At 43.4% G+C, this 107,930-nt stretch overlaps 1 protein-coding gene across 1 annotated transcript; it reads left to right on the top strand.

Annotated features, from left to right (window-relative positions):
• Positions 1 to 42,138: 42,138 nt before the first annotated feature.
• On the top strand, positions 42,139 to 79,072 carry SNAPC3 (small nuclear RNA activating complex polypeptide 3). Its single transcript, XM_088472657.1, has 9 exons — positions 42,139 to 42,461; positions 48,043 to 48,126; positions 50,988 to 51,069; positions 53,352 to 53,456; positions 59,127 to 59,276; positions 61,653 to 61,735; positions 62,962 to 63,126; positions 68,053 to 68,160; positions 76,951 to 79,072. The coding sequence occupies exons 1-9, from the start codon at positions 42,202 to 42,204 to the stop codon at positions 77,096 to 77,098; spliced, it is 1,185 nt and encodes a 394-aa protein (XP_088328783.1). The 5' UTR covers positions 42,139 to 42,201; the 3' UTR covers positions 77,099 to 79,072.
• Positions 79,073 to 107,930: the final 28,858 nt, after the last annotated feature.

Raw genomic sequence — 107,930 nt, 5'->3', positions numbered from 1 at the left:
TTGTGAATTGTGTGCGCAGTAGCCGCACGTGCATCAACAAAGTAGTGCCAAGCGTGCGCCTGTGTCATAAGTAAAGGGCCGGCTGGCTTGACCGTTAAAGGGTGCTGTAACCCCCGAAAGTACACTCCAGTCCAAACCAAAAAAAAATTATTTTCTGTGTTTGTGAATTGTGTGCGCAGTAGCCGCACGTGCATCAACAAAGTAGTGCCAAGCGTGCGCCAGTGTCATAAGTAAAGGGCCGGCTGGCTTGACCGTTAAAGGGTGCTGTAACCCCCGAAAGTACACTCCAGTCCAAACCAAAAAAAAATTATTTTCTGTGTTTGTGAATTGTGTGCGCAGTAGCCGCACGTGCATCAACAAAGTAGTGCCAAGCGTGCGCCTGTGTCATAAGTAAAGGGCCGGCTGGCTTGACCGTTAAAGGGTGCTGTAACCCCTGAAAGTACACTCCAGTCCAAACCCAAAAAAAATTATTTTCTGTGTTTGTGAATTGTGTGCGCAGTAGCCGCACGTGCATCAACAAAGTAGTGCCAAGCGTGCGCCTGTGTCATAAGTAAAGGGCCGGCTGGCTTGACCGTTAAGGGTGCTGTAACCCCCGAAAGTACACTCCAGTCCAAACCAAAAAAAAATTATTTTCTGTGTTTGTGAATTGTGTGCGCAGTAGCCGCACGTGCATCAACAAAGTAGTGCCAAGAGTGCGCCTGTGTCATAAGTAAAGGGCCGGCTGGCTTGACCGTTAAAGGGTGCTGTAACCCACAAAGTACACTCCAGTCCAAACCAAAAAAAAAATTATTTTCTGTGTTTAGCCGCACGTATATATCAAATCGATATAACATAAATGGAGGACCAAACTTTCTCCGATAAAAATAAAATAGAGAAAGATCAAGAACCACTTCCTCCTAGTGCTGAAGCTGCTGCCACTAGTCATGACATAGACGATAACATGCCATCAACGTCGTCTGCCAAGGCCGATGCCCAATGTCATAGTAGAGGGCACATACAATCCCAAATGGCAAAGTTCAGGAAAATGACCTTGAAAAAGACATTTAAATCAGCTGAAGAGAAACGTAAACTTGCCAATATGCCATTTACGACACGGAGTGGCAAGGAACGGCTAAGGTCGATCCCTAGTATGTTCATGACTAGTGGTTCTGCTTCACATGACGATGGAAGCCCTCCTCCCACTAAAAAAATCAAAAGAGTTAAGCTGGCAAAAGCACAGCGAAGAACTGTGCTTTCTAAGAAGATATCACAAATCCCCAAGGAGAGTCCAAGTGTGGTGGTGGTTGCGATGCCTGACCTTCCCAGCACTGGACGGGAAGAGGTGGCTCTTTCCACCATTTGCACGCCCCCTGCAAGTGCTGAAAGGAGCACCCACAGTCCACTTGCTGATATGCAAATTGAAGATGTCACTGTTGAAGTACAACAGGATGAGGATACTGGTGTAGCTGGCGCTGAGGAGGAAGTTGGCGAGGAGGATTCTGATGGTGATGTGGTTTGTTTAAATCAGGCTCCGGGGGAGACAGTTGTTGTCCGTGGGATGAAAAAGCCCATCACGGTCATGCCTGGGCAGAAGACCAAACATTCCACCTCTTTGGTCTGGCAATATTTCTATCCAAATCCGGACAACAACTGTCTTGCCATATGTACCATATGTAAAGGTGAAATAAGTAGGGGTAGGGACGTCAACCACCTAGGAACATCCTCCCTTATACGGCACCTGCAGCGCGTTCATAAAAAGTTACTGTCAAGTTCAGAAACTTTGGCTAAGACCGTAAGCAGTCCAGGGACACCTAAATCCCGTTGTCCTGTTGTATCCAAGCGCCTGCAAACCACACCATCAACTCCCTCCTCGTCAATTTCCTCCTTAGTCAGGATCGGAAGTAGTCCTGCAGGCCATGTCACTGGCATGACTGACTCTCCTATCCGGGATTCCTCCGGAGGATCCTGCATTGCTACGCCTACTGCTGCCGCTGCTGCTGTTGCTGCTGCTGGGAGTCGTTCATCATCCCAGAGAGGAAGTAGGAACACCACTACTTTTACTAAACAATTGACCCTCCAACAGTCCTTAGCGAGGAGGATGAAGTACGACAGCAGTCATCCTGAAGCAAAACGTATAACTGAGGCCTTGACTGCTATGTTGGTGTTAGACGTGCGTCCGGTATCCGCCATTAGTGCAGTGGGATTTAGACAATTGATGGAGGTAGTGTGTCCCCGGTTCCAAATCCCGTCTAGATTCCACTTCACTAGGCAGGCGATACCGAGACTGTACAGAAACGTCAGAAAAAGTGTCCTCAGTGTCCTGAAAAATGCCGTTGTACACAATGTCCACTTAACCACGGACATGTGGACAAGTGGAACAGGGCAGACTAAGGACTATATGACTGTGACAGCCCACTGGGTAGATGTATCACCTTACGCAGCAACAGCAGCAGCGTCACCAGTAGCAGCATCTCAGAAACGCCAGCTCGTTACAAGGCAGGCTACGCTGTGTATCACCGGTTTCAGTAAGAGGCACACCGCCGACAACCTCTTAGAGAAACTGAGGGAAATCATCGCCCAGTGGCTTACCCCACTTAGACTCTCCTGGGGATTTGTGATATCTGACAACGCCACCAATATTGTGCGGGCATTACATCTGGGCAAATTCCAGCACGTCCCATGTTTTGCTCACACAATAAACTTGGTGGTGCAGAATTTTCTGAAAAGCGACAGGGGCGTGCAGGAGACGCTTTGGGTGGCCCGAAAAATTTCTGGCCACTTTCGCCATTCAGCGACTGCGTGCCGAAGACTGGAGCGCCAGCAAACACTCTTGAACCTGCCCCGCCATCACCTGAAGCAAGAGGTTGTGACGCGGTGGAACTCAACCCTCTATATGCTTCAGAGGATGGAGGAGCAGCAAAAGGCCATACAAGCCTATACATCCACCTATGACATAGGCAAAGGAGGGGGTATGCACCTGACTCAAGCGCAGTGGAGAATGATTTCCGTGTTGTGCAAGGTTCTTCAGCCCTTCGAACTTGCCACACGTGAAGTCAGTTCAGACACTGCCAGCTTGAGTCAGGTCATTCCCCTCATCAGGCTTTTGCAGAAGCAGCTGGAGAAAGTGAAGGAGGAGCTAAGACGGAGCGATTCCGCTCGGCATGTGGGACTTGTGGATGAAGCCCTTCATTCGCTTTGCCAGGATTCCAGGGTGGTCAATCTGTTGAAATCAGACCACTACATTTTGGCCACCGTGCTCGATCCTAGGTTTAAAGCCTATGTGGTGTCTCTCTTTCCGGCCGACACAAGCCTGCAGAGGTGCAAAGACCTGCTGGTGAACACACTGTCAGCTGAAGCGGAACGTGACACGTCAACGGCTCCTTCTTCATTTTCTCCCGCAACTGGGGCTGCCAGGAAAAAACTTAGGTATCCTAAGCAACCCGCTGGCGGTGATGCAGGGCAGGCAGGACCAAGTTTGGACATCTGGTCCGGACTGAAGGACCTGGCAACAATTTCTGACATGTCTACTGTCACTGCATATGATACTGTCACCATTGACAGAATGGTGGAGGATTACATCGGTGACAGCATCCAAGTAGGCATGTCAGACAGTCCATACCTGTACTGGCAGGAAAAAGAGGCAATTTGGAGGCCCCTGTACAAACTGGCTCTATTTTACCTGAGTTGCCCCCCCTCCAGTGTGTACTCCGAAAGAGTGTTTAGTGCAGCCGGGAACCTTGTCAGCGAAAGGCGTAGGAGGTTGCTTCCACAGAATGTGGAGAAGATGATGTTCATCAAAATGAATTATCAGCTCTTCCAGGGAGACCAGCCTCCAGAAGGTACAGAGGGACCTGTGGTGGTGGATTCAAGTGGGGACGAGTTAATACTTTGTGAGGATGAGGATGTACACACTGAAGAGGGTGAGGAATCGGTGGATGAGGAGGATGAGGATGACATCTTGCCTCCGTAGAGCCAGTTTGTGCAGGGACACATTAATTGCCAGCTTGTTTTGTGGGGGCCCAAACGAACCAATCATTTCAGCCACAGTTGTGTGGCAGACCCTGGCGCTGAAATGATTGATTTGTTAAAGTGTGCATGTCCTGTTTATACAACATAAGGGTGGGTGGGAGGGCCCAAGGACAATTCCATCTTGCACCTCTTTTTTTCTTTGCATTATGTACAGTTTGGGGCCTAGTTTTTCTAACTGCCATCCTGCCTGCCACTGCAGTGTCACTCCTAGATGGGTCACGTGTTTGTGCCGCCCACTCGTGTCGCTTAGCATAGTCATCCAGCTACCTCGGTGCAACCTTTTGGACATAAAAACACTATTGTGAGGTGTGAGGTGTTCAGAATAGACTGGAAATGAGTGGAAATTAAGGTTATTGAGGTTAATAATAGCATAGGAGCAGAAAAACCTACAAATTCTGTGATTTTAGCTGTTTTTATGCTTTTTTTCAAAAAAATACAGATCCAAAACACAAAACCCAGAACCCAAAACACGGAAGGGTGGTTTTGGCAAAACCAATCCAGATCCAAAACACGAAGAAAGATCCAGATCCAAAACCAAAACACAAAACACGAAAAGTGGCCGGTGCACACCCCTAGTTTATACCTAATGTGTTTGTGTTTGTTTGCGAACATCTAATTTATTTTTTTTTTTTCACCATCTTCTGTTTGTTCACATAATCTTTGCCACTCCAACGCTCACTACTTCCTGCTACCCTTACCAAACCTGGATCTGGTGATTTTGGCCATATATTCTGGAACCCATATCGCAACGCCATGTTTGTGGAATCATGTTGGCATGGTCCTTCGTCAACCAGTTCTTGATTGTTTTTTTTATTTAAATATTTTATTTGTATGTGTTGTATTTGAGATTATCACTGTTTTTTTTTTTGGGACTGACCACTTTGATTTCTCATTTATGTTGTGAATAAATGTTTGGAGAGTGAAATGGTCTTCCTTTTTTTGGACGTTAACAGCAAGTGTAACCAGGTTAACACACCTTACATTTGACTAAGGGGTAATCCAGTACTGACACCAGTTGATGTAAACTGAAATATGTTTGCAGGTTCCCAACCCACACCAAAAGGAAGCCTGTCCAAACCTTTGGATTTTGAAGATTGGCCTAAGCAGCTTGCACACCAACTAGGAACCTGTAAAATGTCGAAATATCTAATTGACACTACACCCAAAAAGGGAAATGACATTGTTACTGTTATGTGTTTCTTGTGGCTGTTTAACATACAAATACAAAATACAATCTAACTTTTAAAAAAGGGAAATCCTTGCAGGAACAGTCTACTTATGTCAGGGAAAACTATTTTTGTTTTTGAAAAAAAGAATGAGCCAGAACGTATATTAGAACTAGAAAATTTATTTACAAAACGAAAAAAAACAAAAAAAACTACTGGCGAAGGATGCCAGACAGCCGGTCAAGGGCCACAAGAATGCCAATGACATGTTGGCGCATCTGGCCAACACAATCGTCCACCTCTTGTCGACGCCTCTGTTCCTCTGTGGGTGAGAAAAGTGTGTGGATTAATAAAACAATAGGGAATCCACATTAAAAAAACAAAAACACAACGAAATCACTCCTAAACCGAAAAAAAAAAAAAAAACCCCAAAAGGGGGTGCTGCCAAAAATACAAGGCCTATGTACAAATTCACACAGGTGTGATATGTGTATGTTGAAATCAGCAGGAAGAGGTAAAGGCAAACTGCTAAATCACCAAAAGTAAACCAAACAAGCACGAATAAAGGCACGACACATGATTACATACAAACAGTTTGTGGTTAAAAAAAATGAGAAAGAAAAACATACCGGGAGCCAAAACGGGAGCTCCGGAAGTCCCTCCATGTTCCTCCTCGGAGGAGCCTTCATTCCCCAAAGAACGGGGAGGGGTAATGATGGACTCCGGGGAGGGGGTAATTGGAAGAGGGGTGGGTGGAGGAGAGGGGGAAGTGGGACGGAGGGGAAGGAGGCCCGACAGTTCCGGGAGAGGGTCTTGGAAGGCTGGGGAGGAGTGGGGTATAGGGGAAATATTTGGGGTGGAGTGTTGGCTGGGGGTTGGGGATAGTGGCCGGGAACGCCGTCTGGCCGGACGGTGACGGCGTAGTCTTGGCTGTCCTCCTAAAATATGTCAAACAAATTGAGGTTAGTTTCTGGGCAAATCCGGGGCCCAAATAAAAAAAATAAAACCACCAACAAAAAACATGCAAATAGGAGTAGAATGAAAAAAACAGAAATAGAGGGAAAACAAGCACACGCTGATATGAGGACAAATAATTAATAGGACAGACAGGAAAACATGCACACGCAGATATGAGGACAAATAATTAATAGGACAGACAGGAAAACATGCACACGCAGATATGAGGACAAATAATTAATAGGACAGACAGGAAAACATGCACACGCAGTTTGCCCCACAAACACAAACATGAAAACCACAATACATAACACTTACTTTCAAGGATCTGCATGCGAAAGCATGCCAGCAAACGGGGCGTTCGCCGTTGCAGGTCTGACCACCTGCGCTCCAGCTGCCCGATGTTGCGGCGTGAACCCAACGACCGCAGGCGGGACCGTGCCTCCGCATACGCGGAGCGCTTCTGCCGGTTGGTGATGGGTGGAGGCTGGCTGGTGATCCGCCTGTCCATCACCTCCGTAAGCACCAGCAGCTCGCGCCTGGTGAATGCGGAGGCTCTCATGATGGCAATGGAGTTTTTCATACAAAACTTTTTTGATAAAGTGTGCAAATAATTTCTGATTGGCTAATGTATTTTGGAAATTAACAGGAGCAATTTTATTGGTTAGTGTATGAGTCATGTGTTCAACAGGGCCAGAAATCTCTGGAGAGTTATGATAGGCTTGATGCAGTGACATGCGTTTGCAAATTTAAATAAAGAAATGAACCCCGGAAAATATGCGGGGATCCACAGCAATAGAACAATTGTTTAATTGTGGTTCACATGTTTTTTGAACAATAAAAGCGAATGTTCCATCCGTACGTATTCTGCGGGTAAACACAAACACGGACAAGAGTAAAGTTTCTTGCATTGTGTTAAAAAAAAAAAAACAATTAAGCTAATTGATACATTGATTGGCATGATACGATTGAGGGAGGTAGGCAGAATAAAGGAGCAGGTAATCGACATCTGACAAGGCCACTTCCGGTTTCACTTGTGCGTGCGTTCCCTTCAAGCCATTTCGGGGATGTACGCTCGCTATTTCGCACGCTCGTTAGTTAGAGGAGGGGTCGCCTGAGTTTAGGGAGGAATTTTAGTTGCGAACGAAAATACGAGCGAGCCATTGAATTTAAATAATTTTGTACGTACGCCTAACGTACGTGCGCCCGCTTGCGAGTGGGTCTGAATGAGGGCCAAGGTATTAACAATAGGTAATCTGGTGGAGAGAAAAACTGGGAAAACCATGTCAAGCAATGAAATGATGAGAGTTTATAACTTACCAGAGATGGATAGATTTGCGATATATCAAGCGGTACATTATGTAAAACAGGTGGTACAGGTGGTACAATTATCACAGATTGATTTTGATGATAGTTTAGATAAAATGTTAAATCAGCGATGGAAGACCGACCACCAGCATCCCGATCGTCGTGTGTCGGGGAAGTATAACACTTAGCCCGGTTGATGGGGGGTTAGGTTTATGAACCCCCAGGGGGACTTAGGGTTAGGTACCCCTTCCCAGGGAAGGTTACGGTTAGGCTAGGGGAAGGGGGGGTTAGGGTCAGGCACCACCTGGGGGGAGGTTAGGGTTAGGCAGCCCCCAGGGAGGGTTATGTTTAGGGTCTGGGGAGGGGGGTTGGGTTTATGCACCCCTGGGGGAAGGTTAGGGTTAGGTACTAGGAGGGGTTAGGGTTAGGCACCCCTAAGGGAGGGTTAGGGGGGGAGAGGATACTTACCACCAGGCATCGGGATCTCCTACTGTTGGCCTTCCACTGTCGGTTTTTGAACTGGCGGCTGTTGATTGGTATTTCATTCCCATTCCTACAAGACATTATAATATATTGCGAGAGTTGTTAGATATGTCTAAAGTGAGATTGGGAATAACAAGGTAGCATGATATTTTTCCCAATGTTTCAACTGATGTATTGTTGAGAACATTAGAATATTCAAGTAGAACTATTTAAGCAATATCATTATAAGGAAATTATTCCAAATGTTTATCATATAGGATATATCTCACCACAGAGGAGATATCAAATGGGGCTGGCTGAATCAGATGAGTATATGAAATGCAAGAGCAATAATGCTTTCATATATCATTGTCTATGGGAATGTCCTGTGATAAAGACATTTTGAAAGCAGATACAAAATTTCACATATACACACCAAGTGGAATATGGGGGTCATTCAGACCCACTCGCGAGCGGCAGTACACTCGCAAGTGGGTCGATGTTCCCCACTGCGCATGTGCACAACGGAGGGAGCTCCGTCATGCGCATGCGCGAGACCCGGCGAGCAACGGGCTTTCCATCGCTCCGGGTCTCGCACCAAAGGGGGCGTGCTGTCGATGTTGATTGACAGCACGCCCCCTTTGGTGGGCGTGCCGGGGGCGTGCCTGCCAGACGGAGGTGTTCCCATGGGAACGCCTACCGTCTCAAGCCGGCCCCACTGACATCACTAGTGATGTCAGTGGGAGTGATTTTGGCTCTGATAGAGCCAAAATCACTCCTGGCCTTGCGGCTGGGAAACCCGACCGCAGGGTTTCCCTCGCAAGTCCGATGGCCACGATGGTCAAGACCATCGCGACCATCTTTTTGCACGCTCGTATATGCTGTGGGTGGTGACCCACAGCTATACGAGCGTCCAGGAGGATGCTCCATTTTAATGGATGAGGGCCCTGATTCAGAGCGAGCACTCTGGTCAGAGCGCCCGGCTCTGAATCAGGACCTATGTTCCCATGCCACCAGAAGGGGCAACATTAGGGATCCTTCATTCCAAACTAAAATTCAGTAGAGTAGAAAAATACATACAATTGTGTCAGCAGTGGCCAAAAAGTGTATAATGCAGAAATGGATTGACATGAACCCACCCACATTATGATTATTTTTAAATAAGTTATTTTTTGTATTCCGGATGGATTGGATATAATCTTCCATGAAAAGAGAGAAATATGTAAAGGGATTATTTGAGATATGGGAAGGATTTATTAATTCATTACCGAACCCCCTGAAAATTCAACTATATGAATGTTTCGGGAAATCAGAATTGTATGAAAGAAGAGTCCTTTTAGGAGAAACACCTATAGTTATGACAAACTAATAGATGTAAAGGGATAGTCTCCTTTGTCCTTTCCCTTTCCCTGAGAATGCAGACTGTGAGGTTCTGGTTTTGTTGTGGACCCGGGGTGGTATAAGGAGCAGACACTGGAGCTGATTTAAAAATAAATGTGGAATTTTTAATAAGTGGTTTCACAGACATGAAAATGGCAAAACAGAAAGTCCGGGTTTAGCACTAACTGCACTTGGGAACTGTAGTGATGCAAATGGGAAAAAGTCCAGGTAGTGACAACAGAAGGTAATCCAGTATTCCGGGTTTGTGAGGCTGAAAAGAACTGCAGGTTGGAGTGAATTGCTGATTGAGGTGAGTGGCAGGCTGAAGTGAATTAGCAGACTTGAAGTGATTGCTGGCAGAAACAATAATGTCCAGAGGAAATGCAAGTGGAGGCAGGGTGCAAGGTAAATGACTGACACAGGTACTCAGGCAGTGGGAGAGGCAATAGGAGGAGGCAGGGGTATCCAGCAGGGTTTAGGAGCAGGTTCAGGTATAGCAGACTTGGCAGAATCCAACAGGCAAGCAGACTAGCTCAGGAACACTCTCTCTCAGCTCTCGCTGAGAAACACGTGGCACTGGCAATGATAGGAAGCTCAGCACTTCCTTAAATACCCAGTGTTGCACTGTGAGAGGCCAGAGAGAGCATGTGACCCACCAGGATAGGGCAACTAAGTCACATGACCGGAGGCAAGATGGCGGCGCCCATGCCAGAATGGAACGGAAGCACTGCCAGGCCTAACCAGTACAGAGTGACAATATGCCAAAACAGGACTACGCACAGCCAATGCTCCTTGCCAGGCACCAGCACCACCGCCAGACGCCCCCCGCCACAGCATCCTCACAGGTATCACCCGCCGGCCACCATGCCGAGAAACCCTGGTCGTGACAGTACCCCCCCTTTATGGGTGGCGTCAGGACACTCACCAGGCTTTTCAGGATGAGTCGCATGTAAATTCCTGACGAGTGCAGGAGCATGGATGTCTCTGGCATCGGTCCAGAAGCATTCTTCCAGGCCGTAACCCCACCAATACAGGAGATACTGTAAACGACTTCTGCGGATACAGGAATCCAGGACCTGGGAGACCTCAGATTCCACACCTCTTTCTGTCTGCACACAAGGAGGAACAGGAAGGACCTTGCGGAGCTTGTTTAGGATCAGAGGCTTGAGCAGGGAAATGTGGAAGGAGTTTGGGACTTTTAGGTAAGAAGGTAGCTGAAGGCGATGAGCCACAGGATTAATTATTTCAGTAATGGAGAAGGGTCCAATAAAATGTGGAGCAAACTTCATGGAAGCCACTCTGAGCCGTAGGTTCCGGGTAGACAACCAAACCTGATCTCCAACTCGCATACAGGGCACCTTCCTACGTTTTTTGTCAGCCTGAATTTTATAACAAGAGGACACCTTCACCAAATCAGCATGTACCTGAGCCCAACTGGATGCAAACCTCCGTACAGTATTGTCCACAGCTGGAACATCAAAGGCAGGTAGGCTTTGGAACTCAGGAACTCGGGGATGAATCCCGTATACAATCTGGAATGGGGTTTGATTAGTGGAGGAGTGATATTAAGCATTATGTGCACATTCAGCCCAGGGTAGCAATTCCAACCAGTTGTCTTGAGAGGATGACATGAAGATCCTTAGGAAGGTCTCTAGGTCTTGGTTAACTAATTCCGTGGATCTATTACTCTCTGGATGGTAAGCTGTGGAGAAATTCAATTTTACTTGTAGAATGGAGCATAGAGCTCTCCAAAACTTTGCCACGAATTGGACACCATGATCAGAGACTATTTCAGTAGGAAGACCGTGGAGATGAAATATATGTAGATTGAAGAAATGAGCCAAATCCGAAGCAGTAGGAAGTTTCTTTAGTGGAACGTAGTGAACTATCTTTGAAAATCGATCTACCACGACCCAGATGGTAGTATAACCCTGGGAGCTTGGCAAATCAGTCACAAAGTCCATGGAAAGATGTGTCCACGGACGTGAAGGAACAGGCAGGGGCAACAACTCACCAGCTGGAGCTTGAAGTGAGGATTTGTGCTGGGCACAAGAGGTATATGACTAAATGAACTCTGAGACATCAGCCTTCATCGATGGCCAACAATAAGCTCTTTTCAAAAGGTCCAGGGTCTTCTGGGTACCAGAATGGCCTGCAAAGCATGAGGAGTGAGACCAGGTAAGAAGCTGCTTCCTTAACTCCGGGGCCACGAAGGTCTTACCAGTAGGTGGCTGCATTTGTATGGTGGCAAACACCCTTGACTCCAGCACGGGAGTACTGCATAGGATTTCAGAATTACTGTTGCAGGAGAGTGACCTTAACAAAGCATCTGCTTTTTGATTAAGAGCTCCAGATCGGAAGGTCAGAGTGAAGTGGAAGCGAGCAAAAAAGATTGCCCACCAGGCTAAACGAGGACTCACACACTGGATATTTTTGAGGAAAAAGGAGGTTCCTATGGTAAGTGAAAACAGTAAAGGGAAACTTAGCCCCTTCTAACAGGTATCTCCATTCCTTTAGTGCCAGATTTACTGCCAACAGTTCTTGTTCTCCTATGGCATAGTTCCTTTCTGCAGGAGAAAATTTTTTGGAGAAGAATCCACAAGGGTGAACTCGGTTGTCTTCATAGCACTGGTATAGGATGGCCCCCACTGCCTCTGATGATGTGTCAACCTCCAACAAGAAGGGTCTATCCAGGTCGGGTTGTCTTAGAACTGGGGCTGTAATAAAGGCTTGCTTCACTAGCTGGAAGACTGTCTCTGCCTCAGGTGGCCATAGAGCAGGATTAGTGCCTTTACGCATCTGGGCTGTGATGGGAGCCAATAGTGAGGAAAATCCCTTAATAAAACATCTGTAATAGTTGGCGAATCCAAGCAATCTCTGAATGGCTTTTAAGGTTTGAGGTGAGGACCAATCCAGGATTGCCTGAACCTTCTTGGGGTCCATTTCTAGACTGGAACCAGAGATGGCATAACCAAGGAATGGCACACTGGGTACGCTAAAGACACATTTCTCTAGTTTGCAGTAAAGGAGATTTTTCCTTAGGCGGGATAACACTTTCTTCACATTTTTGTGATGTTCTTCTGGAGAGGACGAGAAAATCAATATATTGTCCGAGTAGACAACTACTGAGATATAAAGTAAGTCCTGAAAATTTTCATTTACAAAGCCTTGAAAGACAGCAGGGACATTACATAAACCGAAGGGCATCACAAGGTATTCAAAATGACCGTCCCTGGTATTAAAAGCGGTTTTCCATTCATCACCTGCACGGATACGAATGAGATTATATGCCCCAGCAAATCTAGTTTAGAGAATATGACGGATCCTTTGACTGTATCGAATAGTTCTGTGATTAGAAGAAGTGGGTACCGATTTTTGACCGTTATATCGTTAAGACCCCGGTAGTCAATACATGGTCTTAGGCCTCCATCTTTCTTAGCAACGAAAAAGAACCCAGCACTGGCAGGAGAGGTGGAAGGACGGATGAATCCCTTCTCTAAATTCTCCTTAATGTATTCGGACATAGCCTTGGTCTCTGGCAAGGATAGAGGATAGGTGCGACCACGAGGCGGCATCTTGTCTGGCAATAAATCGATGGGGCAATCCCATTCTCTGTGAGGAGGTAAGATATTAGCCTGTTGTTCGGAAAAAACATCAGTAAACATGTGATACTCTTTGGGAATTGCTGGTGGTATTGATGAGACTTTTTTCCTTACAGGTCGTATCTTAGGAAGACAGGATTTCTGACAGTCAGCTCCCCATGAAAGGATTTGCATAGAGAACCAATCTATCCTGGGATTGTGCAGGCGTAGCCAGGGTAGCCCTAAGATGATATCTTGAGATGCATCAGGAATCACTAAGAACCTCAGAGACTCAGAATGCAGGGCTCCAATACGGACCAGTACTGGCTGAGGTTCTTTGGAAACTATTCCATTAGTCAGAGGCCGCCCATCTACGGCGGTCAAGGAAATCGAATGCTTGAGAGAAGAACAAGGAATCTGTAATTTGTCAATCAAACTGGAGGTCATGAAATTTCCGGCCGCTCCAGAATCCAACAAAGCAGCAACAAAGACCGGCTTTGACTTGAAATCTAAGGCTAAGTTTATTACGAAATCTATACTGGTTGATGACGGACTCATTACTCCTAACTTGATGTCCCCATGGTCAGTTATGATCGGGCGTTTCCCGACTTATGGGAACAGGAGGCCACCAGGTGTCCCGCATCTCCACAGTATAGGCAGAGGTTTTTTAATATTCTTCTCTGGCGTTCCTCTTTGGAGAGATGGGTATGATTCACCTGCATAGGCTCTTCATCTATAGAAGTAGGGGTTGGACAGGTAGTAGAGGGAGGAATAGATGACCTTCACCGGTCAGTTCTGTGCTTATCAGCCTGACGTTCTCTGAAGCGTAGGTCAATCTTATTAGAGGGAAATCATATCATTTAAGTTAGCAGGAAGGTCACGGGTGACCACATCATCTTTTAGTCGGTCAGAAAGCCCATGCCAGAAAGCTGAGGTGAGGGCTTCAAATTCCACTTGAGCTCTGCTGCTAAAATCTGAAACTGCACGGCATACTGGCTGACAGGATGGGATCCTTGTCTTAGGGTCATGATACTGGACGATGCTGACACAGTGTGTCCAGGTTCATCGAAAATCCTCCTGAATGATGATACAAAGTCTGCATAGTTATCCAGCAGTGAATCAGAATGCTCCCAGAGTGGGGAAGCCCAATCTAAAGCCGAACCGGACAACAGCGACACAATGTATGCCACTTTAGTTCTTGCAGTAGGAAAGTTATCAGGCTGCCGGGTAAAGTGTATATCACACTGATTCAGAAAGCCACGACAGAGCTTAGGATTGCCGTCGAACTTGCTTGGAATAGGAAGATGTAAACGAGGAGATACCCTGTTCCCTGTATTACCAGGCACAGGAGTAGGTGTAGTTGCTGACACCCCAGGGGTGGATAACGAGGTTTGCAGATTATCCTGTTGTTTAAACATCTCCTGTAGAAACTGGACCATTTGGTGCTGTATAGCTTCCAGGTTTTCCAAACGGCCTGCGATGCACTGGAATAAATCTGCTCCAGACTCCTGTCCAGTGGCCGAGTCCATTGGGCCAGTGCAAACTGTGAGGTTCTGGTTTTGTTGTGGACCCGGGGTGGTATAAGGAGCAGACACTGGAGCTGATTTAAAAATAAATGTGGAATTTTTAATAAGTGGTTTCACAGACATGAAAATGGCAAAACAGAAAGTCCGGGTTTAGCACTAAGTGCACTTGGGAACTGTAGTGATGCAAATGGGAAAAAGTCCAGGTAATGACAACAGAAGGTAATCCAGTATTCCGGGGTTTGTGAGTCTGAAAAGAACTGCAGGATGGAGTGAATTGCTGATTGAGGTGAGTGGCAGGCTGAAGTGAATTAGCAGACTTGAAGTGATTGCTGGCAGAAACAATAGTGTCCAGAGGAAATGCAAGTGGAGGCAGGGTGCAAGGTAAATGACTGACACAGGTACTCAGGCAGTGGGAGAGGCAATAGGAGGAGGCAGGGGTATCCAGCAGGGTTTAGGAGCAGGTTCAGGTATAGCAGACTTGGCAGAATCCAACAGGCAAGCAGACTAGCTCAGGAACACTCTCTCTCAGCTCTCGCTGAGAAACACTTTGCACTGGCAATGAGCTCAGCACTTCCTTAAATACCCAGTGCCGCACTGTGAGAGGCCAGAGAGAGCATGTGACCCACCAGGATAGGGCAACTAAGTCACATGAACGGAGGCAAGATGGCGGCGCCCATGCCAGAATGGAACGGAAGCACTGCTAGGCCTAACCAGCATAGAGTGACAATATGCCCAAACAGGACTACACACAGCCAATGCTCCCTGCCAGGCACCAGCACCACCACCAGACACCCCACGCCACATCATCCTCACAGGTATCACCCGCCGGCCACCATGCCGAGAAACACTGGTCGTGACACAGACTACATGTATAAATGATGATATAAGAATGTATTCAGGAATTTGACATTGCTTAATCTTTTTGTAAGGAAACGATAAGACAATGTAACATGAAACCTATTTCTTCTCTTTTCTCTCTTTATACGTATATTTATATATGGCAATCTAGACTTTGATATTTATGTTTTTTTTCATAGCTGTAATTACTATTTTAATGGAATCCAATAAAGAGAATAATTTAAAAAAAAATGTAACACTGGGCCAGGATAACCGAAGAACTTCTCTTATGCATTCCATTACAGACTTCCGGTTGCATTCCAAACGGTGGCCATCTTGGGCTTTGTATTGATAACTGGTATTCCACATCATTGGTATTTTGTAGTAGACTATTTCTCCATAAGTAGTTGAGGCTTTAAAAAAGTGCCAAATCTCGATTGGATGGTGGCCCACCTTCTCCACTCCGGAATCTACTGCTGTAGTATGTATTCCAACAGAGTCTTACCCTATACCAGAGGAGAGGACTCTCCTTATGGCCACTTTAGTGGATGTTCAACTTGGGATATACTGAAAACATGGAAAAACATAAAAATACAGATTAAAATCAATGGATTAAAAAACATATAATTAAGAATTGCATAGGAATATATCTAAAAATCTGTCTAAAATCCAAGTCTATATTATGGCCATTTGGGCTTAAAGTATGTGCTAGTTTCATTTTAATATTTCTACTTCTCCAACTCTTTTACCTGTCGGATGCCTTAAAATCTTTTAATGTTTCCCTCCATTTTCCACATTCTTTGGAAAAATGCTCTGATGGTGGATGTGTGGAAAGCCCCTTCCTTATATTGTATATATGTTCTGATCCCAATTTATATCAATCCACAAGAGCATTCCGGCATATGTAGTAGGTATAGCTCTTAGTCTCGTGTTACAAAGAATTCGATTTAGTACCCGCACAAGAGAAGTTCAAGTGACCCGGCAATCCAACCCAGGTAACTTGCAGGGTTTAACACGGGAGTAACCCGTGAAACCCTGCAGTGTGAACGGCGCGCTCCGGGTAATGATGACCTGGAGCGCGCCGCATGCCGCCCAATTGGTCCGGCTTCAGTGGCACTTGGAGATGACGTAATCTCCAAGCGTCCACTTCAACGCCGGAAAAGCCGGGTCTATGCAGACCCGACTCCGGTGTGAACAGCGCCGACTCAGGAATGTCCTGGGTCAGCGCCAGCTAAATTCCGGGTCTGATCCGGATTGGAACCCTGTTCCAACTCCGGGTCAGCCCAGAATTTAGGTGTTAAAGTGGAATTATTCAGCCCTCTCTCTGTATAGGTACAAATAGTGTGTATCTGCATGCAGTATTCTACAATAACCAGTAAACCCAGTGTAATTCACTCATTCTTTTCAACAATCTATGTTATAGAAACCAGTTAAACATCTGGTACACACTTTAACACAATTGTGTGTGATCAAGTAGGTTATCGCACTGCAGTTGTAGACTGCTAAGGCAGTGTGGAAGTATCAGTCCAATTTCATGTGTATAATATTCTCATGGGGTGGTTAGATACCCTTACTTTATTAAAGCAAATAATGTTTAGAGCACTTGATCATTTTTTCACTTTTCACACTGATAATCACTCCCAGGGAGATTATTTTTGATACTTATTTATAACCACAGGTAGATGTCAGACACATTAAATCATTTATGTGCACAGGTTAAATGTCTACTAGTAACATACATACAGTTCTATTGAAAACACTTTCACTCAATCCTAGCTATATGGCAGGAATGTGTCTGGTGTCACTCTGGCCAAAATATAATTACAGCAAATTAGTGGGTGTGTATATCACCTTCTCAAATATATACATAGGCAAACGCAGGGGGGTTTCTGGCTGCCTGGAAACCCCCCTCCCCAGCCCACACCATGACCACAATAGAAATAGTAATATAATTGAATTTTACTTGTGCTGCATGTTCTTCTCAGTATCGCAAATGAAATAATTAGCACCACCTGTGGATCTTTTAACATGTATCAGCCAATAATAAATAACCTGTGCACCAACTAGGAGATCTGGAAAACATGCACTGTTAGGGATGCAGTGCTATAGAGCCCAATATGTAGATTTATGTTTAGGACAGTGCTGGGTTCTTCTGCTGCTCCTCCAGGCTCCCACTCTTGCTCCAATAGTCTGGAATGGTGCCCACATCTAAAATAAATACATCCAACTCAGGCAGGATGGCCTACTGACGCATCTAATAGCTTACTGTGATCACTGGTCCTATATATGCTGGAATTATGACACACAATACCCTTTGTATGAAGCTTATTAAAGCTGGTGAAGTACTAATTCTGCCCTCTTCGTGGACTGGCCACAGCCGCTCTAAAATCAAGCATTTGGAAACCCCCTCTAGAATTCCTGCATTTGCCACTGATATAGCCTGTTAATTAAGGCATTCAGTATGTCTGAGGATCCTCCATTCAACGGGCGCCGCTGATCTAGGTTCACCTACTAGCAATTGCTGAATAAAGTTTCTTGTTAATTAGTATACCACTCTTCTACCTCTCAGGTACAGCATAAGCCTGTATGTGACACTATTATAAATGCAATGTTTCAATAGTGGATTACTCTTTGGATAGTGTGATTGTATTACTGTTATATCATATAGCTGATGCTGTCAGCATTGAAGATAACTCCCCTTCAGGTCTACTTCAGCGTGGCCATTTTTAACACTAAAAGGACATATAGGTGCCCATCAAACTGGGTTCGTTTTGCTATACATTTCGCATCCAAGATGCTTTTTTAAATGGAGAATAGTAGTGTATTTTCAGGTATAGAGGGTTTGGAGAGATATCCATCAATAAATTGAGATTGATAATTGACCTGGATAATAATATACCTCCAATACCAAAAGCTGCATTCTAGCTCAAGGCCCACATTCCAAGGACTGGGGTAAATACTCTATATTGTCAGTTAAAAAACGGACACCTCAAATATAAACTACATACATGTTACAGTACTTATCACTTCATATTCTGTTTTTATAATTCACTTTTAATTTAAGTAATAAAGGTTATATTTTAGGAGATACTGCTTATTGAGTGCCCCACTTTAGAATACTACCTCTTTTTCTAGCATTGCGCTTATTCTCACCTGGGCCAGATCCAGCAGGAGCCACGCCCTGTGCAGCGGGGGGCACGGATGCCCCAAACCTCACAAGCAATCGAAAAGGAGATATGGCCTGATTACAATAGACCACACCCCTAAATTACGCTATTTGGGAGCGTGCCTATATGGCACGCCTCCCATTTAACATCAGGCTGGGGGTGAGGCCAGCACCACGTCAGTAGCTGGGCTGCCCCCAGCTCTCTCCCTGCACTGAATGGATGCCATGCGCATGTGCGTTGCATCCATTCTTCTTCTCTGGGGCTGGCACTGCCGCGCAGGTGTGGTGGTGGAGGTGGCCAGCCTCCCGACCACCTGCAGTACACTTCGTCCAGTGGGTGGAACAGCGGACAGTTCCCATAAAACGGGACTTTCACGCTAAAATCGGGAATGGCTGGGAGGGGTGCGCCCTCTATGGGGTGGCGCCCCTATTCAACCCAATGGTTGAACATGCCTCGAGCCGGCCCTGAGTCTCAAAGTGCTTTAAAGGACAGATCAAAGTACCAGATGCTGGAATCCTGGAGGGTAGCTTAATTTTTAAAGGGTAAAGGTTTCCAGCGCTCATGGTCCTATCTAGGAATTGTCCCTAGCTGCTCCACTGGTAGAGGTATCTCAACCTCTATAAATATATGAATAATAGAGACAGTAGTGGTGCGCTTTGGGGCAATCTTAGTGTGTTCTTGATGTGTATTATATATATGTGTTTCTGGATTACTCTTAAACCTATGTGGTCCTGATATAAACAATGAACATAAAGTCCCGACTTTGAATCTGGAGGCAGGGTGTTCTTAAAATAGAAAATCTGTATGAGGTCCTAGTCCCTGAACGGGGAATGTCCATGCTTGTGTCCAAAATCCCATCATTTGGATGGTCCCAAGTACTGCAATAATCTTAAGGAGTTAATCCCTTGGTGTCTGTAGGATGGGTGTTAAGATGTGGCTTGATGATAATGTGCACCTCCTTGCTCTCCTCTCCACCTTGTCCCTGTGCTCACTTGCAGTTTGCTGATGCTGTGCAGATCCTTCACTGGTTATTTTTCACCCTCTAATGAAACTGCCCTTGAACATTTGCAGAGAAGCCGGTAAGGACTACTACCCTCCAAGATTCCAGCATCTGGTACTTTGATCTGGCCAAGCACTGTGAGACCAAGCACTATACCTGCCACACTGGGACTGCTGTGGCTGCATAATACGAGGACTGGCTTCCAAGAAGAGTGTAAGAGAGGATTCAATCACCCCTCCCCTCTTTCCGGCTGATTACAATATACAAGACTGCATGAGGATGAGCAAAGTGCCGGGTCCATTATGCATATGGTCCGTCGATCCCCCTCCCCGTACAGACAGCCTATAATTTGGAGGTCAAGCAAAGCGCAGGGACCAATAATAACACTAATATCAAGCGCCCTCCCTCCACTTTCCGACAAGTACTACGGGGCATATTAACTAGCTTGTTTACAATACAGCACTATGCACCTTGTACTGGGGAGTTTGAATTTTTGGCAGTATGACAAAATCACTTGTCATACTATCAGGATATAAGCGTTTACTCATTGTTCCTTATATGGACTTATGTTTTTATATAAACATTTCCATCAATTAATAGTACTGGCAATGTGCAGATTTTACTTATTTAGGTGTATTTTACTCTCTGTATTTAATTATTAATTATATGTTACACTGTATTTTTTAAAAAATTTATTAATTGCGCTCCTTGAGTGAATATCTCTTTACCTATCTTATTTGTTTTTATAGATGAAAACTGGTTTCTTAGGTATCTTGTTCCTCAAAACTGTATCATTTTGTAAAATACTCCAGTGTTTGGTGATCATTTGTTCTACTTTTCTATGATGGGCCCCATACTGAGTAAAGAATGTCCATTCATAGGACCAATTAGAATCCAATTTCTTAGGTTTCTCAAGAAGAAGTTAACTCCTGTCTCTTTAATCATTAATTTATCTTTATTCAGCATTTCACCTGAATATCCCTTCTCCTCAAATCTTTTACTCATATATCTGCTATTCTAAAACCTCCTCATTAGTACAATTTCATTTAAGCCTTTTTTATTGGCCCAAAGGTATATTCTTAAGCCACCTTATATGATGCTCGCTATTTATATCGAAATAGGAGTTTGAGTCCGTTGGTTTTCTGTGAGTTTTAGTACAGTATTCACATCCCTGTGTGCTGTCTCTCTCATGAACTTGAGATAAATACAGATTTTTCATAAGAGAAGTTCTTCGGTTATTGAGAGACAGTTTTACATATTTTATTGTTGTTGTATATGAATTTTGGAAGTAGGTGTTGCTTCCAGAAATATGTGAAGGCTTCTTGATTTCCGTTTACGTTGCAAAAGATAGTGTCAGTCTATTTGTTTTATAGTCTGTAGATGAAGTTAATTACTTTGTTATCAAATGTTCTAGTCATCTCCCGGTTAGCGAGACATGTCAACTCACAAGCTGTAAACTTGTAAAACTGCATAAAACAATGTGAAAAGTAGGATGATTCAATAGTGAAATGTATGCATGTTTAACATAGTGTCAAAAACAGGAAATATATCATGTGATTTCTTAATTTTACAATTATATTGTAAATTGTATACTGTTAATTATGTAGTCATGAAACTTCTAGGAAATAATTACAGTAAAAAATTGATTACTTATTGGTAGATGTGTTATTCCATCAACAAGCAACTGCACAACTAGTTACTGCAGAAATGTGCGCTATTGCAATTTCAGACGAAGACAGACGATTACGTACTGCACATGCGTGAGTTTGAATGCTGTTACAGTGGCGTACTAAATTAGCCCCTGCGATGGCATACGCAGCTTGAGTGCTCATTGCGTACAGGAAAGTTAGCAATTTATAAGTGAGGTCTGACCTGCCGTAATTGTGCGAGAGGCTCCGATGTACTTCGATGTTACCGATGTTTTGGATGGATTGCAAGGTATTACGGATGTGCGAGAGGGGAAGTGAGCTTCTGCATGTTGTCCGTGAAAGTGCTCAGCGATCCTTGCTGAATCAGGCCCTCAGTACTAAGGGAGCTTAAACATTTAACATATGCACTTGCTTTTGACATAAATATCAAACACCAGATCATCCCACTAGACCAGCAGGGTAAGTGTTAAATATTTAAATTAGGTTCAGATTCAGATGCGCCACAGAAATCTGATCGCATTTAAAAAGTAGTCTTGCAGAGCTTGAAAGAGAAAGAATATGTTAGATCTCACCAGGATATTAGAGCCCGGAAAAAGTGCTTCAGTGAGCATCTCCCTGAGCTCAGCAAGAGTCAACTCTGAAATGCTCAGTTTAAAATAAAGATGCCAAGTATTTGTGTACTACAAATATGCACCCTTTGGATGGATTTGCTCCTAACTCTAAACAAGACATAGAATATTGATAAATATGGTTAAACCTTAAAACAAAATAATAGTTTTTGTGAGAAAGCATGTAATCTCCCTGGATTGAAGGGGTAAACAACATCATTTGACCCATCAAAATGGGGGCGGCTTGGAAACTGTTGCTGCTAAGAACAAACTCTTGATCCACACCAGGGTGCAATCTCCATCATATTTGAGTAGTTTGTAAATCAGTCACAATGGTTGGGGCCACATGGATCATAGGAAATGCAAGATGTGGGTCAGGCACGGATTAGTCAGGTAACTCCAACTTTGCCTCCTCCTGTTTGTCAACAGATTAATGGGCATGAAGAATTTATTGTAGATTTTTATCCCAAAGCAGCTTCAGTTTGCAGTGCCGTGGTTATGGGTCTTAACATAAATAATGGAAACCAGAGGGCAATGATTATATCCCAGAGTTACTGGGAGACCAATTCATGATCACTAATGGGTCCATTACACATGCGTAGATTCTGCTTGCTTCTAGTAACTGGGCAATTCATTATTAGGGACCATTTGTGGCCACCTAATATTTAGAATACCGGTGGGAACCTACGCCATCTTCAGGTGCAGGTCCCTGGAGCACCGATCCTTCTTATGGAATGGAGCGACTGATTGCAAAGAAGGATCTGATGTGCTGCCGGGTCATCTGTCACTGCTAGGGCTAAAGGGGATAGCTGCTTTTGTCATTGCATCGGTGCAAGCTTGCATTGCTCTGGTAATTTTATATCTGACACCACAACGCATGGCAAGTTGGATACCTAACTACCGAGCTTGTTAGGGGCATATTGATGAATATACCCCTGTTTGAGCTTCACAGATGATAACCTTCATTACCTAAATATGCATTGCCCAGAGGATGTTTTGAGACACAACTTATTTGTCACTTTACTTTATTTTTAGAAAGTAAACATGTGTCATCCTAGAAGCATCATCGATGAATGTCATGAAGTAAAATTTTCCACTCATGGATTCTACCTCCATTGGTCCACTCCAAACACATCTCTATGAACTAATTCCAAAGACAATTGTGCTCTGGGTGCAACTTGGGAATGGGGCAACATGTTTGCTTGCCCTTCACAGAGCTTTCACATGCTGGCCTCACAAGATTGTCTACCGACATCCCAGTCACAATGTCATTTTGAAGCTCTATATATTGTCATAACTTAGGGATCCTAGTCTCCTCTGCCACAGCTCTACTGATTGGTTGGATTCAGCAGCTATCATTGCATGAAATTCCACTATGTCTAAGGTATAGAATTGTTGGTACCGGGTTGCTGCAGCAATTACAGTCCCTCTTTGGTTGTATACAACACACCAACCCTTTGCAAATTGTACTCTGAATCCTTTCCTCTCACTAATTGCAATTAGATTAGTCCCTAGGTTAGGCACAAATAGTGCTTCTTCAACATCTGTGACAATTGACTTGCCTTTCACTTTCAATCATAGAGTAATTGTCCTGACTTTTGTGGCATTTAGGACCTTGTCTATTTCTCTGACTTTTACTGACTCACACTGTTTTAATGACTTGAAACAGCTTTCATTACAGCCAAAATGCCTCATAGCTCCAGCAGTCCTTGCGGTGGCTCTCAGAATTTTTAGTATTTGTTTATTTATGTATGTAATCTTAAAACTGCAATAATTTAGCATGTATAGTCTCTGGTTAGCTTCATAGTATTAGACTCTAATAAGAATTTATACTCGCATAAGATTTTGCAGCCTCCTTTTCATTTACTATGACACCCGTTGCTGAGAGATGGATAACATTCTGTCTATATATTAATTAATGTTCTTGCATGCACTAAGCTTTTGTTAGGATCTGAGTTTGTTGTGGACCCGGGGTGGTAACAGGAGCAAACACCGTAACAGATTTAAACTGAAAAGTGGGGTTTTTAATGGGTGAACTTGAAGACATGTACACGGAGAAAATAAAGTCTCAGGAGCACAGGAACTCTCTCACAGCATACACTGTGAAACACGTAGCACTGGCAACTATGGGAAGCTCTGAACTCCCTTAAGTACCCAGTGCAGCACCGTGATAGGTCAGAGAGAGCATGTGACATGCCAGGACTGGAGCAGCTAAGTCACATGACCAGAGGCAAGATGGCGGTGCCCATACCAGAGTGGAATGGAAACACCACCAGGCCTACCTCGGCCAGAATGGCACAGTGCCTACAGAACACTTTGCACAGCCAATGCCCACCGCCAGACACCAGCCCCTCCACCAGAAGAACCATGCCACAGCACCCGCACAGGTAATACCCATTGTCCCCCTATGCCGGGAAACCCTGGTCATGACAGCTTTTTTGCATATAATATGCGTATAATAAGTATGACTTAGGGCATGTGGCCTATTGGCAGAGTGACAAGGAAAAGACACTGGGGTCCGTAACTTGATAGATGGCGTGATGGGATGTAAATATATGTGTATAACCACAAACAGTAAACTGTCCCCTTTGGGGCATATTCAATTATGTGCGAGATTAGCAAAAATGCTGCACCATACAGGACAATACTAATAGTTCCATTTAGCAAGACATAGATGGTTGGAAATGGCAATGTGCAGCGGCCATATGTAGGGTACCTTTATGTATAAGTCTCTTATTGTGGACTTGTATACTGTAGGTAGACAGTGTTAATCTACATACATATAGGTACTTTGCTATTAAAGGGACTATCTTTTATTGCCATGTTATTTGATTATTTTTATGTTTTCATCATTTTATTACTATGTTTCAATAACATCTTGTTAACAAAACTGTAACATTTTGGTTTGTAGCAATTAAAAGAAATACTAAGTAGTGCTTAGTACTGTATATCCTGAGCCTTGAATTGATGGATTGTGCCAAGGATGGCTCTGAAAGGATCTTTCTCCCCAGATGCAGCTGCCCTTCAACCAATTCCCTACTCTCAGGTTCACTTTAGTCTGACATTTTTTAACATTGCTTGTCCAGAAAATCTTTGTCCCAAAATATAACTTTGGAGCAAGTAGGTTTGGGCACATACCCATGCTGCTCAAAATGCCCTTAAGCTGGAGAAATGCCACAGCCTCCCTCTCTTTCTGGGGCAAATCACACTTTTTTATTATCCCTTTCTCCTACTAACAACAACTGTGGTGCAAAAAGGAACTACAGGAGAGTAATCATTACCAGCATAGTACTGATTTACAGTTACACAGCTAAGGTGGGGAGCTCGGTAGCACAACTGATTAACTGTCATTTTGGGGTCTATGGCCCTGATTCAGAGCCGGATGCTCTGACAGAGCGCTCGCTCTGAATCAGGGCCGTCCCTGCTCCTTTTTGGAGCGTCCTCCTGGCCGCTCGCATAGCTGTGGGTGACCACCCACAGCTATAGCGAGCGGCCAAAATGATGGTCGCGATGGTCAAGACCATCGCGACCATCGGGCTTGCGACTAGACCCTGCGGTAGGGTCTCGCTGCCGCAAGCCCAGGAGTGCTTTTGGCTCTATCAGAGCCAAAAGCACTCCCACTGACATCACTAGTGATGTCTGTGGGGCCGGCCCCAGACGGTAGGCGTTCCCATGGGAACGCCTCCGTCTGGGCAGCCATGCCCCCGGCACACCCACCAAAGGGGGCGTGCTGTCAATCAACATCGACAGCACGCCCCCTTTGGTGCGAGACCCATAACGACGGCTTGGCCATCATTATTCGGGTCTCGCGCATGCGCATGACGGAGCCGCCTCCGTCGTGCGCATGTGCACTTGGGCACCATCGACCCTCTTGCGAGCGCTCAGCGCTTGCGAGCGGGTCTGAATCAGGCTCTATGTACCTAGCAATGGAGAGAGGTAAAGTTAATGGAGATAAATTACAAACCAATCAGCTACTAACTGTCATTTCATTTCCTCAGGTAAAGCAACAGAGATCAGTTTCTGTGTTAAATAAAAAAAGAGACCAATAACAGGTAGTTCTAGGTAGTCCCTTTAACAGCAAAGTACCAACATATGTATTACTGACAATGTAATTATAGCAGGTTTCTGGAAACACTTCTTGTACATAATAAAAATTATTATGGCATGCTTTTTAGGGGAATTTTTCTTTATTAAATACTGTACACTCAAATGACTATATTCTCAAAATAAAGAGGGATATCTTTAATTTGACTTAATATTCCTGTTTCCTTTCCAATTTCTATAAATGAAATGTTTGAATAACTAACTAGGGTGTAGCAGGTATAGAGGTCAGTTTGCTCACATTCACTTCCTGACACAAAATGTAATAATAAGTACATTGGGATGTGTTTGCAGGAAACCTTCTTCTGTTTCAGAAACATTGGGAAGAGTTTAGGCCTCCTGAGCTTATGCCCCAAAGGCTGGTTTGCGCAGAAGAACACAGCAGCCACCTGCATGTGAGACATCACTGTGAATCACTATAACACTGTTGGTGTGTGCTCATTCTCTGGGAGGTGCTGAGTATGTGTAGGTGGTGGGTGCAGGGCTTCAGTTAAAAGCTTTTTATAAGGAATGTTTAGTTGTTGTTTTTGTTACTTTAAATGCACAGTGTGTAATGTTTTAATGCTTACATATGCTACAGTAAGGATCCCTCTTAACTGAAAAATAACCAAAAGCTCACAATGGCCATTGTCAGTAATATGTATTATAAATTTGCTGTTTTCTTTGGGTTTAGCTCTGGATTATAATTCTTGCCCTTTACATCAATCTACAGTATACTCACCTCAATCACAAATATGTCAGAAAGCCTTGTAATTAGTAATCTGTTTCAGTGCAGCTAGGATTGCCACCTTTGTACTGGTAAAATACAGGACGGGGGAGGTGTGGCAAAATCCAGGAGGTGTGGCCATACCCCTCCCGTTGCAATGGGAGATATCTGTCCCCCTCAGCAACTAACATGGGCCCCTGACAAGCCCCTCCAATAAGCCCAGGCCCGGGTAAAGAGTCTATATTGTTTTTTCTTGTGTGTAAATAAAGATACACCTTGCTTGTGACTGTGGTAGAAAAAGAGTGGGCAGTGCGACTGCATGCATGAAGCTGCATGGATACTCGTATTAGCATTAGGTAGTAAATGTGGCTGCTGAGGCTGTCCTTACTTGCAGATGCCTTGTCTCCCACTCAGAATCAGGCCCTCAATGCTCAATGCTTAGCAGCACATGATTGGGTTTTGTACCAACAGTGTTATATTGATAAAGTACATACTAATTGGTTACTCATACATACTGTACAATCAGAAGCCAGATACAGATACAGCATAGGGCCGAATTCAATTAGAGGTGAAAAGTGCCGCCTGGCGAAAAGCGGAATGAATTCGGCTCATTCGCCTGTTTTGACACAATATTTTCTCTGTGCGCGTCTCTGCATTTCGCCCTATTCTATTGTAAAACAGGCAAAAACACGATAGGCGAATATAGCGTAAAGTGAAACTAGTGGAAAGGACATCTTTTTGGGGGGGAAATCAGTCTGTACCCCATAAAAAGGCTAAGTGACCCTGGGAATCAATATAGAAGAGTAGTAATAGCCCTAATAAAAGTATTTAGTGAACTTGTTTTGTGGCAAAGGGCTGTTTTATGCATATTTGCATATGTATGGAATAATTGTATAAAGCAATGTTTTTTCAGAAAAATAAGTACCGTAATTAAATTTGGGGTACATGAAAATGGGTACTAGTATATTTTGATGCCTCTAAAGTGAAGATTTAAAAAATCTTAAAAATAGACCTGTTGCAGCCCCCTGCAATCTCAAAAACACCTGTCTGATCTATATAGCCCCCCAAAATACCAGGCCTCCCACTTTTTACCCATTGTCCTACACTTTTTACATTTTCACCCCAAAAATGGCATGTCATTTTTGGGGTGTGTTAAAAAAAAATAATTACTTTGTTTTCACTGACTACTCATTAGGAGGTTATCCAAAGGGTTCTGGATCAAATCCCTACATTTAATCCCTAACTTTTTTGCCTATTTTTCCATGTAAAGTTTTCGCATAGGTGAAAACAACCTGGAATTGAATACAGAGAAAAGTTGAAAACAGGCGAAAAGCGCAAATTTGCGAAAACTTTTGCCAAATGGTACTTGGCGGCTAATTAAACCCGGCCCATAGTGTCTTACTGATAAAGTACATACTAATTGGTACTTTTATCATATGCCTTCACAGTTCATGTTCACTACAGTGGATTCACTACTTGGGGCATATTAAGTGAGGAGGGGGCTCGTGTGCAGTCCGGTGGCACAAGCGAGTAGACTCTGGTGCTGTGCCATGATCTACTGCACATGGATTTTCCCAGAGATTTTTCTACTGCTTATGCGCAGATCCACTGGAAAATAGCCGCCACATGATTTTCCTGGTTATTTGTGCAGTGCTGCCTCTACCACTGTGAGACTACAGAGAAGTATTAAAGAACAGCACTGTCGGTTCCTCTTCTATGACAAGAAGTGGGTGCTGCAGGAATGTCACACTGCAACACCCTGCTCCTGTCATTGCAGAGGAGCCTGCATTTTGATGTCTCCCCCTCCGAGGCAGTGCAATTCTGTCCATCTCCACTGCAAATGCAGCAGTAGGTGTCTGCTGCAATCCCATCGCTGCGACCCACTGCGATGGTTGCTCCTTTGGCCAGGCTGTGGTAGCTGAAGCATACCGCAGCCTGACCGGGTCCTGGTCACTTGCACGGTAGGAAATCTGCGTCCACCGATGAAGATCCTGGCCTCGTCCCACCCGGAAAGCAGGGGCAAAATGCCCATTTCCAGGACCAGTGGCCAGTCACGCCGCTGCTCCGCGCCCCAAACGTTGCAGCATGTCAACCATGCTGTGGCTTGGGGGGTCTGCAAGCTAAATTGCAGGACCCGTCATGCACATGCTCAGAACGAGTACTGTGCATGCACAGGCCCAAAACATTGGAGATGTGCACTGACAATCATGTTAGCATACATCTCTGAGTCCATATATAATATGTGGAATTCATGTGTTCCTTTCCAGCCAGTAAGGGGGTCTTTTTGTGTGCAGGATCTGTAGGACCATAGGTCCTGATTCAGAGCCGGACGCTCTGACAGAGCGCTCGCTCTGAATCAGGGCCGGCCTTCTTGTTTTGACCACCCACAGCAATAGCGAGCGGCCAGGAAGATGGTCGAGATGGTCAAGACCATCGCGACCATCGGGCTTGCGATGAGACCCTTGTGGTGGGGTCTCATTGCCGCAAGCCCCAGAGAGATTTCGGCTCTGACAGAGCCAAAATCTCTCCCACTGACATCACTCGTGATTTCAGTGGGGCCGGCCCCAAACGAAGGCGTTCACATGGGAACGCCTCCGTTTGGGTAGCCACTCCCCTGACCCGCCCTCCAAAGGGGGCGTGCTGTCACTCAACATTGACAGCAGGCCCCCTTTGGTACGAGACCCGGAGCAACGGTTTGCCCGTCGCTATCCGGGTCTCGCTCATGTGCACTGGGCCACCATCGACCCACTTGCGAGCGCATAGCGCTCGCGAGTGGGTCTGAATCAGGCCCATAGTTCAATAATACCTCTTTTCCACCAAAAACCCAGGTCCGACCTGGGTTTTTGGACATGGTTCCAACCCTGGTCAGACCCAGGTCAGACCCATTTACACTGCACCTTTGATCTGGGTTACTCCCAGGTCAGCCCTGTTCACACTGAACTCAGGTTTGCCCTGCTAAACCTGTGAGGTCATAAAAAGTGGGAGGTGAATGCTCCACAACCACCAATCCTCTCATTTTAGGCATGATCCAGGTCAGATAACCTGGGTTGCACCGTTTACACTGCACCATTACCTGGGTCCATCCTGGGTCCAAACCTGGTAGCTACCTGGGTTGGATTGCAGGGTCACTTGACCCAGGTTATTTTTCAGAGACCCTTTTACACTTAGCTGCGACCCGGGTAGACCCAGCAAAAACCCAGGTTTTTGCTCTGGTGTAAAAGGGGTATAAGTGAATAAGGAGAGCATGTGTTACTTGTCCTCAAGATGGTAACGTGGGATATTAATAAGGTAACCATGTTCAGTGATCTGTGTATGCTGGATGGTAAGTTAGGTCACTTAAGCAAATACTCACAGCTGCCGGCAATGGTTTGCAATAGACAGATATCAAGAGCAGATAAATGGTAAAGCGTCATTTGCATGCCTCTCAGGTGCAGGAAGCAATGGCCCTGATTCAGAGTCGGTCGCTATTTGCGCTCACTCGTCCAGAAAATAGGGGTGGCTATTCAAATGAACCTTTCGCTGTTTGCGGTCTGTTCACGCCTCTAGGTCTGAACGAGCGAACAAAACTTGCGGTCGTTTTTTGGGAAACTACGCCCCCTGGCCGCTCGCATCCGATGTCATGTCCGCTATTTATTAGATTAATCGAGTACATCGAACAGGGTATGAACTGCTCGCTATTCTTGTGGTTGGTTTTTGCTACCACACTTTTGCGAGCAGTTCTGGCTAAAAAAAACCCAGTGACGTGGTCAATGATGCTGCTGTTTTAAATATGCACACCCATAAAACGCCCGTTTTGACCTTTAAGCACGCCTGCGTTCTGATTTCCACTCCCCGTTTTCAAGCACCTTCCCCTGTTACCACCCACATACGCCTCATCCTGTCACTCAAATTAGCAGGCATTCGCTATTTTGCGAGCACATGAATTTCGGCCGCACTGACTGGTTCGCGCATGCGTATAACGATCCGTACGCATGCGCAGTTTGGCAAACATCGCTCGGAGCGAACGAGCTGCTGCTTACGAGTGGCTCTGAATGAGGGCCAATATCAGTGGGAGTGGTATGAGCCACGCTGGCAAATATATGCAAATTTGCTAGAAAAGAAATTAATTCATAATGTAGAACACTAGATCTAATGCTGCATACACATGGGACGATTTTCCTGTATGATATGAAATGATAACGATATCGTTCAACGATAAATTGTTCATTTTTATGCAGTGGATGATCGACCAACGATGTGCGTTCTCGCATGAACGATAACGATATCTATGGTCAACAGTACATGCAGGCCAACTTGGACGATTTTGTCAAGATTTGCCTGTAAAGACATGACTTCACTGAAATATCTTAAGATATCCATCAGTGTGTACACTCAAAATTGTTTGCCCTGCACTACAGAAAGTTGGAGGGAAATCTATCAGCAATATCTTTGTGCAGGTTGTCCCATGTGTATGCAGCATTACATTGTAAGAGTATAAAGTAGTAATGTTCCCTATGTGTGCAGCAACTGGAGTTCATTTAAGGAAAAGCAGCCTATAGCTGCATACACACACAATGATTTTTTTACTGATTATCGTTAAACGATATCGTTTAACAATAATTGATGGCAAAAATCGTTCACTTTCTGAGTCAAACGATGAACGATTATCGTTCATGCGCGTTCACGTTTGTAGTTTGTCGTTTGTAGTTTGTCGTTCAGTCAGACTTGTCAACTCAACGATTTTCATTAAGGGAATATGCAAAAATCTTTTGTAGTTCATAAAAATCGTTCATGACATTTAGTAAATGAACAACTTTAGTAAACGATTTTAGTAAATGTTTTCAAGGGAAAAAATCGTTTACTCAAATCGTTCATTAAAAAAATCGTTGTGTGTGTATGCAGCTTATGAAATGGATGGATGTCTATTAGCTTTGCAAACGTCATTAGGCACAGAGTAAAGAAAAGGTGCTGCGGAGGTAATGCTCAGATGGGTCTGATATTGTACACTGGTCATCGGCCCAGGTCTCTAGAATGTGCTTTATATACTGCTCACTCGTATGTGCACTGTATACTGGGTCTCATTCAGACCCGCTCACCAGCGCATGACGCTCGCAAGCGGGTCGATGGTACCCAAATGCGCATGCGCACGATGGAGGGAGCTCCGTTGTGCGCATGCGTGAGACCCGCATAGCGACAGCCAAGCTGTCGCTCCGGGTCTCGCACCAAAGGGAATCACCATCGACAGCACGCCCCTTTTGGTAGGCGTGCCAGGGGCGTGGCTGCCAGATGGAGGCGTTCCCATGGGAACGCCTACCGTCTGGGTCCGGCCCCACTGACATCACTAGTGATGTCAGTGGGAGTGATTTTGACCATCACGACCATCATCATGGACGCTCGCTTAAGCTGTGGGTGGTAGCTATGCGAGCGTCCAAAAGGCCGCTCCAAATTTAACTAGGACGGCCCTGATTCAGAGCGAGCGTTCTGGTCAGAGCGTCCGGCTCTGAATCAGGGCCACTGTCCTTTATGGGCTCTTCCAATTTGGAGGTTCTAAATATTTTCCACCAGAACAGAGTCTGTTTTGTATAACTGATGCCCTAAGTGTACAGGGGATTTTCAAACTGGGCCCTAATGCAGATTGAGATTTGGGAGGATAAAAGAGGTACTGCAAAGGTGACAATAATGAAATAATATATTTATTCCATTCAATATATATTGAATGTGATACTTTGATGAGAATTAATAAATATTATTTAAAATACAAAATTATTTTTGTGATCAGCTGCGAATTGTAGTCCGACAAAGCCTGCTTTGCATTATACCTGCCTGCAGCAATGTGTCTTTGAAAATTATGCTAGACCAGAGATCCTCAAGGCACCTTAACGGTCCAGGTGTTAAGGATAACCGTGCTTGACCACAGGTGACTTAATTAGTTCCTCAGTCTTTTGATTTAACCATCTGTGCTCAACCATGGATAACCTTAATAAATAAAGGGTAGGTCTGTAGTCTGTCTTTTTTTTTAATATATTTTCTTCACAGTGGGGGTACAGGTGCCAGTAGCCTGCCGGCACTTGCGGTTCTACAAATGCCGCAGGGAAGGCTTGCTGGGACCTGTAGTCCCACTGTGAAGAACAATATTATTTCAATATTTAAACCAGGGCTGGTTGATCCTCAGAAGGATGACCCCTTTTTATTTTTGGGGCTCTCTCTTCCGAGGATTGACCAGTTTGGGGCTGGTGAAAGCTTTGTCAGGGGGACCCCACGCTGTGTGTCTCCCTGCTATGGCATTACCACCTCAGCTGGTTCAGTCCTGTGCTTGTTATGGGAAATTAGGAGGAACCCCACACTGGTCCGCACCCCCCTATTTTCCTGTACTAGAACAGTCTCAGAAGTCCAGGACTGCTTTTGAGGGGGTGGAGTCCACAACCTTTAATTTTCTTAATTTTTAACCCTTTATTACACCTATAGCACAGAAGCATTGTACAGATAACACTGATCTGTGCAATGCTGTAGCAGAACACGTTGCTAGGGAAGGTGGTCTATTTGATTCTTCTGTTGTGGCCCAAGGGCCTGATTCAGAGCCGGACGCTATTTGCGCTCGCTCGTTCAGAAAAAGGGGCCGGCTATTTAAATTGAGCGCTCGCTCTTTGCGGTCTGTTGACGCCTCTATGTCTGAGCGAGCGAATGAAACATGCGCTCGCTATTTTGTAAAGACGCCCCCTGGCCGCTCGCATCCTACGTCATCTCCGCTATTTATTTGATTAATCGAAAGGCATCTGCACTGCTCGCAGTGCTTGTGGTAGGTTTTTCCTACCGCAATCATACGAACAGTTCAGGCTAAGAAACAACCAAGTGACGTGGTCGATGACGCTGCTTTGTTAATTATGCACACCCTTAAAACGCCCGTTTTGACCGTTTGGCACGCCTGCGTTCGGATCTCCACTCCCCGTTTTCAAGCACCTTCCCCTGTTACCACCCACAAACGCCTCATCCTATCACTCAAATTAGCAGGCACTCGCTATTTTGCGAGCGCTCAATTTCCGACCGCAATGACTGGTTGGCGCATGTGTATTACGACCCATACGCATGCGCAGATGTGCGAACATCGCTCGGAGCGAACGAGCGGCTCTGAATCAGGCCCCAAGCTCTTTGTAAATCCCAGAGCTCTATTCCTGTCAATGAAAAGTACTTGCAAGTTGGTACAATGGTGTATTGACTTCTATTTGTTGTATGTTCGGCCGTGTTTTGCAGATCTAATCGTGTTTTGACAGCAATGTCTGCCTTTAGTAAATCTCTGTTTGAAAATCAGGGGAAACTCGGAAGAGAAATCAATCTCGGCCAAACACAATTCTTGGTAAATATACTCTTAGGAGTGTTGCAGGATAGGTAGTGTATGATTGTGCCTTGTCTAACCTCATATCTCCTGTACAGTGCCTCCACTTCAGTATTTGTTTATAGCTTGCTGGGGAAGGTGAAGACCTCCATCAGGGGATGACTCAGGAGACATATTGTACCTATTATAACCCACCTCAATGACACCACAATCCGACACACTATTTACTGTAAGAAAAAAAACACTTTGGTATGTTTATTATTGGGAGTAGGGGAACCGAAGGGGCAGATTAAATTTGTAGGTGGTATGATCAAAGGGATAACGGTGGTTGCATACAGTATATCACTAAACATTGGATAACTTTTGTAAAATAAACATTCAAATAGTATGCACCTATACGCTTACACACTGAAATACTGTAGTACTGAAACACAAGCCATTGTCTACAACACATGTGTGGTGGTACCATTGGTAGGGTACCCATATAGCAGTAGTAAATATATTTATTTGATGAATAGCTAACCCTATGATTGAAACTCCTGCAGAGTCTATGGGTGGAATATGGTACAGTAAAATCTTTAATTTTCCTGTGCACCTCTATGGGGTGCAAGGGAAACTTAGTGATGCTACTGGCTGCAAACTTCCTTTGCCCAGTCACTCTGAAGGCAGTTCGTAACCATCACTAAATACTCCACTAGTGCAATTAATGGAAGAAATATGACATCACATATCAAAATTGCAAAGTCCCATTCAGTATTATCCGTTATACTACTGTATATAGCCTGTACGCTAGTCTTTGATATGGCAGGCTGATATAAATGGAATGGGATTTTCCCAAGCAGTGTAGGATTTATCTCTAGAATTTATATGCTAGTTAAGTGTCTAAAAGATGCTTCCACTATCCATGACCCCACTACCTCTGGTCTTCCTTTGTTGAAGTCCTCTCAGCTGACTTGCAATTCAGGAGTTTGCCCATTGACCAGGTACTAACTTGGCTTCCTCTAGAATTCACACTGCCTAGCAACCTTGTCTCCCACCCAACTCCTACCCTTTCTATAAGGGTGGTCTGTCCCAGCTCCCGCCCACCTCTCACTCGGCATTTCCCCTATATTGCTGCATGTGCACCTATTTTTGCTGGTACTCCTTCTATCCAGTCCGGGATCACTCTCTTGGCACCAATTTCCTCATGACTTTCCTGTCAACATTCTCTCCTTCACATCCACTCTCCCCACAAGGTCCCAGTGCTGGCCCTCTCTGTGGGTCCTACCACCAGGGTTTCAGATATAATATGATCCTTTGGCATCCATTACCACCCCTATGCAGACGAGACCCAAATCTACTTTTCCTCCACTTAAGGGGCCTATCCATTAGCAGATATATTTGAACGATGAACGATTTATCGTTCAGTCGTTCAATTTATCTGCTAATGGATAGGCTCTGAACGATAAAAATGCACACTCCTGCGGCCGACAAATTGGATCTTTTGTCTCTCCAACATGTTGGTCAATTATCGTTGATTGTCGCAGTACACGACATACGACGAACTATTTTTACATGAAAATTAATAGAAACATTAAAAAAATTCCACTCCCAGAATGATGTCATGCAATATCGTTCGTCATTTGCAAAAATCTGTCATGTACATGACAGATATATGTCACAGCAGCCCCAGGAATTTTCAAAAGATAAATCTTTTGTCTTTCAGAAAGATCTGCTAATGGATAGGCCACTTTACTCACTCTTCCGTTTTTTTTACACATGGCCAGCTTTCTCTTCACCTATTTAGTATGGACCTGAAATAGAACCAAGTTACTGAGAATCAATCTATTTTCTTCTGATCTCTTTCCTTTCCCACAGTTCCCTGATATCCTTGACAATCATTCTGAATATCGAATAACGAAATTCTCTCTGATGTTCTTGAAGGTATAGAGGGTCTCAACATTACCGAACTCAGTGTTATGATTATCAGATATCTGGTGTTGAACTACCTTCTCGTTGACCCTATGACTTCCTCATTGAATTTCTGTTGAAGCAGCAATTCGATTACTATTATTAATTATATGTATTTTTTCTCTCAACCAGAGTTAAAAGAAATACCGGAATGAGATTACAGCTAGGGAGTTTATGTGCTCTTCAATCTCACCAGCTGGAGTAGTCTTATTTTTGTGGAAAAGCAACATTGATGGAAAGGGTATGAAATCCTGGCAGCCGGGATACCTGCTGTCTATATATCGACAGCAGCATGCCGATGCTCAGGATCCTGACAAGGGTCGGGTAAGTATACTTACCCTCCCCCCTTGTCACCCTAACCCTCTGTTTCTACATCATAACACTAACCCTCCCCGTTAGTGTCTAAACCTAACCCTCCCCTTTACTGGCAAAACCTAACCCTCCCCTTTACTGGCTAAACCTAACCCTCCCCCAGTGGTGCCTAAGTCTAACCCACCCCCGGGAGGTACCTAACCCTAACCTCCCCCTCCCCTAGCCTAACCCTAACCCCCCCGTGAAGCCTAAACCTAACCCTCCCCCCCTAACCCTCCTAACCAGCCCCGCTATACTCACGTTCGGCAACCTGGCTGTCGGGATTCCGGCATCAGTCTTGTACCCTGGTAGTGGCATTTCGGAGCCGGTATTTCTTCAGCCCGGATGCCGCATGTCGGTATAATAACTACATCCCGTATTGACTATAGGGAACTTAATAAAGTAACTGTTAAAGAAAACAATGGGCCTGATTTAGAGTTGTACGTAATGCCGAGTAAAACTATAAAGATATTGGGAAAGAAAAAAAAATATATATTATATAAATGGTGGGGGTGAGGTGAGAGAGAATGGGGGCATTGAGTGGCATAGTACAGTGGTGGGCACTGTGGGGCATAATATTAATACTGGAGGCGTTGTGTAGCAAACTGGTGGTATAGTGTGTCATAATATTAATACTGGGGGCATTGTGTGGCATAATGTGGCACTGTGTGACATACTGGGCGAACTGTGTGGCATAATGTTTATACTGGGGGCAGTGTGTCATAACTTTCATAATGGGGACAATGTGTGGCATAATGCCATTTTATTGGTAGTGGCCCACATAAATGAGTTGCCCTAGGGCCCCCACAAACCTTAATCCGGCCCTGACACTGAGTAATAGTTGTGGCGAGTGACTACGATAATGTACCTCGACGCATGCACATTGCAACTCAGACATATGCACAGATTGCAGATTATTGTTTTCGTTGTGGAAACATCAAAATAGCATACATCTCTGGATCAGGCCCAATGTCCTATGTACTTTTTTGTACCAGTTTGCCTAAATTGTTGATATGCTGATATTTTCTGCCAATTTCCAAGAACACCAATAGCAAGTAAAATTTGTTGTAGCGCATCTCTGCAAATGTTAATTATATAATAAAACTAAATAAATGGAGAAAACACAAATCCATTTTTTTCAGATACATAATCTCCCTGGAAAATAGTCTTCTACCCCTTTTACACCAGAGCAGAAAGCCAGGTTATTGCTGGGTCTACACAGGTTGCAGCTCAGTGTAAAAGGGTCCCTGAAAAATAATCCGGGTCAAGTAATTTAACAATCCAACCCAGGTAGCTAACATGGTCGGACCCAGGATGGACCTGGGTAATGGTGCAGTGTAAATGGCACAACCCGGGTTATCCGACCTGGGTCATGCCTAAAATGAGCTGATTGGTGATTGTGGAGCAGTTACCTCCCACTTATTATGACCTCACAAGTTTAGCAGGGCAGACATGAGAATAACCCAGATCGATGGTGCTGTGTAAACCGAAGTTGGAACCATGTCTGAAAACCCACATCGGACCTGGGTTTTTGGTTGAAAAGAGGTATTAGTTAAATTAAGTCTTTATTAGTATGGTTTCTACAGTAAATAAAAAACTCCTCTAAAATTATTGCTCAATCATTCAACATGGTCAAACTGTTGACAATACCATGACGACATCCTCCTTATATTCAACAGTTACTATGTCACTATGTAAAATGTCGACATTCTGAGGATGCCGGTGATTAGGGTTAGGTGCAGCTGGCAGGATTAGGGTTAGGCTTTGGTGGGAGGTTAGGGTTAGGCTGTGGGTGGTGGAGAATAGGATTAGGCGCTAGGTGGAGGGTTAGGGCTAGTGGAGAAATTCTTTTAAAATCTGCCAGTCTCTCAGAACTCTGACCTGGAAGTGACGGTCACATGACAGCCGAGACCTGGAAGGTACGCTGGAGCTGCTAGAGAAGATAAGAGACCAATAGTCCACCAGAGAAGGTCACTGTTGATGTGCTGCATGTCTGCAGTTCAATCATGCATTTATTCCAATACCTACACCCACTTAACGAGCATTAATCTCATGTGATACAGGAACCGATAGCTCTGAGAGTCCTATCTCAATTAGATCACTTATTAGCATGTGTGGTTTGAGGTTTTATATTCTGACGTTATGTTTATATCTACGGGCATGCTGAGATTAGATCAGATGCCATGAGAGCGGAGGTTGTTATTTCTTTTTCCCTTTATCCACTTACTAATAATATTGTGGCAATTGATATACAGACAGTAGTTGGAGGATTTAACACTGACGCACAAACACATGCTTTCTCTGTATAAATTGATACATATGACATCGGTACTCAAAGATCTAAGACCGCGGCTCATGTTTATAATGGATATATGGATGTGGTAATTGTGTTCCTATAAACAGGATTAAATCCTGTGATAATATACTGGGAACACTAGTTATTCAGTTACCAGCAAAAGTGATACATGTCACAAGCATAAAAAGTCACAATGTATATTTATTGAATGTGATAAACCAGGTTGGAACTATGGGCCTAATTCAGACCCGTTCGCGAGCGCTGAGCGCTTGCAAGCGGGTCGATGGTGCCCTAGTGCGCATGCGCACGACGGAGGGAGCTCCGTCGTGCGCATGCGCGAGACCCGCATAGCGACAGCCAAGCTGTCGCTATGGGTCTTGCACCAAAGGGGGCGTGCTGTCGATGGTGAGGACAGCACACCCCCCTTGGTGGGCGTGTCGGGGGCGTTGCCGCCCAGACGGAGGCGTTCCCATGGGAACGTCTACCGTCTGAGGCCAGCCCCACTGACATCACAAGTGATGTCAGTGGGAGTGCTTTTGGTCACCCACAGCTATGCGAGCGGCCAGGAGGCCGCTCCATTTTTTGGTAGGAGGGCCCTGATTCAGAGCGAGCGCTCTGGTCAGAGCGTCCGGCTCTGAATCAGGCCCTATGTGTCCATTACATGGTTTTGTGATACATATGATATAAATCAGACTTGCTCCATTGGCCTATATGATGTAGTGCTGTACTGCTGAGTATTGTATTAAAGCATATACTAAAGGTTTTTTCTTTTGAATTTAATACGCAATTTATTACATGTGGGTGCACTTATGTGGAACTCAAATTCGCTGTTGCTTGCATGTCCTACCTATATACTTGATGACTAGTAGGAGTGGCAGAATTGGGTAGCCACATTATTTATGAGAGAAACTAAACTCACGTCAAGTGATATTTGCGGATCTGATGTTTTTTGAAAATGTATTTTGCTGTGTACAACCCGAGAATAATTATTAACATAGTTTGTCTAAATAATGTTGGGACTCATTCAGTTTAACTAATACATTATTAAAGATTATATTTTAGCTGAATCATACAAATCAATAAGAGTGCCCCATAAAAGAGAGTCTGCTTTCTCTCCTCTTTGTATGTTTCCAAGAATTGTGAATAAAGAAACCGCAGTCAATGAACAGGCAAATAAAACTCTTTGATGCACCAAAAGAGAACTGCATTTTCAACCTTTGCTTGTTTAAGGCTTTGTAAATGATAGAGCCAGGGTCTTTACTAGGTATTTAACGGCCCCATAGCAAGAGTTTTTACGGGCCCCTATGTACCACCCATTGGAGAAAAATTTATATAACGTAACTTTGACAAGAAAGATGGGGCCCCCTCAGCTCTGGGCCCCATAGTAGCTGCAACCCTTGCACCTATGGTAGTTAAAACCATCGTTAGAGCTTTAGAAAGTATGCACACCAGCAAAGTCCTGATTTTCTTGACCTTTAGCAGAAGTGCTAAACAGTATCAGAGTGTTGCAGCTGTCAGTGTTGATGGGGCACTGCCACCTGTTGTTTGTAGCTAGTATTGCGTTGGATCCTTAGAGTGTCCACGTCCCCTTTTTTCTTTTCTGCTTTTTGTTTTTAGATACATTTTCGATCTATTGCATTCTCTTGAGCCAGTTATGTAACTTTTAATTTTGTTCTATATTCTTTATTCAAATTACAGTTGCTACATTGTTTGTTCTATAGACAGGCTTGGGAAAGCGATATATATGTAACTAGGGGTGTATCCATGGATCCGAGCGCCCCTAGCAAACTAATGGACTGGTGCCACCCCTCCCCCCATAATTTCTGATTACACTATAAATAAGTACTTAAAATTATTCCCCAACTACCCCCCTATGCAGTGTCCCCAGTAGTAGTCCCCCCTATGCAGTGCCCCAGTAGTAGTCCCCCCTATGCAGTGCCCCCAGTAGTAGTCCCCCCTATGCAGTGCCCCAGTAGTAGTCCCCCCTATGCAGTGCCCCCAGTAGTATTGAGTCACAAACTGTTAGGCTCTTGGCATGACTGTTGTTCCCACCCTTCTTTCAACAGATCTAAAAGGAGTTCAAAGGGACTAAATCCCGTCAAGGATTGGGGCACCTCTCGCATTGCAAACATTAAATAGGGTAGGAGTAAGTCCCAATCTAGCTTTTCCTCAGACACCACCCTTTTTATCATTTGATAAAGGGTCTGGTTAAAGCGTTCAACAAGCCCATCTTTTTGCGGGTGGTAAACTGAGGTAGTAATCCTATCCACCTTTAACAGTCAGCACACATCTTCCATTAGTTTAGAGACAAAAGGTGTACCTTGGTCCGTTAAAACCTCCTTTGGTATTCCCAAGCAGGTATATAGCATCAACAATTCCCGGGCGATAGTGCTAGATTTCAAGTTACGTAGTGGGATGGCCTCCGGGTACCTCGTGGCATAATCTACCACCACTAATATGTATTGATGTCCACGTGCAGATTCTTCCACCGGCCCTATCAGATCCATACCAATTCTCTCAAAAGGTGCAGCAATGACATGGAGGAGAACCAAGGGTGCTCTAAACCCTGGCCGAGGTGCTGTCTTCTGACACACTGGATATTCCTGACAATACCTTTTTACTGCTGCATGAATGCCGGGCCAGAAGTATCTTAACTGAATATGCTGGAGGGTTTTCTCCTGCCCCAAATAGCCACCCCACAGGTGTGTATGAGCCGCCCTTAACACCAACTGCTCGTGTTTCCGGGGAACCAACAATTGGTCTACTCTCTTACCCTGCAAATAAGTTACACTATATAACAAATCATTTTTCAATGCAAAGTATGGTACACCGTCTTCTGGTAAAGCCGTGCCTACTCTACCATTTATCTCTACTACATTTTCAAATGTATTTATCAAGTTCCCATCATTCTGTTGATCCTGGCCAAAGTCCTGCAAGGCCAATTGCAAGGGGGTCATATGTAAGTGACCCCCCTCTGTAGATTCCAATTGTCAAATTTGTTTCCCAAGGCTAGTTAACCCTTGCACAACTACAGCTACTTATTCAAATATAGGAAATCTGGTCCCTGTGCCCAGGGGTGCCGAGAGGGGGGGGGGAGCGGGTAGTTTACCCGGGCTTCCAGAGGGGCCCGGCGGGGGCCCGGGTCTGGCGCCGCCCCCCCTCACTTCCTCCCTCCCTCTGCAGCAGCCCAGCACACAGCAATCTCCTATGCCTGAAGGGGGGAGCGATCACACTGATCGCGCCCCCCACTGGCTTTGCGCCGGCGCTGCAAAACACTTTTTTTTCCAAGTGGGCGTGGCCACACCTTCTGAAATTAGGTCACGCCCCCTCTTTACCAGGGTCCCGCGTGTCTCTCTACGCCCCTGCCTGTGCCCATTTTACCACCCTATTTCATGCCCAAAAGCTTTGTGGGCCAAGCAAAGAACAATTGAAATTTGTGTAATAGATACCATATTTTGTTTATTCAATGTAAGCTTATTGATTCTATTTGATACAAATGTTTAATATAACATGTTCTGAATAAGAAGCTGGAAACTGAATAAGAAGCTGGAAACTGAATAAGAAGCTAACTTCAGCCTCGTGTATAGGAAACTATTGATAATTATAACAAATAAAATAGCACACTTTGGTTGCTAAGAGCTCTGTGATACAGCGATGGATCTAGCATCAACCCATATGGGCTGGCGGCGGGTCCTGTCCACGTGTCTGTGTAAATATATTATAGTGATATTACAGTTTGTTGTTATATGCGCAGTCGCCGCCGGTCCCCCTGGGGGATGTAGTCTCTGATCTCTTTCATAACAGGACGTTAACTGGCTTCAGGGACTACACTCCCCACAATGCTTTGGGAGCGGCGCAGGCTGTCACACGAACTGAACATGGCGGGGGAAATGGATGAGAACATCCCGGTGTATGAGGTTACATATGTGAACACTAAAAAGATACATGTAGGCGCCTTCGGACACCTGTGGAGAGAGAACCTGCACGGCTGTGACCTGAGCCTGGCGGAGGGTCCCTGCCAAGACGTGGAGGATGCAGAGCTGGCTTCAGAACTGGGCTGCACGACCGAGACCGCTACTGAGCTCAAACTGCTCTGCAGGTAACGTTAGTTGTTCTCTCAGTAGGTCTCCAAGAGACACCCCTCCCCTGATTTAGGTTAGTAATAATAATATATCTGCGGTCTGTCCCCTGATGTGGCCCTCACATACCCATCCCTTCCCTGATTGCCCGCTGTCCATGTGTCCAGTATTTTTTCTTGGTCAGATTCCCTTTCAAAATGTGTATTTAAAAAGCTGTGATAAATACATAACATGGAAGCTAACAAAACTAGGTACAGGAAACAAAAATTCAGAACTGAAAATGTAATCTGATTTAAAGGCATTTCAAGAATAAATTTCCATGTGACCAGGAAAAAAAATATACAAGTGGAAGCACACGGCAGATTTCACTGTAAACAGGTAAACCCCCCCCCTGTCAATGTGTAAATACGACATGTCTCCGGTCTCCCACTTTTAAAGCTGCTGCCTTCACTGAGAGAGATGGTGCATTTTTGATGCTTTCTGCCAAGGTGATGATTGATGCTGGACTCTTCGATTGCCTTCCTTAAACTGTGTACACCAGTGGTTCCCAAACTTTCTCGAATTGTGACGCACTGTATCAGCATTTCTTTCCTGGCACCCCTAGGTCACAAGATTCTTATTAAGAAATGTATAAAAATTATTAAGTTAAGTAAATTATGCTTGTCTGTCATCTTTGGGTTCAGTTATGTGGTGGTGGACAGGGTTGAACTTCTGTTTGTCCACCTATTTTAGGACTGGCAGTCACCAGCACTGGTTTTATCACATGGACCATAAATAATTTAAATTTTGGTCCTAAATCATCAACCCATGGCACCCCTGCAAGTGCCTCAAGGCACCCAGTTTGGGAACCACTGGTGTACACACTTGCTGATAAATCATTAGATCGACAAAAGATATCGCAAGTTTACAACTGATATGTCTGTGAACGACATACTTCACAGACATATCAGGTCAGCCCTACAAATAAAAATAGTCTGTCTTCGGTTGCTACACTCTATTGAATTCCAAACTTTCTCTGGAAGCAACATCAGCACATGGACTGTTTGTCAGTCCCACACAAAAGCTTCAGCTCACCATACATAATGCCAAATGTTGGCTGACGTCGTGTAAGGCACACCACCTCTGGATCAGTGAAAAAGCTTTCGCTGCAGTGATTAAACAGGCTTCAACGTTTGGCAGAATGACGGACAAACATGGGTTTGGTTGTTGCCTGGAGAAGTTAAAGTTCATTCACTGTGGATAATTACTTTTTTTTTTGGAAGGTATGATCTCTAAAGATGGAAAGAACACTTGCTTCATAATGAACTTGTAGAAAATACGGACCGGCACATTGCACCCTTCGCAGCCAGGCTCAACCCTGAATTCGCCAAACTTTGCTCGCTGCCCTATGGGGCTGCAAGCAAAATTTGGCGAATGCGGGTTGCCGTAAATGACTCGCACTGGCGAGATCATCGCATGGAGTAGGATTGACCCCTATGTATCAAGTTGTTTTTTACATAAAATTCTGTGTCATTTTATGTATTGTACCTATGTATTAAAAGCATAATGCAAGAGGTTTTACAGAAATCTCTGGCAAAGTGCTAATTAGCAGTGCAGATCGCAGTCCCCTTAATTATCAATGGGGGCTACAATCTGACCCCTATGTACTAAACTCCAAAAAGCAATGCTTTTCAGAGTTTAGCCCTGGTAGTTTACAACCTCTTCAGATGGTGTAAACTACTTTGAGCCTATGGAGCCTCCAGATGCAGGAGAGAGATCTTTCGATCTCTCTCTAGCAGGTCCTGGCTGGCTCTGGATGCTGACACTGTGCACAGCGTACGTTTCCCCATGGAAGTATTTCACTTCTGCCGGGGATAGGACTTGCAGGGACCGTGATTACCGCGAGTTCCCCTTTGTACATAGCGAGGATATTTTCAATAAAAATTAAAATATCACCTGCAAGTTGGACCGATAATTGCGGCAGTACTGCGATTATTGCTACAGAGGGCTCGATTCAATTGATCGCAAAGTAAATAGTTCCAGGAGGGAGCTACCGGCACTATTCAATTCTGCGCAGTTAGGTCGGGGAATGCCCGTTTTTGTGCCTTAAACAGGGTGTTTAGTCGCGAAAACGGGCATTCGCCGACTAAACTTCCCGTCATGATGCGGTTTTCCCAGCGCTAAGGGCAGAAAACAGCATCGCGTCTGTACTGTTGTCGGATTTCTGCTCGCACCCCAGTCAACACTGGAGGGGTGCGAGAAGAAATCCTTAACAATGCGCTGAATTGAATAGCGCCGGGAGCTCCTTCCCGGTGATATTTACTTTGCGATCAATAGAATCGAGCCCATAGACCCCTAGGTTACTATGGAGAATAAAAAATACACCCTGGCTAGATAAGGTCGTCATATAGGGCTCGATTCTATTGATTGCGAAGTGAAGAGCGTCGGGATCAATTGAATCGAGCCCATAGTTTCTGGCAAATGTATGATCTTTGTAAAGCTCATATGAAATGTATTCTCAAACATCTGATTTGACAAGATGACAGTTTTATATACAGACTATTGCAGTGGCTCTCAAACTCTGGGGGTCATTCAGACCCACTCGCGAGCGGCAGTACGCTCGCAAGTGGGTCGATGGTCCCCACTGCGCATGCGCACGACGGAGGGAGCTCCGTCGTGCGCATGCGCGAGACCCGGCGAGCGAAGGACTTTCCATCGCTCTGGGTCTCGCACCAAAGGGGGCGTGATGTCGATGTTGATTGACAGCACGCCCCCTTTGGTGGGCGTGCCTGCCAGATGGAGGCGTTCCCATGGGAACGCTTACCGTCTCAAGCCGGCCCCACTGACATCACTAGTGATGTCAGTGGGAGTGATTTTGGCTCTGATAGAGCCAAAATCACGCCAGGGCTTGTGGTTGAGAAACCCGACCACAGGGTTTCACTCGCAAGTCCGATGGTCGCGATGGTCAAGACCATCGCGACCATCTTGTTGGACGCTCGTATATGCTGTGGGTGGTGACCCACAGCTATACGAGCGTCCAGGAGGACGCTCCATTTTAATGGAGGAGGGCCCTGATTCAGAGCGAGCGCTCTGGTCAGAGCGTCCGGCTCTGAATCAGGGCCTCTGTCTTCCGGACCAGACACAGATCACGTTTTCCAGATCACTCAGCAGGTGCACAGGTGTGTTCATTACTCACTGACGCATTTTAAAAGATCCACAGGTGGAGATAATTCTGTGAGGAGACCTGAAAAACATGCACTGTGTATGGTCCTGAGGACTGAGCTTGAGAAGCTGTGTACTATTGCATGCCTTGCTGGGGAAAGAATATCATCTTGTAAGTTGTAACATATATGGTACTTAGTAACTTTCATGGCCCAGTTACACACTGTCTGTGTACTATAGGATTACTAGACCCATCAAAATGTGTCTTAAAGGATATCAGTCATACATTTAGCAGTATCGCCACGTATGGCCAAATGCTTAATAATAATCCAATTAAAATTGTTTAGATCATTATCATTCCCATTGGTAAATGTCATTGTATGTTGACTGCCCATCACAGCTATTGGCATGTTTGTGGGGTCATTTGCGGACTGCGTTAACCGCTGTATGGAATTGTGTATTATATATAAGAACAGCTTACATAATTTTACTTTGTCCCTACAGTCAACCATGTGGGGCTGGAGTAGAAATTATTCAAAGATAATGGAACAGCTATTTTAATGACAGTTACCGATAAGTTTATCTTTTTCTCAGCAGTTTTCTTTGTGATATTTATATTTTTTTATGGCTCTAAACATGGACTATGGAATAGACAAATGTCTATAGACTAAACAAACTTTAATAAATTTAAAGGACCTCTATCGATCTTGCTGTGAGCTTCCATTTTAATTTGTCTTTGTCAGGGTTGGTATAAAACTGCCACTGGCCTCCCATTTGAACTCTTGCATGTAGCGTATGTGCTTGCTATGATTTTTGAGTTCGCTCTCGCAAACCGTTCCCTACACAAGCTGAGTGTATATTAACTGTTGCTGTGTCCTTCATTGTCATGCTGGGGAGTAGAGAACACACTACATATCAGCCACTTTCATTCTCTTATAATTGTCATCTAAGTTGAAAGAGGGGGGCAAAATATTTTCGTAACAAAAGTAAAGTTTCCGATACCAAAGTCTTAAACCCTATTAGAAGCATACATATTAAAAGGAACCTACTGCCAGAGATGGAAATAAAGAGATTTGACATGGCCTGAGCAACCTCTCGGCACACTTAACACTTGTTTGTTCTGCTGGATCAGGAGTTATATATTACATTTCGGCTCAATTAGAACCAGTGTTTTGTAGGTTGGCCAATCAAACAAATGACAATAACACAGTGTTTCCTGCTGCTTGATGAACGCACATGTATGCATGCTGTTGCTATAATCTGCCAATAGGATTTACCACCCACCGCATTCAAATCACATCTATGGGCCATATTCAATTAGAAGCTGAGATCCTCGAAAAAGTATCGCCAATTGCGAATTTTCGCCTGTCTGAAAGATATCGCCATATTCAATTCCATCCGCTTTTTGCGTACGCAAAAACGCAATGCAATGTAATAGGCAAAAAAGATTCACCTCTGGATAGCAGGAGAATAGAATTGCAAAATTTTTGTTTGGGGTTTCAAAGGTGGGGAAACCATTCCGAGCCCTTGGGACAGCCCCCCAATGGACAATTGCGTCCAAAAAAAACCACCCCAAAAAGTACTTTGAATTTGGGGGCGAAAAAGTGCAAGGTGGGGTAACAAGTTCGCAAACTAGCGAAATAAGGCTCTAGGGGTGCACTAAGAAGGGGTCAATTGTTTTGGGGATTGCATGTGCATTTTTAGGGGTGTAATTTGACTTTATTTAAAAGTTCACTTTTGAGACATTAAAAGATGCTAGCACCCATTTTCAGGTACCCCAAATTTGCCTGGACTACTTATTTTCACCCCGAAATACTGCTTTATGCCATTCTTCACCACTTGTGGAAAGACGCTAATTAGTGGCAATTATGCAAAGTTAAGTACCCCAAACAGTTTTATTAGGACTAATCGGGCACTACTACATTGATCCCCAATGTTTCTGCAGCTTATTGGGGGGTTCAGGCTGATTTCTCCGATTCTGTCACCACTTTTCGCCTGTTTTCACTTCGCCTGTCTCCGTTTTCGCATCCTTTAGAATCGAATACAGCGAATAGTGGGGACGCGCACAATAAGTTTCCGCGGCTAAATAGGCTAAAAGTCCGGCAGGCGAAACTTATATCGCGGGTGCTAAACTAATTGAATACCGCCCTATGATCGGATATTTCTTGGATACCCTAAAATAGCCAAATTGCTCTTCAGAATTCTGAGTGTGGGAACTGTTACGGCACTGCTTGACTGCTATGTGAAAGTTATACATGATTCAGTGAGTTTGTCATCTTTGGTTAAATTAACCTCCTAAAACAGATACAGAAATTATAATTGTTATGTACTTAATCATTTCACAAGTTTATCATGTGGAATGATATTATTTATGCATCTCGTTCTCATTTGAACAGCTTTTTTATAGCTTTGGAACTAATTAATTATTTGGTTGTGTTTTTTTTTTCTCTTTCTTTCCAGTGTGGGTGAATTAAAAAGTAATGAGAATGAAGAGGATGCAAATCCGGAGATAATCCCTGAAGATAGCAGCCTAGTGACTTTAGGGTATGATTTTGATCAGTAACACCTATTATTAATGACCTTCAGTTCACTGCTAATATGAATAACACTGTAGCATTGAACATCCAGCCACAATACAATGAAGCAGGGGAAAAGGCAGGATTTCTAAAGCGTTGTTTCCAAAAAATTGAGTAGATGTCGGATACAAACCAATGTCCCTGCACGCACAGCAAGACTTTCTTCTAGTCTCATAACCCTAAAGTGGTCTCTGCAAACTTATCACATTCCTTAGCCACCCATGTAATTTCCATAAGTTATTCAAAAATTACCTTACCTCTATACCATGGGTTCCCAAACTCTGTCCTCAAGGTACCCTAATAGTACAGGTTTTAAGGATATCCAAGCTTGACCACAGGTGACTTAATTTAATACCTCAATCAATTTGATTTAACCACCTGTGCTCATCCATGGATATTTGTAAAGGCCCCCATACATCAGAGATTGATTGCAGCAATCGTGCAGTTTGCAATCGATTGTGTATAAAAATATCTCTCTTTTTTCAATCGATTGCAGAATTGCCACAATCGATTGAAAAAGGGAAAGATTTTTATACAAAATCGATTGCAAATTGCACGATTGCTGCAATCAATCTCTGATGTATGGGGGCCTTAAGATCTGAACTGTTGGGGAGCCTTGAGAACTTGGTTTGGGAACCTCTGCTCCATACAGTCCAAACATAACTTTACATATGTTCTTTTTCTACACTTCTACAACAAGCTGACCCGAGGCCAACATTGTTGTGTAACTGGATTATATAGTGCCCCAAAAGCCTTAGCAATCAAGCTGGGATGATTTGCAGTATAAATATTGTAGTCTGTTAGTTTGTTTTACACTATTCACAGGGACATCACAATAAGCAACTTTGCTCACTTATGAGCTCCGCCTACCGGCTCACCCCGCAGCAGGTGATGGGAGAGACGTTGAGCCGGTGTATCCACCTTGAGTCCATCTGAAGTAAATATTTAGATCTATTACCTCCTCTTAAGCTCTCTGGGGCATAATGGATCATTTTATATTGTAGGGTCTCTGTCTCAGTGAGACCTTGTCATTATCTTGTTTCAATTAACTGTATTTTTCTACATGACTTATATATGCCATTACTAGGTGCAAAAGTGCCGTCCTATTTGCTTTTATGTCCAACTCTGCATAGCCCGAAATTTCATCATCATACCATCACCACTGACATGAGAACGCCCCCCCATCCTCCCTGATAGATGATTGGGGTTTTTTATGACTGAGGGGATTAGTTACGATCCTAGTTAAGAGGAAATGATTCCCCTAAACGTATCCTGCTTACTTCAAATATGCTTGTTACTTTTCCCTTTCTTTTAGAGTTATCCAACTTTTTCCTGATCAAATAGTTTTTTGTTTGTTTTTAAATGTCTTAATCCTGGGCTGAGAACATTAGGTTGTTGCATGCCCACATATGGTAAAATTTGTGCATATTTGACATTTGCAATAAATCTCCTGTGGTTTTTGAGTTATAATGTGCTTTATATTTGAGGTGTTCCCTGCACACATTTAATACTTGAGAGTAAAAGTAAATGTCACATCAATTTTTAATTTTTATCATGTGACAGACATCTACCGTATATACTCGAGTATAAGTCGACCCAAATATAAGCCGAGGTACCTAATTTTACCACAAAAAACTGGGAAGTTAGAAACTACCTTAAAGTCTATGTACACTGTAGCGGGGGTGTCCCTTCGACCCGCATTAGTCAGCTGTTGGGTCAACATGGCGGTGGAAGCATGGGCTACGCAGCTTGCTGAGGGCCTTAAGACTGGTGTTCCGGCTAGAGGATCTGGTTCCTCTAGCGGAACAGATTGCAGAGTCTGCTTCTTTTCTTGGAGAGGCTTCAAAAGATATTGTAGCCTTTCCCCTAGATCCTCGGCTTTGGCTGTCTTAGCCCGCAGATCCATGTGGCTTTAGACAATGGCAGGCGGATGCGGATTCTAAGAGAGCCGTGGAAGCGCTTCCATTCACAGGGGAAGCTCTGTTTGGAACGGAACTGGATAAGTGGATATCCCAAGCCACAGGTGGCAAGTCCACTTATCTCCCATCTACTGCTCCTCCTCCTAGGAAACCCTTTGCTGGACCATCCTTTCGTATCCCAGGGAGATTTGGGGGTCGTGGCAGAGGAGCTCCCGCTATCTCCCATGGTTCCAGAGGCAGTGGTAGAGCCACTGCATGCTCTTCTCAGCAGTATGTCTTCAGTTAAGCCTCCGGCATGACGTGCTCCCTTCTCTCCTGGGGGATCCCAGGGTGGGAGCTTGCCTTCGCAATTCAAAGAAGTTTGGATCCTAGTGATTATTTTTGTATTTCTTAATTTTATTTTATTGTGTATGTTATGTAACCTTTTTTTTTTTTTTTTTTGTAAACTGTTGTACATATTTTTGCTTATTAATAAGCTTATCTTATTAGCCTTTCTTAGAGCTCCAGAGCTCTTGTCTTTTAGGAGAAATAGACTGTTCATGCTACTGCTAATCTTATATCTGTAAGCCTGTGCTTATTGCATAGATGTACTGACAGCGTTGTGCCAATTTTTAATTAAGATATAGGCTCATAGTGGCCTTTTACACTGTGGTGGCAGTAACCTTGGATTATAGCATAATACCAGGATTTTGTTATGAATATTGTAAAAAATTGGTAAAGAGAATTCACACACCCACCATCAGGAGATCTGTAAAAGTTTTTTGGAAATAGCAATACACGTGGCAAAAAAATGAGGCATTTAATACACGTCCATTGGATGCTACATCTGCCCTTATGTTACTAGGCCTTTATTAATACTGTGTTTTATCTTCAGCTCACAGTTATTAAAATTTTCTGTCTATTCTCTTAGAGTTCGGAAGAAGGTGGTGGAAAGGCGTAAAAACTTGATATGTGACCGGGCATACAGACAGGAAATATTCCTTTACGAGATGGTGAGTCTCTTGCCCCTGGACAGATACATAGAAGACATTTGAACCCATGCTGTTGCATATTTATTTCTTACATACCCTGGCAAAGACAAAAGAAAATAAAGCATTATATGTTACAGCGTTAGTCAGAGAAACCTACATAAGCATTGCTGATGCATGGCTCGTTACACCAAGTTAGGTTTATTGCTCAAGTATTTATCATTTCTATGTGTTTAGTGTAAGTGGTAATTTTAATTTCATTTGTTTAATGGGTCACATCTTCTATCTTTAACCATCAATGCAATTAATTTTATTTATTTTTTATTATTACTTAGACTAATAGGCAGGTATAACACTGAGACATTGGCACCAATGTAAAGTGGCACATTACAATATAAATATGTAAGAAATATCAAATGTACTTACACTGCAAGCTGCATATTTGTTGGCAAAAGTGAGAGCAAATACCGGCAGTGCCAATTTTAGACAGAATGGACGTTGGACAGAAATCTTGGTGGGGTTTTCTATGCATTGATCCTGGATCATTAGCTAAATACTACTACTTTTTTTATTTAAATCTAAACTTGTCAATGACACCCTGTGTCAGTTATATACACTCCATTGCCTCGACCACCTGCCCCAACAACACTCACATTGGCATGTGTGAAATGCAACAAACCACCTGGTGAAAATATGAACACTCAGTAATTATTCAAGGCAGCGGGAACTCTCAAGCTGTCAACAGTTTACAAGGAAGAAGAAACTGTTTAGTTCCCCTCAGTTGTAAGATCATTTATGTAAAGCAGGAATGGGGACCCTCAGGCCCGGGGGCCGTTTAAGGCCCACGGAATCATTTGGTCTAGCTCTCTGAATTTTTTTCTGCTGGCCTCATTTGGCTAGCAGGGTGCCTAGAATGGCACCCTGCAGCCAAAATCTATGCAGCATTGCCACCTAAAGTGTCCTCAGCACTGCAGACTGTCACACCGCTGCCCTTACAGCTCCCCGGAGCATCCTCAGGAGAGGGCATGGCCTGCATCGGGCCCGCAAATAATGTTATATATATCAAAAAGGTTCCCCACCCCTGATGTAAAGCGTAGACTAAAGGCAGGTATCCACTAATAGATATACAAACGAGAGCATGATTACGACATTCCAGTCGTGCTCTCGTTTGTATATCTAGTGATGTGCCTAGACTGAACGTTCACCCGTTCAGTCCAGGCACATCCCTCCATCCCCGCACATTCTGAACCTGACGAGATCGTCAGGTTGACCAGCATGTACGGGCGATGTTCGGTGTCGGAAGCGACCAGAGGGCACAAGCATCGCTGGTTGCTTCCGACCAAAACATGCACGATGCATGCGCGATTTACAAGCGATTGCACGATAACGACGTCGTTATCGTGCAATCGCTTTTTAAAATCACCTAATGGATACCCCCCTTAAGCCTGATTGTAGATTTCAGGTCACAGGTTGCAGCATTCCCTTTATTCCTAGCAAGGATACCGGGAAATGTGAGCCTTTGCCTAAGGTCGTTGCTCCCACAGCTCGTATGGTAAGACCATCACATTCTGAATACAAATTCTGCTACCTTAAGGGATAGCATTAATATAAAGATTAAGTCCACCTTTAAGGCCATTTACTCAGCAGCAGGGGCCTCCAATAGACGCATCCTTGCTTTGGCTTGAGTCAGTTGGGCAGAGGAGAGTTGGCTGGAGCTACTGGTAGAGTTCTTGAAATCTGGTCAGCCAAGCTCGATTATGCAAACTCTGGCGGAGCATATCCCTCTGGCCTATGTATCTCGGGGGATGCTGACATTAATGCTGGGCATAGGGGTGAAGATTTCAGCCTCCACAGGATTGGCATGCTGTGTTTGTCTGATTTAGAGCCTGTGAAATTTGTGCAGTGTTATTTTTTTCCTCCCATTTGTTATTTCAAGGGAAAAGACTGAGCTGAGTTAGTATTCATTTAATTACTGAAATAAGAACAAATGTTTTTTATTTTTTGTTTTTTTTCCCCCAGTTGTGTCCAAGAAAAGTATAAAAACCAACTGAAAGCGACATGTTGGGTTCAGTTGGTTTTCATACTTTTCTCGGAGACATGGATTGGGATAAAAAATATAATTTGATCCTATTTCACAATCAATACTAACTCTGCTCAGTCTTTTACCTTTAAAGAACAAATGGGAAAAAGTGACTGATCCTGACAGTGTGCAAAATGTATTTCCACTTGTTATCTATTGTGTTAAGAAAAAAAAAAAACAATACCGCATTATTGCAAGCTTGTCCAAATCTTTATTTTATTTCTAGGAATCTCGAGGTTTAGGAACAAGGCCAGAGGATTTGTCAGATATGGTGGATGAGGGGGAGCTGGTGTTGACCTTGAATATTTTATATCCTATCATTTTTCAAAAGGTTTGAATTTATAAATCTAGAGACGAATATACTTTATATACTTACTGTATTCTTAAAAGGGAATTTGAAGTTCATTTTAACTAAAGATAAACTAGATCTTAATTGTGTCGTCTGTTGCGTATTTTGTTTTTGTCTTTTTCTGACCTAGATTCTAACTGCTGTTTGTATGAGGTCTCTGTGTTACTGTAGTGTTGAGCGTTGTTAGGATGGGTTTGAAAGAGACTACAGCTACTCCTTACTTATTCTACATTTACCCTGCATAAAGGCAATGTAATATAAATGCAGTACTTAAGTGCTAAAAAAGTGTGATGATAGGCCTTCAGCCCTGGTAGACTTTCTTGCAGGACATGTGTAATTACATAGAATGTAAGTCATAGTCCTAGCAATAATATGTAGAAATAATGTCTTCTTTACCCTCTGGTTCACCTGTAATTAAGACGATTAATCTCACAAGTGAAAGCACAATGTCACTGGCCTAGCGCGGCTGGGATATTGTTGCAAGCCCTTTCCTCCTATCATTAGAGTGTGATGAAGCAGGATGCCGAATGGGATGTAATTTCCTAGTTTAGGCCTCAAAAAGTCAGTGTTGACTAAGTAAACATTTTAGCATTAAAGCATTAATATAACATGAAACCAATGAGAGAACCTGCTGCTTTATGAGTAAATATCGTATACTGTTGCTCCTGCTTTAGCTGGGTTTTTCTTTGCTTATACCCTCTCCTCTCCCCCTCTTCTCTCTCATTCTCTATCTGTCCCTACCTCTACCCACTTCTCTCTCTCCATTTCTTATCTTTCTCTCGCTCCCTTTCCCCTTGCTCTTTTTCTTTCTCTCCCTCTTATTACCTGCAGTGAGAGCTCACACTGTTGTCCTCCTGTTTTGCTCTCTAAGGGGGGAAAACAATTGTTTTCTCGCACCCGCAGCTCCCATCTAAAGTGGTAGGCAATATTCAATTTTGTGCTGCTGTACGCGAATGCAACGAGCGCCCATTACTAAACAAGCATGTCACACCCAAATGGGCCGGGATTAGCAAACTGCTGAGCATACTGCCCGAAAGCCTGATTTTTGGTGGATTTCTGCACGCTGCCTCATAAGGGGTACAAGCAGAAACAATGGGCAACCGTGCCCAGAGACACAAACCATTGAATAGCTCCTGGTCAATTTAGATGGGAGCTGTGGCAGCTGGAAACAGTTGAATTCCCCACTAAATCCACCATAGGGAAGCTATGTGTTAGTGGAGGAAGTTGGGATGTTCTGCAATGTGAAGGGTACCAAACAGGGTTATTTCTACTTCAGGGTCCATAGGGGGCCACAGGGTTGACCTTGGGGTATAGCTGGATCTGGATCCACGGGCACCACGCAGTTGAAGCTTTTGCTGCTCCCAGGATGCACTTGGGTCCATCCTCCTCTATACCCTGCCCCCGAGCCACAGGCACCTCAGTTTAGTTGGTGCCTGGCCTGAGTCGGGTCACCCTGGCGCGGTGGGGCTGCATAAGCAGCCCCTAAGCTTATTTTAATTTTTTTAAAAGAAGATTTTATTTATTTATTTTTACTTCTTCAGAGCAGCAGCATCAGACTGTCCATCTGGATGTCCACGCTGCCGCTCCAACAACCCCGCTGGCGCTGCGACGCCAGTACTGATCTGGGGATCGCAGCGGGACCCCGTAGTCAGTACTAGCAGGGCTCTGGGACCTCCCACAGACTACTACCGGATTCCATGGGGTCAGGTAGGCCACGGGCAGCGCAATGCGTTGCCCGTGAGGAAAAGGCCATCTCTCACCGCTGGTCTCTGGGAACGGACCGGCGGCGCTAGTAGCGGCGGCAGACTCCCCCTCTTCAAGTATACCCCACGTGACCGCTGGACCACCAGGGAGTAATGGCTGGAAGGGAACCAGCGCCCTGGGGTTAATCACTAGCCAGGGGAGGTGGCCTTCCCTGGTTTAGCAGCTCCTCCCCTCAGTTCAGCGCGCCTTCTCTCATGCGTGCTGGCGTCGCTGAGCTGCTTCTCCTGCAGCCTCTCCTCCTCAGAGCTCTCCGCGGCCATCTTCTCTGGCAAACGCAGATCTCCCAGGCTGTGCATGGTCCGGTCCCCCTGCGTACCTCTCCCCTGCAAAAGGACGGTGTACACAGTGCTATAGCCCTCCCAGACACTGAATCTGGGAGGTTGATTGTAGCGAAAGGTGCAGTGAGTATTATCTTCCTGCATGGTATGTGACTTTTTGCTAGTGCTGCTGTCTGTGCTAATTTCTGCTGACTGTCCTCTTATACCTATCCCTTTCCTTCTCCTACGGCCCCGCAGGTGTGTGAGGGAAGGGCGTTTTTCTGTGTACCTCACTTATATAAATCAAAGTATTTGTGAGGTCAGTCACATACAGTGGTGTGCTACACAGTACCATATTGTGGGCTGTTTGTGTTGCATACTTGTGAGTGCGCAGGTGTTATATGCCTACCTCTTCTTTGTGATGCATATGTATTGAAAAATTTTTGTGTCATGTCTGATGAGGAGATTGAGCACTCCGTGGCTCCTGTGTTGTTTTCCTGCAGACGCTGTTCTGCAGGAGTTGATAGGGAGGATTTATCACAGGATGGTCTGTGCGGGCGGTGCCAGCTAGTGCCTGGCCCCTCCTAAACCCCCTACATCGCAGGATCCTCCTTGGGCGTCGATCGCGGACCGTTTAGCAGTCCCGACTGCAGTCCCTACTATCCCCCATTCCCCGGGTATCAGCAGTTATTGCAGTCTCCCTCCGGGTCTCAGACTCTGGGTCCTTATACGGGGACAACACAATGAGGGGCGCACCAAATACTAAATGTGTATATACAAACAGCAGCTCACCTATGGATCGGCTAATCCATGTGCTAGGCTGAGAAAACAAAGGAACAGGGAGCGCTACTTTGTATAGCAATAATGAACCTGAATAGGTTGAAAATTAGATGATTTAATATCTTGATAGATTAAAATAAACACAAATTAAAAAAAAATTCTAAAAATATATAGACATAATATAGTACATTGACACTGGTAATGGACCAATTAATCAACAGTTGATAGAATAATATACATGCATGAATTATAGTAAATAATAATGATAAATTAATCTGATTATTGGTAATCAATCTAATAAGACGTGCTTAATAGTCACAGTTCATCCCGGCCGGGAAACAAAAAATAGTGTGAATAAAAAGGTATACCTCTTGTGTAACTTTGGCGATGATGAGTACTCAGAGATGTGATACCAATTCAGAACAAATGTTAGTAATTCAATGGAAAGCTGTGTCTCATATAGGGATGACCGTGATGATGGTGAACAGCTTAGCCCATAAGCATCAGATGTATGCTGTCTGCCAAGGTGAAAAAAGTCACGGCAATGGTCCTGTGTGGAACAGCAAGGCGCCTGGTATAAAGGGTCTCCCGCGTCGTGTGTGCTGATGCCCAGCACTGTGGAGCGGTCTCCCACAGCACGTGCACCGGCCGTGCAGGTGCTCTGTGTGTAGCGGCAGTCGGGCAGCTGTTCTGAGTGGCAGGAATAGACGTGGTGTCTGGAATGTCCTGCCGGTCTCCTACACTTATGCAAAAACGTGGTTCTAGGTGGCAAAGGAGACCGTGATGTGCGGGTTGCAAGGAAAGTGGATCTGGCAATCAGACCGGTCCGATGATGAGAGTCCTGTTCTAACGCGTTTCTCGGCTCCAAATACTGGCCGTTTCCTCAGAGGCACATTGCCTCTGAGGAAATGGCCAATATTTGGAGGCTTACGCCTTGCCTCTCTGAAGGGTCATGTGTCCGCGCTGTCTGTGTGGTTCCAACGTCGGATCGCTACACTGCCAGATGTTCACACTTTTTTCCAAGGTGTTCTCCGAATCCAGCCTCCCTTCGTGCCTCCTGTGGCTCCTTGGGACATAGCCGTGGTTCTTCGGGTCCTGCAGGGTCCTCCTTTTGAGCCTCTTGAGTCGGAGGAACTCAAGTGGTTAATGTTTAAGACTGTTTTTCTCCTGGCAATTGCTTCTGCCAGGATGGAGTCTGAATTGGGGGTGCTTTCCTGTCGTCCCCCTTTTCTGATTTTTCACCAAGGACAGGGCTGTGCTTCGCACTCATCCTGAGTTTTTGCCTAAAGTGGTTTCTAAGTTCCACAGCTTTCCAGTCTCCTGATCTTTCAGCTGGTGAGGCTTGCTTGGATGTAGTCCGTGCTCTCAGAGTTTATGTAGACCGGACTGCTTCCGTTAGGAAGTCTAATTCTTTGTTTGTCCTCTTTGGTTTTCACAGGAGGGGTTGGCCTGCCAACAAACAAACTTTAGCCCGTTGGCTTTGTTCTGTTATTTGTGAGGCTTATTCACAGGAGGGTTTACCTGTTCCAGCCTCCGTTATGGCTCATTCCACTCGGTCTGTGGGTCCTTCCTGGGCTGCTAGATGTGGTGCCTGTGCTGTTCAACTATGTAAGGCGGCCACCTGGTCTTCCATTCAGACATTTTTGAGGTTCTATGCGTTTGACACCTTTTGCCTCTCAGGATGCATCCTTCGGGTGCTGGGTTCTCCTTTCTGTACAGGAGTGTCCCCGCCCTTAGTTGAACTGCTTTGGGACATCCCCAAGGTCATCCCTTTGGACCCCCTATGGACCCTGAAGTAGAAAACAAGAGATATGGTAAGAACTTACCTTTTGTTATCTCTGTTTCTTCGAAGTCCATATGGTCCACAGGGCACCCGCCCTGACGCACCTGGCTTCATATGGGCTGTGTGGCTGGTCACCGGTTTTCCGTCTCCCATTTCTGTGAGTATGGTTTCTTGTGTGTCCCAGTCTTCCTTCTCTCTGTTTAGTCTCCTCCTCCGGCCTTGGCTGCTTACCAAAAGAGGTGCCTGTGGCTCGGGGGCGGGATATAGAGGAGGATGGACCCAAGTGCATCCTGGGAGCAGCAAAAGCTTATTTAACTGTGTGGTGCCCGTGGATCCAGATCAAGCTATACCCCAAGGTCAACCCTGTGGACCCTATGGACTTCGTAGAAACCGAGATAACATAGGTAAGTTCTTACCATATCTCTTGTTTTTTCTTTTTTTTTCTACTATACGCTTGCACTTCGACAGTGGCATGTGCTTGCTGTGCAACCACATGTGTGCGCCAGAGTGATAACTTATTATTTCTCTAAAAATACATATGTATTATTGCTGAGGGACGTGGGTTGATATGAACACAAAACATTGTAATAATCTTAACATACGTTTTATGCTAACATTTATTTTTGTTTTTATTCTGGTTTAATAATTTTCTACAATTACATCGACATAGTGGAAAAAACACTTTGATACTTTAAACGGAGTGATTACATCCCATCTGGATCGCATTGACTTCACTTCTTTTTACCATCTGGGTTACCTAATAATAAAGGCACTAGGAACACACTTTTTGCATATCCAATCCCAGATATCCTGCAGGAAATTTCCCAGTGCCGATTGCCTATCATCACACTTTTTATTATTTAAAAATAGCAAATATACAACATTACCTTTGTTCATGGCAAATTTATGATGAGGCTACCTCTGTTTCTCTTCTCCTCTGCAGCAACTGATACATACATACATACATACATTCCTAGATGTTTTTTGAAGAATCTATGGAATTGTTTATTTTTCTGATCCAGATTAATGTTTCCCAGACAGTAGTTTTCTCATATATGGCTTTTTCAGCACAAAGATTACAAACCCCATGAGACTGTTTTGGTGCTTGGCAGCCAGAAACTGACAGAACTTCGGGATGCCATTAAGTGTGTCAGTGATCTTCAGATTGGAGGAGAGTTTAGCAACAATCCAGACATGGCTCCTGAAAACATTTGCAAGGTAAAAAGAATTGGCCTATTTTTTGGAATAGTGCTTTTCTTTATAAACCATTATTTTAAGGTGTGTGTATATATAGTAATGCCCAGTACACAGAGGATGCTGAAATTGTGTAATTTTAATTATAAGATACAAAGTTTTGTGCTCAAGTTTTCAATACTACAGCTCTCAATGTATTTTTATAACAAATAGAAAATACTTTTACAAACTATAAAGAATGGTAATAAGTAAGATTTTTAAAGCAAATTAACTAAACATACGTACACAGGAACACATTACACATTTAACATAAACACACACAACTGTTATTATACATGTAAATGCATACTTTGCACACTGTTCTGTATACATACATCCTGCAATAACCCAACGAGAGATTTTTACATTTTTGGCTGATAAAAAAATAAAATAAAAATCAGTGCTAAAGGAAACGCACATTGCATGTGCAATAGATAGGACACAATTTTAATGGCAAGTACATGGTACTTAATGGTAAGTACAAAACTCCCATTTACTTCTTTAGTCATTCATTACATTTTAAGTTGGCAAGGTGCAAAAGCTGATTTACCCTTTGGGCATTCAGTTTGTTAGCCACTTAAAACCATTTAGAGTTGTGCAAATTAGGATTTTTGTACTTGCTGTTAAATCCTTTGCTCTAAATACATTTGGGGGAGACTATTAACCTTTGCTATAGAGGGCAGAAAGCAGGATTTGGCTCTCAAACTGCATCGACTTATTTGTAATGTAACACCTTACATAAGCCCTCCTTGCAATAGCGCCTGTAGTACTTTCCTGACAAGCCCTCAGGATAGGATTACAATAAGAAATGGTACCGTAATATTTATGGTAACTTTACAAAGCTATGAAGAGTTGGGACCGTAGTGTCCCCCAAGTGGATGTAGTCAGATCTATTTAATGGTAAGTACAAAAATTTTATTTTCTTCTTTGTACATCCATGGCAGCCATGCTATGGGCTAGTAACCTAATCCTAAGCCAAGACAGAGACCAGAAAAAGATCAGACCGTCCACATCCTCTATATAGTGTAGCTGTTCCGTTTTGTCTTTTTCCTGTCTCTTCGTGATAGAGTAGGTGTTTTGTGCAAGTCAGGCTTACCTTTGCTGATAAGGTTAAGCAACGCACCTCTCAAAGTTGCATGCTGTGTTGGTGAGGGGTGGCTCACCATAGACTGCTAGTTGCAAACTGTAGTGCAAATGCTGTTTCTTGTGGTATGTGTTTATGTATGTACAACCATGGCCAAAAGTTTTGAGAATGACACAAGTATTGGTTGTCACAAAGTTTGCTGCTTCAGTGTTTTTAGACCTTTGTGTCAGATGTTACTATGCTATACTGAAGTAAAATTACAAGCATTTCATAAGTGTCAAAGGCTTTTATTGACAATTACATTAAGTTTATGCAAAGAGTCAATATTTGCAGTGTTGACCCTTCTTTTTCAAGACCTGCAATCCGCCCTGGCATGCTGTCAGTCAACTTCTGTGTCACATACTGGCAGATGGATGCCCTTTTTCTTGCCTAATCAATGCTTGGAGTTTGACAGAATTTGTGGGTTTTTGATTGTCCACCCGCCTCTTGAGGATTGACCACAAGTTCTCAATGGGATTAAGGTCTGGGGAGTTTCCTGGCCATGGTCTCAAAATTTTAACGTTTTGTTCCCCGAGCCACTTGCAGCATCTTGCCATAAGGCAAAAGTGATAACTATCATGCTGGAAAAGGCATTGATCGTCACCAGACTGTTCTTGGATGGTTGGGAGAAGTTGCTGTTGGAGGATGTTTTGGTACCATTCTTTATTCATAGCTTTATTCATTCTCAAAACTGGTGTGTGTGTGGTGTGTGTGTGTACGTGTACGTGTACACGTATACATACAGCACCATTTATGAGCAATCACTATGACCCCTGACCAGCATCAAGTGTGCCTGCTTGCGCAGATCAGCCACGTCCAGCACTGCACAAAATCTGTGATAGAGAGAAAATATATATATTTATTTATTATTTATGATCTGCGCAAGCAGGCACACTTGATGCTGGTCAGGGTTCGTAGTGATTGCTCATAAATGGTGCTGTATTCTGCTCACTGAATTGAATTGCTGTTCTTCAGTACTGTGCGCCTACATTGAGCAGAAAGTTTGGTGCTGAGGGGGTTATTGTTGTTTTCAATAGTGAAACAAAAACTGTAAATATATATTCCAGAGATGCATCAGTTTTAATGTTGTTTTTTTTCTTTTTGTTGCTTGGATCTTTCATGCTAGAAACAATTTTATATACATTTAAAATCTGAAAACATTCAATGTGGGCATGAAAAGTATTTGCTAGTCACACAATTTTTAGAAAACATTATTTAAAATTACTCATTTATTTCAGGATCTCTTCAAATCTGCCTATTTTTATTTTGAAGGCGTTTTTTACAATGATATGAGATATCCGGAGTGCAGAGAGATGAGCAGGTACAATACTCCCTTATTATGTCCACCCACTGCCATTGAGTTTCCGGTGTTTTCTTGCTGAATGTGTTTCATGTGACTTGCTAAACTTGCTTACCCTTGGCTTTTTCCAAAAATGAACCCTAGTGTACAGCCATGGCCAAAAGTTTTGAGAATGACACAAGTATTGGTTTTGACAAAGTTTGCTGCTTCAGTGTTTTTAGACTTTTTTTTTTTTGTCAGATGTAATTTTACTTCAGTATACCATAGTAACAATCATTTCATAAGTGTCAAAGGCTTTTATTGACAATTAAATCAAGTTTATGCAAAGAGTCAATATTTGCAGTGTTGACTCTTCTTTTTCAAGACCTCTGCAATTCGCCCTGGCATGCTGTCAATCAACTTCTGTGTCCAATACTGACAGATGGATGCCCTTTTTTTTGCCTAATCAATGCTTGGAGTTTGTCAGAATTTGTGGGTTTTTGTTTGTGCACCCGCCTCTTGAGGATTGACCACAAATTCTGAATGGTATTAAGGTCTGGGGAGTTTCCTGGCTATGGACCAAAAATTTCGATGTTTTGTTCCCCGAGCCACTTAGTTATCACTTTTGCCTTATGGCAAGGTGCTTCATCCGGAAAAGGCGTTGTTCTCCCAACCATCCAAGAACAGTTTGGTGACGAAGTTGCTCTTGGAGGATGTTTTGGTACCATTCTTTATTCATGGCTGTGTTCTTAGGCAAAATTGTGAGTGATCCCACTCCCTTGGCTGAGAAGCAACCCCCACACATGAATGTTCTCAGGATGCTTTACTGTTGGCATGACACAGGAAGAAGACTTTGTGAAAACCAATACTTGTGTCATTCTCAACTTTTGGCCATGGCTGTATCTGTCCATGTTATTGGAAATAGATGTTAAGGTCCACTGGGGTCGGGATTGAGTCTCTGTAAAACTCTACATAATAGGTATGCGCTATATACATAACTATTAATAAATAAAATAAATACTACCAGGACTAGAGGTATTATAGCAGGGAAACCCGCAGCATGGGGTACCCCTACCATAGTAACCACCAGTCCTAGGCTGCTCACCATGGATCTGTATTCACCCTAGTATGAAACCCTAGGGAATAATAGTGGCAGAATAAATCTTGAATTCTTGAATCTTGTTGAAAACCTATATATGGCATTCATTATTTGTACAAATGACATCACCTCCTTATCCACTGACATTCTTGTTTACGTGCTCTTGCAGAACTATAATTGAGTGGGCTGAGTCTCGTGATAGAGGCTATGGGAAATTTCAGATGGCCAAGATGGAAGACTTTACACTAAACGACCTACATATAAAAATAGGTTTTCCTTACCTGTACTGTCATCAAGGAGACTGTGAGCACATTGTTACCATTACAGATATAAGGTAGGCAAGTACCTTCATCTTTTCACTTATGTAGGTATAGTAGTTTATACTGATAACTTTATTTTCTTTACCTAAATTCCAGTATTCTCATACTGGCTATTGCACCCGCAATTGCTGTGTCGTGTTTTTTTTTTAAATAAATCTCAAGATAAGGGCAGACCAGTATTTCCTTTAGCTCGTCTGACCATAGGAATCCTCTTCTTGCCATGTACTGTTCTAGTAAAACCGTATTGAATATGGGTCATTTTAAAGCAATTTAATATTTGTTGCACAAAAGTCAAAGCATGTGGCTTTATATTGACATCCACCAGTTGGCTAGTAACTACAAAATATTTTCCTTTTTTTTTTTTTTTTTTTTGCTTAATCTTTAATCATAATTTTTTTTATCTTTTGTAATTTGATTATCATGCACACTGCAGGTGACACATACCGTATATACTCGAGTATAAGTCGACCCGAATATAAGCCGAGGTACCTAATTTTACCACAAAAAACTGGGAAAACTTATTGACTCGAGTATAAGCCTAGGGTGGGAAATGCCGCAGCTACTGGTAGTAATCCCCCCTCTGGTACTGTCCCCAGTAGTAATATCCCCCCCCTGGTAGTGCCCCCAGTAGCAATATCCCCCCCCTGGTAGTGCCCCCAGTATTCCCCCCCTCCCTGGTAGTGCCCCCAGTAGCAACATCCCACCCCCTCTGGAAGTGCCCCCAGTAGCAATATCCCCCCTGGTAGTACCCCCCGGTAGTAGCCCCCCCAGTAGAAAGAAATGTAAAAAAAAAAAAACACTTACCTGTAACCCCGCTCCTGGTCCCGACGCTGCCACAGGCTCCTCCGCCGCTTTGCATAATGGGAGAGACGTCGTCATGACGACATCTCTCCCATTACCCACTGCGGGAGCCGGAAGATGGCTCCCGCAGTGGGAGCAGCAGTAGCCGCTGAGAGTCTGACAGACTCTGAGCGGCTGCTGATTACACCAAACACATAGCTGCCGGCTCCGGCGGCTGTGTGTTTAGCAGTGTGTAGCGCTGACCGAACTCCGTCCGGTCAGCGCTACACACGCGGTGCAGGCTGTGTCACAGTGACAGTCTGCACCGCGGCCCGCATGGTACGCTACTCAGCAGCGTACCATGCGGGCATGACTCGAGTATAAGCCGAGGGGGTGCTTTTTCAGCACAGAAAATGTGCTGAAAAACTCGGCTTATACTCGAGTATATATGGTACATATTCTTTGTATATTCTGTTGCTGAGAGAAGATATTTAGGAACTTGTGCAAATATATTCTTTTGCTTGTGTGAAATGATATTTGCATATGCCAGCTTTTATGTCTAAATATATTAAAAACTGTTCTGTGGTCACATTTTATACTTCCTGAACTAAAATTAAACCTATAATTTCAAATCTGTCCATTTTGATTGAGTTTATTAAGTTCAATGGCCCTTTATGGTGCTGCATATCTTTATGCTCCAGTGCTGTATGAACAGGGAGGAGGGATATTTGGGAAATAAAGTCTACTAAATTAAGTCAGTGAATCTTCCCTAGGTAAAATAAATGCAACACTAATAGGGAAATGTATCAAACCTCAAAGAGAGATAAAGAAGAGAAGTTACTGATAGCGACCAATCGGCTTCTAGCTATCATTTATCTAGCTTAGTCAATGACCGAGTGGTTGCTATGGGAAACTTCTCCACTTTATCTCTCTCCAAGGTTTTGTACAGCTCCCTCTAAGTTTGGGAATAAACAAATATCCCATGGATGGGACGGAAGCAGCCATATCTTTACCATCTGGTCAGAACTAAACGTCACTCATAAATGGTGTATGAGGTAAGTGTATAGTCTTTTTTTAAACTGTGGTCACCTATCACTTGCATACTACACTACTTTATCTAGGGTGCAAGTGGTTTCACCAATACATTTTTGTTTCATTTTTTTTGTGGTCCCATAAAGTTTGCATCCTAGTTTTAGCTCATTTAATCCAACTTGCCAGGTGTTTCCCCAGGAGCCTAATAGCTGGTACATTTGGGTGAGTCTTGTCTTTAAAATTCAGTGTGCAGATGACCCTCAAATCAGAATGACAAGCTCATGTTTTAAATCTGTGTGATTATGTAGTATGTAAACACAAGCATCGCAATTGTCATGTATAGGATTGACCAAACCCATAACATATATATTGTAATACGTGTAAGTACAAGATTCTATGATGGTCCTGTCCAAATGACCTCACAATCCTAAGAAATGTGGGAGCAATTGTTATATAAGGTGGAGCTGTAACATTTGTCACTGTTGTATGGCTACGAGAAAGGTTGAAACATTATCCACCATCAATAGTAAAGCATTTGCAAATGTCTTACCATCCCCAGCTTACAACAATGACTCTTCTTCATCATTTATCTTAACTGTACCTCGTTCCTCTTTGGGCCTTTCAAGCTTTTGCTTTGTGCTGCAACGGCTCTCTTGTATGAGGTTTCCCTATGAGCATTGTGGTGGATAGGGTGGAGAAATCTATTCCCACTGGGGGCAGTCTGTGGACACTGGGAAGGGGTGCTGTGTAGATTAGGTTAGTCATTATACAAAATCACTTTGCTGGAGGATTTCTTTGGCTGAGGGACTTTGCTGCCACTGGGGTGGGGCTTTATTTTCCAATGGGCACAGGGTGTGGGGGTAATGCAAATTTCCAATGGTAATCTTTTGACACTGCTAGACACCTCCTACTGGTGTTTTTATTTTTCTACTAAAATATGTAGATCTGTTTTCAAAAATGTTTTTACTTAATATATAAATTTTTTTTTTAAATAAATATATATTGTGTGTGTGTGTGGGTGTGTGTGTTGCCATCACCATCTCATGTGGTAGGGAATCGCACAGGTAAGTCACCGCCTTATTATTATTTAATGACACCTTGTAATTACTAGTACAAAGATTTCATTGCACCTTTTTTTTTTTTTCTATAGCCTAAACAAAATAATTTTAGAGGTGACCTAATTTATATGTATGAATATATCTAAAGTGTACTAATCATCTTTGTAATAACTCTTTATAATAAAGCCCTTCTATTTCCTTTGATGTTAATAATGCCAGCTTTTAACCACCCTCCGCTTCTTCCAAATCCTTATTCAGCGAGGTGCCCACAAATGTACATTCAAAATGTTGTTTGGCTAGTAATTTATACAATACTATGCTTACATAATGCTCATATATCCTCCATTTTTGAATCTTAGGAATTTAATGACTTAGCCACCACTGCCTTATATCCATTTATACTGACACTGTTACTTCTACCCCTTTTCCACCAAAATCCCGGGTCTGACCCAGGATTTGGAACACTGTTCCAAGCCGAGTCAGACCTGAGATTTACCCCATTCCCATTGCGGCGCCAACACAGAAATATCCCGGGTTGGCGCCGTGCACACGGGTGCAGTGCCGGCACTTGGAGATGTCATCACGAAGCGCCAGAAACTCCCGCTTTCCCCTGAATGCCAAACCAGAGCAGAACGGCGACCAGGGGTGAGTGTTTTTCGGCGGGGGAAAGTCCTTACGGGATGCTGTCTGATGTTACAGCTGTCACTGTAGACACGGGCAGGTAGAGCTTACAGCCTACTCGTAAGAAGCAGGGATGGCGTAAAAACCTCAAGGGTCCGTCCATATGGGGAGGCTGTAATCTCTCCCTTCCCGGTGACTGCTGTCACAGACCGCTTCCAAATTCATCCAATCGGCATGCTGTAAACGGGTGCCTGGTCGGATGACATGGGTTCCCCGTTTACACTGAGTGAGACACGGGTTTTACCAGTGTACAGCCTTTTCACAAAGTTTGTTGCTTAATACAGAATACAGCAGCATTTACGATCATTCATTGTGACCCCTGACCGTGCCTGCTGGATGTGGCTGTTCTTCGCAAGCAGGCACACTTGACGCTGGTCAGGGGTCATAATGATTGATCATAAATGGTGCTGCATGTATGCGTGTATATATACACACATACATACAGCCATGGCCAAAAGTTTTGAGAATGACATTGGTTTTGACAAAGTTTGCTGCTTCAGTGTTTTAAGACCTTTTGAGGTTTCAAAGGTATACTGAAGTAAAATTACATGCATTTCATAAGTGTTAAAGGCTTTTATTGACAATTACATTAGGTTTATGCAAAGAGTCAATATTTGCAGTGTTAACCCTTCTTTTTCAAGACCTCTGCAATTCGCCCTGGCATGCTGTCAATCAACTTCTGGACCACATACTGACTGACTGGCCACCTATTGTTGCCTAATCAATGCTTGGAGTTTGTCAGAATTTGTGGTTTTTTTGTTTGTCCACCCGCCTCTTGAGGATTGACCACAAGTTCTCAATGGAATTAAGGTCTGAGGAGTTTCCTGGCCATGGACCCAAAATTTCGATGTTTTGTTCCCCGAGCCACCTAGTTATCACTTTTGCCTTATGGCAAGGTGCTCCATCATGCTGGAAAACGCATTGATCGTCACCAAACTGTTCTTGGATGGTAGGGAGAAGTTCCTCTTGGAGGGTGTTTTGGTACCAGTCGTTAATCATGAAATACATACTTTTGACCATGGCTGTAGAACCCTGCTTGGGACCTGGGAAAAAATACTGGGTCGACCCAGGATTTTTTCCTAGGACCCTTTTCCAGTGACCCGCGACCCATGTTGACACGGCATTAACCCGGGTTTGTGCGGCAGTGGAAAAGGGGTATAATTTAGAAACTTTTCTCTTGTAAAGTGCTTTGTTAGGGCAGATGCTTATAATGGTCACTTCTTAAGCAGCCATCCTGTACAGTACTTTAGAGGGAATTATACTTTATTTGCACACAGTGTTCACTTGACTGAAAATTTTACACTTTATATTTTACATTTGGTATTTTAGATCAATAAATGACCATAGAGATGCAGTTATCTAACAACTCTCCTTGTTCTCTTTGAAAAGGTTAATACACCATGAAGACTGCTTAGATAGGACTCTCTATCCACTGCATATTCGAAAGCACTGGTTTTCTACAAGAAAGTGCCATGTCTGTAAATTGTATACTCCCAAGTAAGTGATGATGGTTTTGTATCTTTTTTTTTTGTATGCATGCACAGAGTATATTGTAATTGAGCTGAATTCTGCTTGTTTCCAAAATACAGGATGTCCTAATGATAGCATATTTCTGTTCCCATGATCTTAAGTTTAATGCTCTGGCAGAGGGCATGCACATAATTAATTAGCATTTTGTAAGCTGTAAGAATTCTTAATACTGTTTTTGTGTCTGAATATACACAATTCCCACTTTGATGATCAGCTCAAAACTTATTTTAATGCAGTTATTTTTAAATAAGGTTTACAAGTTCCATTTTAACATGCATTAGTTGGCAAGGCAACAAGTGTGCAGAACAGAAGGTATCCAGTGTTGGATCAACAGTGTTTTCCTGACAGTAATTATTAGATGTAACCTGTTCTTTTACCTTTTCAAGGACGGTGGAAAGCACTTATGACAGTTCAAACCCACACAGCACCACCAACTTAGTCTTATCTAGTGCTTTATAGATTGTGTACTGTATTTTAGAATTTAACACTCTATAAGAACTGTCCATTTTATTATCGTTATTTGCAGTGATAAATCACAACTGACGGCATTGGTTTCTGATAATACATTATTGTCAGCACCTCTTATTATGATTAAAATTAGGGTGTGCAATCCAAACACCCACCCCCTTACCTTTTGTTTATATAATGTAGACTTGAAGGCGGAGACTTCCTCTGCTTGGTATTCGCACCCCTTCATCTGTCTTTAGGTGCTTTTAATCAGCACCGTTTCAAACATTGCTGTATACATATTAGAATGGGCGGAATCCGTATGTAATACCAACAGTCTGGATGCCTCCTGTAAAAATACTGACAGCGGCATCCCGATGGTTGGTATCCGGTCGGGTAAGTATACTAACCCTCCCACCTACTCACCCTAACTCTCCCTTCTTGTAGCCTAACCCTAACCCTCCCCTGCACGACTAACAGCTAAAATGCCCTGGACCTCGTTCGGGCTGGCGTCCTTCTGGATTCAGTATTTTGACGCCTATCTTAAGTCCTGTGTTGGGCTTCCCCCGTCTGAATTTAGACCGGCAGCATCCCGGCTGCCGGTCTGCTAACTACATCCCAGATGGGCACTATTATAGTAAATTTTATATGTGTTAGCATTAAGGATGTTAGGAACCCATCTGGTGGGGTTCACCATGATGTGGTAGGTGGGCATACATTTTTGGCCAAAAGAATCTCACTTAAACTCTACAATTAACATGGAGTATATCAAAATTATTTGACTACCAGTATTCTTAGTGCTTAGAATATGCACCTGAATTTTCATATTCCTGAATAACAATAATACAAAAGATATATTGCGCTCGCCCCTCAAATGGCAATGTCTATAAATGCAGTAGCTGCTCTTATCTATCCAATTTTACACTTCACTTTTCTCATTAGAGTTATACCCTGGGGTGGCTCAGCTGGGCTGGTTTGGGGGTGTCCTCCGCTCTGGATTTGAACCGCACTATGTTAGGGACCTACCCTAAGAGGTTACCGTGAAGTGGTGGGTAGGCCCATAACCTTGGCCTTGATTATGCTAAACCCTCTATTTATAACAAAATTTTATTGCAAAATGTATTATATATAATTAGTAATTTAGAGTTGTGCACTTGTAATTTTGTCTTTTTGTGTCAACAATAATAGTCTCAACAAGTAGCACCTCCCATTATATATATATTCAGGGTGTGCAGTCTAGGGTCCTTTTTCCGTAAGCTCATATCCTGACCTATTTAAGCTGTCTTCAGACAACATATGGCTCTTGAAGGGTGTTAGGACTTTAGGTGAATTGTATGGTAATGGGAGTTTCAATCATTTCAGCAACTACAAGTTGAGTTTAATATTCCTAATACAGCCCTTTTTTTAGATCATTGCAGTTGAGACATGCTGCAAAGTCACAGTTTGTCTGTACTACTCCTATGTTTTCTCCGCCCCCTGTTAAGTCTTTGGTTTCTGCTTTAGGTTCTAGGGTAGAGTCTTTTGTCTCTGCCGCTCTTAATGATAAACTGTTTCCAGAATTGTTTACTCCTCTTAAGCTGAAATGGGAAACAGATATCGGTTCCATCACTGATGAACACTGGCTACAAATGTTAGGCTCTATTAAATACACTACACCGTGTGTTAGATATAAACAGGTACACTTTTATGTTTTGCATAGAGCATATCGCACACCTGTCTTTTTGCATCGATCTGGTCTTGGGGAGGACTCTTTGTCCTAGATGTCGGGAAGACAATGCTGGTTTCTGGCATTTACTGTGGGATTGTCTATTAGTTCATGAATTCTGGGAACAAGTTTGGAGGGATATTCTAATCACAAACCCCTCTCTGCCGAGCTTCAGTCCTGAAATTTGCTTGGTTTAAATCTCGTAAAATACTTTGTCCTAAGTTCCATGATAAGTGGGATAGATGGTGTCATTCGCGGCTGGGTAGAACTATTGGTGGTGATGTAGCTACATAAATGTTTTTTGTCGCTGTTGGAATGTGCTTGAATGGGTCTGAGTTATAGTTGGCATCATGCTTATGTGTTTAATACCTTTATCTGTTGGTGTAGTATATCTATATATCTCTTCCTGAAGAGTCTATATTTTATATGTTACAGTATATCTTTGTGGAATTGTGTATGTCTACTCATTAGGTGTATTTATTACTTGTAGACTCTAAAGTGATAATATGAGAGACAGCTTTCATATGCTCTCATGTTTTCTATTTTCTATTTCTATACATGTGTATACCTGATGATGACGGTGATGTCTTTTGTTTTGTTTGTATTTGTATTTGTATTTTTGTTAATTTGAAAACCAAAATGTTTCAATAAAGAATACCTGATTTAAAAAAAAAAAAAAAAATCCCATTAATCTGCTGTCATCGTCAGTCATTATTCATTGTGCTCCTATCTAGATATTCCATTTAGGTTTGATCCACAAGTGCATGTCCATCATCTTTTTGATATTCTTTGACATTTTATTAAAATGGTTTATTAATCTAAACTCAGTCTCTTCAGATAAATAATTATACAATTTATAGACATTCCATACAGAACAACATCATATTTGCTATTTGAGGGGTAAGCGCAATATATCTTTTGTATTATTGTATCTCTATCCAGAAGAAGTAACAGGCACTTCTTTACTATTTGCTGCACACCCCGCCCCACTATCTCCAGTGCGCTAAACTTTCCTTTGTATATTCCTGAATAATACATTAAATGCAATAAGTATTCTGTAAACTGTTACATGGTTAAAGATGAAGTTAGATATCAATTCTATGTGCATTATATGGTAATGTCCGGAAACTGTTGTGCAACTGTGTTGATTGATTACTTATGAGAGCTGGGGATAGAGGCCCCACCTCTTAGAGAGGGAATACATACGATTGACCGGCAGTCGGGATTCCGGCGGTCAGAAGACCAACAGCGGTATCCCGATGTTCATGATCCCGACAGGGGCCAGGAAGTAGCCTAACCCCCCCCCCCCCCCCTTCCCGCACCCTAAACCTAACCCTCCCTGGGTGGTGCCTAACCCTAACCCACCACGGGATGGCCTTAACCGGCATACTTACCATCTGGATGCCGGTGTCTGTATCTTGATCTCTTCGGGATTGCGGCATCGGGATTCCGGCGTCTTTATATTGACATCCGGCATCCCATCCGCTGGCATCCTACCTGCATCCCTTTAAAGAGTAAACTTGTTTTTACTAGCGCAGTTATCCCTGGTTACTGTAAAGGTTTGTTTTGTTTGGTCTCTGTGCCCATAGAGGGCGAATATTTATTTTTTATGATATAGTGTATGTCTTGTTATATATAAAGCAACATTATAAACCGGCAATTTGGTCAGTTTAAAAAGTATCTCTTCCTCCTAAGTCTTTATTATCTGCATTAGCAAACTACACTAGAAAAAGGTAGTTCTGCTTGTCAGTATCACAGAAAAGGAAGCCGTGCTTCTGAGCCTCCATGCACATAAGGCTTTTGATTCTGTCCTATTTGACAATGACTTCTTTTTTTTTTTTTTTTTTAGCCTAAGTTTTTTTACTCCTCCTCTTCCACCTCTCTCCCTGTGAATGGTCTTAGGGGTGACAGGCTTCTCTTGGGGCCTGGGACTCACCAGGTATGTCTCTTCTTGCTGCTCTTATTTATTTTGACTATGGACCCCCTCCTTCATTTACTCCAAGGAACCTTAATTTTTAAAAGCATTTCAATTGGTCATCGTGAGACTAAGGTGACTGCGTTAGCAGATGACCTCCTCCTTTACATTTCTGATCCTTCGGACTCTCTGGACAAACAAACTGAATAAATTCAATATATGAGGCAGATTTCTGGAACATATTAACCCTAGTAAGTCTATAGAGATGATCCTTGATCTATGGTGACTCTGTTCCCCCTCGGGTGAGTCACTTCCTTTCCAATGGGAACCTGTTAGTCTTAGTTATCTGGGTATACAGTACATCTGCCTAAGAATTGCAGAAGTTTTGATTTGAATGTTCAGGGCTAGATTAAGGCTTGTGGGGGCCCCCACCAAGACACACAGAGCCTACCCCCCTCCCCCTCCACACGGAGCCTAAGCCTACCCCTCCTGATTACTTACCTTCTGGCTCTGTGTTGTGAATGCAGCAGCACAGTCAGCGCTGCTGTATAGAGCGTAGAGCGGCTCCTGAAGCCCAACATCAGTGATCAGTGCCACGTACATGATGTGTTGCATGGTGCTGATAAGGGAACTCTGGACCCTCTCTGTGCTCTAAGCGGCAGTGCTGACTGTGCTGTGGCATTCAGAACACAGATCAGCGGTAGCTCAGCTCCCATCCGGGAACAGGGTCCACATACACATACTGTGTATACAGATAAATATATACACATAAACATATATACACAATCACATATATACACATACAAACACACACATATATATATATATATATATACACACACACACAAACACATACATACACAAACAATAAAACAGTACATATACATTTACATTTTATGCAGCTGCTGTTCCCTTCATTAGGCTCCACCCCCTTGCGCTGTAATCCCGCGATTCGTGGGTCGTATGGGGCCGGGGCTTATCGTATTGGCTCTGCCCCCACTTCGGCCACAATATCAGCAGGGGAAGTTGGTCCATCAGCGTGAGCTAGAGGTGGGGGCCCTCTCTGTGTGGGGGCCCCGGGACAACCGCCCCTGTTGCCCCCCTCCTTAATCCGGCCCTGTGAATGTTACTCCAGCTGTTAAAAAAAATCTATCTGGTGAACTTTGGTTCTGGAATTCATCTCATGTTATCCCATTTGGGTAGGGTGAATTTAATTAAAATTATGATGATAATCCTAGAATACTCCTTTTTATGTTGCAGTTCCTCCCAATTATTTTTAATCAAAAAGAGATCCAACTTTTTACTTCATTTGTCTACAAAAAGTTGCAGAAAATAGGACGCTCTAGAATTAGTATGAGAAAGCTATACCCCCTAGGGCTAATCAAATTCCCTCATATAATCATGCAGCGATTCTGTAATAATATGAGGGATTGATTGGGTAATATGGAGATTTATGCTGCTACTTCCCTGGAATTAGCATCCCTCCTTGATATGGACCTGATTAGTTTTCTCCTTTTACATGACCAAGAGGTTTCCACACAATTCCAAGATAATCCACTTCTTTGGTCAGCAAAAAACTTTTAGCATATACTCCCATCAATTGTTTTCTGCTCGCCGACGGAGCTATTCAATTGTTGCTCTGATTGGGCGCTAATGCCATGGACGCCCATTATTTCTGCTCACACACCATTCTTAGTTGGTGAGCAGAAATCTATGAAAAGTCAGCCGTTTAGACGCCCCAAACTGCCATTTGTGCAGCGCGCCCAGTAGTTCAGACTGGTTTAGATGTTTTACTCTAAACCTGGTGCACCTGGACATGACAAGCGCAATACAAAATGGGCCCCCGCGGAACTTGCACCCACTGGAACAACAATTGAATAGCTCTGTCCAGCACCCATTACTGTTGGATGAGCAAAAAACAATTTAATCCCCCCTCCCCCACCCCCGGTATCTGAATTTTTTTGCCCAGGTAGCCCTCCATGTAACATTGCATGGCTTCTCACCCTTCCACGTTTTTGGAGAGGGAGGGCATCTATGCTAATTACTCTGGTAAATGACCAGACTTATAAACAGCTTTCTTATTTGGAGGCGTCTCAAAAGTTTGAGGTTACAAAAATGTTATATGAGGCTCTTGATCGCCACTTTGCACAACCCATCCCTCACATGCAAGTTTACGATATTCTACTTTTCTCAGGGAAACTTTTATATCATTCAGTGGTTACCACTGGCTGTCCCATTTTTCTTCTCTTTAACCGACCTTATTAGAGCATTTAGGACTAATTGTAGGATGCTGATGGTGAGTTCTTAAGCTGAGCTGTTCCTTAACATCTTTCATCAAATATATCCCCCCATTGTAGATGTCATGTAAGAAGAGAAGCCCACAACACAACATGTCCGAAATGTCACATTGATAATGCCAATGTTTTTCACTGTTTCTGGACTAGTCCGTCATTTTTATCTCATTTATTGGATTTATGTACCATTCACCCCTGAGTGGGCAGTTTTGGGTATTCTCCCCAGGGATCAATATGTGACTAAAGGTTGCAAAGCATTGCTGGCCATCAGTGCTGCAGCCAAAAAATCCATCCTCTAGCAATGGATACTCCCTACACCTCCTGTTCTTCATTTATATAAAGAAAACTTATTTTACTTATACGCTTGGAACGGATACCTTATATATATTATACACACTGTGAAGCTATATAGACACTATGCTTTCGCCACTTTGTTCACAGAACCACTAGTTGGTACAACTACAGAATTCTTCATTTTGGCTCCTGTTTGACTCGGTGGTATCTGGAAATGTTTTTGACTTTGTCATGCTTACTACCTTTATGTTGAGTGTGCAATATTACTATATATATAATATTACTACCTGTTTTTATTTGGTTCTGACATATTTACTATCAACTACCACATCATGTTTAGTGTTCTCCCCAGAAATTTTTTCCAGCCAGGTGGCATCCAAAAGTAGCCGGGTGGGGGCCTTCGCAATTATGCGCACGCCTGAAAAGGGGTATCTCCCATACCAATCCAGCCCGACAGGTCTCAGGCTGCTCCCTCACTGGCTCTCAATCAAAAGTGCCCATTATACAGTGCCCCCTGTAGTTTTCCCCTTTATGCATTGTCCCCTGTAGTTTAACTTTGCCCTTATGCATTGCCCCCTGGCTGAAGTAGTGCCCCCAGGCTGGCCCCTTATGTAGTGCCCCCAGGCTGGCCCCTTATGCAGTGCCCCCAGATTTAATAGTGTCACTTATGCAGTGCCCCCAGACTTAAATAGTGCCCCCAGACTGGCCCCAGCCCAGTACTTACCTTTACTTGCTGGCCGCTGCCTCGTGCTGACTGGATCTAACTAGATCCAGTAGGCGCGCAGGGCAATCTCCTCACGTCCTGGTGACGTCATGATGTCACCCGCGCAGTGCATCACTGGGAATGCTGGCCTCTGAAGTGATGGGAGGCTTCTTTAGCCTCCGGTCACTTAAGAGGCCAGCGTTCCACAGTGGGGGTCGGCGGGGAAAAGTACTGGGCGGCAGGCTGTTTCTGCCGGGCGATGCGCCCGCAAAAAACAGCCTGGGGAGAACACTGATGTTGTATTTTGATATCATTTTTGTGGTGCTTTACTGAAAATTAAATTGTACTGTAAATGTCTGTTTTCAATGCTTGCTGGAAGCAATATGTTAAATCAACAATCTCCCTGTTTAGCCTTAAACATGCAGCATTGCACAATATACTGTACATGTAATAGTGCCTAAGTTGCTTCTTCTCGGCAACGGGACAGTTGCCTGTACATCCATGTAGTTATAGCGGTACTTTCTGGTGCTAGTCATAGGACAAGCTGTAGTGAGCAAGGGCGTAACTACGGGGGGATGGGCGGAGTATGAGCCCTGGGCGCCGTCAGACTGGCGCCTTCGACCAGCTTCCTGGTTAGTGTGTAGTGTGGACAGCACTACCAGTAAAATAAACACTGCTGCCAGTGCCGGGTAGTGCACTCATACTACCTGGTGGCGTGTGTCTGTTTTAGCAGCCAATGAGAGTCTGACAGGCTCTCTGGCTGCTGCATCCAGGGCTGGAGCTCACTCGTGAGCTCCGCCTTCTGGCTCCCGCACTGGGTGAAGGGAGAGACGTCATGACGTCTCTCCCATAGTGCCGAGAGGTACGGGACAGCGGGCGCATTAGCGGGGTTCCCGGTAAGTATAATTTTGTCTGTCTGTGTGTCTGCTTGTTTTATGTGTAAAAAGCTCTACTACTGGGGGCATTGTATAAGGGGCACTGCTGGGGCATTGTATAAGGAGCACTACTGGGGGCATTGCATAATGGGCACTACTACTGGGGGCATTACGGTGCATATGCTCCCAGAGTGACGAGAAACGGTGGTGTCATATTGACACGCCCCTATTTTTCAGTAGTCATGCCCCTTGTGGCATGTTGCCACACCCACCTTTTCGAGGCTCCATTTTTCATCTCGCCATGGGCTCCAAATACCCTAGTTACGCCACTGGTAGTGAGTCTGTTTAGTAATGTTGCTGCTAGATACAAATTAGTGACCAGCTTTCAGACGATGGATCTGTGCCCATTGTGCATGCACATTAACCTTATGCTTCCAGCAGCTTGAGGAAAAAAAACTGATGCAAGGTATTGCCTACTTTGTGTTCCTGCTAAACCTTCTAATGTATCCTTTGTTTTATTCTAGATGGGTGACGAACAATGACAGTCTTGCTCCGGATGACCCTTGCCTCTTCTGTGATGTTTGCTTCAAGATGCTGCATTATGACAAAGAGGGCAATAAACTTGGAGACTTTGATGCATATGCATATGTTGACCCAGGAACATTTAATTAAATTATAACCCTGTATGAGAAAATGAACAGTTACTACGTATGAAAGACTGATACAGGAAATGAACAGCTGTGCATTGTAACAAGGAATTGTGTACAGTAGTCTTCTGATGGAAGACATCTCTTTTCTTCATAGTACTTGTAAGACTGGAGTGTACAGATGATATAATCTGCTGTTATGTACATGTTTCTTTAAAATAGTGTAGGCACTTACAGTAGGTAGTTTGTGTTCTTTGTATATAGCAGCATTTTACATGTCACAGGCTAGCTTTTTTAAGTATGATCATAGGACTCCTAGATTTATTTCTGTGTTTTTGGGTTGAAGAAGGTTAGTATGTTGGGAGAGAATTTAAAAGGAACAAACTTGTTCAAACTTTAACATATTAGTAGGATACCAGTAATTTTCAGCATTAGCAGAATTCAGGTGCTGCTTATGATGACCAGAAAATAGGCACAGTCATACCAATATTTTATATTTTGTTTTTTTTCCTACATCAATCTTATAGCTGAACCAAAATAAAATTAAACACAGAAAATGTTTAAATTAAGATTTTACACAAACCTTAATTACTTACTCCCCATGGGATTATTTTGTTTGATAACAATTACACACAGTTATTAAAGTTTAGGCTCTTCTGCGTCGTTACCTGTACTGTTACTAGACTTGGTATGTTCGCATTAATAACCATTCTTGTTTTGCATCATGTTTGTATTTTCTAGTTTTGGTTATTGCTGATTATGAAAGCTGATGTCCGCACTATTATTATTTTAAAAGGAGAAAATTGTATGACCTACCAAATTAAATACAACTTTTGATATAGCATAGGAGCCATGTTGAAAGCTATAGAGAAAAATGCAGGCAAAGATGTAGATGAGGAGTTACAGGTAACTATGGAAAAATGAATATATGGGTGTATTGTGGTATATAGCAGAGGACTACCATTACAGTCCAGGGTTTGAGGATATCCATGCTTGAGTCCAGATGGTTAAATCAAATTGTCTGAGGTACTCATTAACCACTTGCCTGGCATGGTCGCATCAGATATCACCCCAGGCTGGGCTTTACTTGTGGACAAATCTGATCCGACCAGTCAGAAACTCCCTGTTGGCGGCTGCTGGAAGATAATCATCTAGCAGCCGCCAGTCTCAAAGGGACCTCCCGGCCCCTCTGCACCCTTAGCGCCTCTACTAGTGTGCTCTTCTCTCTGCAGCTGCTGGGGTAATGTGATAAAAGTGCTCCTGTGAATACAGCCCCCCAAACCCATCCCACCCCACTGTGACTCTGAAGGTGGGTCGGTCCCTATGTGCGATACAGAGAGGCAGGGATGGCCATTGATGATTTACAAACCATCGATGGTTAACCACTGATGGTTGATGATTTTGCCATTGATGGGGGAGAGACAGTCAATGTCTCTTTTTTTTTAATCTCTTCACGCAACTCCACAAAGCCCTGCCCCCGGCTGTGATTGATCTGCCGTCCCTTGAGTCAGCATGGATGGTGAGAGAAACTATCGATGGTTCCATACCATTGACGTTAGCCACCAATGATACCATCGATGGTTGTTTTACCGATTGCCATGCCTACATAGCAGTACCTCTGTTCCCCCTGTGTGCAGTGATTTTCCGATATATCAGAAAATAGATTTATTTATTTTGGGGAGGGGAGTAGAATATATCGATATTAGTATTGATGGTTTCATGAATCTTTTTGATAATGGTTAAATAGTTTTAAAGTTCAAGTTGATGCACAATATACCATGAAAACTGCTATTTTTATGGTATATTGTGTTTAAAAAAAAAAAATTTTTTTTTTTTTTTTTGTAAAATTGTGTTGAGTAAGTGTTAAATAGATGTTCTTGAACTAATTCAATAATAAACCCTACAATTTCTGAGTGTTTTTTGGAAAAAATATTAGCCAGCTAAGTGGTTATCCATGCTTGAACACAAGTGACATCTTTAAAACATTGACTGTAATGGCGAAGTTTGGGAACCTCTGGTATATACAGTTATTGTAAACAAAAGATTGGTGAAAAACTAATAAATGGAACACCATTTTTTTTTTTTTTTTTTTTTTTAAAAAGACCTTAGCTAGCCTCCAACTGGCCCCTAACCCCACATTTTGAAGGAAACCGACATTGCTCCCTACAGATGACTAGGTAAACAGGAGGAGCAATTTAAGAACACTGGACAGCTACAGTAGATACAGTTTGAGGAGCCCATTTAACACAGTCCAGTGCAGAGTTTGTAAGTAAGTCAAATAAAAGTGGAGTACTGTATCTTTAGGAGAGACAGGAATAGCTATAGGAGTGGCTATAAGAAGACACTAGAATAGCTGTGAGAGTGGCTATAGGAGTGATACTAGAATAGAGTAGAGCAGAGGAGGCAGAGAGAGGGGAAACAGGAGCTAATGCAAAGGAACATATAGAAAACAATAAATGGGACAATAAACAGGTGAAATGAGACACAGGGGACCATAGAGAGAAACTACAGAAAGATCTAAAAGAGAAATTGACTGTTTCTAGAAAAAGAGATTACACAAAAGGAAAATGTAAATATACAGTAACAGACATAAATGAAGAGGGAAGTAAAGATACAGGATAATTATATATGGAAATAGATTAATAAGGAGAGAGTTTTGATAAATTCTTAGAAATAATTAAAGTGCAAGTTAATAACTAGTAAAAGACCAGAGCGAAGTGACAAAAAGTAACAGGTTAGAGTATTGTAGAGAGGAGGGAGATTGTATTAGGAAAAGCAATCTGCCATCACTAGAACTATAATAAGGAGTTTGCCTACTACTGAGCCAGCATCCAATTTAAAAAAATAAGAGAAAAACATATTCACTACAACTCAGTGCAGGCCTGGACAACCTGTGACTCTCCAGCTGTTGTGAAACTACTAGTACCAGCATACCCTCCCACTGATCAGTAGACGATGTTATGCACGATTTGGCCGATTTTGATGCATCTGAACGACAGATCGTGCATAATATGTGTAAATCATGAGTGTACACTCACGATGCCGATGTGCGTACCTGCAGGCTGTACTTCGCATCTTCAGATTTTGCCTACAGCAGGTAAGATCTGCCAATCTCGTACACGATCCGGCGGCATATATTTCAGTGTTTATGCCTGAACGATATGTCGTTCAGATCTGTATACGATGCTGTATAGAAAGTGAAAAAAAAATAAATAAATGGCATGGCCCCCCCCCACCTAAAGCACAACCAGCGCCGGGCTTTTGTGATCCAGTACCGGTTGTGCTAAATACAGGGGACAAACAACGTAGGGGTCCCCTGTATTTAGCTCAGCCAGCATTATGCTCTGTTTTGGTCCTAGTTCTGGAAAAAAAATAAGGGTTCCCCTGTATTTACCAGAACCAGCACCAAACTTTTTCTTGAAGGGGAGTAATGCCACAGCCAGGGAAACCCTTTCACCGGGTCCTCCGGCCAAAGCATTACTCCTGACCGGTAGTCAGGCCGGGGATCCCTGGGGAGTTGGAGACATCACAATAAAGGGGTCCCCCTCTTCAGGGCACTCAAGGCTGGAATCCTGGGACTATCCCCGGCACTCCTGGGTGGTGGGTGGCGGGTTGATTATGTAGTGTGGTGCATTTGAAAGAGTTAACAATGGTAAGTTTTACCATAACTCTTTTTTTTTTTAACTCTTTCTTTGAAGTCCACAGGGGAGGCAATGGGGTGTAGGTGGGACCTGGAGGACCGGACACAAACAGCAAAGCTTTTCAATCCCGGGATGCTCTGGTCCTTCACCCTATGCCTCTCCCACAGCCTGAGGGCAACTCAATTTTGTTAACAAGAATAGGAGAGAAGAGAAGGAAGACTGGATATACTAAAGAATCATACTCTCACACAGAGAAGGAAACAAGTGACCACGAGAAGAACCCCATAGAACAGTGTTGGCTAACCTTGACACTCCAGCTGTTATGGAACTGCATAACCCAGCATGCACTGCTACAGTTTTTGCTATTAGGGCATGCTAAAACTGTGGCACGGCATGCTGGGATATATAGTTCCACAACAGCTGGAGTGTCAAGGTTAGCCAACACTGCCATAGAAGGTGGGTGCCCTGTGGACCCTATGGACTGGAAGGCCAGTCTGTGTAAACCTGTGAGATAGTCATGTGAATCCATCTGGCCAGAGTCTGTTTGTTAGCTGGCCATCCCTTGTGGAATCCACATAGGACAAAGGGAGTCTGATTTCCTGAGTGAAGTAGTACGGTCCAAGTAGATCTTCAGAGCATGGACCACATCCAAAGAAGCCTCACCTGCCATGAGGTCTGGTGATTGAAAGGTCAAAACTACAATTTCATAATATAGGTGGAAACTAGAAACCACCTTGGGAAGGAGGCCTGGACGTGTTCTAAAAACAGCCCTGTCTTGACGTAAGCTTGACGTAAGGTTAAAAAGGTGGAGCGACATGAAAGCGCCCCTAAATCCGATACCTAACGGACAGATGCTATAGCCAGAAGAAACAGAATCTTCGCAGTGAGCCACATTATATCCACTGCGGGTTTGAATGGAGGTTCCTGAAGTGCTTGGAACACCACTGACAATTCCCATGGAGCCCCGGAGGGACAAATGGAGGTTGTATACGTAGAACACCTTGCAGGAATGTGTGAACATCTGGTATAAGAGCAATTCTGTGCTGGAAGCAAATGGACAAATCCAGCCTGAAGAAAGGCAAGAATTCTAGAAACTTTAAAAACTTGAAGGTCATAGTTTCTCAGAGTACACCATTATAAATATGTATGCCATATTCTGTGATGACCTCTGGCTGAGGTCAGTTTACATGCTCTGCGCATGGTTTGGACCACAGAGCTAGAAAATCCCTCATCTGCTAGGAAGGATTCTCAGGAACCAAGCCGTTAAAGACAGACCGGCTTGGTCCGGATGTAGAATTGGACCCTGAGACAACAGGTCTCATAGAGGAAGTTGAAGTGGAACTTCTATGGAGAGACTTTGAAGATCGGAGTACCAATGGTATCTGGGCCAAGCCGGAGCTATGAACAGGACTGTGCTTTCCTGCTTGAACTTTCAAAAAATTTGAGGAAGCAGAGATATTGGGGGAAAGAGATATGCCAAATGGAAGGTCCACTTCACCGACAATGCGTCCACGAAGGCTGTGTCAGGGTTCCTTGTCCTGGCTCCATACACTGGAAGTTTGTTGTGTCTTGAGGCCATGAGAACCACCTCCGCTAGACCCCATTTGTCCACCAGAGTTGAAAGAATTGTGGATGTAAAGACCACTCCCCTGCATGCACGTTGTGACGGATGTGGAAATCCGCTTCCCATCTGAGAACTTTCTGGGATCAATACTGTGGAGATGGCGTTCGAGAATATGGGACACTTCTGCCATTGCTGCCTGGCTTTGAGTGCCTCCTTGGTGATTGAGGTAGGCCACTGCCGTGGCGTTGTCGGACTGTACTTGTACTGGTCTGTCCTGTAGAATAGCCTGAGCCAGAGCTCTGTAGATGTTTGAAGTTCCAGGGTGTTGATTGGTAACACTGCCTCGACCGGAGTCTAGCAGCCCTGGAAAAAGTGCTGACCAGTCATTGCACCCCACCCTCGGAGGCTTGTGTCCGAGGTGAGGAGAGTCCAGTCCGGGATCCAAAAGGGACGACCCTTGTCTAAATAGGATGTCTGTAACCACCAGGCTAGGGACAGGCGAATTTCTGGGGGGAGGCCCATCGTCTGGGATCTGAGTAGATGGGGTAGCCCGTTCCACCTGGAGAGGATCAGGTGTTGTAGGGGCCTGGAGTGAAACAGCGAACTCCACTATGTCAAAGGTGGACACCATTGATCCCAAGGTCTGCATGGCAGAGTGATCCCTTTACAATAAAGTAGTGTGATCCCTTGATGACGAAGATAGGCCACCCTAACTGCCATGATCTTGGTAAAGATCCGAGGGGCCGTTGAGACGCCTGACGGCAGAGCCTGAAATTGGTAATGTCGCCGTAGTATAGCAAACCGGAGATATTGTTAAGGAGAAGGCGCTATAGGTACATGTAAGTAAGCATCTTGAATGTGCAGAGACCATAAAATCCCAAGGCTCCAGAGCTAGGATAATAGAGCGTAGGGTTTACATACAAAACCTGAGCACCCCGATAAACTTGTTAAGAATTTTGAGGTTGAGGATAGGCTGATGAGACCCATTGGGCTTCTGAACTAAGAAGAGAGAATAGGGGGGTGTCTGATGTGGTCTGACGTCAAAATTGGGTGAATTGAAGAAGTCTGCCTCCCAACCAGGGAGAGGCCCAAACCGTCAGGCTGCAGGCTTGTCCTCAGATTTGGTAAGTGGACATCTAGTAGCCCAGGTCTGTTTGGTCCTAGGCTTGAAGGTCTTAGTTAATGCCTTGGAAAGGACTGACTTTTAGATTTTCCTTGAGATCGAAAGGATGACGTCCGAGGCTTTGCATTATATGCAGAGGGCATGAACGCCGTCTTGGAAGCTGTCAAGGTAGTCACAATATTATCCAATTCTGGGCCAAACAGGATATCTCCAGAATAAGGCAGAGACTCCAGAGCCTTTTTAGAGTCTGGAGCAGAGCCAAACAATACGGTGGGCCACTACCGAAGTGGCAGATACCCTGGAGACTAGGAGAGCCGTATACATAGCTGCTTCACCGAAGTAGGAGGCTGCATCTCTAATGTGAGATTTGTAGGACAGCTGTTCCCTAAAGCATCAGAGGGAAATGTCTCCTCTAGGGCCTCTGCCCATTTCTCATTGGCATTTGCCACCCAGGCCATAGCACTAGCAAGAAGAGTAATAACTCCGGTAAGAGAGTATATAGATATATGACCAGCTTATATCTGTAGTTTAGAACCTACTCCTGGGGGAACTTAATTTAGTGCAGTCAGTAGTGGGAAGAGGGTAATAGGAACCTAACGTTTAGGTAACTGAAACCTTTTACTGGGTATATTCCGTGCCTCGCTCATGTGATCAGATAGCTGGACAGAGTGAGGGAACTCTGGTAAAACTACCTTTTGTCATTTAAAAAGTGTCTGTTTTTGCCTTCGGAGCGGGTTCTGCCACTCCTATTTGATGAATACATTTTAAAGCTCTCACCACTGCAGGTATATTTAATTTCGAGGTTGGCTCCTTGTCTCTTGAGGAGTCAGAGTGAGAGAGGTCTCCGTCTTCTGCCTCTCCAGAGGATACATCAGAATCTGATAGCTGGGTGAACTGGGAAGATAACACAGCACGCTTAGCATGTTTACTAGGTAAAGGCTTCTTTTTGCAGCATTTGCTGAAAAACTGTAGAGGTATTCGCCAAACTCTGTACTGTGGTAGAAAGTAAGTCTACCCATTGGGGAGGTAAAGGATTTGCAGGGAACATCTGCTGTGGCCATCCCATAGAGGGAGCTACCATGGGCACTGCTAGGGGGTCTGGACTTTTTGCCACAACCTCTGAAAAGGTAGCCCAGGGTGGGTTCTGAGGAGAGGCTGATGGGCCTGGTGCAGTATAACAATTTGTACAAAGACCATCTTAAATGAGATCCCCTGGAGCTAAGCTCGCTGAGCAGGACTTACAAGTCACCAGAGTAGGAGCAGCGGCATCAGCCTGCTTGTTCTTTCCTCTGCCAGACAGCCACTAGAATAATAAAATACACAATCTGACACAATATAGTATGTGATAGCAATCACAAATATATGGGAGATGTGAGGTACAATGAACCTCCTATACCTTAGTATGTCAGGGTATAGTACAATAAAGGGAAAGGTATAAGCTAGACAGTATAGAAAGTAGACATCAGCGCTAGCACAAGTCACATACAAACACAGAAAAATACTATATAGCTGCAGTGGGCACTAAATTCAACTACAGTGGCTGGTAGGATATAGCGCTGCAAAACCTGGCCCTTGGGAGATGTATACAGGAAGACGACCCAGCGTTCCTGTAGACCTGCTTGCACAAAATGGTTGCCGTGCGTGATGGGGCAGAGGGTGAGGGCCTTCTCCCCTGGCTGACGTTAACCACCGGGTCCCCTGGCCTCTAAAATTATGCCCTGCGCCAGTAATATATATATATTCCCCGTTGGTCTAGTGGAGTTGTTGGCGAACCAGTATCCACAACAGCGCCTCCAGACTGTCTCCCGAGACCGGAGGTAAAACTACACGAAGACGCGGGGATCCACCTTACCTGTCCCCTGGATTCCGGGCTGGGGTCCGTGGAGCCTGCTAGCTAGTCCCCTTCAGCCCCACTGGGAGTACCTAGCTGAGGGATGGAGTCACGGTGCTGCAGAGGGGTGTTGGAGCAGCAGTCTCACGCTGCTGCTCAGTAGTAAAAACACTAGAAATAAAAATGAATCATAAAATAAGCTTTGGCTGCTTAAAGCAGCCCCTCTGATAAAAATGGTGATGCAGCTCCTGCCAGATACCAACGAAACTGAGTTGCCCTAAGGCTGTGTGCGAGAAATAGGGGGAAGGACCGGCGCATCCTGGGATTGAAAAGCTTTGCTGTTGGTAACCGGTCCTCCAGGTTCCACCTACACACCATTGTCTCCTCTATGGACCCTGAAGAAGAAATATTGTCTTTTGCTGTGGAACTACAGGTGCCAGCAAGCCTCCCCCGCATGCTGATACTTGGAGAACCACAAGTCCCAGCACAAGGAGGCATTACTGGCCCGCTGGTACCTGTAGTTCCAAAGCAAAAGTAATATTCAAAAACCACAGAACACACACCGTAGAAAGTAAAACTTTATTAAAACATACATGCACACACACTATCTCACATACTCGCCTATGTATCCCTGTAGCCAATCACTTCCTCTTCTCCATGTAGAATCCATAGGGTACCTGTAAAAAATGGTGAGAATCGCAAGGATACTTAAGGTTACCTCAGCCTCTCTCTGCCAATGAACGCTCAGCATCGGGATTTCAATAGTGAAATTCCGTGGCTGAGCGGTAACACGGGTAGTACAGTCCTTAGACGATTGTACTTAGTTTGCGGGTCCTGGTATTTCCGTTTTTTTTGTTATTCCAAGACCGGGGATTGACTACATGGACAGAAGTGGACATGATCCACTCATAGGAGGAGGAGGGGAGTATGGATTTTTTTTTTTTTTTTTTTTTACAGGTACCCTATGGATTCTACATGGAGAAGAGGACATGATTGGCTACAGGGATACATAGGTGAGATAGTGTGTGTGTATGTATGTTTTAATAAAGTTTCTGCGGTGTGTGTTCTGTGTTTTTTTAATATTGCTTTTGCTGTGAAACTACTGGTATCAGCGGGCCTGTAATGCCCCGCATGCTGGTAATTGTGGTTCTCTAAGTACCAGCTTGTGGGGGAGGCTTGCTGGGACCTGTAGTTCCACAGCAAAAGACCATATTTTTAATAATTTCAAATGTACCACACTACATAATCAACCCAGCACACACAATCCAGGGGTGGTGGGGAAAGCTCCAGGCTATCAGCCTAGGCCTGGGGTGCCCCGGAGAGGGGGACCCCTTTATTGGGAGGATCCCCAACTCACCAGGGATCTCCGGCCTTGGCTGAATAGTGGTCAGGGGTAATGCTCTGGCTGTGGCATTACCCCACCACCACCACCCCCCCAGCTAGAAACAGTCCGGTGCTGGTTCTGGTACATAAAGGGGAACCCTACTAATTTTCCCCCCCCTGTATTACCAGGACCGGATCAGAGCCCAGTGCTAGTTGCGCTAAATACAGGGGACCCCTACATCATTTCTGAATAGCCTGGTGCTGGTTGTGCTTAATACAGGGAACCCCTACGTCGTTTGTCCCCTGTATTTAGCACAACCAGTACTGGGTCTCCAAATCCCGGTGCTGTTTTTTTTTTTGGGGGGGGGGGGGGGGGGGGGGAGGAGAGGGGCACTCCATTAAAAAAAAAAACAAAAACAGGGTATTCATTTTTTTTTTAAAACACAGCAGCACAGACTGATCTCACTGATCCCATCCATGCATCTGTGTTTATTTATTTTACACACATGCATCACGTGCATCACGGATCTCCCAGATCTGTGTCTCTGCTATTGTGCACGATCTCAAGATCAGCAAATCATTACATCGTACACGATAGATCTTGTGTCACATTGTGCAGCTTTTGCTGCACATCGTGTCCTGGAGTGCCGTGGAGAGTTCAAGGGAAATCACTCATGATATCGCATCATGAGCGCATAGTCTAGTGTGTACGCACCTTTAGTTTCACAACAGCTGGAGAGCCACAGGTTGGTCAAGCATGATTAAAGGCTGGTACACACTAGACCAGTGGTTCTCAAACTTGGTCCTCAGGACCCCACACAGGTCGCATTTTTCAGTTCACCCAGCATGTGCACAGATTTAGTCATTACGGACACATTTTAAAAGACCCACAGGTGGAGTTAATTATTTCACTGATTCTGTGAGGAGACCTGGAAAACATGCACTGTTTGGGGTCCTGAGGACTGAGTTTGAGAACCTGTGCACTAGACCTAGTAAGCGACGGGACGCGGTGGTGCGCCAGCATCGGCAAATTCATACAAACTTGCCGGCAGCGATGAAGCTACGTTAGGGGGTCATGCTGCCGAAGGCAGCATGGTCCTCCCTAACTGTCACCCATCGGAACTGCACTAGACAATGTGTCGGTTATGTCATCCGATCGGGCTGGATCGGACAACATATTGTCTTGTGTGTGCCCGGCGTTAGTGGTTTAATTTATTCAGACAAGGACATACTGGTATATTACATATAAATTCAACACAAACAGGTGGTACCACTCAAAGGCAACATAATACATTTACCTTAGTTTTAGAAAATCCCACATACATCTTTGAATTACATAATATAAAGCAATATTCTGTAAATTAAAGAAAGGCTATATATGTCATTGCTCTAATAAGAGTATTACAGACTACGAGTTGTGTCCACATTTTTTTTTTTCGCTTTTAACATCCATTCCACATTATACTGTAATGATTTTGTGATTCATATTCTCTCTCCCTCCCACACAAGTGCGCAGGTGCATAAAAATTGTCTTAGAGCTAACAATATGGCATTATTTCACTGTTAGTAGTCATTAACGCTACCACTCACAAAAGAGCACATATTAAAAAAAAACACAGGAATGATTACTGCATGTGAAAGCGTCTGACATAGAACTCTCATGGCAAGCAAGCCATTAGCTACATACATGGCCAGGAGACAAGAAACTATTGTCTGTGCTCCCCACCCCACAGCCACTGTAGGTACCGTCATCAAAAATTTAGACACTATTATCCAGTTTGCCAACTTTGCATGGGGACCTGATTGGATGCCGATACCAGGAGCTTGTTTACTAGCAAAGGCTACAATAAACTTATTTGTTTTTGAAGTAGGATAAAGCATTAATCTTCTAATTAGTCACCCAAAATCCAGGTCTGCCAGGAGGAAATCTCACTCTTGCTTAAATCTCATCTCATGCTTGCTTATATGCCCCAACTGAGGTGATCCATATTTATTTAAAAAAAAAAAAAAGTTCCTCTCCAAATATTATGTCATGTTAATATCAGTTGACATTCACATCTGGTTAGAGACCATTTTTTAACCACTGAAATGGGCGGCCATAGTCTTTGCTTGAAACAGGAGGAAGGTTGATGGTGTAGACAACTCTGATCATGTTGGTTACTTTGTCAATTACTAGATGGAATCATCTTATTTCCTTTGTTAATACGTACAGGGAGCAGCAGAGGAGCTGTTGGTTACGGATTGATGGGAGATGACATGCAAAAACAAAATTAAAGCTATAGTTGGGAGTTTTGAATGGTGCTGCAAAATGATGTGGTATCCCTTTTGGGTCAGGGTGCCAGTTCTCTCACGATCCAGCAAAAGAGCCTCAGACCATCTTGCTTCCTCCTCCATGTTGGTGTCACAGGGATTTCTTTACTAAGCAAGTCTCAGTTTTGCGTGTTTTAAACATAAAATTTAAAACGGCAATGCTTTCAATAGCAAAATGTGTTAAAGACCATTAAACCATAAGTCCTTCTTCCAGACTTGAGTAGTAAGCTGCATTGCTGCAGACCCATTGTTTCCTGAAAAAAGGCCTCTTTGTCAATTTTATATAAACTTTTTAAAAAAAAAACCTCTAGCAGCTAAAGCTGGGTGCACATTAAATGATATGTGTACCCAGCATTGGAACGGGTGACCCCTTCCTGCCGACAGGCCAACATATCGGGCAGGAAGCAGGCACACATAAGACGATCCGGTGCCCGATATGTTGGCCCATGCCGCATCCCACTGCATGTGTTCGTCAGCCGCATCGTTTAGAAGCAGTTAATTATTAATATCCTATCTGATCCTATATACAGTAGAGGGGAATGATGTTTAGGTTAATGTTTTTTTTTTTTATATTAGTTTAAGGCTGTTGGGAGTAGGTTGATATTTAATATTACAAAACACAGTATTACAGAAGACCACTAAAAGTAATTTAATACTCCTAAGTGCACATTATGTGATAAGGGCACTTTCCTATTATATCTATTTTTAAGCCTGTAAAAGTTTTTATTTTTTAGCTGTCCCGGGATACAACATGGATGATATGTTCTCTGAATTACAATTGTATCCAAATAACAGTTTTGTGTTGTATTTCCAGAGCAACAAAAAAATTGTCTGATTTATATTAGATATCGCTGACAAGCATCATAAAAATTACTTTGTGCCCACATTTCTTGTATGCCTTATTAGTTCTCTGATCCAGCTAGAAAAGGCTTGTTTAGAAGGTTTATAACCTTTTTCTAAGGTCCTGTTGGAATCACAAATCACTGTTCAGTAATCCTAAAATACTTTGTCCTGGATAAACACAAAGGAATTACTCTCACTAAATCCAGGCAAATGCAATCATTTAACTTTGCTATCCACCTGCTGTGGGTAAAAATAAGGTACATTAATATCTTGGTTAATATTAAACATTTTTGGGAAGAAAAGCTGGACTGTTTCTTAGAATCTCTTTATCTTTGTAGATATTTAGAAAATTTTAGCTTGTAAGAAAACACTTAATTCTGATAATTGTACCTTCATTCTTCATTGTGACTCATGAAAGCCCCTTATTGTGTCCCTCCTGTGAAAATCCAAGGCTATTTGGGACAATAGTTATGGCTGGATTTATTTCTCATGGACACCTTGCAATAAACTCTCAAGTTACTGTAGAAAAGTTTATCTTTCTGATTAAGGATTATTTGAGCAATTTCCATGCCATCAAATTTAGCTGCTGCACTGTTTGCTGATACACTGAACTTTCAAGCACCATGTTTGGATGATGAGGTAATGGCCATGGTTCTTCCTGAAGCATCTGCTAAGCAACTGGAAACCACGGCTGGTTGTTTCCAGAAGGGAATTGCTATCACTTATTTTTTCTTATCTGGTCTTTTTCTTAGCATGTGAGAAATTAAACTTACATTGGATTGTCAACTCATCTACCTTCTGTCCTTGGCACTATGTGGTGAGAAAAGAATCTTGGCACTTTGGCATTCTGGATTGTTGCTATAATGCCCATCTGATGAAGACAAAATATGGAACCAGAAGGCTGGGTACACATTAAATGATGTGTACCCAGCGAGGCAACGGGCGACCCCTTCCTGCAGACGGGCCAACATATCGGACGGGCAGCACACTTTAGACGATCCAGTGCCTGACCACCCGATATGTCGGCCCGACACATCCCACTGCATGGAGTCGTCAGCCGCATCGTTTAGAAGCAGTTAATTATTAATACCCTATCTGATCCTATATACAGTAGAGGGGAAAGATGTTTAGGTTAATGTTCTTTGTATATTTGTTTATGGCTGTTGGGAGTAGGTTCACATTTAATATTACAAAACCCAGCATTAAAGAACACAACTAAAAGTAATTTAATACTCCTAGAACTAGCTCCAGCTACCCATCACACACCACGTAGACTTAGACGTCAACCGTGGCATTCCATATTCACAAGACATCTACAAAAACTTTCACGTAAAGTAGAACGTCAGTGGCGTAAATCTCATACTCCAAGTGACTTCCTCACATATAAGACGATCTACCACTCTTATCGTAATGCACTGGCTACTGCCAAACAAACATATTTCCAATCTGTCATTTCTGCCAAGCCTCTAACCCCAAGCAACTTTTAATACATTTAAATTACTTCTTACCCCTCCGTCACCCAACCCACCTGCTACTATTAGTGCACAAGATCTTGCTTCCTATTTCAAGGACAAGATTGATAATATCCGAAATGAAACTGTATGCTCTTCCTCAGCTAGGGACCTGCTCAATTCCCTACCTGAACCCGGTGGCATGTTCTCATCATTTGACACCATTAATGAAGATGAAGTATCTACACTCTTCTCATCCTCCTACTCTACTACCTCTCCTCTTGATCCTATACCCTCACAAATCAGTAAAGCTCTGTCTCCTGTGCTCACCCCACACTTAACTAAAATCTGTAATCTGTCTTTCTCTACTGGTATCTTTCCATCACTGTTCAAGCATGCAGTGATCACTCCCATTTTGAAAAAACTAAATTCTGACCCTAACTCTCAAATTACCATCCTATCTCCCAACTCCCTTGCCCCTCCAAGCTACTGTAGAGACTTGCCTACATTCGCCTCACACACTTTCTTAACACCCACAACTTATTGGACCCACTTCAGTCAGGCTTTCGTTCCCAACATTCCACAGAGACAGCACTGACTAAGGTAGTAAATGATCTGGTTACTGCCAAGTATATATTCCGTTACTCACTTCTAAGTCTTCTAGATCTCTCTGCTGCCTTTGACACTGTTGATCACTCTCTTCTCATACAAACACTACAATCCCTAGGTCTTCAAGACACAACACTTTCTTGGTTCTCATCCTACCTATCTAATCGTTCTTTCACTGTTTGCTTTTCTGATTCTACCTCCACTTTGCTACCTCTATCAGTTGGAGTACCGCAAGGCTCAGTCTTGGGTCCTCTGCTTTTCTCAATCTATACCACCTCTCTTGGCAAACTAATCAGCTCTCTTGGTTTTCAGTATCATCTGTATGCGGCCGATACTCAAATCTGCCTATCCTCCTCAGATTTGTCACCATCTGTGCTGGAATGTCTCTCTGCCATTTCATCTTAGATGGCATCTCACCAACTCAAACTTAATATATCCAAAACAGAATTATATTTCCACCTGCCAATAGTAGTTACCAACCTGATATCTCTATTAGTGTTGACAACTCGACAATCAACCCCCACCCCACAAGCTCGCTGCCTAGGTGTCTGAACTGTGTTTTGTTTCCCACATTCAATCTATCTCTAAATCCTGTTACGTACATCTAAAAAACCTAGCCAAAATTCAACCATAGCTTGCACAAGATACTGCAAAAACTGTAATACATGCACTCATTATTTCCCGCATTGACTATTACAATAGTCTCCTTACTGGTCTTCCAAAAAACAGACTCTTGCCACTACAATCCATTTTGAATGCAGCTGCGAGGCTGATCTTTCTCGCCAAATGTTCAGTGTCTGCTGATCCACTCTGTCAGTCCCCCCATTGGTGGCCGGTCTTCTACCATATTCAATATAAAATACTTACACGCACACATAAAGCTATTAACCAAACCACACCAACAAACATCTCTTCACTTATCTCAAAATATCTTCCAACATGACATCTCCGCTCTGCACAAGATCTGCGTCTCTCCTCCTTACGCATTACTTGTTCCCATGCAAGGTTACAGGACTTTTTTCGGGCTGCACTCAAACTGTGGAATGCCCTCCCATGCACAATAAAACATTCCACTAGTCTCCAAACATTCAAGCGTTCTCTGAAAACTCACCTTTTCAGACAAGCTTATCAGATTCCAGAACTGCCCACATAACCTTTATAGCTTTCCTATCTAACTCCCTTCTTATAGTTTACACCAGTGGTTCCCAAACTTTTTCAGTTGAAGGCACCCTTAAGCCAAATTACCTGTAGTATTGCCCTTTATGTAGTTCCCCCTGTAGTAGTGCCCCTTATGCAATGCCCCCTGTAGCAGTGCCCATTATGCAATGCCCCCCATTTGAAGTGGTGCTCCTTATGTAAAGTCCCCTGTAGTACTGCCCATTATGCAATGCCCCCTGTAGTTGAGCCCATTATGCAGTACCCCTTGTAGTAGTGCCTCTTAGGCAGTGTCCCCACTAGTAGCCCCCACACCCCTGTGCAGAACTTACCTGCATGAAGTTCACGCTGGGGACTGCTTCTCCTGCTGTCTCTCTCGCTGCCATTGCTCTGACTGGAACAAGCAGGCGCGCAGGAATCTCACAAGTTCCCAGTGATGCATTGTGCGGGGCCGCAGGTGCATGGGTGACATCACCTCCGCGCACTGCATCACTGGGAACGATGAAGCGTCACACATCATATTTTCTCTCTCAATTTCACATCCTCCTGACCCTAGGCCATCTTTCCAATGTGACTGGATCAGGGTCGTTTCTAGGGGCAGGCAACCCGTGCAATCGCACGGGGCGCACCGCCCAGCAGAAACAGCCTGTTAACTGCCGGGCGCTCGCTGAGATTCAGTTACCAGCGGGCGCCCGGCAGAGCAGAGAGGGAGCCTCAAACCCTAGAAACTGCCCTGGACTGGATCATGCAGCTCACCAAGAACCTCTACAATCGGGCTGGACCAATTTGCAATATGTAGCACCTGTCCTTGTGTATCAACACCTAATTCCCTATAGATTGTAAACTTGTGAGCAGGGCCCTCTTGCCTTTATGTCTTTCTTTTTCAACCCAGTCTTGTTCTATTAATGTTGATTCAAATTGTAAAGCGCAACGGAATATACTGCGCTATATAAGAAACGGTTAATAAATAACCACTTGTCTGTGGTTTAGGTAATAATCTTGTGTATTGTGTATTCTTCTGTAAAATGGAATGCTGAAAAGCTATAGGTTCCTTTCCACCCAAGGACTGCATTTTGCCATTTCCTACATCACAGTTTTGCATCTGTTTCTCCCTGGTGATTTAACGCCACTACAGTACTAGTTTCTGAGGACAACATGGCATGCTACCCCAGCAACTGCTATTGACACTGATGAACTGTTTTCCATACAGCTCTCTTTAAATGCAATAATCTGTCAATATTATATATTCTGGATCTGAAAGTGACATACCCCTGTGTTTTGAATTCTGGGTCTTCCCACCAGTTTATAGATTTCTTGTTAAACAGGCCAATTTTTATTATCTAGTTAAGCCTATTTGTGAGAATATAGCCCTGACTTCCTCATTTATGGTTTCTGGTCTGAGCCTTGAGCTCTTCCAACTTAGTTTGTGGCGGTTCTGAGTCTCCATTTGCTGTATGTTTCTTAATTCCCAGTAATGGGTTCCTGGGTTCAGGTCCTGGGATGGAGTTCTCCATCTGGGCCAGATGAAGGGTGTGGTCCTAGCAAGTTACCCCTTTGAGGAGAACCACCATTGTGTGGTGATATGCCTGTTTTTAATTTTTTAAATGTGAGTGTAATGTATAAATAAATTGTTTCAATTTATCTTGGAGATTACACTATTGTGATTGTCATTCTTTGGATTGATTATGAAATATTCTGGATATAAAAACATTATGATAAATAAGAAGGACACCACACAGTGGGGTCTATCAACTAAGCAGTGTTAGGAGACAGAGTGAAAAGTGATAAGGTGCCAGCCAATCAGCTCCCAACTGCCATCTCACAGGCTGTGTTTCAAAAATGACAGTTGGGAGCTGATTGGCTGGCACCTTATCACTTTTCACTGTCTCCTAACACTGCTTAGTAAATAGACCCCTAATATTGAGTATATACCCGAGAAAAGAGGATGACCTCTATATGAAAGTGTAAGAAGTTATCTGACCTTTTGAGTGTGGTGACTCAGCTTTTTGGACCTATTTGAGAACTATCATATATAGTTCACATTAGCACACTGCCCAAAAATTCTAATCAATAACTAATCTTTCCAGATAGATGCATATGTAAACACCCCTAACGTAAGGGCTTATTTTGAGTGGTTGTCTTTCAACTGCTTAAGGATGCGGCTTCTTCCATACTTGCAGGAATAATGTAGGGCTAAACGTTCCTGGATTGATTTCATGGCCTACCTGGTGCCAGTCTCATGCGATGCATATGCTTGCACAGAAACACCAGTATTGAGTTTAGGTTCCTTCATTGAAAATATTCAGTAATTTCTGCACCTGCAGTTAGTTTGATGGCGTCCCTGTGTCTACCACTTCGTCCTTGGGGATGCAATTAATATTCCAACTGCCGTTATCCCGATCACTGTCGGACCTGTTCCTGTAGTACAGTGCTTCTCAACTCCAGTCCTTGTGGTTCTGTGAGTCTTGGAAAACATGCACTGTAAGTGTGTCCCAAGTGAAATAATTAGCACCAACTGTTGATCTTTTAAAATGTGTCAGTCAGTAATGAATACACCTGTGCTTCAGCAAAGAGATATGTAAAACATGCACTATTAGTGAGCCCCGAGAAATGGATTTGAGAAGCACTGTTATAGTGAATAGAAGACTGTTTGCCAACCTGTTTGGATATTACATAAATGTGGCTAGCATATTAAATTACAGAGGCAATATTTACATTATGAAAACAATTTTAAACATCAATTAATTAATAATGCTCATGTAATATAATGAATACATAATATTGCTCTCTTTTATAAAATTAAAAAATAATTTTACATATATTAATAACAAGTATTTCCCCTATAAGAGAATTATCAATGTTATCTGCCTCCTATTCAATCAATACATAAATGTCCTTATACGCCTACTGCGATTTCTCACCACCTGATTGGCCAGATATATGCAGTTTTTTTTATGAGGGCATGTAATGTACCCCAAATGAAGCCTACAATCCAATGCTTCCAACTTTTAAGAATTCTGCTCAGTCTAATAATTTTATTTTCACTGTCTTCCTATTGGGGGACAGTGCTACGTTAGGAATATAGAGCAGTGTTTCCCAAACTCGGCCCTGGGCCAGAAGATAGGCACATAATGTAACTGATATCCTCTCCTTCTCTGGACAATCCAGTTTTAGACTAAAGATGGGTACGCTCTAGACTGTATCTAGTGTGTACCGACCTCGTTAACGACAGGAGCCGTTGGGGTGCCGTCATACACACTTGCCGATGAAGGCGGGGGCCATGCTGCATTTAGTAGCTTGGCCCCTACTAACGAAATTGCCCGTCGGTCCAGACAATATCACTTACAACACGCGGGAGCGCGCATAGTCAGTGACATAGTGCGTACACACTGGACGACTTAAAGAATTTGTCGTAACGAATGATCGTTATTGGCAAATTTGTTTTAAAATGTTGTCTAGTGTGTACCCGGCTTAAGGAGGAGATGTATGAAAGTACAGGTGGAGAAGTTGCCCATAGCATAAAAATCATTAATTGAATGTAGTTCATTAATGAAAGCTAGAAGCTGATTGGTTGCTATTTGCAACTGCTGTTACTTTAGAAGGTTTGATACATCTTCCCCCTAAATGCCTTTCAGTGCTGCTGAAACAGAAATAATGTATTATTTTTAATGTTTATTTCTTTATCTTTACTTATGTTTTCCTTTCACTGCTGCCGTAATGCAGTGGAATAAGAGGTGCCTGTCCACTTCAGCTGCTGCCCCAGTCAGAAATGCAAGCACCGAAAGATCTAGTTCAGGCCTGGCCAACCTGTTGCTCTCCAGCTGTTGTGAAACTACACAACCCACCATGCCCTGCCACAGTTTTAGCATTCCCTAATAGCAAAACTGAAGCAGTGCATGCTGGGTCTTGTAGTTTTCAACAGCTGGAGAGCCACAGGTTGGCCATTCCTGATTTAGTCACTCCCCCTAATGGTCGTGTCACCAACAGATCGTGTTCCAGGAGCCGTACCTAGGCAGAGATCTCTTCAAATTGCTGAAGGGAGAACGGAACTATATGTGATCAGCCCAATTGTCGATGCCTGAAGTGCAGGATCTCCCGAGGACAGGGGTGGGTAGCTACAGCAGCCGCTAGCATTAGGGAAAGACTCGCCCAAGTGGATTATATCCAATAGGATAATAACAGTATAAACTGAGGGGGATGTCAACAACTACCTACTCCTCCATCGTGTTTTTTTCTCTCACCATAGAAAGAATCCCAGAATGGACAAACATCTAGAAACATAATTAATAAACATGCAGCTTTTACCTGGATTTAAAACGGTAATATAGTAGTATTACATGCTTAAAGGATTCTCTCCTGTGAAGATTTTTCACTCAAAGGAGAGGAAAAAAATTACTGGAGAATTTTGATTTTGAGAAGGATTCATACAAAGACAGTGTGCAGGAATTAGTTATAGCTGTTATGTCATTTACATTCATGACCCTGTGGAGCTCAAGTATGGGAAAAAACTGATCAGAAAATCAAACATTTTGGAATTGCCTCCAATAGATAGAAAGACATGTAATAGCTGCATCTATTACTTTTCCAAACTCTGACTCTGAAGGAGAGCATGGATAAGAAACTTGAGGTGTTGAAGTCAATTTATACAGTAGAGTCTGGAGCTTTAACCAAACATGTCTTAGAAGTGGCTAGATATGTGAAGAAGATACTAATATAGCCCAAATGGAGGCCAGGATTTAGGGCTGTATAGTAGTTGCGTGATGTACACTCTGGAGGTTCAGATGTGGATTCTTCAGTCTGCCCATTGAAGGCACGGTCCTATTTGAAACAAAATTAGATAAAATCATCAGTCAGGTCACTGGATGTATGGGGTTCATACCTTCTGGTAAACGCTCCAAAGCCCATGAGTTTTTCTTTCATTTTTTTGGGGGTAAATCAAGTAGACACTACACTACGGGAAAATCCTCCACTCTATGTGGAGGCCACCAATAAGGGAAACAGGTCTGGTCATCTAAGTGACTAGACCTGTCAAAATTTTGCCCTGCCAAATCTGTGGTGGGAACAGGTTCTACGATAGATGCCATGGTGAGAGGAATTAGTGAGGCTGAGCCATTCGAACTGAGATTTTCCTCTAGAAGCCTTTTCACCCCCAGAGCTTCCGGACAACAGGGAAAAATTGGCTCTAGAAGAAGCTATTCAATCTTTGCTCATGAGTGATAGCTCCAGTTATGGTAAAGCAGAGGGAGTTGGGCTACTACTCCAATCTTTTCCTAGAACAGAAACCATATAGGATTTTTTTGACCCATCTTGTTCCTGAATGCCCTAAACACACTTATATAGGTAGAAAAATCCAATATGGAGTCTTTAAGGTTTTTCATAACTGGCCACTTATCTTTCAAGAGGATATATATTTTTTGTTAGGCATTAAGCAGTGCAATTTGCATGCATCGACTTGACAACTTTAAAAATCAACGTTTTAGTGAAATGATCCAGATTTGGCCTGCTAATTCCTCAGCTGTGTCACTCTGGCACATCAGTTCCAATTTGTATTGAGAGGAGTCCATTTATTGGATGTGGTAAGGCCCGTAAGATTTACCTGGATAGGACTTCAGTGTGTATAGATCTGATAACCTGTTGGTTTTCTATACGATGCACAAAATGGGTTGGCCGGCAGCCAATCTTAATGGATTACAGCTGTAATTCAGTTGGCATACAGTATATCGGTGCAGGTAGACCAGCTCTTGGAAATACCAAGGCTCATTCTACCAGATTGGTGTTTGGGCTGTGCTGGCCAACCATCTATTCATTAGTACATAGAAAGTTACACTGTTTAGAGTGTACAGAAAGTGTTCAGTAAGGTAATTTCAAAACATTTCCTAACCTTTATGGGCAGATTTGGATTTTCAGTACTTGCATTAGATCACGTTCTCAGTTTCCAGTGGGGCCACTGTGATTCACCGTTTATTCTCTTCTATTCATTATGTTGTGAATAACTTAGGAACTTATCCCTGTAATTTTATTAATAATTATTTGATTTATATAGTGCTTTTCTCCAGCTGGACTCAGTCACTTTACAAGCATCAGAAGCAAAGCACATTGTTTTCTTGTTCCTGTAATACTAAACCTAAGAAAAAAAACAAAAGGGGACAGCGAACTTAATGCATTTTAGTTGCAGCAATTATGGGTAATAAATACCACTGGTTACAAAACCCATCCACTAAAGGTACCAGATGAGGTTGCCATTTTTGGTGCGCTACATAGGTTACCCTGGGTGGAATAAGCAACGCCTAGAAGAGATTACCCAAAATGGGGAAGTTGCAGCATACTAAAGGTAGAAGCAGAGCCCTTACATAACCATCAGTTCCAAGTATTTTTCATCCAACCCACAGACGTACCAATCGAGGCAGCCATCTTACACGCACTACTAAGGTTACAATGTGTGTGATAAGTCATACAACAAACTATGACATATACGGGTGACTGAAACGTTTGTAAAGTGGCCAGTCATCCAGTGCAGCACACACAAACGGAAGCAAGGGGGATCCTAGATGCCCGAGAAGACGCCGACCGGATGCGACGCGCGCTGAGAATGGCATGTGACACGCGAAGTGAGGGTGGAAGTAATCTATATACAAGAATACTAGGGATACAAGTACTAACAACTAAGGGCAGAAGTCCCCTGTGGTCTGGGTATACTAAGAAGAGAAGGCCAGAAAGGCAGGCAAGCCTCCCGGCAGACGCTGACCCGTCCAGCCCCCGAAAAAATTACAATAACCCCCCCCCCCCCGCAGCAGGGGGAGCCGGTGACGCAATTTGCACTGAATCACGTCATTGTGGCCTCACCACCTGCTTCACAATGACATAGCAGGTGCGGGACCAAAATGACGCAATTCCGTGTCCACGCCCCCATTGCCGGGTAGTATTCCCGGGGGCTTTCAGATTGTCGTCAAGCCTGTATATAACAGTTATGAGAAGTATGTGCCTGATTATTATTATAAATAAATTATTCAGACTGCATTGAGTCCTATTCCATTTATTGGGAGCATTAAAAAAATTACAAATAAAATATATATAGATATTTATTTGGGTTGAGTACACCAGCGCAGTGAACTATATACTTTTTTTCTTTGTACTCCAACTAGGAAGTTTCTAGCAATACTTCCGTCACCTGCTGCAGGTACTTTTTTATTTAATTGGTACATCAACTGCAAAGAATAGGAGTTGTAATTAGTGGTTTATTTCACTCTACTTATTTAAATCAGGTGAGGGTTACATTTCTAAGTAGACTGTAGGAAAGCCCCTCTTGCATAATCATTATCATGTAGCTTCTTGAGACCAAAATTTTAAGTCTCTGACCAATAGATATAGCTCTCTAATGGCCGTTACACACTAGACGATATGTCGTCCTATCCGGTCAGATTGGATGACATATCGGCAACATCGTCTAGTGTGTACACTCGATGTTGATGACGGTGCGCGCTCCCGCACTGTCAGTGACATCGCCCATTGGACCTGCATGTAGGTCCGACAGGCAACATAGTCAGTGAGCATCATGCAGCCGAATGCAGCATGGCTCCCGCTGTCATGATGTCGCTCCCGACATCAGCAAGTGTGTATGCACTTGCCGATGCCAGGTCCCGTCGCACGACAGGTTGGATAGGTACACGTCGTTAAATGTATACCCAGCTTAAGAGGACGACAGTTCGCCCTGTGCTGGCCCTGCATCCTGACATTGCACTGAGGGTGCAGGTCTGCCATCACCGAACAGTACGGCACGGCCCTGAGTGGCTGTGCAGGCTGCAGTTCCAGGCACCCCAGCTAGCCAGATGCAGTGGCCGTGAAGCAGCGGAGGTGCTTTCCCCAGGGTCCTGTGTGATGGCACCACTCACACCCATTTTTACGACCCTGCTCTCCCATGACACTCCCACGAGACAGATCAGATGTTTATTCAAACATATGAGGTTTATTCAGTGATATGAAGTTAAGTGTAGCATTCAACGTCTTTGATGTGTTAAACGTTAACTGTGATCACCGGATGCACCCGCCCCTTTTCACTGTCAACAACAAGCAGGTTTATATTATGAGAAAAATTATTAGTGTATGTGATTGCTGCACAGACCCTTATAAGATCTATGGTAACATCTTTCAATACAGCCTCCAGGACATAGAGAAACTCTCAAGCAGTTTTCCTGGATGAAAAATGAGTGCTGTAAAGAGTCAGTTACCATGATCAATGACAGATTTGCTGACCTCCAAAATGACTCCCTGTGGGAAAACTCGGACAATGAGGACTACAAATTCACTCATAAAAGTGCAAGTTGATTATTCATGTAATACTTTAGTTGTTTTGAGGTCATAACAAAGGTATAGTATTATAACAGAGATGCCAACTAATTAGATATAACAGAGGTAATGACGTATAATTTATATCTTCAGGTCCCAAGTATACGTAAAAGGCTATATTGTATGGCCTGGATTTATGAACTACAACTTGAGGGTACATTTACTGTAGTAAGATTTTAAACTGTTCCACCTCATTGCTGGTCAACTGCGGTTTAGTAGTTAAAACCACTAAATCTACTAAAGGACGGTTTCAAAAGTAAAACTACGGTTGATGTTTTGGGGTTCAAAAAGTGCCAAACAGTTGGCAATTTCAGCCAAAACTCCACAAATCCACTACACCAGGGGTTGCCAACCAATCAGAGGCAAGAGCCAAATATCATCTGTAGTCAAGGTAAAGAGCAGATAGCAGGCGCGCATTCAAAAGTGGGGCATGGCCTAGCTGTCACAAGGTCACGCCCCATTTTTGTGCGCGCACCTTTAGTATGACATTTGCAAAAGCATGACGTTGTGTCACACTCCCGGTTTTAGTCATGCTGGGGGCGAGCCCAGCACATGGAAAATACACAATTAACATAATCTTCCCTATATAATTTAATTTTTTAACTTTGCTGTAACTTTTTATTAGTCAGACTTTTGACAATCCTTTTCAATAATTTTTCAATGGCCCTTATGCAATGCCCCTTTTGAATGCCACCTGTAGTAGTGCCCATTATGCAGTGTCCCCTGTAGTTGTGCCCCATATGCAGTACCCTTTAAAGTAGTGCCCTTTGTACTTACCTCATCGCACCGCCAGCTCCAAGCTGTCAGGGCTCCCTCTTGACTGGATCTAACTAGATCCAGCGGGCGTGCAGGCTCCTCACATCGCGAGTGACGTCATGACAACACTTCAGAGGCCAGCGTTCACAGTTGCATTGGGGGTCTGCGGGAGCCGTTGTACTGCCGAGCCGCATCACAACAACTAAAGAGCCGAATGCGGCTCAAGAGCCGCTGGTTGGCCACCGCTTCCCTACACAACTGCCGAACAAACACCAGAAAATTATTCGGCCATCAAAACATCAGCAGGCACAAAACATTTATTATTTGGGCAGACATTATGTTATAAATTAGGTGGATAAAAAAAAATTATACACAAACTGCCCTTACCCCTAGGCTCAGTCGTGAGATGAGTATTTTTATTTTTAACCACTTAACTGACAATTTAATTCACAGAAAACCACTTAGAAATGGTCTGTTTTTTTTATTATTTAAAAATTATTTCAATATATTTTAATAGTTTATTTAAAAAAAAATATTATATATCTAGGGGTTGATTTGCAACCCCCCATCTCCATAGGCCCTCCATTATAAAATAACTGCCCACCCCCTATAGGCAATAGACTGCCCAGGGGTCATAAATCATAATAATAATACTCCCCACACCCCATTAATAGTAAAATAAAAAGATAAATAAATCAGTTTTCTAAACCAACCTCCCTTTTTCTTTGCCCACCCCTCCTCCTCCCCTGTGACTAGTGCAATTTGTTTTTTTTGTTATTTCACCCGCATTTAGAGTCATATTACTCTTTATTAGTACCCCCCCCCCCCAGTCCCCATGGGCATACACCCGCCACCCCCATATTCAGAGTGCAGCGGAGTATGTGTTAGGGGGTACTGATGATCAGCTGTGAAGTACTAAGGCTTACTACTTAGCAGTCACATGTAGCGGACTGGAAGTACAGTACCAAAGAGGAGGGGAGTGGTGCACAAGATGAGGGGAACGGAGGTGAATGGATTGCAATACTGTAGGATAAGCTTCTGATTGGCTGCTTACATAATGACCCAACTTAAAAAAAAAACTGGATTGCTATAATAATCAATTCCATTATCATTTCTTAATTGGCATTTCCATTTGCACTACAGCAAGAATGAAGAACTTCAATTATTTTTAAAAGGGTAAAACAGCAATTGCGCAAATTTCACACTGATTAATAACTTTTTAAACAGTATTCTCTCTCGTACATTTTTATTACACAAAGCTGTAAAAAGAATATTTGTCTATCAGCATGTTTTTGGAGAGTGGATGAAACCACGCAAACATGTGGAGAACATACAAGCTCCACATAGAAAGGGCCCTGGTCCATACAATCAATGCAATGAAGTGGAATGGTTGCCTACTCTTTCAGGATGTCTGGGAGACTATTTCAGGGAGTTCCCTGACTCTCCCAGGAACTCACAAAGCACCTGCCTGCTGTGTTGGGGTTATTTTATATTCCCAATACCTTACAAAATGAAGTTTCCTCTACCTAAAAACTATATCCTGCATCCACCCCTATTTCACTAAGACATTAAATCATGCTCTTATCACTTCCTGCATAGACTATTAGACTGCTAATCAGTATTCCGTTAACCAACCTGGCTCCACTGCCAGGCTGATATTACTAATCAAACCGTCTCTGCAAAACATTGGACTGGCCACCTGTTACTGCTCAATGCACTTTTTTCTGTGCTGACATAGAAGCTAGTTGGGTGATTGATTTTATTTTGTGTGACCAAATATGATTGGCCATTTGTACAAAACAAGGGGCTAAATATACAAAGTGGCAGCTCTACACTGACTGATTGCCGTTTTAAATGTTCCCCTCCAAACCGCCGGGAAGCTTCGTAAATAAAGCCCAAGGATTTTTACCATATTGTACCTATTTGTGGTTCCCTGTACCAGTGAGATGATGACGGTGCCTTACCTAATCATTGTATGGCTTTTTCAAGACATCCTAAGGAAAATGTGTCCTTTTAATTCTAGATAGGGCCACCAAGCATAAATGTGGCTCCTCATATATCAAGGGCACAATTCATTAAGAAGCGTTATAAGATAGTAATGATTATTGAATATATTGGATCATTGTTGTTTAGTATAGAGGCAGGCACTATATACAGTATTTCCCTGGTACCCACTGGCCATGGACACCAAGATATTAAAAAATGTTGAAAATAAAATCTACTAAATGTATTAAGAATAAAGATGTTAAAAAATTAATGTAGAAAATCCTAATCTCCAATTAGAAAAAGGTGTCTCTTTACCTTTAAAATGACATCACAGAATTCTTATTACATAAGCGGTGTTGTCATGGCTACGGAACTTGGACAATCTGACAGTTGATGAGCAGAGGTTGTTTTTCACAGTTATAGACTGTATCAGACTGAGGAGCCAGCAAGACATCTGCAAGACTTTAACTATTTATTACAATTAAATCATCCAACCTGACATGCTGGATGCGATCACTTGTTATAGGGCAGTGTTAAAGTAACACTCACTAGGCTCTTCGGTCATGTCTACCATAACATTTGTGCCCAATTTAGTTACGCTTAATTGCTGCCAAACATGCATCTATCTATATGTATGTATATAATCAGATGTCTTGACTGACTACTGACTCATCAACGCCCAACCCAAACCCATTGACCTAGAAATATGGATTTTTCTTACCACGTCTAACATATTTGTACCAGATGGACTGGATTGAATGTTCTCTTGACGTTGAATCTAGAGCACATTTTCGAGATATGGCTCCCGTATGTTATTACCTTACCATCACTGACTAAGGAACATATATACGGAGAATGGTAAGCTTGATCACCTGGTGTAATATGGAGGTGCTTGGAAAGGGCTCTTCGCCGTTTTAAATGTGGAACTCCCCACTTAGGATCTTATTATTATGACTAGGCTTCTTATGTGTCATAGTCAAGATTTTGTCTACAGGCCTGAAATATTTGTCCTTTTATACTCCATGATACATCATCAAATATTACGGACTCTTATTTTGAATATTTGTATATTGTTGGAAATTCTTCCTATACAATGTCATGTTTGTTTCAAGAAATGCTGTGTATAATTTTTTGTCCAATAAAAATATAAAAAAAGAAAATAAAAGGGATTTTTTAAAATTCGACTCCTAAAGGGGTGGAAAAGGGCTAAACAGTTTCCTCCCCTGTGCAATGTCCTGACTGACTCATCATGGCTACAGCACAGTTCAGAATTCAAATGCCAACTGTCATCCTAAGTGCTGCCAAAGTGGTTCCCCTTATCTGAATAGTGAGGGAGGGGAATGGCAAATGTGTTACTACAGGTGTGAGGGAGGAATTGTATTTCTACTCAGGTGAGGGGAGGGAACGTTGAATGTGTTACAACACGGATGAGGGAAATGTGTTACTACAGAGGTGAGGGAGGGTAATGTCTTACTATAGCAGTGATGCATTACTATAGAGGTGAAGGATTAATGTGTTACTGGAGAGGTAATATGGAAATGGAAACGGTAAATATCTAAGGTCTACCTAGGTGAAACAGAGTACATTGGCTAGTTCTATATACTGCATATTCACTTGCTATAGTGACATAACCTTATTGACAGTTTTGACACAGGCCTTACCAAACAACATACCCGATTTGGAAATTGGGACATTTTAGCCCTCTGATTTTCTTAAGCCACTTCTGATCCACTCATAGTACCCACCAAATTACATGTCATATAGCCCTTTCTTTTTATCTGCAGTAGAAATAGGGTCTGTTCTCCCAAAATCAGGACTACTGGGGATATACAAATTTGCAGTTAGTGGAGTAAGACATGTTGCCTATGGATACCTGGAATGTAAATGTATCCTATGGTCTACCCAATTTTGGAAAGTCTCCTATTACACATTGGTAATATATACTGCATTTCTATGACTTGTGCCACATTTGTACAATGTTTTTATATCCTGTCATTTGTCCATGTTAGGTTTATTTTATACATGTTTAATCATAAACACCTTTTTTTTGTGGTATACTTTTCATGACGGTATATTTTGTGACCAGACTGCCTGTCCCGGCTTTACCATTAGTAGTATAAACCAAGAAAACTATTGTTACTACTGTACATACAGTATTTACCGTTCTAAATTTAGCATTTTATTAACAACTTGTGGATTATTAGGATATTCTTTTCATAGCACATAATTTTAAATACATTATACTGAATTAAAAAAAAATTGTAAAAAATAAAAATACACTTTTCTCCTTTGACATGCCAATTATATCTATACACATTTTGTGTATGGTTTAAACTAGTTATATTTATGTATCATCAGTTTAAATTTTCTTTTTCAGTTTTTATTGCCAGAGGTAATCTGATCTAATGCAGAGTGAACTGAACTTAATTGCAACTAAATGCAAGCTACTAATAGCTCCAGTAGAGCTAAAAGTAACGGATGAAATATTGATTAATGGATATTTATGTGCTATAATCAACCATTTTTTTTGTTATAAATCTCTGATTTTCCACTGTACAGTGAGTGACTGAGTTTCTCTCCTAAGAATGCTAATTTTTTTTTTTTTTTTTTTTTGCAGGATCCATCAAAAATCCTTATATCAACTTGGGAAGACCAATGCGACCCAGAATAAGAGGGGTCAGACGGCCTATACAAGAGGCTGAAAGAAATAATTTGTTACATAACTTGAGGCTCCTGATGGAAGCCAGGCCTTTTAGGCGTAATAGATAGATTACAAATTAGTAATTAATAATATAGTAATATTTAGCATTTTAGTAATTAATATATAGCTCACCCCTCCCCCTCCCCTTTAGAATGTAAGCTCTCATGAGGAAGGACCCTTTTCCCAAACATAATTATCCTTCCCTTACTTATACTATCATCTCCTTACCACTGCCTATAACGGCACCTTTGGGCTCTGTTGCCCAGCTGCTTATTTGAGTATTATGAACACTGCAATGTTTATAAAGCACGTCCATGTCCTGGCACCTTATAAATAAAGGATGATGATAATACATTTTTGGTAATCTTTATATAATGTCTAAATATTCTCTATGTAATGCTTTTTATATAATAATTGACATCAGTCCCTATTCCAGAGGAGCTTGCAGTATATAAGCCTGATTCAGTAGGGATCGCAATTACGATTGTATCTTTGTAATCGCATGCAACTCAGCTGCAAAAAATATGAGATATGGTAAGAACTTACCCTTGTTATCTCTATTTCTACGAAGTCCATAGGGTTCCACAGGATACCTTGGGGTATAGGTGTGACGTCAGTCGCAGGGCACCAAAGAGTTAAGCTTTCAGCCTCCCAGGATGCACTAGGTCCCCCTCCTATACCCCGCCCCCGGGCCAAGGCACCTCAGTTAGTTACCAAGCCATAGGCCGGAGGAGGAGAAGGAAGAGAGAGAACAAAGATCTGGACACATACAAGAATCACATTCTCACCAGAGGGAGACGGAAAACCGGTGACCAGAGCAAAGCCCATCTGCAGCACAGGTGCGACAGGGCGGGAGTCCTGTGGAACCCTATGGACTTCGTAGAAATAGAGATAACAAGGGTAAGTTCTTACCATATCTCATATTTTCTACTTCAGGGTCCATAGGGTATCCACAGGATACCTTGGGGATGTCCCAAAGCAGTATCCTTTAAGGGTGGGGACGCTCCTGTGCAGAAAGGAGAATCCGCCGCCCGAAGGAAGCATCCTGAGAGGCGAAGGTGTCAAACCTGTAATACCTCACGAAGGTATGGACAGAAGACCACGTAGCAGCCTTGCAGATCTGAACTGCCGAGGCACCACGTCGAGCTGCCCACGAAGGACCCACAGACCTAGTGGAATGAGCCTTCAGAGAAGGAGGGACCGGTAGGCCTTCATGAAGAT

The sequence above is a fragment of the Taudactylus pleione genome, unplaced genomic scaffold (genome assembly GCF_031769625.1).
Source record: "Taudactylus pleione unplaced genomic scaffold, aTauple2 ptg000127l, whole genome shotgun sequence".
NCBI classification, from domain to species: Eukaryota; Metazoa; Chordata; class Amphibia; order Anura; family Myobatrachidae; genus Taudactylus; species Taudactylus pleione.
This window is presented reverse-complemented; position numbering and strand designations above follow the sequence as displayed.

Coding starts and splice junctions, on each gene's coding strand:
- SNAPC3 (XM_088472657.1), top strand. CDS start 42,202: ATGCTTTGGGAGCGGCGCAGGCTGTCACACGAACTGAACATGGCGGGG. Junction 42,462..48,042: donor GAGCTCAAACTGCTCTGCAG/GTAACGTTAGTT, acceptor CTTTCTTTCCAG/TGTGGGTGAATTAAAAAGTA. Junction 59,277..61,652: donor CTCCTGAAAACATTTGCAAG/GTAAAAAGAATT, acceptor CATTTATTTCAG/GATCTCTTCAAATCTGCCTA.